This window comes from Cyprinodon tularosa, unplaced genomic scaffold (genome assembly GCF_016077235.1).
Source record: "Cyprinodon tularosa strain WSP-4 unplaced genomic scaffold, ASM1607723v1 ctg901, whole genome shotgun sequence".
NCBI classification, from domain to species: Eukaryota; Metazoa; Chordata; class Actinopteri; order Cyprinodontiformes; family Cyprinodontidae; genus Cyprinodon; species Cyprinodon tularosa.
Window position 1 is genome coordinate 49,235 of NW_024039676.1, and position 141,497 is coordinate 190,731.

At 39.1% G+C, this 141,497-nt stretch overlaps 10 protein-coding genes across 14 annotated transcripts in view; 7 read left to right on the top strand and 3 right to left on the bottom strand.

Annotated features, from left to right (window-relative positions):
* The window catches only part of LOC119776053 (phosphatidylinositol 3-kinase regulatory subunit gamma-like), a 7,425-nt gene extending 6,570 nt beyond the window's left edge, over positions 1 to 855 (top strand). Inside the window, exon 10 of the mRNA XM_038274267.1 lies at positions 1 to 855. This exon is cut by the window's left edge and continues 772 nt beyond it. The gene's annotated coding sequence lies outside the window, so the exon portion shown is untranslated.
* Positions 856 to 27,224: 26,369 nt separating this feature from the next.
* LOC119776046 (intracisternal A particle-promoted polypeptide) lies at positions 27,225 to 39,389 on the top strand. Its single transcript, XM_038274259.1, has 10 exons — positions 27,225 to 27,312; positions 31,746 to 32,127; positions 32,202 to 32,413; positions 32,604 to 32,823; positions 34,897 to 35,040; positions 35,152 to 35,319; positions 35,410 to 35,547; positions 38,092 to 38,214; positions 38,298 to 38,518; positions 38,592 to 39,389. The coding sequence occupies exons 2-10, from the start codon at positions 31,803 to 31,805 to the stop codon at positions 38,814 to 38,816; spliced, it is 1,776 nt and encodes a 591-aa protein (XP_038130187.1). The 5' UTR covers positions 27,225 to 27,312; positions 31,746 to 31,802; the 3' UTR covers positions 38,817 to 39,389.
* On the bottom strand, positions 37,829 to 44,197 carry LOC119776048 (transmembrane protein 69-like). Of its 2 annotated transcripts, XM_038274262.1 has the most exons (4): positions 44,032 to 44,197; positions 43,819 to 43,864; positions 41,194 to 41,874; positions 37,829 to 39,385 (listed from the first exon to the last, which is right to left on the bottom strand). In XM_038274262.1, exons 2-4 carry the CDS (start codon positions 43,855 to 43,857, stop codon positions 39,377 to 39,379), a joined length of 729 nt encoding a protein of 242 aa, XP_038130190.1. In that variant the 5' UTR covers positions 43,858 to 43,864; positions 44,032 to 44,197; the 3' UTR covers positions 37,829 to 39,376. The 2 variants fall into 2 exon arrangements, with proteins under 2 accessions (XP_038130190.1, XP_038130189.1); XM_038274261.1 differs by lacking the exon at positions 37,829 to 39,385 and having other exon boundaries at positions 40,721 to 41,874; positions 44,032 to 44,195.
* Positions 44,198 to 44,442: 245 nt separating this feature from the next.
* Positions 44,443 to 76,013, top strand: gpbp1l1 (GC-rich promoter binding protein 1-like 1). The gene is made up of 12 exons (XM_038274260.1): positions 44,443 to 44,625; positions 49,914 to 51,208; positions 51,587 to 51,701; positions 67,437 to 67,566; positions 71,318 to 71,643; positions 71,717 to 71,792; positions 71,886 to 72,082; positions 74,425 to 74,568; positions 74,728 to 74,883; positions 74,990 to 75,114; positions 75,194 to 75,296; positions 75,389 to 76,013. Exons 3-12 carry the CDS (start codon positions 51,642 to 51,644, stop codon positions 75,557 to 75,559), a joined length of 1,488 nt encoding a protein of 495 aa, XP_038130188.1. The 5' UTR covers positions 44,443 to 44,625; positions 49,914 to 51,208; positions 51,587 to 51,641; the 3' UTR covers positions 75,560 to 76,013.
* Positions 76,014 to 78,553: 2,540 nt separating this feature from the next.
* Positions 78,554 to 87,147, bottom strand: LOC119776057 (nuclear autoantigenic sperm protein-like). Its single transcript, XM_038274274.1, has 11 exons — positions 86,993 to 87,147; positions 85,268 to 85,348; positions 85,081 to 85,187; positions 84,734 to 85,007; positions 84,378 to 84,461; positions 84,233 to 84,306; positions 83,961 to 84,149; positions 83,575 to 83,729; positions 80,687 to 80,755; positions 79,428 to 79,505; positions 78,554 to 78,945 (listed from the first exon to the last, which is right to left on the bottom strand). The coding sequence occupies exons 1-11, from the start codon at positions 87,091 to 87,093 to the stop codon at positions 78,796 to 78,798; spliced, it is 1,362 nt and encodes a 453-aa protein (XP_038130202.1). The 5' UTR covers positions 87,094 to 87,147; the 3' UTR covers positions 78,554 to 78,795.
* Positions 87,148 to 101,306: 14,159 nt separating this feature from the next.
* Positions 101,307 to 103,522, top strand: prdx1 (peroxiredoxin 1). The gene is made up of 6 exons (XM_038274264.1): positions 101,307 to 101,424; positions 102,175 to 102,291; positions 102,384 to 102,537; positions 102,625 to 102,747; positions 102,895 to 103,025; positions 103,132 to 103,522. The coding sequence occupies exons 2-6, from the start codon at positions 102,186 to 102,188 to the stop codon at positions 103,212 to 103,214; spliced, it is 597 nt and encodes a 198-aa protein (XP_038130192.1). The 5' UTR covers positions 101,307 to 101,424; positions 102,175 to 102,185; the 3' UTR covers positions 103,215 to 103,522.
* Positions 103,523 to 105,627: 2,105 nt separating this feature from the next.
* zte38 (zebrafish testis-expressed 38) lies at positions 105,628 to 111,748 on the top strand. Of its 3 annotated transcripts, none has more exons than XM_038274270.1 (12): positions 105,628 to 105,706; positions 106,679 to 106,823; positions 106,955 to 107,018; positions 107,127 to 107,163; positions 107,274 to 107,294; positions 108,309 to 108,335; positions 109,206 to 109,273; positions 109,369 to 109,517; positions 110,660 to 110,856; positions 110,942 to 110,987; positions 111,061 to 111,101; positions 111,206 to 111,734. In XM_038274270.1, the coding sequence occupies exons 1-12, from the start codon at positions 105,656 to 105,658 to the stop codon at positions 111,254 to 111,256; spliced, it is 897 nt and encodes a 298-aa protein (XP_038130198.1). In that variant the 5' UTR covers positions 105,628 to 105,655; the 3' UTR covers positions 111,257 to 111,734. The 3 variants fall into 3 exon arrangements, with proteins under 3 accessions (XP_038130198.1, XP_038130199.1, XP_038130200.1); XM_038274271.1 differs by having other exon boundaries at positions 111,209 to 111,730; XM_038274272.1 differs by lacking the exon at positions 107,274 to 107,294 and having other exon boundaries at positions 111,206 to 111,748.
* Positions 111,265 to 121,482, bottom strand: aldh9a1b (aldehyde dehydrogenase 9 family, member A1b). 2 transcript variants are annotated; one of them, XM_038274269.1, is made up of 12 exons: positions 121,378 to 121,482; positions 121,022 to 121,226; positions 120,044 to 120,189; positions 119,836 to 119,965; positions 119,290 to 119,424; positions 117,726 to 117,922; positions 117,509 to 117,649; positions 114,582 to 114,770; positions 114,422 to 114,509; positions 113,950 to 114,091; positions 113,651 to 113,763; positions 111,265 to 111,713 (listed from the first exon to the last, which is right to left on the bottom strand). In XM_038274269.1, exons 2-12 carry the CDS (start codon positions 121,185 to 121,187, stop codon positions 111,619 to 111,621), a joined length of 1,542 nt encoding a protein of 513 aa, XP_038130197.1. In that variant the 5' UTR covers positions 121,188 to 121,226; positions 121,378 to 121,482; the 3' UTR covers positions 111,265 to 111,618. The 2 variants fall into 2 exon arrangements, with proteins under 2 accessions (XP_038130197.1, XP_038130196.1); XM_038274268.1 differs by having other exon boundaries at positions 121,022 to 121,222; positions 121,378 to 121,475.
* Positions 121,483 to 122,477: 995 nt separating this feature from the next.
* On the top strand, positions 122,478 to 128,537 carry uck2b (uridine-cytidine kinase 2b). Its single transcript, XM_038274273.1, has 7 exons — positions 122,478 to 122,627; positions 125,458 to 125,617; positions 125,736 to 125,832; positions 126,035 to 126,177; positions 126,364 to 126,461; positions 126,807 to 126,855; positions 127,304 to 128,537. Exons 1-7 carry the CDS (start codon positions 122,523 to 122,525, stop codon positions 127,438 to 127,440), a joined length of 789 nt encoding a protein of 262 aa, XP_038130201.1. The 5' UTR covers positions 122,478 to 122,522; the 3' UTR covers positions 127,441 to 128,537.
* A 3,194-nt stretch (positions 128,538 to 131,731) lies between these two features.
* On the top strand, positions 131,732 to 140,494 carry czib (CXXC motif containing zinc binding protein). The gene is made up of 8 exons (XM_038274263.1): positions 131,732 to 131,806; positions 131,901 to 131,984; positions 136,854 to 136,910; positions 136,987 to 137,068; positions 137,148 to 137,179; positions 139,576 to 139,653; positions 140,027 to 140,092; positions 140,177 to 140,494. The coding sequence occupies exons 1-8, from the start codon at positions 131,801 to 131,803 to the stop codon at positions 140,252 to 140,254; spliced, it is 483 nt and encodes a 160-aa protein (XP_038130191.1). The 5' UTR covers positions 131,732 to 131,800; the 3' UTR covers positions 140,255 to 140,494.
* Positions 140,495 to 141,497: the final 1,003 nt, after the last annotated feature.

Below are 141,497 nucleotides of genomic sequence, written 5' to 3' on the forward strand. Positions count from 1 at the left end.
CCTAACTACTTGGCCCTTTTTTGTAAAAGCATTCATATACAGTGGATAACTATATAGCATTAACATACTGTAGAAAACCATTGTAAAAGCGTACTCAATGTTGTACCCATTGACCAAAGCACTTAATAGTGAGCAAAACTACATCCCTGTTTAGTGTGGTATCTGCATTTTGGCAAGGGTAGGGCAATGTATGTACACCTGCTGATGTGCTGATCGAAACATAATCTGAAGTACTGTATGTTATATTCTGTTACTCAAAGAAGTATAAGCTTTTTGTATTCTATATATATTTTTTCTATAAACACGCCACAAGATGAAAGCTTGAAGAAAGTGCAATCCAACAGTATTTCTATTGTTGCAATGTTATGTCGGGAAAGACGGAGGTGGTGAAGGTGTCGCTGTTGTGAGAGGTTGACATTTTGCCACGAAAATGCACTCTCCTCTCCCCCCCACCGGGTGGTTTGTTGGGATTGCACGCGGCCTCCGATGTTTGTGTGAACTGCCAGAGGTCCGGAAGTATCCTGCCTCCTTTACTTGAATTGTGGCGTTGCTCTAGCTATGAATGTTCTTTTTTTTTTTTTTTTTTCATAACACGCAGCCTACATAGCCTAAGAGGAAAGGAACCATGTTATACCTGGCACATTTTTTTTTTATCAAGGTAAAGGACACTTTGTATAGAGATGCTATAAGATGTATTGCTCATGTTGGTTTCATTGGAGGAGGTTGATGGATCCTCTTGAGAAATATTACTCCACTGGAGGACTGAGGAAGCTCCTCGAGTAAAGCTAAGAAATGTGAGATTCTGACCTTCATCTTGCTGAAAGACAATAAACTGAAAAAGGTTTTGTCAGCCTATGAAGTCGTATGTGTCTTTATTTTTTCAAAAACTCCCACTTTGTGACACTTGAAAGCATTGCAGAGGAGTTTTAACACTCTAAATCAGGGGTGTTATTGACTTTTAGATCAGCTGTATAAGTGAAACTTCTGATTTCATATCATTAACAAAGAGCATGCTGCTCAGTTATAATTACCTCCCGTAGATTTGTCACTTAAAGCCACTTTGTGTAGTTTTAGAAGAATAAATGCCTCTTCTTCCTAATGTGATAGCTTATTTTGGGATCTTGAGGGCTGCAAAAATGGTCATAGGCACGGTAAATCTGACCTTGAGCTTGACTAAATCTATGGTACTACTTGTTTATTGACAGAAAAACCCACAATAGTAACAGAAATAATAAATCTGTCAAAAGTCATAAATATGAAAATGAACAATTTAGTCAGATATTGCTCTCCAACTATGCTTCCATGGAATGACAAAAAATAAACTAATAAAACCAACCTGGAGAAATAATGATACCCTCAACTTAATATTTTGTAGCACAACTTTTTAAGGCAATCACTGCAATCCTGTAAGTGTCAAAGAAGCTTCTGCTCAGCAGATATTTTGGTCTACTCCTCATGAGCAAATTGCTCCAGTTGTCTCAGTTTGTGTTTTGGCTCAAGACCTATGATTGAGACCAAGGTTTTTAACACGTTATGCCTTCATGTTGTGAGGGATTTTAAGGGGTTCCCTAAAATAGAGCCTTGTTAATAACCTGACTCCGCCAGATGGATTTGCTCCACATATCCATCTGGAAACCTTCCGTTAAAGTAATTTTGGGAAGGGGCGAAAATACTAGTTAGCTGATTGGCCTATGTTGGTGATAGACGGGCCAAATAAACCAATCAGATCAACGAAGCATATGACGTACTAACAGAGCGACGACGAAAACATAACCACAAGCCAGGCTACTCTTGCCGAAACCAGTCGGGAGAAGAGCAAAAACATCTTTTCCTCTGAGAAAAGCCTCCAGAGCAGTGTTTTGCTCTTCTTTCAGTGAAGAAATACTCTGTAATTCCGATAAAACTTGCTCGATAGCCAGGCTAACGCAAGTTTCATCGGCTGAAGCCGCCATGTTCTTTAGACTGAACTGTCGCACTTCTCGTTGCGTCACACCTCAACCCGCCTCAAAGCCAACGCTGATTGGACGTTGGTTTGGTGAACGGCTCCAAATTTTCTTTAACGGAGAGTCTCCAGACTGATTTGCGAGTGAAACCTTGAAAGCTGGCGAGATCAGGATGGTCTCACAAGGCTACCTTGTTATGCCTTCATGTTCCAGAGTAGGGAAAGTGTTCTTTTTTTTTATTCATTTTCCTGTCTATGAAAATAGAGCCGAGGTCCCTTGTCAAAACTTTTCTATTTTTGTCTCCTCTGTCCATATGCATTCTCCCAGAAGCTTTGTTTCTTATCAACATGCGGTTTGTCTTCCTTGTCTTCTTTGGTCACCCACCATTAAGTCTACTTTAACTCAAACAAAGTTGTGATCTGACACTGATATTCATTGAGCTTAAATTTCATCCGTAATCTCTTTAGAAGTTTTTCTCAGCTCTTTTTCTTACCATCCATATTATCTCTCTCTTCTGTTTGCCATAAATGTTTCCTCCTGAGGCCATGTCCAGGAAGTTTTTTGCAGTTCCATGGATCTTTAATTTCTAAATAATATGTCTAATTGTAGTCACAGCAACATCAAGCTGCTTGTAGATTATTTGAGCTTATTTCCTCTCCCTTTAACAAGATGTAAATTTTCTTTCTAATCTCCTAAAAAAACTCTTTCCATCACACCCTCTGGTCCATGTTGAGTGTGGTACACACCATGTCACCAAACAGCATAGTGTCTACCTGTAGCCCTATATATATAGGCCCACTGACTGATGACAAGATTGGAGACACTTTTGATGATAATCAAAGGAAACAACCTTAGTTAACGTGTCTGTTTGCTTATGTTATTTTCAGTCTTTTATTAGAGTCTTTTCTTCTCCATGCCTGTTTTATGGGTTTAACTTTTTTAAGCCATTCCGTTGAAGCATGGTGGATAAGCAAAGTGACTTTTTATTTGTTCTTACTTTTGTGGGATTCGATTTCTGAGACAATTGTGGGTTTTCCTTTCATTAAACAAAGAAGAAGACAAAATAAACTTTTCTGGCCTTTCAAATCATTACAGTGGCTAAGAGCTAGGGAAAATCATAAATGATCACCTGATTTTGTATTCAAATTGTATTCAAAATCCTCTTTCTTATGATTTCCTTCAAAGAAAACTGCTATACAGACCTCTGATAACACCATTTGCATTTTACAAGTTGAAACGATCCCCCACAAGTAAACTTTATTTTCACATTTTTATCAATTTCCTAACTAATATTCGGGAAAGTGTAAAACCATGCGGTTTAACAGCCATATGAGTTATGAAGCAATTTACAAACTGCAATGAAAACACCTTTATCACATCACATGATTCACATGATGGTCAACTGGATGTTATCACAGGCAGGAAAGACGAAAAAAGGACAGGTGATAGAGAGGTGCTGTTATCAGGTAAACAAACTTATTCATATCTGATTTAGTTGCATTCCTAATTTAATGAAAAAAAACATTTGCAAATGTTTGTGAGTTTTTTTAGTCATTAGCAAGACATTTCACTTTTGTGCACATTCTTAGGGAAAAGGCAATTGTGTTATGTGCAAGTAAAATATGTGTATTCAATTATTGAACAGGTCAAAATACATACTGTTAAAGATCAGCAAAGGTGTCTAAAGTTTGCCATTCCTCTATCAAAAGTAGTCTAAAAGCCTATTTCTAGGATCATAGTAGTTCAGAAAGCATAGGGGGCATTGGAGGACACTCTGTGGACAGATAGAGGAGAGAGGAAGTGATGAGGACAATGGCAGGATGTGTGCAGACTCTTTCTGTACTCTTGCTGCCATTAAGTCACCAGAAAAATATGCATCCAGCTAGCTTTGCAAGGAATGCAGTATCTTGAAAAATAACTTTCACTTAAATGCTTTGTTGAAAGGAATGTAATTTCCCTCTACGCCAGCTTTGAAACATCCTGAGTTCTCTCCTCCATTGTGTATTCGACAGTCATCAACTTTGTTATCTGATAACTACACTGAGCTAATCGGTTCTGAATTTATCGAACAAGACTCAGACAGCCGTTTGTTACCCATTTGGATTTTGTGGATACGGCCGTTGATGACCCTAGATGGCACTACTACGAGTCCTTTGTGACCTCAGCAACAGGTGGCCTCTTTCAAGCATCACATGAGGTCTGCATTCGATACGGATTACTGAGGCACTGTTCCAGGGGACGGATTACTCCTTGTTACCTGTGTCAGCTCGGAAGGCTCTGCCGGGATTGACCATATGCACTGAAGATAGATGGACAGGACAAAATGTACCAAAGCTGAGTCATCCACAGGCTTCGTGAGAGTCTAAAAGACAGAGAGGGAGTGGGTGGAGGGACAGGAAAGAGAAGGAAAAGGAAAAAAGTGTTCAGGGCAGACATTTCTTACACATTTGCCAAATTCAACTTATTCAATAAAAAAAAAACAAAAAAAAAACAAGACTTGTGTCAAAGCTAGTATTTTGGCATTTTAAGATGCCATTTTTTCAGCTTGTATCTAAAGTTAAGTTGTTGTCATTTGTTTTTGTTACTAGTATTTATCAGTAAAATAGTTTTGCAGGATGTCATTTTGCAGCATCACATGGTGTATCCTGCCACACTTCCCATTACAAACAGTAACCACCCAAAATACAGCTGAAAAAGGCTGTAATAAAGTGCGACATTTACAATCTATGATGAGGCTTAAAAGTATAGTGGAGGAAAAAACCCGCCCTGTCCACTTTTATTTTTTAAAAATGCACATGCACAACCCTACAAGCATGTGCAAGAGCATGCACAAGCACATTTCTCCTCGTGAACTCTTTGTTTAACATCTTCCACTATACTTTTAAGTTTAAACATGATCTAGGGGTTGAAAAAAACTTTATGCATCAAGTTTAATTTTAGCTTAAAAAAAGGGGAATATTTTGGGCGACCTGATCATTCAAACACAACAAACTTGCAGTAAATGCAACAGACAAGCTTAGGCAGAGGGATTTACACACAATATTAGCCTCAGTTTGGTACATTATAATAGTTGAACGCTTTCTTAGAAGAGTAATAATGAACCAATGCCCCTATATAAAACTACATGCAACTAATTACCTGGAGTCCTCACCTAATTAGTGAATACTTTCTTAGCATAAATCCAGGGGTTCCATGACATTTTGCCACATGCCATGTGAGGATGTGGTAGTAACTCTGCTACAAAAAACGACTTTTTATGCTCAAAGGATTTTCGAGTGAAGAAAGTTCAAATGACAAATGATTTCACATGATGTGGTTTGCACAGTGCTGTTCAGTTGTACTGAGTTAGACCCAAAGTTGACTCTGGAATTTATCCTGGCTTTAGCAATGGAAATAAGGGGGATCAAAACAACACATCCCCACGCACTGAACCCTCCAATATAAACACAAAGTTGAATCAGCAAACGTTTGTTGTAGGTATGGTGGACATTCTAGCTCTGTGGTTCTCAATACTTGGTGAACTGATCTCTTAAATGCTTGCAGTAAGATAAAATATTTTTCTAGCAACATTTCAAACAAGCCAAGAGTCTCATTTTTGTCTGGGAGAGTTTTCAGTGGAAAAAAGAAAACAAGCCACATGCAAATGTTTGGAAAAAGAGACTTTAAACATTAGATAACTTTTACTGGGCTCTCAGTTCCTTAACATTTGGTCTTTGGGTCATGAAATGATCTCAATCTGACCTCATGTTTACCTAAACACATCAATTTTCAGGCAGTCATTATTTAGGTAAATTTAAAAAAAAAAACATTTACTAAACTCTATGTGTAAAAAATATATTTCATCCTTTCTTTCTCCACAGGAGAAGCCAGATGCTTCCAATGTTATGCTTTTAATTAACTGGTCATCAGAACTGGAGCCAACCTGGAGGAGTTTAAGAAATCTGCACGTCAAGGCGAGAAGGCATCAGCAATGACCTTTGAGAAGCAATTGTTGCTGCAAACCAATCTGAAAATGTCCCCCCAAGATGTGGATGTTCCAGCACTCAAAGGAATCAGAGAAACTCCACTTACCATGCCAGACTCTAGAGGTCTCAGCTAGCATGTTAAATGTTATGTGATGTCATGACATTGTTATCTGAGAAAGACAGAAAAAATGGCTTGTTTGCAGGGAATACAGAAACAAAATACCACTGCTACTACTAAGATTTGCAAAGTTGGTTTTCTATAAATAAACTGAATTCCAGAACAGCCATTCTGAGGCTTCTCCTGAGCACAATGGTGCTCTTCTTAGAAGTGGGGTCTTTCGCCATCCGCCGCCACCCTCCTCCGCTAGTCTAAATTATGACTCGTACTCCCTGAATTGACTTGGGTGTGAGTGTGTGTGTGGGTGTACTCCATTTTTTACGATTTCACCATCAATTTGAGGACGAAAAGTGAAGACATGTTGCTGGTCCTAACTTCCTATTTAGCTAACAGTTAGGTTTAGGGAACGGAGTTTAAGTCCACTTTACTTTGAACTAATGATCATACCAATTTCAAGGCCTGATAACAAGTACCAGTGGTTAATTGTGCTGTGTTCTATTAATTCAGAGGTGGGTAGTTCCTTTTCCCGATGGCTAATATCCTGTAATGCTTTAATGTGTCCTTGGTCCAGATCACCTGACTTCATTAATTAGATGATTATGAGGACTGGGGAAATTGGCTGCATGCTAATATTTGAGATGCAGCCATTTGATTTAGGAGTATTGGACCAAGGAAGAATCTAAAAGGTGCAGGATATCAGCCCTTGAGAAATTAAGTTGTCTTCCTCTGCATTAATTTAATTAAAATCAATAAAATTTATTAAGATAGCTCCAATTCACAACACATGTTATCTGAACGCACTTTACAGAAACAATTCAATCTCATCATACAGTCAGATTGGTTTAAAGGCACACCATGCAACATTTTTCAGTTAATGTGTTTCATAACGTTTTGGATGATTAAATTAGTCATTTCAGGTCGAACAAAGGTTTTCTCGGCCGCCCTGGTGGTCTGTGGGGGAAATACCGCACTTGCAATTGCAGGAGCACCGACCCGCACCCACAGGCTCAGAAGTCTCGCGAGAGTCGGTCTTGCTTTACGGCGAGAACTGCTACACCCCCCAGTTAAAAGCATGCTCGTTGCTAGCACAGTGGCGATCAATAAATCAAGAAAGACAGTACTTAAAATCATGTCATCTTATCTTCAACAAACTGGACTAAACCTAAGGATTTAAGGAAACATAAATAAGATCAAGTAGGTGGCGATAATGCTCCATTTGGTTGCAAGTCGCCAGTAAAACAAGAAGAAGAAGAAGAAGAAGAAGACAGTGGCGATATTTGTGCAGTGCTGCTTTCACACCGGACGCAGCAAAATCGCATCTGCTGCTTCATTTTTACTGCTTGTACCAGTTAGTTCTGACGCGCGGCTGAAGCAGCTTTGCTGCTCTGGCTGCGCGGTGCAAAAGTGTGTCTGACGCGCGTTGGGCGGAGCTTCACTATCCTTTCTCTGTCTTGCAGCTATATTTGCTGTGATCAGTGGGAATAAAGTAGTTTTAATATGTGTTTAAGTGAGAAAATACACCTGAAAACGTAATCAGTGCAGTCAGTTCATTCAGATTATCATCCTCCCTTACTATTTTCTGTCGGAGCCGCTCAGACTCCCACATACCAGCGGTGCGCCGACAGTAGGAATCCCTTCATCAGAAGCCTCTGGCCGGGTGGTCTCCTCGCGGTTCACCGCGGTAGCTGATAGGTGTTTTTCATCTAAATCCAAACTGCAGGCAGCAGGATAATAAAAGCCAACATATTCTGCCGGCAGATTTCTGCATTTTAAGTTTAAAATGTTTAAGAGGAGTGATCATCAGCGCTGTGTCTCTCTCCCTGCCAGCTCCCAGATCAGCTTCTCTGATTGGTTGACGAGGCGCGTCGAGCAGCAAAAATTCAATTTTTTCATCTCGAGCAGCAGCACGTTTGCGGCGCGTCAGATGCTTAGTCATTCGTTGCGTTCGCCTGTCTGCTTAGCTCAAAACAACCGCCCCTGGCTTGACGGAGAAACTAGGAGAACAGCTGTGCATATTTACGACAGTGCACTTTTACTTTCGCCCTCTGGGGGGAGCCTCGCTGGAAAATCAACACCGGTTGCATAGTGTACCTTTAAAGTTTTCTGTCTAAAGAGACCCAGCTGATTGCATGCAGTCGTTGACTTTGCAGGATTCGTTCCTCCTGAATGAGCACATGATGACAGTGTGCATTTGCTTGCATTGATTCATCAACATTACAGCAATCCCTCACACTGAGCATGCCCGCAGAGACAGTGGAGAGGAAAAACTCCCTTTTAAAAGGAAGAAACTTCCAGCAGAACCAGGCTCAGTGTGAGATGCCTTCTGCTTAGGTAGACTGGGGGTTTGAGAAGAAAGAAGCAGACCCGCAAAAATAACATAGAAGCACTGATCCATAAATACTTTGCATGCAAGAAATGGTAGCTGTAAACTAGCTCCACAGGATGCTCGCAGTCTAGGAAAGAAACAGTTCAACAGATGAGGTCTTAGCCAATTTTACTCAAAACGCACAATAAAAATTGACAAACAAGACTAAACACTGAAAACAGGGCCAGCTCTATTATATGTACTGGTAAGTGGAGGTGTTGATGGCAGCGGCTAAGTTAGTTCCCTTCCGGAGGGTGTAAGAGCCATATGAAACCTGACCAGAAGAAATTATGACAATATATAGCAGAGAGAATGGTATGTTCAGCGGCGTAGGAAGCGGGGGGGACGGGGGGGACATGTCCCCCCCAATATAAAAGCCAGGTGGATATGTCCCCCCCAAAAATTGTACCGCAAAATATTAGATTTTGACATTTTTTTAACTAGCGTGCTTTTATTTTGAAGGCGCAGCATAGCGTTACGTCACTGTACTCCCCCTCCCCTCTCTGAACTGCTGAGTGTTTGAGCACTCAGTCAGCAGGGAGGGAAACGGCGACACAGAAATCAGAAACTTGTGAAAGAGGTAAAATAGTCTGTCGGGATGCTGCTATGAATATTGCCCATTTATAACGTTTTGTTTTTAGTTCACTTTCATATATAGAAACGGAATCTTTTTGGTTTAGTCATCTTAGTCTTGTACGGAAGAGGATTAGGGCCACTGGAAAAAAAAAGTTAACTGATTTTTACATTTTTTTTTTTAGTTTAACATGGGGAAAAAAGTCAGAATTCTGACTTTTCTCAGAATTCTGACTTTTTTCTTCTGACTTTTTCCTCAGAATTCTGACTTTAATCTCAGAATTCTGACTTTTTTCTTCTGACTTTTTTCTCAGAATTCTGACTTTAATCTCAGAATTCTGACTTTTTTCTCAGAAATCTGACAGATGATTAATATTTCTAATCAATTTACAGTGTTTTTATTTTTTTTCGGGGGGGTACTTATACAGATACATAAAAACAAGTAGGTCTAACTAAAAAATAACCAGAATATATGTTTAGAGTAAAGATTGACTAGTGTTTACACAAGCACACAATTTCAAATCTGCTGAGCTTGCTGTGCAAGAAAATGTAAAATATACGTATAAAGAAATATAACAGGAAGTACTGCTAAAACAAACTAAATGTTAAATAATGTAGATATTGGTTTAAAAAATTCTTCAGATTTGGAAATTTGGAAGGAATACATAATGTTGAAATTAATCAACAAATCTGGTAAAAAAAAAAAAAACAACAAAAAGAAATAAAAAATAAAAGTTGCACTTTTTTACTTGAGGAATTTGTTGAATAACTTCATAATTATGAGTTTAACTAGTTGGAGGTAATGCTACACTTCTCTTCTTCCTGTCCTGCTCATAAAAGGTAAACATTATAAACCCACCATCCATTTTCTACATTATTTGGAAAACACAACACAAATGTAATATAACAAAAGTATGTTTAAAAACAAACATGTTAGCATCCAGCCATAGCCATGTCTGTTTTAGAGACTAGCTCTCTTCTGCTCCTCCATTAATGAGGGGACCCCACGGGCACGTAAAAAGTTGCCTAATTCCGTCATTTTCCACCAATGTGTCACTGGCCACCTCAAACAACTCACATCTTTGTCAGTGAAGCTGAGTGCTCCACATCTCTTCCTTCATGGTGACCATCTACATTAAGATCCAAAATTCTGAGATTAAAGTCAGAATTCTGAGAAAAAAAAGTCAGAATTCTGACCTTTTTCCCGTATTAAACTGAAATGAAATTTAAAAATTACTTAACTTGTTTTTTTTTTTTTCAGTGGCCCTAATCCTCTTCCGTAGTCTTGGGCTGATCACTCATCCAATATTTAACTGCTAACTTTCTCTAGACGTTTGCCACGCTAGCCAAAATGTTTTTTTTTTTTTATATATCTCATTTCAGTACAATGCCACCACCAACTAAAAGGCTGAAACAGCAGTAGGACTTACTCAGATTTTTTTAAAAAGAGAAACGTCAGTGTGAGTAACAGTCACCTAACACAACTTGTGTTGAAATTAGCCCGATCTGGGCGTGCGTTTAACGAGGATTTTTTTATTTTTTGCGTGGTTTTGATTCGCCGAAATTGACAGATGTTATACCTGCCGCGCTCCTGATCGTTAGTTAAAACCACAGGGAGAATGAATTTTAATTCTTAGCAGCGGCGGTCGCATTGGTTGTGCAGCAGTCCACTGCACAACCACTAATTAACCAACTAATTAACTTCTGCACCTTTATTTCCTCAAATAAACTGCTGGCTCCTCTTTTTAGACGATAAACAGATTAACACAACATTGACAACTCTGTAGTTTTCTCTGTTCTGTACTGCAAACTGGAATTAAAGGCGCCATTTCTACCAAAGGTCTTGACAGACTGGCCACCTGTCTAGGGTGGACCCCGCACCAGCACCTCCCGACCCCACTAAGGGACAGGGTGCACAGAAAATGGAAGGATGGATGGATTTCTACCAAAGGTTTAGAATGCGTTTTTGAACCAGATGCTTCAAAGCGCCCTGTCCATAATTCTACAACACACTGTCAGCTCCCTCTGTCAGTCAACCTATATAAATTCATTTTTGACCATTATTGCAAGTTTGACAAAATAAAACATATCAAACTTTGCACATGTGTGGCTTAGTGAATTGTTTTTAATCAAACTGAAATATTTGATTTTCTAGTGTGATGCAGACACTAAACATGCCAAGGACTGAAGCCCTTGAAAGACACCTCCCTTTGCTTAATAAAAGACTCCAGTCATTTTGTTTGGTGATATGCTCACATCTTATGAACAAATGCATTATGTACATTTTAAATGCATTATTTTTGCAAGACACATTTATAAAGGAATAAAGTAAAAGATTAAATAGCCTTTTTTTTAAGTAGCATACTTAAGATATGTTTCTGTTGAATACGAATCTCAGATTTCCGACATGTGTCCCCCCCAATAGTAAACATATTCCTACGCCCTTGGGTATGTTAGAGGAAAAACTTACTATTACTGCAGAACTGAAGAACAGAGAATGAAGCAGAATGATGAAAAGTGGCCCCTATGTCCTCCAGCAGCCTAAATGCATAGCAGCATTAACAGATCTGGGGAAAGACTTAACTTAACAGGTTAAAAGTTTTAAAACAAGTAGGAATTGCCCGTATTTGTTTGTCAATAATCAGGCTAATCAACCAATTGCTATGTCTCGAATATTCTTGTGAAAATCATTTTTGTGCATCAGCATATTGTAAATTATTCACTTTAAGAAAAAAAATATCTTGGTAAAAAGGGCTTGGTGCATATAAGTAGCTATGAAGATAGGAAAGTAGTTTTAAGTAGGTTAGGACTGACACAGTGGGACAAACTTAAATTGTGTAAATTGTAGAACATGCTTATACTATATCTCATAATTCTCTTTCTTATAACAATTTGGGTGAGATGAAAATGAATTGCTGTTTAGTAATGACTCGTTAAAGGCCAACCTGGTTTAATGTTCAACCTATTGTTTCATGCACTAACTATCATTGTAGAAAATTGTTACTTTTATTGTTTTAAGAGTGGAATAGGTTTTGAAACAAACAAAAAAAGGCTTGGACATATTAAGTCGCTGATTATGAAAGCACACAACATGTCATTCTGTTAACTGTTTTTCTATCTATCCGTCTATAGCAAGTGAAATCTGATCTAAAAACATTGTATGGGTGCAATCCAGAGTAAATTAGCATGTCATACATGATGAAAAATATTATACTGAAGTAAAACAAACCAGTCCTCATTGGGAATGTACAGTACATGGAGGTGTCCACAGAGGGTCAGGTCTTTGTGTTCTCGTCTGAAGATGCAAGGCAGCTGCTGCAGAACAGACTATTTAAACTTACATTTGTAAGCTATCATGGAATAGCCTAACAGTCACCTATGTATGTCGGTTTAAAATTCAGTCAGAGAAAGGGCTTGTTTTCCCTTTAAATGTGGCTCTTAATCATTGCTTGTTTGGTGGGAAACCTCTTTCTTTTCCTTCTGGAATTCCATCTTCATGGGTCCTTCCTGTTTCATTTCCCAATTTTTTGCTTGGAAAACGAAACCTCAAACATGCAGTGCTCATTTTACACTTTTCATCCAGTCTGTTTTTCTTTCTTTCTTTTCCTTCTCTACATCATATTACACTTTTTTATTTAATTCAAAGAGATGTTGAGTGTTTAACTAAAAAGGTTTGAAGCTTTAACCATAACTTCTGAGGAAATACAGAGTAAATCTTTTATAGATTTACTGGGAAAAAATGATTTTCAAAATAAAAACTGGGAGAGTGTCATGAACAAAGTGTCTGCCAGAACGTCTAAATCGAAATGGCTGCTGCCTCGACTTTAAGTCTGGGACACGGTTCTTGTTGCCCACAACCCGGTTGCCTCAGGACTTTGGCATAGACTGATTGTGCTGCCGCCTCCAAAGTATGTAGCCTTTTACTTCGCCAAGAAAGCATTTTGAAAATTTTATAGTCAGGATGCCACTGGCTAAAATTTGTTTTGTACCTGCTGGTTGAGGAAGGAGGCCAAGGTCTCAAACATAATGCCTTAAAATGAACAGCTCAAACACTGCTTTATAACTTTGGTTTGCTGGAATTGGAAATGACTAGAGTACTTCTCAGGAACATCAGGTATTTGGGCAACAATAAACACCTCTTACCAGATCATTCTCCACTGACCTGGATGGTTTAACATCTTTCTGTGTTTTGTTTTTAAGTGCTTGGCAGATTTTTCATTTCCACTGGGAGGCCAAGCCAGTACCAGGTCTGTGATTATTTTAAAAAGCCTCTTTTTGGATGAGTTTTTTCTCCTCCCAGATCTTGCCATCTACCAGTATACAGTCCAGAATAAGCAAGTGCTGTGTGCATCAACCTAGGCCATGTCATAAAGACGTCTGACGCTTGCTATGCTGGTAATATCAACAGGATATTAAGCATTAGTACTTTTTTCCCTCTTTTGCTTTTGAAAAAAGTTTGACGATCTTTAAGGACTAGTTCTGGGTAAGGTGGAAAGAAAGACCTTAACTTCTTCCGTGTGACGGTTTTAAACTTTGCTCTGGATGGGTTTAGAATGTAAAAGTGTCTTCCTTGGTATAGATTTTCCGTCAAGGGTTAACAGACACCCTGTTTAATTTTAAGGCTAGGCTTAAAACTTTCCCTTTTGATAAAGCGTATAGTTAGAGAGGCTAAGGTTATCTTGAGTTATCTATGTAGTTATGCTGCTATAGGCTTAGACTGTTAGAGGACATAGGGACCCCTTTTTCATAATTCTGCTTTATTCTATCTCTATTCTCCCATTCTGCAGAATTTGTTAGTTCAATCTCTAACACTATGATCTCTGCTTTTTATCCTAGTAGCTTCACCTGGTCTGTTCCTGTTTGGCTGTGACACCCTCCTGGAGAGAAATATCAGTTGTGCTGCAGCCATCAACACCTTTGTTTATAGATGTTTGAGGTCTCCCTGTTTTTCAGTGTAGTCCTGTTTCTCTGACTGTGATTGCTAGATATGCTTCCTTCGTCCTCTGATATGGGAGCTGGTTCAGAACTTGTCTGCCTTGCTGTGTGTTTCCTGGACGGGCCCGACTGTGGAGCGGGTTGACAGTTGCCTTTTGTATCTCTGCTTCTTGCTGTATCCCTGCTTTTGACTACTTCAACCCCAGTCAGGTAGCCGCTCAGGTAGCCGCTCACACTGAGCATGGTTCTGCTGGAGGTTTCTTCCTGTTAAAATGGAGTTTTTCCTCTCCACTCTTGCTACAAGCATGCTTAGTGTGAGGGATTGCCTTCTCGTAAATGAGTCGATGCAATCAACTGGTTTCCTTTAGATAGAAAACTTTGAATCAATTAGACTATGATCTGGCTGAATTTTAAAGTGCCTGGAGATGACATGTGTAAACTGAGTTGAATTAATAACCTAACATTGAAAATAACATGAACCAATTGTCTGCCAGAACGCCTTAATTAAATTCTTGTATTAGAAAATGGTAAGTGACCTCCATGGGAAGATGATACATAAGGCCATACCCTCAAATAGGTATTTAGCACATTTTCCTCTTGCACAGGGTAAGGAGGACCACTTAGTTTCCTAAAAGGAAACTGTCGACATTTGTTTTCACAGGGCTCACACCTAATTGAACTATCAGCTTTTTCAAATTGTTTTCAAAAGTTTCGGTGAAATATTTTTCCTATAAATCCCTCTCTAGACCTACAGGTGTCAAAAACTTAATTCATTGTCCTTCTCTTGATTTCTTCTTTTTTTTTTGGACATGGATTGCTATTTTTTCAGATCTTTTAAGCCAAAATCATGTTTAAAAATATCCTATTCAGGTTAGATTTTCATTAAACAGGTTTCACGCCTGGGTTTGGCATAAATGGAACTAGTACATTCATAATAATCTAATGTAAATTTGCTTTTCTGTGTAAAACATTTAATATTTTGTTTCCTCAGGCTATCTGACGTGTAAATGTGTCTAACCATCTTTTGAGCTCATTCTGTTCACTTTATTCAGCACCAGGATCTTAGGAAAACACTGGGGACCAGACTGCAAAGGTCATCTTTATTACAATGCATAATTTTAAACAGTTTCCCACCTACTTCAAAGCTATTTGCTGTTCTTGCAAGGGCTTTTATCCCGCCTCTTTTAATTCAAACCTCTAAATCTGAACTTATTCTGAAAGTCTTGTATTAGTCATTCATATATTTCTCTTTTTTCCCTCCTAACTTGCACAGCCTCAGTCATCCAGCTTCCTCGTTTAAGAATCTCACTTTTTTTCTCTTTTTTTTTTGCCTCACAGCTCTCGATTTAAATTGGTTTTTGACTGACAAAGAGGGGGGTAGCAGGACGAATTACCTTTGGAGTCACGCCTATAACACAAACACACACGGCCAACTGTCTCGCAGGCTTTTAGAAAAATAGCTTTTCGCTTTCAGTTCGGAGCAGCCAATGGGGTTTCTCCTCCCCTCTGTCTCTGTCCGATTCCACACTTTCACGCTCCGGGATCAGCCAATAGGAGTCAAAGAAGAGCTGCGCCATCAGCCAATCAGCAAGCAGTTGCTATGTTGAAGGCAGAATCAATATGGGTTTTTTTCCCCTTCGTTTTTTTTCCTTTTTTTGCAGGCTCACGTTATAGGGGGCTTATAGGCTGATGGCAGGAGATCCTGTTGCTTGCCAACCGCCGTGCAGGGTGCAGACTAGACCCATTAAACCAAGGCACAGTCGTTTTGTATCACCACATATAAAACTTTTCTCTGGGCTATGTGTAATAGTTTGAATTGTTCATGGGAAAAAGAAACCCAGAAAGTTAGGATATTACTTTCTAGTCTAGGAAAATATGGCTTAAATAAATTGAACTTTTGACTTGAATGTGAAATAATCCCAACCCATTAACTGTTGCAAAGAATAAAATCCAAGATCATTTACTGGAAACTAAATACATCCCAGTAGCAATAAGCGTGTGTGTAATGTGTGTGTTTATTCATCAGATCTGCCACAGTGCCTTGTGAAAGTATTTACACCCATTTTACTGACATACAATCAGATGTGGGTATAGAAAATAGATTTACTTATTTATATGTACTTAAGTAACTTTAACTCAGTATATTTTTTGAAGTATTTTTACTGGACTTTATGTTTTAGATACACACCAGCCGTTTAAAAATATTGTGGAGGATTTTGGCAATTTGTTTAAGAGACCCACCCTTTCCACTTAAAAAAAAACAAAATGCACATACACAACCCTGTAACCGAACGTCCGTTCTAACCCCTAAATCCCTCAATTACTATATAGAGCAAGAACTATATTGTCAAGTTTGGGTTGAGGACCCACATGCAGAGGTGAGGAGGCAGAGGTGAGTTTTGCTGATGTAATGAAGTTATCACATTTAACATAAGCAGGAATGCAAAAATCCAACATAAAAATACAAAACAAACCAGAACCTTGGAAACATCAGGGAAGACAAACATGAGGAGCCAAGAAAAGTTGGGAAAAGACAAAGAACCAGGCCTGAGGAACTGCACAGGGAGAGTATTTATGGCTGAATGAACAAAGGCAGGACTAACGAGCTGATTGGGAGCAGGTGTGAACAGAGGCTTCTAGAAAGGAGCTAGGGAAAAGGAGATAAACACAAGAGGGCAACAAAGAAGGGTGGGCGAAGGGGGGACAAGGATGGAGGGCAAGAAACAAAACCAAACAAGTCCAAAAAGTAAAACAAAATTGGAATTAAACCAATAAACCTAGAAAACATGGAGCAAAGTAAAACTGAATACTCAAAACTTAACAGAACGAAGACCATGACATATATAGTGGACTTTATAGCGAACTCAGCCTATGGCGACAGCAGGCTGCACAAAGCATTGCAGGATATATCTGCCTCTTGTGAGGCCTTTTTTTTTCTTCTCATACACTTCATAGACACTTTTTCTCTCCCTTTTTAAAGAACATCAGTGAGAAAGGTGAGCTTCAATTACTGTCTGAAACCTTAGCTCACCACAGATATACGCCTGAAATTACGCAAGTGCACAAAAAGATAGCTAACAGCACATAGCGATGATAAACACATCACCAGAATGATTGACAATTAGGAGGACCACTTATTTTGATGATCCACCCGGAAATAAAAGATCATCCTCTATACCTTTAAACTAGAGTGAGACTTCTTGTTTGTACATAGCTGTGTCATTTTAATTTTATTTTTCTATCTGCAGAGGTCAATGGGCAGTTTGAAGGAGAAGTAAACATTAAGTGGACAGTACATATATGGGTGTAATTTCCACCTTCTAACAAACATTGCTGACCAATGGATTAGGGAGTTCTAGTCACTTCCTGATGCAGGTGGTTTGGAGAAATTATACAGGCCTCAAAAAGGCCTGACCTCAGCCTCATAATACAACTTGAATAAGAGTGTAGGATTGAATTTTGGTTTTTACATCTAACTATGAATTTTAGGATAGTTCAAGTTTCTTACTTGGAAAGGGGATCCATCAACAAATCTGACCGTGTAGATGTAATCAAAGTCCATGTAAAAGCATAAGCATTTATTCTAAATTCTTCTCTAATTTTAAAACTTTTATCAGTGTGGTGTATATACATGGACTACTCTAAGTGTTAGTTTCAGATGTTTTATGTTGGAAAAATAGTTTCTTTTGTTTAAATGTTTCTTTTTTTAATACGGTTAATGTTTGTGGTTTAGTCTTTAAAATCCAGAATTATAAAAAAGTTTTTGGTCATTCTGATTCCATCATTAATATTAAATTAGATCTTATTCCCATTTACTCAGAACTTAAGTAGCCTTCTTACCCAACACTTTTTTAGTATTCTGTATTTTCTTGTTTAGAAAATTTTAACTTTTACTTCTAAGGGATAATATGTTGAAGTACAGTAGTGTTACTTTTACTTAAGTCCAATCTTTGACCACCCTACTCACATTACAGCATTGTGAATTTGATGGAAAAGGATAAAACGTTAAGCAAACATTTATATTCAGCCCCTTGTATCCAGAAATGAATTCCAATATGCCATCAGAAATCATCTGATTGGTAAATATTGTCCATTTTTTGTGATTCTATGTTGATACAAGTCCAGCTGTGGAGGCCTTAGAACATTGCAGAACAAACCACATCATAAAGACCACATGATGCGGCAGACAGGTCAGGGAGAAAGTTATGGAAGAGTATAAGGCAGGTTAAGTTATAAAACAGCATTCCAAGCTTTGATTTTTTTCTCACATAGTTCTGCTCAATCCATCAGCTAAAAATAGTAGCACTAAAAACCATGATAAAGATTTAATAATGTTGAAAGCCTATAACCAACAGATCCCATATTTCTATTTTAAAAGAATACTTATCTTTTGATCTCTGAAAAATATTCATTGATTTTATAGGCAAGATGAGGCTTTCAAAATCCTTGTACCAATCATTTTGTGCTGTTGTAGATATTTTATGAAAACTTGCAGAGAAACCATTTCTTCCTTTAATACATTAAGTAATTTCTCACTGTATTTGATGTTGTTGGAGCCACAGGTTGCAGAACCACAGGTTTAGAAGAAAGCCCACTGATGAATAACAATGGTCTAGTCAAAGCCCAGATAGAAAGTCAAATGAGAATCGATGGCAATGTTTAAAAAACTAATATAAAAATATTTTCTCTGTGAAAATGTGAGCTTAGATTATTTTTGGAAAACAGAAGAAGAAAAGTAAAATCTCATTAAGCTAACAGCCCATCTCCCTAAAGACACACCGCAGAAATGTGGTTCTACAAATTACTAATTTAGGGGAAATGAAGAGCAATGGACACCACTCTGTTTGAGATATATTTTCAAAGGATGAAAACAGACTTATCATTTCCTTTTAGAACCAATTCAGTATTCTGTGTTGTCCTTTCACGTATATTATCCTATGCTGTTATACTGTTTGTGGTGGTAAAAACAGAACAGATGAAAAGTTCATTAAGGATAAGAAAAATTCTTATAAGGCATTTTCCCTCCATTAAAATTTATTGAATCAGTAAAGTACATTTGTATGACTGCATTCTTTGGTTTTCTCAGAGAAAAATGAAGCAGGCCATGTTAGTTACCTCCACTGACTCTGATTCCTGTAACAAGCTCACATCTGTCTTAGATGGGAGCTGACACTGAGCTGGCTCAGGGAAGGCGTAATGCCACCCGTTGTCAAACCATTCAGAGAAATGTCAATCCAGATCTAGCACAACCCAATCAGATTTGCTGGCAGGAAAGGGATGGGAGGTGATCCACTTATTTGAAAACCACAGAGAGCAAGGGAACCACCAGCTACAGCTTGCATGATTCCCTCCTAATTGGTAAAATAACACGGTGTCCTATTTCTCTAGAAGGAACAGGGGTGGGGTGGGTAGGACGGGGCCTAAGCAATGATTTCAGCAGAGCACCTCAGGGTCCCCTTTCGAAGACAATCTCATTGGGGGAATTCAGCTTTTAGAAAGATTGAAAACGACCCGGCCAGCACATGGCAGGAGAATTAATGTTGCAGTCCTCCTCAACAATGAAAGTAAAAACATCTTGGTAATTTGCTGTTTTGTGAAGGTGATGAAATCAATCGAAATAAGGACAGATCCAGAGTACGCACGTTCAGGGTAAATTATCCTTCCGGGATAAGAATATTTTATTCATTCGCCATTTCCAGAAATTCTCTATTAGATCTCTTTTTACCTCAGCCCACCCCAATCAACCCTTTTACAACTACTTTCCAGAAGATACTAGAAACAGTAAAAATTGCTTTAGATCATCACTTATACAGCAATATGTCATGATTACCATTTCCATTACTTTGTTTAGAATTATCTAATCAAATCAAATCCCTCTTAAAAAAAAAAAGAAAAAACTTGCATAAATGCCCATGGTGATTTTCTTTAATTATGTCATAAAAAAACACACTATATGGTCCATGCTCTTCATTTAGAGGCTAATCAAAACACACTTTTTTTCTCCAGAACTGCTGCATCACCTATTATTTTTACCAAAATTAGTCCATGTTCAGCAGTGGTAGTTGTTTAGACTAATTTAAAACTCTTTATCTTTTCTTGCTTTCAACACCAAAGACAGACCTCAATATTGTGTTCGGTTTGCACATAAAGTGACAGCAGCCATCTGCAAGGGGGACCTTATATTGTCAAGTCAAAAGTACCGTAAGTCTCAATAAATCTTGAATGTTTTGAATTACTTTTCTCAAAACAGAATTACATATTGAATATAATTTGTACCTTATTTACATCATAATAAATGCAACATTTTAAGCAAATGTTCAGAATGGCGTCAAGAAACTTGATATTCAAGCCAGACAGTGTTGCACTTAAAACGTTTATTGGAAGAAGCAGATATGACAGACTGAAGAGGAGATGTAGGTAGAACAGGCTGGTGAAGGCAGAGGGAGTTCAGGTCATGACTACAGTGAGAAACCGATGAGAGCCAAGTGAGGGCATGGGAACACAGAAAGGCAGGCGGTGCGCAAAAGCACTGGGAATGAAGCTAATGCAGGCAACGAGACAATCTGGTGGAGACTGACTGAGGCCCCGTCCACATGAAGTCAAACCCTGGCCTAAACACACAAATTTTTCACCAAACCAGCCTCTCATCCACACGAAGCCGGCGTTTCGGGGGTCTGTTAACATTCTTTTTTTTATTCAGCCTTCAGAGTAGGAAGATTTCGAAACGCCGTTTTCACATTTCCATCTTTACGCTCTAACCGCATTTTTTTTTTTACATGCATGCTTCATAGCGTCGCCTCTAAACACGCATGCGCGACTCAGTATCACAACAACAATGGCGCCATTGCTGCTAATGCTACTCACCCTGCTATCGGGCTTACAACAGAATCTTCTTCTTCTGGAATATCTCCAGGAAGAACAGAGCAATATCGACGACATAGTTCAGCACCTGAATTTGACTTAACCACGAAAATGGACCCGCAGGGCAACCATGTATAAATATTAGTGCGCATGCCCAACATTTCGTCGCTTATTTTTGCTTTGGCACCACAGCGCCACTTACAGGCCTGGCATACATTTTGCAGCGTTTTCATGCATTCGTGTGGACGCTCACATTTATTTTACGTCTCCGTCTTTATGGCAAAAGTTTTGGAAAATATCAGCGTTTCGTGTTCGTTTTGACTTCGTGTGGACGGGGCCTGAGATGATAAGGTAATGAGTGAGATCACTTGTTGTTAATTACACAGCAGTAGGTGAAGCTGTTCACCCAATCAGCAGAGCCAGGGGAGGAAAACAGACAGCTAGCCCATAAATAACAGCATAAAGGTAGGCTACATGATGCTAAACAAATAAAGTAAATGGCATGTACTTATATAGCACTTTTTCAAGTCAGGAGACTTGACCAAAGCACTTTACACCACATTCAGTCATTCACCCATTCACACAGACACTCATGCTGGCAAGCTACATTGTAGCCACAGCTGCCCTGGGGCTCACTGACAGAAGCGGGGCTGCCGTACACTGGCGCCACCTGGCCCTCTGACCACCATCGGTAGACAATGCAGGTGAAGTGTCTTGCCCAAGGACACAACGACACTGAAAGACGGAGCCGGGCCTTGAACCGTCAATCCGTCAATTTCAGGGCAAACTGCTACATCCGACGCCACTGTCGCCCTGTACAAAGTAGTCACGTTGTTTTGGTTGGGACCAGATTGGGTAATCATTATAGAGCCAAAACTCGAAAACAAACAGGTCATGATTCAGTTTGCTATTTCTTTTGAACATGATTAAAACTTGCTGTACTTAATCTGGTTTAACACTTGTTTTAAAAGTAGATTTGTGTGCACAAAGTCTGTGCAGACAGACCCCGTCCTTTGTACAACGAAACTGTTAAAAACAGGGTTTCTTTAATGATAAAAAAATTTCCATTGTAGGAATATTTTTATTTATCTGTAATAATTGTGCCGTACTTTTGTCTGAGAACATGTAAAAAAAAAAGTAAAATACAAATAATAATTTAAAATCAGTTTTTTATGAAATATTTCTATTTGTGTGAATGTGGAAATTGCTCAGAGCTTATATCTGTCAAAGGTCATCTCTTAGCTGTATATTATCACCAATCCTTCTTGTGAAATCATGCATGAAGCAGATTAGCAATAGTAGCAGATAAGCAATTCCTTTCTTCAGCTCACTTTTTTATTTTCAAATATTGCACACTTTGAAATCCTACAATGGAAATCTATCCATCAATACCTAGCTGCGTTTTTATTATCAGCATATATTTAGGAGCGAAACAGGAGCTACCCTTTGATAGACCTTTAAAATATTTTCCCTCTCTGGTTGAAATAATGACCAGCTAAAAGGAAAGTGCTCTGATGTAAAAACTCAAGCATACCCTGCACTTAAACACAGACCAGTAATTGTGGTAACTGATTTCCATAGGATGACCCTGACACTATTTACTTTGTCCCCCATTGCATGAGAAATTCTGGGAGTGAGGCCAGTGATAACCATAACGGCGAGACTAAATGACCGGTGATAATATCATGCTTCTCACCAGCAAAAAAAACTCTGCTCTGGAAAAGGGGAAAAAAATGATTCAAACCAAAACCCAACAACAACAAATTCAGGCCTAAATAGGTTAAACACCATTTAAAAATACAAACAATCGTCAGCAAGAATTTTCTATCACTATTATTTGTGAATAGTGATAGAGAATGTGAGCGTTTGAATGAAACGCCTGTAAAAGCTGCAATAGGCATGCTGTCGTGTCTGGCTTGCTGTGAGCATGTATGTAACATGTGGCTCCTGCCCGCTGAATGGAACCGGCAGTCACGCTTCAATGAACCACTTATGAGGCTCTTGAATTGCAAAGCAGGACTGATCATGTCACGACTGCTAAAAATAAGTTGCATGATTAACACACAAGCATGCAGAAATCATGCAAAGGAACATGAAGTAGCTCAGCTGGATATCAGGGTTAGGTTTGGATAAAGCTTTGTGGCTTTTAAATGAGATGATTAGATGAGATCTATTTTACATGTCAGATATTTTCATCAGAAATGTTAAGGTGTTTTCTGATATTACGCAGAATTAAATGTTTGTGGGTTAATTTTACAGGTGAACAATTGATTTTTCGGGTGCAGAATTAATGGAAAATAGAAAATGGACCTCAGCCCACATATATTGAGTTGTGTAGAAACTAGACAATAGATTTTTCTTTTAATGTTTAAAATCCTTTAAATGTATAAAACTGTGTATAGGCTGTGTAATTTTTTTACTTATTTACAAGGTCAGTACATCTCTGCAGTAATTGTGCAATAATCTAAGTCAACTGCTGTGTAATCTTCCTTTAACTCTCTACTGTGCAGATTTTTAATATCTAAGGGAAACATATTCCAGGAAGTTACTACCGTACTTTTTTTTTATTTTTTATGCTTTTTTTTTGGTACTATATACACTCTTTTTATATTGTTGGTCATATTTGTTATCTTTAATGGCATCTTGCTTTAACTCTTTGTAATATAAGCTACTGGAACCAGAATTTCCATGAAGGAAATTCTCCCATAAATAAGTCAAAAGTACCGTAAGGCTGCGACATCCTTGAAATAAAACTTTTGTTAGAGCATATTTTTATTCAAATTCTAATGACTGGTGATAAATATATGGAACAAATAATAAAGTCTTGCTGTAAAAGTTTCTTATAATTTGCACATTTTCATCATGTTTACTCTTAAAATGAAACTTTAACTCCTACACTGAAAAAATTATCTAAAAATGAGTAAAAAAGTCTAAACGTAAGTGTATTTACCCTTAATTTGAGTAGGTAAATAAGATGATTTGCCAATGGAATGAGTATTTTAACTCTAAATAAGATAGATAGATATTATACACTTGAAATATGACAATGCAATAGTTTTTTTTCTTATTTTAAATGTAAATTGTCTTGTTCCATTGGCAAAGTGTCTCACTTACCTCCTTAATTCATGAAAAAATGCACTTAATTTAAGAAAAAATGACTTATTGAGATTTACATTTTTTGCAGTGTACAATCCAATTTCTTATTGTATTTGTGACTACTCTAGTAGCTTCCCTGCACCATCCCCACCCCCTTTCTTTTGAACTCTTTTATTGTAAAACTCCCCTTAAACTTTAAGGAAACCAGACCCACCACCCCTTTTTAGCTACTCAATATTACTACAAATCAAAAATGAAATTTAAAGTTACAGTTGGAAAGATATTTAGACTTAAATTATATTCACACTGTGGCTTTGTAAAGGGGTAAAGAAATAATTTGAACATGTAATTTATATTTCAATATATTCATATTTCAAAGAATACTTTAAGTTAATTCCTATGAGTTAATTTTATGGCTGAGGGAATGAAAATGGTGCAAGTCGTTCAAAATAAGTAGACAAACTAGAAGAAGACGTTAATCCCAGAGATGGGAGTAGTCCACTGGTTGGCCAAACTGGCACATACCATTATCTGAGTTTTTATTGGCCAGTGCTGGTGCCACCAGATATCCTCCTCAATACCACTGGCTGCCTGCTGACACTGTTTAAAAAAAAAAAAAAAAAAAAGCTGGCAACACAAGTCAAGCGACAGATGTTACAGGACTTGTATTTCAGGTGTGTGACTGATCTATCTACTAAGTGTTACAGTCAGTTATTCACCTGACAGGTTTCAGAGTGTACCAGCCAGCATTTGAGCTCTGAGTAACAAGTTCCCAGTATAATAGGTCAAAGTAATTTGATTAAAACTAAGCCAAAGCCTTAGTTGTCTCACAGTAGGGGAGGGTACAACCAACATAAGAGAATAACTTCATCTTAAATTACAGTCCTGCTGGGGGCCAGAAAGGCAAGAATAACCTGATAATTTACATGTTAGGTTTCTTTGGGTTTTTCTCAAGGATTTTAATTTCTTCAGCAGGTTTTGTTAGAGAAACACTGCCATCTGGCGGTGAGTTTTCATACAATTCTGCAAGCTATACTTTCTATGATGGCAAATTAAATACAGTTTAGGTTTATACAAAGAGTGATTTAATGTGGTGAAATGAACTGTAAGGACAGTAAAATTATACCTAAACTGAACACTCAACTCTTACACCAAACTATTTCCTCCTCCTGAAAGTCTAACCCAGTCTTAACTCTTAAGTCCCCAAATGGGTTCCTATCAGCTTTTTTCTACATGCAATGACCAAACTGCCAGTATCGGTGGGTTGGTGTGCAGTACCCAAAGCATTAGGGACAGAAAAGTTCAGTCTTGCTAAAAACATCAGAGCAGAACATATTATTTTATATTCTGTGTATCCCAAGACTTGCTTTGTGGAGGGAAACACTGCCCCCTGGTGTTGGACTTCATTACTAACCATCTCATAACTACAACTATATAAATGGTAACAAAACTGTAAAGACAAAACATTATTTCGAGAAGTTAAATGGAGGGAATTTAACCATAAAGGCCAAAGTGTATAAATTTTATTTTATTTTATTTTTTTACAAACCTCACTGTCTGAGTTTATAAAGTTGGCAATTTGTTATAAGTTGCTTTTAAGATGAATCAAAAGAAATACTTTTAATTGTAAGATTAACAAAGATCTACTTAATTAAAACAGCCCCACTTCCTCTGGTTAAAAAGAAGATATTGACTGATCTTCTCACTTTTTATTTTCCAAATTAGAATACCAATGACAACAAGGAAATATTAGATTCTGTCCATTTGATTAAATTAGAAAGAAGTCCATCATCATTGTACCAAAAGAGAGGGGTAATATATTATTTTTCTTTAGTAAACTATTGTCTCCCCACCAAGAAAACATGTTCCATCATTATCAACTTGCACTGAAATTTTTTTTTTAAAAAGAGAGTCACTGAATAAATCTATGCTTGTTGCAAAACAACAATAGAAATAGCTTCTTGAAAATGGTGGTTTCTGGAGGGCTGTACTCCATTTATTTCTATTATTGGTTGCCTGGTAATGCAGTCATGTTGATGGTTATCTTGGTTAACATTATTAGTCATGAATAGAAATAAAAATAAAAAAAGATTGGCAAGTGCTAGTAGCCCAACAATCAATTCAGTTTATTTATATAGAGCCAATTCACAACACCTGTCATCTTAAGCTACTTTACTGTTCAACCAGATCATACAGTCAAATTGATTCAAAGTTTTTTATCTAAAGAAAACCAGCTGATAGCATCAACTAATTGACTCAAACGCAATCAGTCACACCAAGCATGCTTGTAGCGACAGTGGAGAGGAAAAACTCCCTTTTAACAGGAGAACCAGGCTCAGTGTGAGCAGCCATCTGCCAAAGCCGACTGGGGTTCAAGGAGATGGAAATAAACATACAGAAAGAAGCAGAGATAAAAAATAAAAATGGCAGCTGTCAATCAGCTCCACAGGAGGCCCCGTCCAGGAAACACACAGCCAGTCAGACGAGCTCTGAGCCAGCTCCCATGTCAGAGGACGAAGAGAGCCCATCCAGCCAGTCACAGCCAGAGAGACGGGACTACACTGAAAAAACAGGCCGATCTCGAAATGTCCAAATGTTGTACAGGATTTTGATCAATACTTCCTATTTATTACAGTTGTTAATTACAGTTAACGATAAATATTTATGATCACCCATTACTGCAACACCGTACAATAGAAAGTAGAGAGTATGATGACCCTCTCAAAGAGAATTCAACAGTTTTCTCTCAGAGGACTGATGACAAACTCAAAGTCAAGCCATCCTGATTGTACATATGTCACCTCAAATCTCTGTGTTACTCCCTTGTATTTTTTATTTCTTATTTTTATTCATTTATTTTTATTTACTTTTATTCCTAATGCACCTTTTCCTCCTTGTTTGCACCTTCTTTAATTACTATGCCAATATGTGACCAGTGAATTTCTCCGCTGTGAGATCAATAAAGCTCATCTCATCTAAACTATTAGCATTTATTCACCTAAATGAAACAATAATCCACAGTTTAACAGCAGCTCTATTCCTTTTTTTTAGTTGTTTCTTTTTTATTTTCTCTCGATAACAGTAAGTCACAGGGTGAAGTGATAAGAGCCTCCGGAAACAAATCATGAGATTATTATTTAACGCATGACCCCAAGAAAAAAAAAAAGAATAAATAAATAAATAAAAAGGAAGACAAACCAGAAAATAATCTGAGGACCTATTAAATTCTTTTATTTAAACATAAAAATAGACTATAAAGACGTTTAACTAAACGCGACCAAAGTATTAAGGTTTCTGCCAGATTTTAAGCTGTGTGTTTGTTAGCAGGTTTGACTAGTGATGCCTGAATGCTCAGCCTACTGATGCCTGAACGCTCAGACCAGAGCAATCGATCCGGAGGGCTGACAGTCTGCAGGGCGGCGGAAGTTCTCCGCATCCTCAGCTCTGAAAGCACCGGTGAGTTTTATCGCAGGAATAAGAAAATATCTCGCCTTCTCGTTAGTTAAAACCTCCAGGTACAGTTGGGTAAACCTATTTTGTGTTTAATTTCGAGTTTTACCGCATTGTCACGACAGCTGCGCCTGTGGCTGTTTGAATCGAAGATGTAAACAGCCCGGGTGGGCGGGTTTACCTGCTAGCATCTCTGGCTAACAGCAGGCAGGGGACAGCAGCTCTTTCATTTAACACATTTTCTGTTCTTTTACGTTAATACAATAAGCTTCACTGGGTTCTATGGGGACATTGTTGCATAACTGTAACATTTAAACCTAACGCATCTTTTTTTGTTGTTTTAAATACAAGTTTTCTAAACTTAATGCACATTAGTTGTCAGATATTTGACTCTATAAATCCTTTTTCTGCTGCAGGTTCATAGATGCTTTAAGGTCAGATCTGAGTGCCCTGTTCTAACTCAGGAATGTCATTTGATGTTACCATTCCTCTGTAGCTTTGGCTCCATGAACCTTCTCCTCAAAGCTTTAGTAGCTTTAACAACTAACAATTATTGTTTTATTCTATATTTGAGTGTTCATTGTCAGAAGAACACTTTGAAATGAAAAAGGTTCCTGGATGGGAAGAGAAATGTCTTTTGTTTTTATGTTTTTAATATGTTTTTTTGACCTGGATGACTGAGAATCTTCACCCATCCATCCATTTTCTAAAACGCTTATCCCAAGTGGGGTCACGAGGGGTGCTGGTGCCTATCTCCAGCTGTCTATGGGCGAGAGGTGGGGTCCACCCTGGACAGGTCGCCAGTCCATCGCAGGGCAACCAACCATTCATACACCCTCACACCTAAGGGGACTTTAGAGAAGCCAATTGACCTAATAGTCATGTTTTTGGACTGTGGAAGGAAGCCGGAGTACCCGGAGAGAACCCACACATGCACAGGGAGAACATGCAAACTCCATGCAGAAAGACCCCGGGCCAGGAATCACACCCAGAACCTTCTAGCTACAAGGCAGCAGTGCTACCCACTGTTCCACCAAACAGCCCTAAGAATCTTCACCAACAATTATTTAGCAAATTAATTAATCTGTTGATTATGTTTTTGATTAATAATTAATAATCGGATAGTAAAAGACTTTTTTGCAAAATGAAACCAGATCAAACTAAAACAGATCAAACTAAAACTTTCCACTTGATGAGCTCTGATGAGCATATTGACAGACTAAAAAGTTTTTTTCTGTCTTAAATGCACATTTTTTACATTTTTTTTTTCCTTTTTTTTTTTTTTTTTTACAATTTTGGTATAGTTACTGATCTAAGTTGGTCGCTCTTTCAGCTAAAGGCACATTTTACAGTCTATACTCCAGTTAACGATTAATCGACCACTGAATTAGTTGACGATTATTTCAATAATCAGGATGAATCTTATTCAAGGGGCGTAACTATCAGTAAGCAGAGACAGCATTTGCTTACGGGCTCACGACCTCTTAGGGGCCCCGTCACTAGACAATTGTAGACTAGGACGTCTCTTTGCAGATGTAATGGTGCGAAACATTCCTCTTAAAGCCACCTGATACTGAAGTGACTGTCCGCAGCGGACCGTATTTCTACTGCAACAAAAGCCAGATTTCAACAAGATGGTGAGCCGTTTAAACATGACACCAATGGAAAAGAAGTGGAACTTTTAATCACTATGTTAATAACTGTGTATAGTTCATTAGACGGTTAGTAAAAAATACACTCATATAATGTAACAAACAGCAATAAAGATCTTAAAAGAACGATGTATTTTTTACAATACCACTTGGAATTATGGGATAATCATCTCCCTGACATGAGTTTTTGGAACTTGGGATGTCTGTAACATGTGGTGGTGCGCTGTCACCAATGGTTCCATTCAAGGTGCGCAGTCACAATTTTTCTGTACCTGAGTGAAGTTGGCCCCCCCCCCACCTTCTTCAAATCAGAGTCAAGCGTTTGTGGTGGTTTGTGCAGCATAATGTTTCGTTTGTGCCGCTATCGTTTTAAAGATATAAAGAAATATTTCTAGAGGTCATCAAAGGTCAATCCCCCCCCCCCCCCCCCCCCCCCCCCCCCCACCTTCTTCAAATCAATGAACTTAGGCCGTTTGTGCTGGTTTGTGCATTAAAAATTTTCGTTTGTGCTGCTTTGAAGATATTAATGAAAATTTAAAGGTCACAAGGTCAACCAGCCCCCCACCCCACCCACTTTCTTCAAATTAGACAAAATTAGTGTCAAACATTTGTGCAGCAAAAACAGATGTTAACTGACCTTTGATGACCTCTACAAAATATTATTAATATCATGGAAATGACAGCAGTGCAAATGAAAATTTTTGCCATACAAAAATATAAAATTTTAGAATAAATTTTAAATGTAAAATATTTTAAATAAATATATAAAACAATTTGAAAATGCATATTTTAAAATATATACATTTTTTGTACTGCTATCATTTTAATGATATTAATAATTGTTTGTGGAAGCCATCAGAGGTCAGTGAACATTTATTAATTCTGAAACTCTGAATTTCATATAAATTATAAGTTGCTAACCTATGATTATATAATTTTAAACTGTAAAAAAAAATTATAGCGGCACAAATGAAAATTTTTGCTGCACAAACATTTGACAGCAATTTTGTCTGATTTGAAGAAGATGTGGGGGGCAACTTCACTCATGTTTTTTACCTGTGTGATGTGTGATAATATACTACTGAGAATTGCATAATTGTTTCTTCTTGGCCGATTTATGGAGCTGTCACCGTATCCTGAACCTTTATCACGTGTCGTACTTCATATGGGGCCCACCCAGATAATGTTGCGTATGGGCCTATTGTTGTGTCGTTACGTCATTGATCTCATTCATTGTTTCAGCGCTATTTCTAACAGATTTTATTTTAGGAAAGCAATGCATTTATGTAGCTTCATCTTTCTTAACACCAACTATGATCAGCTTGAGGAAAATAGCATCCCCACAGCATGATGCGTCCATTGCTGTGGGAATGGCATGTTCATGACAAAAAAATATTTACCTTCGCTCTCTTCTGACCAGAGCATCTTTCTCTACATGTCTACAGTTTATCCTATATAACTTGTAGCAAACTGCAAAATTGCAATTCTGATGTTTTTCTTTTTTCCACCCATGCTAATAGTTTTTGTCATGTAAACATGTACTTCCATCTGATCTGTAGAAGACTTGAGCTCCTTCAGGAGGTCTGAGGCAGGTTTTTCTTTTTTGAGTTCCCATCTTTCTTGGTCAGAAATGTTTAAACTTGGGATTTTTTTTAAAATTATTAATACGGATGCACGATATTGGGATTGTGGCCGATATCCGATATGCCGATATTTTAAAACTTATGTGGCCGATAACCAATACCGATACTGATATTAAAGCTGGACAAAAATAAGTAGTCATTGAAAATATCAGTTTTGTTATCCATTTCTGACACTTTGAAAAATAATATACTCAAATATATTTTCATATGCTGATTTTTAAAAACGCGGTATCGATCTATTTTACTTTCAAAATCTCGTGAAATTTCATCGTTCTGTTACAAACTCTCGTGATGTTAGTAAAATAGATCGATATCGCGCCAATATATCAACATATAAAAATATGGCAAAATTTCATGAATTTTCGGGGGATTTCGTAGCATAACGATGACATATAGCAATATTTCATTAGTAAAAGAGATTGATATGGTGTTTTTAAATGGCAATATATCAGCATATGAAGATATTGTGATATTTTAATGTATCAATATTTTTTCCCTCGTCTTTAGAAGTTTTTAAGTCTGTAAAAAATAAGTTTTTGAGGAAGAAGAAGAAGTAGTATTTTTTTATTTTGACTCTAGAAACTCAGAAGCTGATCAAATATCGGGTTAAATATCGGTGGGGTGGCCGATGTCCGATATTCAGTTTTAAGGCCGATACAGGCCGATACCGATAGGGGGCCGATTATATTGTGCATCCCTAATTCTGGCGATATGTTTGCTATAAGGCCGTCCTACGTGCTCGCCCACATTTTCACTTACCAGTGGTGTGTCTGACATAGGAAAAATTGCAAATCTTCTTTTGGAAACCAAACTTGTATGAGTGATGCAAAAAGCAACCTTTATACAGAGCGTGCACGAGGAGAAATGGGCTCGTGCACGCTCTCACTCTCGTTTCCTTCTTGGGAACGGGTACAGGGTTGTGCATGTACATATATTAAGTGGAGAGGGCGGGTCTTTTCAAAAATTCATTAAAATCCTGCACAATACCTTTAATTGACCTTATTCTGTCAGATAACCAGAAGATAATATTAGTCATGAAGTTTACTATAACAGGGTCAGTGTAAAAAAAAATCTGTCTGTATAAAGTTGGTGTTTAATACATGATATGAAGTTTGTTTTTTTTCTGCTTTGTTACATCATGCAGAGACTCCTTGCGTAGGAGGGTACCTGGCTCCATGGTAACTAGGAAACCCCAGCTGTCATGTCCTCCATTTCAACGTCTGCTGCTTGTAGTGGCGGTGAGGCTGCAGCCAGGAGCTTTGAGCAGGCCCTGCTGGCTTCAGAGCGCTACGCCAGCCTCATCCTGGCTCAGATGAACAAAATGCGTCTTCGTTCCGACTTCTGTGACGTCGGGCTCAAAGTCGGCGGGCAGGTCTTCAAGGTCCACCGCCTGGTTCTCGCCGCCAGCAGCCCCTACTTCTCTGCCTTATTCTCAGGTGGGATGAGGGAGGCGGATAAAGAAGAGGTGCAGATCATCGGAGTGGAAACGGATATCTTTGAAATTCTGCTGGACTTTATATACACAGGTCGGGCGTCATGCTTTCCAGGGCTTGTTGTCATCGCGTGATACCGTCTAACACGACTGTGCCTTCTGCTTTAGGAGCAATCAGCGTTAACGTGGAGAACGTTCAGGAGCTGATGGTGGCAGCGGACATGCTGCAGCTGACCGAGGTGGTGTCAATATGCGGGGAGTTTCTCAAGAGCCACATGGATCCTTTTAACTGCGTGGGGATCTTTCAGTTTTTGGAGCAGATCGTCTGCGTGGAAATGTTGGAATTCACTGAGAATTACATCCACGTTCATTTCCTGGAGGTGTGTCTGATAAATGCATCCGAAACTCATTAAACTGTTCCACACTTTGGCACATCAAAACTCAAAGCTTTGCTATGTATGTAATAAACCAACTGTTATAAAACTTAAAAACAATGCAGTCGACCAATATAAAATATATATTTTTTAAGTTTTCTGTACATATTCTCTGTTTTTCCTGCTCTCCCTTTAGGTGTGTGTCACAGATGAGTTCAGAGGCCTGTCTAAGGATCAGTTAGTGAGGCTTCTGAGGAGTGAAGAGCTCAGGATTGAGGATGAGTACCAAGTCTTCACAGCAGCCATGGACTGGGTTGTCCACGATGTGGCAAAGAGGAAAAAACACGTTGTGGAGGTGTTGGAGGCCGTACGCTTCCCTCTGCTCTCCCCTCAGCGGCTCTTCAAGTACATAGAAGGTGAGGGAAAACGTTTCATTGGTCTTTATCGTAGTTCTTTGGCTACGTTCACACTGCAGGCCTTGATGCTCAATTCCAATTTTATTGTGAAATCTGATTTTTTTTTGCTGTTCACATTTCCAAATATATGCGACTTGTATGTGATCTCCTGTGTGAACTGCAGTCATACAACCTAAGCAGGGTTCCCGCGGGTCCTTAAAAAGTCTTAAAAGACATTGAATTCTTCAAAATAAAACTAAGGCCTTAATTGGTATTAAAATTTCTTAAATCAGTCTTTCGTAGGTCTTCATTTTTAAAACATCATAAATAGGATTATTTTTATTACGATTTATTTTTGTAAACTAAATAAAACATTAAAATTGAAAACATTTTTTTTAATTTGAAAATAAAATAATGGCTCGCCATTATTGGTTCCGTCCCGATAGCGGAACCAATAAAAGCGTTGTTGCGGCCGGGACATTTGGGAGATGTGCCATTAACTTTTTGTCTGGAAAATATGAGCGAGTGTAAATGTGACCAGAATTGTCACCAGCCAAGAGTTTTCTCCATGGCTAAAACCAGGGAACATACATGAGGCTCAGTGGATTTTGTGCAAGAAGCGATTCAAGCTCAGAACGATGGGAATTAAGGCAGTGGAGTCGCACATGCGAAGCGCGAAACACAAAGCTTCAAAATGGAGTTACTGAGAAACAGCCGGTATTTCTCAGGTTTGTTCCACCCTTGTCTCTGCAACGCCTCCACTTATTACCAAATCAAACATACTAAGAAAACGATCCAAAGAAAAATAGCTGCAGCAAAGACTTAGCACTGGTTATGTTGTGGCTTTAAAACTGATTTGTTTTGTTCCCTGCTAAAACAAAGTTTGTGAATTCAGTTAAATAATTGTTCAAATATATCCGTCATTTGTGTGTTTTTAGCTTTCTTCCTGTATGGGAAGTTTTTCAAAATCTGAATCATTAGTGCAGTGGTTTATGTTAAAATAAACCTTTGGGTTAAGTTGTTGCAAGCAGGTTTTTCTTGTGTTTCTTGTGAATTTGGTCTTAAATTTTTATTTCAAGTGGCATTAAAAAGTCTTGAATTTAACTCGCCTTATGCTGTAGGAACCCTGCTAAGTGTCCCGCATGCGCAGTAGAGGATGCAATGACGTCACAAGCAAGCGTGCTGTGTGTTTACGGAAGTAAACATGGATGGTAGTGTTGGAGAACATCTAGGGATCTTTCCCAGCCTTAAAAACTCAATATTTCCAAGATGGTTAAACATAAATACTCTCTGCATCGTCGTCCACCATTGTTGTTGTTTTTCTTTCCACTTCTGCGTAGCAAGAAGCAGAAGAGTGACCACTGTCTGGTATTAATGGCATTCAGGTCGGATGGATGCAACCTGGCGGTTCAGACAGGTCGCATTTAAAAAGATCGGATTCGGATCGGATTCAGAACCACATAACCAAGTGGCCTGGGTCGCATTGGAAAAAATCGGATCTATGTTATTCAGACTGTCATGAAAAGATCAGATCCAGGTTGCATCTGGGCAAAAAAAATCGGATTTGGGTCACTTCAGGCTGTGGTGTGAACGTAGCCTTTGTAACACCACAAGCAAAGGTCCACGTTTTTTCCCCAGCTGATATCCAACTCCTTTGGGTTTTGATTCCATTGTAAGTAATTACATTTCTCTTTGGGATTATTATTTTTTTATTATTTGAATTTAATTGGAGACATAATCATCAAAATCACAGAAAAAAACGGTACATTCTGTGTGGAATACAACTCAATTTTAGATGTATTTGTGTTATAGGTTTAAAAAAAAAAAGTAAAACAACAAAATGTTTTCTGATTTTTTTTTTCTTTAAAATTCTCTTATTTTGTGTGCTGAGGCATTTTTGCTTTTTAAGCTGTAATTTTCACAGATTTCTATTTGTATGTGAAATATATTTAGCCTGTTGATCATGTTTCTAAAATTGTTCCTTTATGTGTTTTTTCTTTAACAGATGTGTCATATTTCAGGTCACTAAAAAGTAAGATGTATCAAATGTAATCCTTTGCTGAAAACCGTTTTGTCCCATTGTCTTTGGCGAAGGTATTACCGACTTCAGCCTGCGGGTGGCACTGCAGACCCTGCTGAAGGAATACACTGAGGTCACCAAGTCTCCCAAAGAAAACAAACTCCAACCAGCAAAGATGAGACCTAGAAGAAAAGCCAGGAAGTACCTCTACGCTATAGGTTCCTTTCTACATCATTTATCTCTACAATGTAGCACTTTTTTAAAACCTAAATTAAATGGGTGTCACAAGAAAACGTAGAAGTGAAACTGCGCCTGTTTCCTCGTCTCAGGAGGCTACACTCGGCTGCAGGGCGGCCGCTGGAGCGACAGCCGGGCGCTAAGCTGCGTGGAGCGCTTTGACACATTCAACCAGTACTGGACCACCGTGTCGTCCCTGCATCAGGCTCGCAGCGGGCTGGGAGTGGCAGTCATGGACGGCATGATCTATGTGGTGGGAGGTGAGAAAGCTTTCTGAATGAAAACAGACTTTAAAAAAAAACAAAAAAAACAACTGCATCCGTATTTTTCTGTGTTCATTTTTCCAACAGGAGAGAAGGACTCCATGATTTTCGACTGCACAGAGAGATATGACCCTGTCACAAAGCAGTGGGCTACAGTAGCATCTCTAAACTCCCCTCGATGTGGAGTCGGTGTCTGTCCCTGCCACGGCGCTCTATATGCACTCGGTAAACCTCACAACCGTCATTGAATCAGATCAGAAAACTAATAGAACTAATAATGCTGTCAATCCAGAAGTTTGGCTTTATTAACCAAGACCAAAAACACACAGAGGACTGCGTAGTAGGAAGAGAAGGAAATGGAAATTTCCTAACGGATTAAAAAGAGCGTTTTTACAGATCCTTCCTCCCAGCAGCTGTTAGACTTTATAACTTTACTCCCCCTTAAACACTGTTTACATCCCTGCTGTTATATCTACTTTTTTCAATTTCTTTTAGTCTAGAGTTTTTTTTAATGCACAAATACGTGCAGTTAAATGTTTTTGCTCAGTCGCACATATCATTGAATCAGAGCATTATTCCCCTTATGCTATACATGGATCCTTACTGTTCAGTCTCTTCTAACTACTTTTCTGTTTGCACCTTTGTGTATCTGTCCACTTTTACCTGCCTGTCACAATAATGCTACGTTCACACCGGACGCAGCAAAATTCTCGTCTGCTGCTTCATTTTTGCTGCTTGTACCAGTTTAGTTGTGACGCGCGGCTGAAGCAGCTTTGCTGCTCTGGCTGCGCGGTGCAAAAGTGTGTCTGACGCGCGTTGGGCGGAGCTACTCTATCCTTTCTTTGCCTTGCAGCTATATTTGCTTTGATCAGTGGGAATAAAGTATGTTTTTAAGTGAGAAAATCCACCTGAAAACTTAATCATTGCATTCAGTTCATTCAGATTACCATCCTGACTTCCAATATTATTTCTGTCGGAGCCGCTCAGACCCCCACATACCAGCGGTGCACCAACAGTAGGATCCCATTCAACAGCAGCCTCTGGCCGGGTCGCCTCCTTGCGGTTCACCGCGGCAGCTGGCAGGTGTTTTTCATCTTAATAATCTAAACTGTAGGCACCAGGATAATAAAAGCGAACATGTTCTGTCGGCAGGTTTCAGCATTTTAAGTTAATTTATGCGTCAATAAACTGTTTCAGAGGAGTGATCACAGCGCTCTGTGTCATCAGCTACGTGTATGTCTCACGGCCAGCTCCCAGATCAGCGTCTCTGATTGGTTGACGCGGCTCGTCGAGCAGCAAAAGTAATATTTTTCCATCTCGAGCAGCAGCTCGTTTGGGGCGTGTCAGATGCTTAAACGCGCCCGACGCGCTGCTTCAGCTGCTCAAAACGCGCTGCTGGACCTTTTGCTGCACCTTGACACGCGTCATTGACTTTCATGTAAACTCACTGCTTCTGCTGCGCCTGCTGTTTCCGGTGTGAACGTAGCATTACTGCTAGCTAGAAAGCCAAAGGATATTTCTGTTTTAACCTAAAAGACCTGAAAGTTTACATTGGGTCCTCTTATTTTAAAACCGCCTAAAGAGAATCAGAAGTCATCTTATTAGTAGATGGCTTAGTAAGTTATTGGTGGATAAACAATGTAACAAAAAAAGTTTTTTTGCAATTATAAAGCCTGAAAAATGTGTCACGTCTGTGAGGTGATACTCAGGATATTAAACTAGAACAGCTTCTTCCACACGTTTGCTTTGTGATAAATGTCTGACTACAGAAGCCCTAAGAAACATATTGCATTCACCTGCAAAAATAACATTTTTTTTTACTGTTTTCTGAATTAACAAGACCTTTTTTTATATAAAAAATAAATAAAAACGTTTTTTTTTAAGTAATGAGAAACTATGAAGAGAAAAGGAAGAATAACGTGCCATGAGTAGCGCCCAGTGCATAGGTGTCTTCACAAAGTCGACTATCTCATAGCAGTAATACATAACTAAGAGATTATTTCCCTGTATCTCAATCCCAAAAAGAAAGTAAAAATAATTTAAACTTAACAAACGTGACATGAAGCTTCTCTGAAGGAAGGAAAGGCATCTCTTGCTTAGAACAGTAGCAAAACGTGCATTATTAAAGCAGCAGCATTATCTCTGTAATTCAGAACAACAGAACACTTTTATTTATTTGCTTTAAATTATGTCGTTAATTCAGAAAACTAGAACATTTTCATTAGATTTTTTTTCTCGGTTCATGCAATACGCTTCTGTAGAAGCCGGCTGGTTGTGCTGGGCTTTGTTTTGGGGTAGGAAATTCAAGGTGGAGGATTTTCACGAATGTTTGAAAAGACCCGCCCTCTCCACTTAAAAAAAAAAAATGCACATACACAACCCTGTACCCGCTCCCAAGAGAGAACAACTATTAAACGTGTGCGAGAGCGTGCATGAGCCCTTTTCTCCTTGTGCACGCTCTGTTTAAAAGTTGTTGTTTGCATCAATCATGCAGAATACGTAGGACGGCCTTACGTAAATATATCACCAGAATGATTGACAATTAGGAGGACCACTTATATTGATGATCCACCCGGAAATAGAACATCCTCCTCTATAACTTTAAAGTAAAACATTTAGACATAAAAGTACTGTTATTCAGTACTTTCTGATGGTCTGGCCCCTTAAGTCCTAAAATAAAAAGTTAATGTTTGCTGTAATGTGACAAAACATCGATGTTAAACTGGAAGAAATATTTTTGCACAGCTAAAAATGCTTCTTTGGTTCTAGGCGGTTGGGTTGGATCTGAGATCGGCAAAACCATGGAGCGCTATGACCCAGAGGACAATAAGTGGGAGGTCATCGGCAGCATGGCAGTTCCACGCTATTACTTTGGCTGCTGTGAGCTACAGGGTCTGATTATCTCTTCTTCTTTCTTGCTTTAAACAAATACTACTTTTGCCTTTTATTACACCTAAAATTTCATCTCTGCTCAGGATTGATTTATGTGATCGGTGGGATCAGTGATGAGGGAGGGGAGCTGCGCTCTGCGGAGGCTTATGATCCCATATCCCGTCGTTGGAGCGCCCTGCCGGTGATGAGCCAACGCCGGGCCTATGTAGGCGTTGCCTGCCTGAACAACTGTATATACGCTGTGGGAGGCTGGAACGAGGCCCTGGGCGCTCTGGACACGGTGGAAAAATACTGTCCTGAAGAGGTTGTGCTGATGTAACGCCAAAACATGCAAGTGTTTGAGAACTTTCCTCACAGCCTGCGATGTGTCTCCACAGGAGAAGTGGGTGGAGGTCGCCTCGATGTCTACGCCGCGCACAGGCGTGTCGGTGTCGGCGGTCAACGGGCTGCTGTACGCCGTGGGCGGACGCGCCGCCAGCAACGACTTCTCAGCACCAGTGACGATGGACTCCGTGGAGATCTACGACCCTCACCTGGACACTTGGACTGAGGTCGGCAACATGATCACCAGCCGCTGCGACGGCGGGCTGGCTGTGCTCTGACAGCCCGGACTTTAAACTGTGAGCATCGGAGCTATCCAAACAACTGTGGTTAAAGCTGCACCTTTAAACGGAAAAAAGACTGCAGGGGTCTGAGGCAGACTGCCACCTTACAGCTAATGTTATTTAACATGTCTCCATTTTTACTGCACAGCTTGGTTCTGGAAAAAAGTGCCCAAATTGCTTCTCTTTATCTTCAGTGATGTTAAATCATCGTTACTCAGGATGGAGAGGAGAATCTAACTTATTCCACCATCAGCGTGCTGATCGGGAAACCTTTTCACCCTGAAAACAAAAGTTGTATTGGTCTCTTTGAGTCAGACTTCAGGAAGTCTGGGTGTGTTTGGTTTGGATGAATGCAGTGCTTCTTGAGCCTGATTGATGGTGGATCCATCCGTCGGTTGTTCTTGGTGTCAGATCCATTTCTTACTGGAAACTTGAGCAAGTTGTTCTATTTTCACTGGACTTTTTATTTGTACATATCCTGCTGTAAATCCCGGTACCTCTTTATCCTTATTTAAGTTTACTTCAGTCTTCAGTGGGGTCATTACTACGGAAGAGGATTAGGGCCACTGGGGGAAAAAAAAAAGTTTACTGATTTTAAAATTTTATTTCAGTTTAGTATTAGAAAGAAAGTCAGAATTCTGACTTTTTTCTCAGGATTCTGACCTTTATCTCAGAATTCTGACTTTTTTCTCAGAATTCTGACCCTTTTCTCAGAGTTCTGACTTTAATCTCAGAATACTGACTTTTTTCTCAGATTATTTCTCAGAATTCAGTCAGCATTCTGAGAAAAAAGTCAGAATTCTGAGATTAAAGTCAGAATTCTGACTTTTTTATTGTCAGAATTGAGTCAGAATTCAGAGATTAAAGTCAGAATTCTGACTTTTTTCTCAGATTATTTCTCAGAATTCAGTCAGAATTCTGAGAAATAATCTGAGATTAAAGTCAGAATTCTGACTTTTTTCTCAGATTATTTCTCAGAATTCAGTCAGAATTCTGAGAAATTGAGAATTTATTGTCAGAATTGAGTCAGAATTCAGAGATTAAGGTCAGAATTTAGAGATTAAAGTCAGAATTCTGACTTTTTTTCTCAGAATTCTGACTTTTATTGTCAGAATTGAGCCAGAATTCAGAGATTAAGGTCAGAATTTAGAGATTAAAGTCAGAATTCAGAGATTAAAGTCAGAATTCTGACTTTTTTCTCAGAATTCTGACTTTAATCTCAGAATACTGACTTTTTTCTCAGATTATTTCTCAGAATTCAGTCAGAATTCAGAGATTAAGGTCAGAATTCAGAGATTAAAGTCAGAATTCGGAGATTAAAGTCAGAATTCTGACTTTTTTCCCATATTAAACTGAAATAAAATTTAAAAGTGAGTTAACTTTTTTTTTTTTTCCCCAGTGGCCCTAATCCTCTTCCGCACATTACATTTCATCTCTGATCCACCTATTAAACTTTTCCACAATCAGTCTTGTTACAACTACAAACTTCAATGATATTTATTTAGATTTTAGTGAAAGAAAATGTTTTTTTAAACATTTCTACAGCTTCATTTATTTCTTTAGCCTCACAAGATGATTTGTTTTTCTCAATATCTCAAGTGGAATTCAATGGAAAGCATCTGATTAATTTGATTTAGGTCTGGTCTTTGACTAGGCCATTGATTTGCTCTAAGCTGTTCTGTTGTAGATCTGGCTGTGTTTATGTGCTGGAAGTGAACCTTTGCACCAACTTCGTTTGTCAGCCTCCTTCAATATGCTTTACATGAATTTTCTCTAATAAACATCTAAATCTTTATTTAAAAAAATAATAAAAACTTGAGACTATAAAAAGGTATTTAAAGGTTAAAGACTTCTGCAGCAGTCGGTTGCTCTCTAGGTGTAAAGAAGGCTAAAGACCAATGCACACCGCACTTTTCAGATTTATTTAAAAATAAAAAAACATTTTTAACCAATGTATAGTTTTTCTTCCACTTCATAATGCAGCACCACTCTGTTTTGATTGATTCCAAAAATACAGCAGGTTCAATGCATACTTTTACAAGAACTTGTTACGGCAATTTTAAAATAAAATGTACGTAAAAGTTTGTGACACGGCTGCATCTTTCTGAAACTATAAATGTATTAAACTGTTATAGATACAGAGAATGTCTTTATCTGCACTTAAAACGTCCTTTACATTACATTTGTTGTAAGAATAATTCTGAGTGGAAATGTTTAGTAGACACATGGTAAGAATTTCTGTTTTTCTTTGTTTAAATACAATTAAATGTCGGGGTTTCGGTTTTTAAATAATATTGACCAAAGAAAAGTGTGATTTTGAGATTTAATGGAAATTCTAATGTTTTTATTCCAAAACTATAAATCATTTCTTCACCTCTTTGAGTTTCCTTTCTGCACAGACTTTTTTGAGTACCAATGTGGCAACAAGTGAGAAGGTGGCGACCAGGGTGAGGACAGTTCTCATGGCTCTGAACCAGTGGGGGTAGCCTGGCAGTAGGGTCAGGTCGTAATGCAGCGACAGACCCAGCCCCATTAGAACTACCAGGGTTCCTTCTGTAATATTCTCCCTGCAGAGCAGCGCCAGCCAAGCCAGGAGTGATGGCACCACGCTGTTTCCCAAGTTCATCCAATCTGGCTTGGCGGGGCTCCCAGCAGGGATGGCGAAACCCCAGCGGGCGCCTCCGAGGAAGGAAACTATAGAGGCTCCGTACACCATCTGGGCATAGGCTACTTCAGGGTAGAAGGACTGGGTGGCGGCCATGACCAGCGGGGCGGAGAGAAACGGGATGAGGCCAGAGAATCCAAGGTACAGAGCCGGTTTGGGTGCCTGTGTGAGGGCCCTTATGCTGAAGCCGCTGCTGCCGTCTCCTTTCTCCGAGGAATCTGAGTGCAGACGCGACGGCACCCAGGTCGTAGGCCCGATGCTCCGACATCTACTGCTGAACGATGGCTTAAGTGGTGTAACCCCCGAAGATGTTTGAGAAGTAAACAGCTGGGCTCCTGTGGCGTAGTTAGGTGGCCTGGTTTTCTGCTGGACGCATCTCCACACAGGAAGCTTGGAGGCAAAACCAAAAAAACAACATAATCACTCCTTTCTTACAAATAATCTTATTACCCAGAATTGAAACATTTTCCATATTATGTCACAAAAGATACTTCACCATTTTTTTTTATTTATTTATTTTTTATAAATCAGAAAGTTGTGGCCTGCGTTTGTATCCCCCTCCACTCATATACCCCTAAATAAATTCCAAAATGGCAAAACAATAAAGCACGGTAGTGGCACCACTAGGATGGGGGACACTTCACTAAAGCAGGGATTACAGTCTAGCTTGATAGATATTAAAATAGGGCAGTACAGGGAGACAATCTGTTAGAAGCTGTAAAACACTTTAGATGAGGTTCACCTTCCAACAGGAAAACAATAAATAGCCTGAGCTACAATGGAGTGGTTTGGATAAAAGTGCATTTTTAAAATATTGAATATTATCTATATCTAAAAAAAAAAAGAGTCAGTGGCAAGATTTAGCCTAAGAGACATTTCATCAAATTTGCCTGTGTTTGAGCTTTTCCGCAAATAAGGGTGGGTAAAAAAAATCTCACTATGCACATGTAAAGGTTGTACGGAAGAGGATAAGGGCAACTAATAAAAAAAATAAAAAAGGTAACTGATTTTGACATTTTATTTCAGTATAATATGAGAAAAGTCAGAATCCTGACTTAAATCTCAGAATTCTGAATTTAATCTCAGAATTCTGAATTTAACCTCAGACTTCTGACTTTTTTCCTCAGAATTCTGACTTTTTTTCTCAGAATTCTGAATTTAATGTAAGAATTCTGACTTTTTTCCTCAGAATTCTGACTTTAATCCCAGAATTCTGACTTTAATCTCAGAATTCTGAATTTCATCTAATAATTCTGACTTTAATCCCAGAATTCTGACTTTAATCCCAGAATTCTGGCTTTAATCTCAGAGTTCTGACTTTAATCTCAGAATTCTGGCTTTAATCTCAGAGTTCTGACTTTAATCTCAGAATTCTGACTTTAATCTCAGAATTCTGACTTTAATCTCAGAATTCTGTCTTTTTTCCTCAGAATTCTGACTTTAATCGCAGAATTCTGGCTTTAATCTCAGAGTTCTGACTTTAATCTCAGAGTACTGACTTTTTTTCTCAGAATTCTGTCTTTTTTCCTCAGAATTCTGACTTTAATCTCAGAATTCTGGCTTTAATCTCAGAGTTCTGACTTTAATCTCAGAATTCTGACTTTAATCTCAGAATTCTGTCTTTTTTCCTAGAATTCTGACTTTAATCGCAGAATTCTGGCTTTAATCTCAGAGTTCTGACTTTAATCTCAGAATTCTGTCTTTTTTCCTCAGAATTCTGATTTTAATCTCAGAATTCTGAATTTTTTTCTCAGAATTCTGGCTGAATTCTGACAGCTAACAAACATGTTAGCATCAAGCCGTAGCCATGTCTGTTTTAGAGACTAAACTAGTAATCTTGTTTTAATCACCTTCTGCTCTTCCATTAAAGAAATAGCATCACTGTTGACCCCTGGGACATGTAAAAAGCCACCTAATTCCCTCATTTTCCACCAGTGTGTTACTGTTCCTCCCAAACAACTCACATATTTGTCAGTGAAGCTGAGTGCTCCCACATCTCTTCCTTCATGGTGCCCATCTAAGATCCAGAATTCTGAGATTAAAGTCAGAATTCTGAGGGGTTTTTTTTCTCACATTATACTGAAATAAAAATAAAAAAATCAGTTAACTTTTATTTTTTCAGTGGCCCTAATCCTGTTCCGTAAGGTTGATATGGAAAGGTAGAAACACATGTCAGACTGCAAGATCTAATGACCACTTCTCCTAAAAATAATAATTCAAATCATCTGATTATCTGCTTAAGGAATTATTCTAGATTATCTTGGTTCAGTTTTTAAATAAAAATACCTATATTCGACAAAGCAATGAAACCGTAAACAAGCTTCATTATCTTACCCCAAATATTATCTGCCTTCCGGATGGAACCCTCAGCATTTTTAACCTGAAATCAAAGGTCAGTTAGCAACAGTAACAAGTTTTTTTTTTTACTTTGATCAATCCTAAATAAAGCCCTTGTTTTATTTTCACCTAGCATTCAATCTCACGTCTGACGCAACAGAAAGCTTTTTTAGTGCATCACTTAAATAGAAGCATGGCCGTTATAATTACCGAAATATAACTCGGTGCCTCCAACAAGTTAATCCTCGCTCACTTAGCGACAGTAAGAATTTGGTTTAAAAGTTAACGTAAACTAGCTAAACCAGAGGTCATTTTCTCTCAGCCATTTAGTCGGTGTTCGATTAAAAGCCTGCCCGATCTGACATCGACTGGTCAGTCTGTAGGCGGACACGTAGAGTTGCATTCAAAGCTGCACAGTTCCAATGTGGGTATTGCTGGCACCGTGCTATTTAAATACTTAAATCGAGACAAATATATTTCACATGTTTACTCGCAATTTTATTTAACTGTGTGACTACTAATGTGTTGTTTAAATCTACGCTAATCGGAAGGTTCCGCTGATACACAGTTTAAAGCTTCCCTGAGTTGCATAATAACAAGTGTTCTTGAACGCAGCACGTTTGAGGCTGTTCGAATCCCTCAGTGCCAGAGCCAGTCGTAAGCGCACCTAAAACCCAAACAAACGTAGACAGCCCGATTTTCGAAGAAGTTTGCAGATATAGAAAGAAGTCGCGTTCTTTGTGTTAACGGACTCCCTGCGTATGCGAATCCCTCTCTACTTGAGACCACCTTGCTACTGAGAAGGTAGGCGCTATCGTCTTTAAACATTGCAAGGTAGCTCGCTAGCACTTAGCAGGCTGATAAATGTGTGGTGCTGCTACTAAGGTAGCCATTTTGAAACTGTGTTGTTCCAGCCAAGCCAGGTCTGTTTACCTCTTTTGTATGCCCGTGACAGTGGCTTAAGTTGACCGTTTTATGCAACCTGGCAATAGTATATATATTTTAACTCGACTAAGCCAGCCAGCCACGCGCACTTTTGTCAAATACTCCACTGCTTTCACGGGCGACTAAACAGGCTAGTTAATGTCAGCTCTTTGCTAGCAGTTGCTATGCTAACGCGAACCTTAGTTTTGTAGACAGTTTGCTAGCTGCGGAGGAGGAACAAATATCACGGCGCTACATTTAGGTATTTATTAGAAATTCATTGAGTTGCACAGTGGAATAGTTCGTCCCCTGAAATATGCCGAATGACTTTAAATCATTTAATTTAGCCAGTTAGCTCAATGAAACGTGCGCGGAACTGTTGAATTGGATTCCTGCAGCACTCTTTGCTCATTGGGTTTGTTTACGATTAGCTGGTGTTAGCCGATGTGTTTTTCTAACTTATGTGGATTAGCATGGAGTAGGTTCTGATCTATGTTGTATGGTACCAAAGTACATATTTGTGTTGTAAATTGTCTGTCCGCGGCCAACTCATTGATGATGAGCTCTTACGTAATAGCTTAGTGAGGAAACGTTAACCAGTCCTGTCTGCCCATGTGGATGAAGCCCAAAGTGGACAAGGCATCAAGATCATTTAAAAACTTATCTCCAGATTAATTGGAGTTTGCATTTCATTGAAACTACTGATATTATGGAAGAAACTCTTTAAATAATCAGTTTTTTCGAGCAGGTTCTGCACTGGCTTCTTCAGTAAATAATGTGTAACCAAGTAGGTATAGGTAGCAACTTTACCTTGAATTAAAATTGAATAAATATTTAGTTCAGAACCTTCATATTTCTATTTTAGGATCCAAGCTTCCATGTTTATAGTTACCTTTTAATTTGAGCTGTTTATTTAACTTCATGATTATAACTGATGTCATTTTACACACTTATCTCTGGCATGACTGGTTTTATAACTTTGGGTATATGGTGGTTTATTTGAACCATTTTTATTAAATTTTTTAAGGATTATTTGGTGCAGATATTTTAGATTTTTTACTGTTCATTGGACACACATATTTGCTGACATCTCGTTAAGTGTCCTGTTGGCATGTTCCACTTCATTCACACAATTGTTTTTACCATCAACAAGCATCAAAAAAATGGGAGAGCTCCTTTAATCTGTCTTACCCCAACCTACCCACATATTTTAATCCTCAGTTATACCGTTTTGACAAAGTTAAAGGTGATTTCAGACTTAAATTGTGAGCCCTTATCTTACTTTTTGGGGAATCATTGGCCTTCTGGAACAACTGTGTCTATTAGGGCTGAAACAATATGTATATTCAGGTTTAATCCATCATTAAAATGATTGTCACCTAATTTGGTAATCAATTAACTTGAAAAACATTATAGACGGATACATCAGCCAGGAGATATAAGCAATGTTTTTTTTTTTTGCTTTTTCTTGTAAAGATGTCATGCAAGTGATGACAAAATCTGCATGTAGTGCTGCTCCCTCCATTTGCTGTCTAGTGTTTGTGTGTTTCATCTTTTTTTTTTTTTTTTTTAAGAATTTTTATTTTTGGTTAAAATTTGGAATTAAGAAACATTTATCATTATAAATTACAGCTATCATGATTTAATTTTTTACTGAAGTAAACATGCTCTCAAAATGCCAGAAATTACCACTAGTAGTAATCAAGCTAAAACTAAAAAAGAAAATAAATAAAAACATACATTTTGTGTTTAAGAGGAAAAATAAGAACTTTATTTTCAACTGGTTCAAATTCTGTGTGTAAGTAAAAAAAAAAAAAGATCCTACAAAGCACCTTTTACTATCGTATTTTCTGATCGTAAAACCCGTTAACAGATTTGTCAAGCCAGTAACATAATCCTAGTCTCCATGTTTAGACCACCTAATTGCATTGTAGTTGAAGTTTGGGCTGCAACTAACGATTATTTTGCAAATCGTTCAAATCTTTTGATTATGTTTTCGATTAATCGATCAATAATCAGCTAGCCATGGGTAGGGATGGGAATCGAAAACCGGTTCCTGTTCAGAACCGGTTCCGTATTTTCCGATTCCATGGCATCGTTTGGCAGCTCGCTGAACGATTCTTTTTTCGATTCCCGCAGCACCAGAGCCTAGAGCGTCGGCTCTGGGGAGCACGACTTACGTCACGTTTTTTACGTAAGTTACGCAAGTTGGAAGAACTATTCGAGGAGGAAGACAACGAGCTGCGGTGACTTTGTGAATCAAATCTCCGTCTTTCCTTAGCCCAGAGGGTAGATCAGGAAATCCAGCTCTATAAAAGCTTGCCCTCCATCCCCTGCAGGGATAGCGCCACACTGTGGTGGTGGAACAAGCAAGATACGCTGCCCTTGCTATCTGGACTGGCTGAAAACTACCTCTGTGTGCAGGCTTCCTCCACCCCATCTGAGAGGGTGTTCTCCACGGCTGGAGACACCTTAAGCGCTGAAAGATCCCGTATCCTTCCAGAAAAAGCAGATATGCTAATCTTTCTGCAAAAGAACTGTTAATTTTCCCTACTACTGTTTTATAATTAGTATTTTTTGTTATTTAAAATAGGTTATTATCCCATGGTTATTAGACATGGTTGGTTATTAAGTTTGTTCTTGTATTCATTTTTCATTTAAACACAGATGTTACTCCAGTTTCACATTTCCTGTGGACATCTTGATCTTGTTGAGTTTGTAAGATTGTGCAATAGTTAAGTAAACAAAGTTGATGCTGATAATCAAACTGTTTGTTCTCCTTTTTTCCCCAAATTGGAATCGAAAAAAGAATCGATAAAGAATCGAATCGTTTCATAGAATCGAAAAGGGAATCGGAATCGTGAAAATCTTTTCAATTCCCAACCCTAGCCATGGGTTCCTTGAAAAATACTTTTTGCGAAATTAAACCAGGTGAGACTAAAACTTTTCCACTTATGAGGTTCTGGCTCCAGCACATTGACAGACGAGAAAGATTTTCATCTTGAATGCAAAGTCTTAAAGGAATAGTACACCCAAAACATGATTAGCCTTCATTTTCTACTCACCCCCATGCTGAACAACACTCTGGAGTACTTTTTTGATATCTCAAATGCATCTGGAGATCTGGGAGGCTTCTTGCTGTCTGCTGACATTCAAATAATGGAGGTCTATGGTGCCCGAGACAGGTCCATAAAAGTCCACAAAAAACGTGTCAATATTCCTCCATACTGCTCGTCCAATGTATTCCAAGTGTCCTGAGTGGGTAGCATCCAGAATTTACGCGAAACAAAGTTATTTAGATTGTTTTTAGAGCATAAACAGTAGTGTATACGATTTCCGGAAAGCGCGCGCATGCAAGTTCACGACGCTACGGAAGCCGGCAGACCAATTGTTTCAGTCCTAGTTGACTTGTAAAAATGTTCATCTCCTTTCTTTAAACTTTTGGCTATAATGCTGTCATGCTCTTACTATGCCATGCTCATAGATTTGAAAGCTTAACTTTCTGGTCTTGTTCTCAAACTTAAAAGCTGTCATCTCATGATTTCAAGCAGCTTCAGAAAACTTTTCCAATTTGTCTAAATCTGCACTTCTTAGATTCCTGAAATTCAGCATTATTCTCAATTTTGTTCAGGCAGAAAATTGTGTTTATGTTGGCAAAGAGAATTGAATTGGAGAAATTCAACAATGAATTCAATAGGGTTGGGAATTGATAAGATTTTCACGATTCCAATTCACTTATCAATTCTGTGAAACAATGAACTTGGTAAGTGGACGGTGACATTCATCTACCTTTGCCTGGGACATTCCATTTCTGCCTGCCTCAGTGAAAACAGAAAGCAGTTAACGGGAGCTGCCAGCCTCTGAGCCAGCCAGGCTACCAGTCTCATCACAGTCCTCTAAATCTAATGGAGAAGGCATCTCTTTAATGAAAAAGCATTACTGTACAATTTTTGGAAATAAACTCATCTCCGTCTAATTTAAATAAACGAGCGTCACCTTTCTCTCACTCCCTGAACCACGGAGTAACTTTGTAGCATCTTTAGTAACCCCAGAGGAAAGAATTGGTTTATTTCTAGAAATATGAATTACTAGGAACGACATTAAGCAAAGCCAGTGATATAAAACTAGCCACTTACCACCAGAGTTGCCTTCCATGCTGGTCGTAACTTTAGCTTCTGTGCGGAAGCATGAAAAACACGGCGTTCGTTAAAATGTATGCCATGTTGTGTGCGCAGGTGTTTCTGCAGGTCGTATATATTTCCTCCTGCGGATGTAATTGCCACTCTGCAATGATTGCCAAACTTTTGAGCGCTTTTGTTTTGCTTTTCTAGACTTGCGCCTGGTCACGTCGTACTTGCTTACTGAATACCGCGTGCGTAACTCTCGTAAAAAAACGTGACGTTATTCGTGCTTCCCAATGCTAGACTCTGGTGCTGCTTTGAACCATTAAGACAACCGTTAAGCTAGCTGCCAAATGGTGCCATGGAATTGGAATACACGGAACCGGTTCTGAACAGGAACCGGTTTTCGATTCCCATCCCTAGAATTCAATGGTGCAGCCAATTTTATTTTTAAGACATGTTTAAGTTCTATACTTTTTGCTAAATAAACTCTGCACAACGTGTTCCATTAAATCCCCAGAATGATCCTGAAATTCAACCCTTTCAGAACTGAATGTGCTTCAGCAAATGATCTGATATTTGCTGATGAGTTATACAGATATACAAGTATTTGTTCAACTGTTTAAAGGCGGCATCTAAAATTTCAAAGTTTGCATCAACTTTGATTAAAGTAAACCTGCAGAATAAACCATTCAAACCAATACATGACATTTACAATTTATTATATTCTACTAAATCAATGCAGAGAGTCTACATCCTCAGGTTGAATAATTTAAATTCAGGACATTTTAAGGACTCCAGCTATTTTGGCATATAAATAGATCAGCCAACAGAATGTATCTGGATGTTTTTTTGCTTTTACTATAAACTAGATTAAACTTGAGGAAATTTGTTTTAATGCATCGTGGGGTGTTATCTGTTTCCTTTATTGTCTGTTCAGAATCAGAATATGCTAGGCTAGTCTCAAATGGAACTGAAAGCCATATCAACCATATTGATTCTGCTCTAGTATTAATGGTTTTAAGGTTGTTATGTTTTGTATTTCAGATCCAGTCCGTTCCTGCGAGCAGTTGGCAAGACCGGTGAAACTTTCACTGAAGCAGCGAGTCTTGGAGATCATAATTAAAGAAGGAGCAACCCACTTTGCAAACGTTGGATACATGCTGTTTTCTAGCATCTGCTTTTGCTTAATTGATAAAGAAGCTGACCAAGCCGCTGACCACAGACTCTGTTTTTGGACTAGTTTAGTTGTCGATAAATGACACCCGTCAAGGCCTTTTGACATTGTACGTCTATGAAATCAGGTAGAAATCTTCCATGTCCACCAGTCAGAAAACTGCAGCTAGTTAAATGGGCATCTTTCAAATGTGATTATATGAATTACAAAGATCAAACTGGCATTATGACGTATCACTCAGCAGCATCTCTAATTCACTAGCCTGAACTGAAAATTTCAGCGATGTAACTTTGAGCTTTACCTATTTCCTTGTCATGTGACTTTGCGTTGCTAAATCTTTTCTTTAAACTCTGACGGTCTTTTCACCATTTTGATGAGGTGAACGGTGGCTTTAAGTGACCTCCATTGCCAATAAAAGACTGTCTCTGAATACATTTTTCTTTATTGCATGCCTAAGTAGATTTGAAAATGATTCGGTGAAGGGCTAATCGACTCTGTAGCGTACTGGCACACAGTGTGGCAGGGCATTGCCTGTCTCTCTTCCTCTGTTGGGTGTCAAAAGTGAGGACTGCTTCGCAACTGTTGTCCATGATTGAAGGGACACGGTTTCCACTCTTTCCTTACGCTAAAAAGAAGACTGAATAGCTTTTCACCGCCTCGGGGGACAAATCACTTTTCTCATCGAATCATTTTGCCAATCACTTTTACACCCAATCAAGTTTGAGTGTTTTTTGTTCATGACAATAGGGGCAGGCGCTTCCAAAACATTAAAGATATAATTTTGCAACTAAAAACAAAAGTTCCGGGGACATAACACAACAGGTTTCAATCAAAGAGTGCAGAAGGAAGTGATTCATTTCACATTCAAAATAGAAAACCCGTTCCCGATAGACTTCCTTTCCGGTACACCACTCGATTAGTTTTCTGGATCAGCGTTTCCGGATCATTCCAACAGCCACTTTTGACTGTTTCATCCTGGACGAAGGGATCTACGTCTGGAGAAAGGGACTGCACTGTCCTGGTCGAGGTGGAGTGGGGGTTTTGTTTGCACCGCTTCCCATCTGTCAGTGCACGCCGTCTGTGATCAGCGCCAACCGGCCTTAAGGAACCGAGGCCAGCGAGACAGAGAGAGGAGGCAGAGGACTTCAGAGCAACAGACTCTGGGGTAATTTACAAGTTTTACTCAGTTTCTATCCAGTAGAGTCATTCAAAGACGAATGACTACTGTGTAGAAAGTGAATAACTATTGTCATTTAGCAATATTTATTGATTAAATTAGTGTCCGTCATTTATTAGTGGTTAGAATGAATTATTTATTAAATAACATTATTATAAAACTAATTTCAAATTCCCAGCTGCAGCATATTGAGCTGTTTTTTCTACAAAATACAAAAAATGTTAATGGCTTCCTTTTTCTGACCCTTTAACGGATCTCTTATTAATCTAACACTAAATAACCTAACCGAATGTCATATAGTTGAAGGTAGTAGAATGTAACAGAATTCTTTTTGTCTGAATTTAATCCCAGATATTATTTTATTAGATCCTGGCCATGAGGTTTGATGCCTCCATCCACTGACCGGAAACACTGGACCTAAATGGCGCAGCATGACTTTGTCCCTGCCTGGCTTAACTTCTCCACGCCCCAGCCTGCCAAGGTAGGGAATTATCTGTGCGTGTGAGAAAAAGGATTGTTGTCATTGTGTGGGTATGTGAGAAAGTTTTTCAAATGTCCGTCATGTAGGCCAGTTTTTTTGGGGGGGTTTTGCAGTCACTGCTGCAAGACTTTGGCCTGAATGTATCTGCGCCTGCATTCAGGGCTAAATCGCCCTCAGGGACAATGAATGCAGTCAGCGCATGGTTCAGCAGAAGGTCAACGAGATTTTTAGTACCTTAATAAGGAAAACATCTATAACAATCAAATGTTCTAAGCAGCTAATCAGACCAAGGACGTTTCGGCTGTCTACTTATGACTCATTTGGGAGCGGTTTCATAGATTTCTTGTCTTCCTTTAGGCTCTGTAAACTTTGGCCCCAGACATACAGGTGGATCTTTGGATCCTCTACTGTGGCTTTTAATACTTTTGGTTAAACTGTTCTAAAACTAATTAATGTGTTGTGTAAAAAAGAAAAGCTAGTTTTAGCATTACTTTGTGGCTGAGCATGAGAGAACAACAATCGGCCTCGGTGGTCTCAGCCGAAGAAAGTGATTTTTCTAAAGGTGTTCTGCCTCTGCTTGATATTTTTTTGATGGTAAATGACAACAAACCAGAGACAGTTTTGATGTTTGCTTCTCATTTGAATTAGTTCCATCCTAGTCCCCTAAGAATTACGAGACTGTTGGGAAATTAGTTTAAAATATATCAGTCTTCACATTAAATAAATAAAAACTGACCAGTGATGATCCTCAGAAGATATCGAACAAAGTAATTCATAGAATAAACCCAATTAAAAACAGAGCATGTCTCATCTGCTCCATTTCTCTAATTGTTTTTGTTTTACGCCTCTCGGGCCGTGAGTCCTCCAAGTGAAGCAAGCAGTTGCAAGAACAAAACATGAATTCATTTTTGCGTCCATATTCTGTCGCAGGTTGTTCTCGATTGAAAGTTGTTCCTGAAGCTGTGAAAAGTTGTGAAATTTTGGGTTCGACTTTCACATTTCATTTACCCAGAAACAATTTTTACTTGCCCAGTATAATGTTTGATAAATATAGTTCCTAATATTCATTTTTGTACATATATCAATGAAACATGTTTGTTTTTTAAATGTTTTTTTTGTAATTCAGTAGGTTTACAGGTTCCTGGTATGTATATGCATGCGTCAGATAATGAACTCAAGCCTACATTACCGTGTTAACATGCTTTTCAATCCTTCCTGCACATTCTTTTCAAACTAAACTTTGCTTTAAACTGTAATGATAAAAAAAAAAAAAAAAAAACATGACAGGTTAAAAACTTACACTACTACTACTCACCAATTTAACTTGTTTAGCTCTATAACATTTAAATGCACCACTCCAATGTCTAAGAGAAAATAATTTAATGAAAAATTTTTAATGTAGGACCACTGTACAGAAGACTGCCATATGATAGAAATATTTACACTGTGCGGATACAATTATTATTTTCCTAATCCCTGACTGATCATTTTTAATCTAGAGTGTTTTATAGTATAGATTAAATTCATCATCCAGCTGCTGCTCTGCAGAATTCTCTCCCCGATAGCTGAATCACGCATCTAGCGTAAAATCACGCAGCTTTTTCAAATCACGCGAGAATGTGTACAAAACAAAGATGCGCCAGCAGCGCTTGTGGATCATTTTCAGCGAATGTTGTGATTTTAAAGTAATTTTGAGTGATAAATGTATTGTTTTTGCGATCATTGCACTTGCCCGGCGGGCAAATGCAATAAAATTTGTACTCTCCCGACAATAAAAAATACTTGCCCCGGGCGATCGGGCAATGGTTAACATCGTGCCGTGGGGTTGGTGTTGGAAAAGTGGAGTAACTTTCCTCAGTTTGTTTTCAGGTCAGATATTTTTTTTCAGGTGTGGATTTCTATACTAACAGAAAATCTTTATGTAATGGATAGTTTTGAGGATCATCTGGAAAGGCAGAAGGAAATATGAACTTTTCTGTTCTTATCGACCTAAAAATGCCATTTGGTTATGTTCTTTCTGGGGTGTGGTAACGTGGATTGGACTTTCTAGGAATTCGCCAGCCCAGCTTCACATGAAGTGTGGGGAACTTGGTTACAAAACCAACTTCTTTCTTGTTCTTTCCATTATGAGAACCAGAGCAAATACCGTATTTTCACGACTATAAGGCGCACTTAAACGTCTTTTTTTTTCCTCAAAATGTGCGGTGCTCCCTATGGTGCGGTGCGCCCTATGTGTGTTGTAACTGCGACTTTTGAGACCACCTCATTGAGGAGATGATGAAAGAGTGGCTGAATGTAAGGAGACCAGGTGTTTTTTTTCCACCCCTCACCATCGCTGTTAATATGTAACTCCATGCGTTCCCATCTCACAGCTGATGTGAAAAACATGGGGAAACAAATTAACGCTGTGCTCGCTGTTCAACCGCTCGACATCGGTGTGAACCGGACCCAGCAGGTGCAGCAGAAGCAGCGAGTTTACATGCAAAGTCAATGGTTGACGCGCGTATAGGTGCAGCAAAAGGTCCTGCAGCGCGTTTTGGTGCAGCATGTCGGGAGCGTTTAAGCATCTGACGCACCGCCAACGCGCTGCTGCTGCTCGACATGGAAAAATTGAAGTTTTGCTGCTGGACGCGCCGCATCAACCAATCAGAGAAGCTGATCTGGGAGCTGACAGCGAGACAGTACAGCGCTCTGATGACATATGATATTAACGCAAATGAAAAGGCTGGATCGATGAGGAGATGATGAAAGGCAGGTGTATCTGAGAAGACTAGGTGGTTTTTTCCACGCATCACCATCGCTGCGTGCCCATCTCACAGCCGATGTGAAAAAAAGATGAATCAAATGAACGCTGTGCTCGCCGTTATCCCGGGGGTCTGACAAAGGAGCTTCCACCGCTCGACATCGGTTTGAAGCGGCCGTTCACAGTAAGGCTGCGAGCGGCGTGGGAGCGATGGATGACCGACGGAGACCACAGTTTCAGGATAAGAAGGCAGCGCCGGGCAAGTTACGCCACCGTTTGCGGATGGATTGTAGATGCTTGGACTAAAGTGTCTGCTGGCTCTGTTGTTCAAGCTTTCGCAAAAGCCGGCATTATTTCTGAGGAGCTGCGCTGCACGGAAAGTGACTCTGACAGCGAAGAAGGGGAAACTGGCATGTCTGATTTAGCGCAGCTGTTTTATTCAGAAACAGAGGATGATGACTTTGATGGGTTTGATTAATACTTTGTAATAAATACATGAATAAAGCACAATCATACTCAGTTTTGCTCCCGCTGTATTTTTCTCCCTGAAAACTTAATTCAACAGCAGCCCCGGCGCGTCTCCTCCTCTTCATCGCGGTGGCTGGCAGGTGTTTTTTCATCTAAATAATCTAAATCTTGCAGCTATATTTGCTGTGATCAGTGGGAATAAAGTAGTTTTAATATGTTTTTAAGTGAGAAAGTCCACCTGAAAACTTAATAATTGCAGTCAGTTCATCCAGATTATCTATTTCTGTCGGAGGCGCTCAGACCCCCACATACCAGCGGTGCGCTGACAGCAGAAATCTCTTCATCAGCAGCCTCTAGGCTGGGCAGCCTGGGGTTCACCGCGGCTGCTGGCAGGTGTTTTTCATCTAAATAATTTAAACTGCAGGCACCAGGATACCGGCAATAAAAGCGAACATATTCCGTCAGCAGGTTTCAGGATTTTAAGTTAATTTAGGAGTGATCACAGCGCTGTGTCATCTGCGATGTGTCTGTCTCACGGCCAGCTGCCAGGTTTGATTAATACTTTGTAATAAATACATGAATAAAGCACAGTCATACTCAGTTTTGCCCCCGCTGTATTTTTAAATACGCAGTAGAGGTATTTAAAGGTAGTAGAGGACATGTACCTTTATATAAAAAACGCGCCCTATAGTCCGGTGCGCCTTATGTGTGTGTTAAATACAGAAATGGGACACATAACTGAGAGTGCGCCTTTTAGTCCGGTGCGCCTTATGGTCGTGAAAATACGGTATCTTGGTTCTTGCAGAAGATGTCATGCTTTGGGAGTCCACAGTTTCGTTAGATATATTTATATAATAAACTCATTTGTTATGATCTTTCATTTATTATAACTATAAAGTAGCCTTCAGAACCTCTTCTGTTGAAATCCATCATGAATTTTTAAGTTGCCAATATGAGGTATTAACCCAAACACTTCAAAAGGCTTAGTTATGAGAAGATTTTTGATCATATTCTCTGATATGCAGATTAGAAGATGGATTTTTATCTTGAACCAGATGCATGTTAGAATGTAGTTGCTGTTAAGTTCCCCTTGACAATTTTGTTGAAGTTATGCTCTCTTCATAAAGAATGTTCCTGCTTTAAATTCTGCCTCCAAAGTTTTCAGAGCAGCAGAGCTCTGCTTAGACCAGCCTGGATGCTAAGCTAACTGGGTCTCCAGTAAATAAGCAGCTGCTTCTTCGTTCACGCTGCTTAATTCGCCTCTGTACTTCACGTTTTTCTTCTACCTCTGTCTTTCATATTCTTCGGCCTTAATTGTCTTTTTTTTTTTCTTCTGCCTTCTTATTCTTAAAGTTCTTAGCTGCTCTCAATGGACTTTAGGGTTTGTTCTACCAACCAATACTGGCCGTTGGACAGAAAATGATGCTTGTATCTACAGATAAAAGTACGTGGTATCTGGTCCAAAGTATTGGTGCATCACTAGTTATAAAACCTGCTGTTTGACAGAGAAAGGCTGTGTGCACAATTTTAACAAATTTCTTTTTTTTTTTAAAGAGGCTAATCTCATATTGGGATTTATTGTCACTCGCTTCACTATAAACCATGATCTCTGTTTCCCCTGTTGAGTTGCTGACCCCTTAGCTCAATGTGGGATTGCTGAAGTTCGCCAATTCCTGTTATTCCAGACTGTCGCACAGCTTGGACCCAGCTGTTTTACTGCAATACCTTTACCTTCCTTATATCTACAAACATCTTGCTCTGTGTCTAAGCATAGCAGCCTGAATAGACATCAGGACGGCACTGCTTCCTCCTCTCACAGCTTTAATATTTCCTCTGTCTTTATTCTTTAATACATGAATACAGGAAATTTTGGTTATTCCCAGGTTTCTGGTATCTGATACTCAACATATAACACCTAGGTTGTTGTTAAAGATAGTAAAGGCAGCAGTGCAATGTTTTTTCAAGCTCCTGAATACGTAAACTTGCACTTTTTGTACAAACTAATTAAAAGAAAGAATTGACGATTATCAACATATAGCTGCCCCTCTCTGAACCAGTAGGTGTTCTTATAACTTTAATAATGCTATGCTCCTGAGGAGACACTAGAGGAAGTCAGGTTTTTTTAATGCATGGATGTATGTAAAGGCTCAGTGTAGGGCTGCAACAACGAATCGATAAAAAATCGACTTTTAAAAGCGTTGGCAACGAATTTCATCATCGATTAGTTGTGTCGTGCGATTATTGCGTCATCCGCCGCGCCGTCATCACTGCCTCTTGACTGAAAGAGGAAGAAAAAAAAATACGGCAGAGCGAGCCAGCGCTGCAGGTGCAGTGTTGCCAACTCGGCGACTTTTCAGACCCCTCCAGCGACTATCTTTAAAAAAAGCGACTAGCGACAAATCTGGCGACTTTTTTCGGTGTCACTGGCGGCTTTTGGAGACTCTTACGTGAAAGCATGCATCGTTCCTACTCTGCCGTGGGGCGCCTCCCCCATCCCAACCGCGTTTTCCCGCAGGAGTCCCTCTCAGCGCTGCAGTCAGAGCCTCAGCGTCCAGACTGCAAATGAAGCGCGCATGCACCGGGATTGGCGGCGCAAATTGATCACAATAATTAAAATAGCCTGCGCTTTGTAAAGCGAAAAAAGTGATAACATGCAACTTTTTTCAAAAGAAATTAACATGGCACGGAACCACCATGTTTGTTTGGTTTTAAAGTGGGGAAACGTAACGTTAGTTTCTCGGGTAGCTCATTTGATGCTTTCCTTACCTTGTTAGTAGGTTACAGACACTGATAAGGTTGGCTACTTATTTTACTTTTAATTTCATTTGAATTAGCTTAAGCAGCGTTTACATTTACTTTATAAATAAATTAACTTGCAAATTATGAGGGCAAGGCTTTTAAAGTTTAAATCTTCTGGCGAAGATAAAGAAAAGAAGATCCTGCAATTTATGGAAGTAAAGCAGAATAAAATCCAGCAAGATCAGTAATATGTCAATTAATTATCTGCCACATTCCCATGTAAATATCTGTCTTTGGAGGATGTGTTTTTTAGCACCCCTAGTTCTCTCATTTTTATTCCAAATACAATTTATAATTTGAATCACAGGGCTATTTTTATCTCTATAGTTAAGTATTTTCTCAAGTAGCAACTTTAACTGCTTTACTTTCCTGTCTTAAAAGGCAGAACTCTTCTAGTCTAAAAAAACTCATTTGTTGAAATGGGGGGAACTATTGTTTGAACCCCTTAGGGGCTTTTAAGAACAAAAATGTCTTTTTTTGCGCTTTATGAAACAAAGTAGCCTATATTTTGTGGATGTACAGCTACATTTCTCATGTAAGTTTGCGTAGTTTTAACACAAACATTTATTTTTCATATTGCACCAGTACAGTTAATGAGCAACCTGTACTTGTGTGCTTGTTTGTTCTGTCTAAAATGTTTATTTTGGAATAAAGAGGTTAATATAAAAAATATTTTTGTCCGATTCATCGATTAATCGAAAAAATAATCGACCGATTCATCGATTTTTAAAATAATCGTTAGTTGCAGCCCTAGCTCAGTGATGTTTCCTGAGTTTGAGAACAGCAAACATAACCTTTAAATTAGACTTTTAATAAAAGTATTTAAAGCGTCCCCTCTGGCATAGTACTGTATTTGCTCCTTGGAGGAGCGTCTCTGTGCTCCAGATAACAGATGGTCCACAAGGCCTTCGCTGCACACATAATGAGCACATGTGAAACAGGGCAGTGCTTTATCTGGATTATTGAAGGACAGGATAGGTTGTTGTTTTTATTGGTGTGTACATAATTTCTTCTTTTTAAAAAAAAGTATAGTGTCCTATGGAGACTTAAAGTAATCTAAGGGAAATAATTCTTTTAAATGGATGCAGTTAAAAGATTTCTCTTCAAACTTGGCTTTGGAATGTAATGTGTGCCTGAAAGAAGCTACAACTGTTGTTTCCTCTGGTTTGTTTTGCGCTGTGAAGTGGTGTGAATTTGAACAAATGTTGGAAGTCCGTGTGTATATGCTGTTTGAAAGAGCATTAATGAGTTTGGGTCTGTTATACGTATCTAAGAGTGAGCCACTCTGCACAGGTCCATCTCTCCTGACTTCTGTAATTTCATCACACATGCAAAAGACCAGTTCAGGCTGTCAGAGGGATGATGCCTCACTTTGCATCCTTAGGCAAAAGTCTATGAAGTTGAATATGCTGTAGTTTTTAGGTAGAGTGGACTTATCAGCTAGACAAGCATTCAAAGTTATGGAAATTTAACTTTTGTACCTGCATGTTGCTATCTGTTTTAAGATGGACAGAAGTTATGGGTGGGGAAAGAAATATAGTTTCATCAGATAAATGGTAGCTGTCGGTGCAGATAATCATTTTTTGTTTTGCTAGCTGTTTTTTTTTTTTTTTTTTACAACTATTAGTAAGGCTGGATAGTTTTATTGTTTCCTGTTATTGTGATAAACGGCTATTCATTAGAATTAATTATAAATAATGAATTGGTGAAACTTAAAAACTAGTGAATTGTGAGAACTTTTAGTTTGATTATTTTTTTCTCTCTTATAAGGAGTTAAAAAATACAAAGGATATAATTAAATTTGGTTATTATGGAGTATTTAGTGATCTAAAAAATACTACTTTGTCTAAGTTTAAACGGTTATTTTTTTTCATGAGCAGCATTTGTGAATCTGGGGCTGTGACTAGTGTGTCATGCAGCGACAACCATACAGAAGTAAGAAGTAATGAGTAAAAAAGGTTATTTATTCAAACCTTTATCACTGTCATGCAGAGATGTCTTAGTAACTAGTTACATTTAGACAGTTACCTTTACTTGAGTGATTTTTTTTTTTGAAGAAAAAAAAAAGTATATGTACTTTTAGTGGTAGTTTAAAGGAATAGTACACCCAAAACATGATTAGCCTTCATTTTCTACTCACCCCCATGCTGAACAACACCCTGGAGTACTTTTTTGATATCTCAAATGCATCTGGAGATCTGGGAGGCTTCTTGCTGTCTGCTGACATTCAAATAATGGAGGTCTATGGCGCCCGAGGCAGAAAGGTCCATAAAAGTCCACAAAAAACGTGTCAATATTCCTCCATACTGCTCGTCCAATGTATTCCAAGTGTCCTGAGTGGGTAGCATCCAGAATTTACTCGAAACGAAGTCATTTAGAATGTTTTTAGAGCATAAACAGTAGTGTATAGGATTTCCTGAAAGCGTGCACCTGCGCGATCACGACGCTACGGAAGCCGGCAGACCAAACCAGATGAAAGTGCGCATTCAGCGTCTGCTCTGCCAATAATGCAAGCGTAGAAGAAGAAATGTGCTGTTTACCTGTGCAAAGAAAGAAACAACAAAAGAAAAATGTCTGAGGACTTCAGTGTTGAGGAAGAGCATGAGTTCTTTACCGAGCTGAATGCGCTGGTTTGGTCTGCCGGCTTCCGTAGCGTCGTGATCGCGCAGGTGCGCGCTTTCAGGAAATCCTATACACTACTGTTTATGCTCTAAAAACATTCTAAATGACTTCGTTTCGAGTAAATTATGGACGCTACCCACTCAGGACACTTGGAATACATTGGACGAGCAGTATGGAGGAATATTGACACGTTTTTGTGGACTTTTATGGACCTTTCTGCCTCGGGCACCATAGACCTCCATTATTTGAATGTCAGCAGACAGCAAGAAGCCTCCCAGATCTCCAGATGCATTTGAGATATCAAAAAAGTACTCCAGAGTGTTGTGCAGCATGGGGGTGAGTAGAAAATGAAGGCTAATCATGTTTTGGGTGTACTATTCCTTTAAGATTGTACTTTTTACTTTTACTTGAGTAAAACTATAATAAAGTATCACTACTCTTAATTGAATTAAAGCATCACGTTCTCCATCCATTCAGAGTAATTTCCCTTAATGGAAAAAAGCTTGTTTTAAACAAAAAGGCACCTTTGAGAGAAGCACTTTATACCTAAGGGTTATTGGTAAATGTTGTTTTTCATCTGCTTTATTTTGAGGTTGAGTGAAAATGCAGTAAACGGAATACTGTAATTCAACCTATTCTTTATACTATTTTTAACAGAGGTTATTCTACCGATTAATCACTATAATATGTAGTATTTTCGTTTTCTTTGAAACACCAGAATTTACATATCTTGTTAAATTTTATATAATTTTCTAGGAAACTCAATCTGTTATGATTGTTGGTAGTAAGTAGATCAGTTACTCAGTACTTGAGTAGCTTTCGTACCAAATACTTTTTTTACTCTTATTTCCGGCATTTCTCTAAAAACGACTTCTTACTTTACTAAAAGTATGATGAAGTACTCATACTCTTACTTGGGTAAAAAAAAAATTTAGGACTCTACTCATCTCTGCTATCACAACAGTGCCACAAAATATTATGTTATTATGATTTTAAGTAGTGGTTTGCCGATCGATCTGCCACTAATAATAATCAGCAGATTTTCATGAAAAAGTATGTGATCAGTGACGCCGAACACCATCTTTTGTTACCAATCACCTGTGTGTCTTACTTTGCCGCCTGCAGAGACCTTACCTGCAGCACGTCTACCTCTTTCCTTCACACTATTTCACTGAAACTTTGGTGCCTTTAATGTGAAGTTTGCGTCTTATGATGGGGGGAAAAAAATCCTTGGGGGTAAAGCCAATCAAAATGTATCAATAAAACGTAACATTTAAAAACAAGCACTAGATGGAGTATTTTATTGAGGCACAGGTAAAGAGACGCAGAATTCCTCTGTACTCTGTGATCAAGAATGCTCTCCCTACTGGGGCGTAAATATTTCAGAGATGTAGCGGCGTTTAGCTTTATCAGACAGTGGAGTCTTACAGTAAATCTTTCCTTAAATATAGCTTTAAAAAGTTTTAATTATATCAAACTTTTGCTGTGTTTCTATATAATGCAGATAATTGTTTGGTGGATAAAAAGTCTAACTCCTGTCGCATTTCTCAGTGTCCATAATTGGATTGGAGCGTGCCTGTGTAAAGTGGGGAATCAAGTTCAAGTCTATATTCTTTCAATTTGTCAACCCTTTATAGGAAGAGGGGACTAAATCTTCTGACAATTCACCCATATTTTCATTGTTTAGTTTCTAAACTTGATTCTAATTTATAATTTAGATCATGACTAGCAATTTATAACGATAAAAGAACTGCCAATTTCGGCACATGAGCATTGCTTTGCCAAGGTGTTCTTAAACAGTATTGTATTTCTGTCCAGCACTGTATCATGCAGGAGTTGACTAATGGTATGTTTTGGGATGCATGGTAAAAAATGAAAATGGTACGCTGCTTTTTAAAATTTATTTATTTATTTTTTTTGATGTACGAGTTAAGACGAAGCCCACGAAAAACCAAAAAACCCTAATGCTGTTTTTAGCCTCTTAATATCCACCTCATTTTGGGAAATTCTCAGCTATGTTGCAGACCTAAATGGAAAAGCAAATAACTTAGGAAGTGTAAGCCCAAATTAAATGTGTGATATATTATTTGAAAGCTAACACCTTCTGGTTTCTGAATACATGAAAATAAAATACCCATGAAAGTAAAAAAAAATACCCAAACTGCATCAGTTCAAACAAGACCCAAAGTTTTTGTTTTTTATTCTGGATAAAAGCTATTTTTTGAACAACAGTTCTAAAGACACGCATGCTTGTTGTGGCTGCTTTGTCATGGTACATTTTGACATGCTGCTATATCTGTGTTAATTGTGCTTTGGTGGTTGAATTGTGGAGAATCTAAGCTTTCCAATGATGTCTAACATGTCTATATCTTAAACATTTACTAGTGTAATTTTCATGCATATTATTTGTAAATGCTTTAAAACGATTTGAGAGGTTAATGGTGCACAAAAATTCCATTCCATTTTATTCCAACAGCAGCTTTTTTCCCCCAGTGCCTCCATGCCAAAGCAATTTATCTACTTAAACTTTAGAAAGAAAGAACAGATTGAAACCAAAGACTAGCTGGGTTTTTTGTATTTTTGTTGTTGTGTTTTTGTTTTGCTTTTTGTTGTGTTTTTCATGCCACTCTCTGTTGAGGAGTTGAGTTTAACACAACAAATACAAAATTAAACAACAACAACATAAAAAAGGATAATTCTCTCCTCCAGTGAAGCTGGAAAATTCTCTGCCCCAGTTTTCAGTCTGTTCCATTTTGCGCGTTCAGATAAGACTAAAGAATAATGATCAAAAAGGTATAATACCACATAACATATTCAGATAAACTTGGAAAAGGAAAACTATTCCCACTGAATGAGAAAACATGTTTACCTTATTGGGCTTTAGAGGTGTGTTTAACAATATTCCCAGCAGACGCTCTCTGAATGTGTGCTTGCCTTTGCCCACAAACTCACCTTCACTAATATATCTTCCATCGCCATTTCTTGGACCGACGAATATCGGTCAGAAAATTGTTACATATCATTCAAACTTATTGTAAACTGAGGTGAAAATTTATGCTTTCAGTGTCGTTTGTTTTTAATGCTGGTTTTCTCTTAATTTGTGATGAACTAGAAGAGACCTATTGCCACCTGCTGGTAAAGGTCTGATTTGATTTCCAAGAGACCTGAGACTTTTAGGCAGTAAGAACTTGGATCCATAATTAGAAAAGCTTTCAGGTGGCTCCAATGTTTCCTTACCAAGATAATCAAACCATTTATTTTGCTTTTACAACAAATTATGTCCTGATTTGCCAACATTTACATTGCTTTACATTTATTTTAATGGACTAACTCAAAGAAGTATTTTCTTTATATTTGGTTTTCACTTTTTCATCACACAAAACTCATCAAATATTTTTTTGGATTCAATTCACTTTAATCTGACTCTCCTAAATAAAACCCAGCTGTCAATATTTAGGGCCCTATAAAATCAGTTTTAATTTTTCCAAAATTCCGTTTTATTTTTTCCAAAATTCCGTTTAATTTTTTCCAAAATTCCGTTTTATTTTTCCAAAATTCTGTTTTATTTTTTCCAAAATTCCGTTTTATTTTTTCCAAAATTCCGTTTTATTTTTTCCAAAATTCCGTTTTATTTTTTCCCAAATTCCGTTTTATTTTTTCCCAAATTTCGTTTTTTCCGTTTTAATTTTTGAAAATTCATTTTTTTCCGTGTTAATTTTTGAAAATTCTTTTTTTTTTTTTTTTTTTTTGAAAATTCATTTTTTTCCGTTTCAATTTTTGAAAATTCAGTTTTTTTACCCTTTACTGTTATTTCAGTCGTAAAAAGAATGTGCTTTTAATGTTAATGAATAAAATTTACACAAATAAAATAGGAATTACCTTAAATTTATTGAGGTAAAAAAAACACATTTACTCAGTACTTTTACTGCATGATGCAACATAACACTGCACACAAAGTACTAACAAAATATTAATGGTTATGTTAAGTGCTCCATTAGCTTTTTAAAGTAAAAAAGTAGGACCTCTCAATTGGATGACAAGTGGTCAGTGCATGTATTTTTGCGCTTCCAATCAATGGAATGTTGACAAAACTTGCAAAACAATAGTTCACCTGACACGTAAAAGTCACGAGGGACTTGCTCGGGTCTGTGCTCGGGGCTTAGCGTCGTGTTTCTCAACTTTTTCGCCGAAAGCGGAGCTGTGGAGAGCCGCTTCGCCATATTTTCAATGTTTTGATGGGGGAGGGTGTGTGGAAATGACGGAGCGGGAGGCGCTGTGTCGCCAAGATTTGCGTCCCCCGGTGTGCATTTCCCCCCCGACGTACGTTCTTCTCCCACACAAAAACAGAATTTCATTTCAAATGTAGAAATTCCGCGTTTATACTACATTCCGCTTTAATTTGCCAATTCCGTCCGCGATTCCGTGTTCGTGAAATTATAGGGCCCTAAATATTAATTTAGTGTAAAAACTGCTGCTCTATGACGGCCGCAAAGGTTTAATAAACTGACAGGATGATCAGGAGGGAAGTAAATGGAAAGAATACTGTATGGGAAACTGAAGAGCTCCAGAGATTCACTAATCACTTTGGAGAAAGTATTGACTAGTTATAGGGCGTAACAATAAAGTCAAAACTGACATTTTTAGCTTACATGCATAAGAACATTGAAACATTTGGACATAAATATAAATTGAGGAGAAAAAAAGCATATTTATTTTATCTGACTGATATTTGTACTCGACATGGATTATACACTGAAGACAAGTTTTTATACTTTATTTTAGTCTCTGTTACGCTCATCCTTTTTAGATTAAGTTAATCTAAAAGCGTTGTTTTGGAAAACCCTGTTTGCTTTAGAAGTATGATTGTAGATCTTTTTTACAAAACTCGGGGATTGAAAAGAGCTTTGGACGTTTTCACAAGTTTGTGATCTCAGGCTAAATTTGCTTTGATAAGTGAATCTTAATGTAGGCGTGTAGAAGCTCGTTTTTTTTGTTGCTACCTGATGCATTGAGCCAGTAAGAAAAGCACTCATGAGTAGGTTTTTTTTTATTTTGATCTCATTTTAAAAAGCAGCACTGAACTGAATGTTTTCTATCAAAGAGGAGGAGGTCATAAATTTACCTCTACATGGAAAGACTGGGGGGGTCTTGCATGAATGCACACTCTAGGTGAGCTCCTTCTACTTTTATCCCTTCATGGGAACCTGCTCCATTAACGAAGGCAAGTCTGAAAACAGAACCTTATGCTAAGTAACTGCTAGGCCTCGGCTGTCTATTCATATAAAGCTTTTTAACCTTTTTGTTCATCAATAATAATAATAATAATACTCTGGCGTATTTCCATTTCCCATCTCAGACCTTTGTGCCTGTTTGAATCTCCCAACAGGCGGCCGCACCACTTCAGAGACGTGATTATGACCACAGGCCATCAGCGCCGTCACGCCCCTGACTTAACTTGAAATTCCACATTATTTTTAAAGCCTGTGACTTTTGAGCTTTGCTTAAATGCCTGCTGCTAATGGGCTCTCATATCCAGTCCTTATTATGCTTCCATTGATTACTTTCTTTATTTTATTATAGATTTTATAGTTCTGATTTATAATTTTGTCTTTTATGCTCGTGTGGGTTTTTGAGTCTGTGTAATGGTGTTATGTTATTTCACTGTACAGCACTTTGGTCCTTAGAGAAATTTTAAAGTGCTTTATAAATAAAGTTGGATTGGATTGCTGAAAGTAGAAGCTGGAGGATTCTGGCTTGAAAATTTACTAAAAGTTTTTTAGTCTTCTATATAAAGACATGTTCAGCATCCTACTTTGAAGGATTTGTCAGGAGTATCCTTTGTGGCCTATGGTTTCCCAGAATTCACTGCAGCAATAGCCGATGATGATGGTAAACATGGGGGGAAAAATTATATAAATCCCTCCCTAGGACCCAAAATAAACCTTTAAAATGTTTTACGGTATGCCTGGGCGATTACAGACCTTAAATCTTATCATGATATTTTGTGGTATTATCTTCATAACGATACAAATGGAATTAAAAAAGCTTTTCATTACGTCTTTGAGGTCTCTCTCAGGTAATTGTTTGGCTGTGACTGTTTGCCTCATCAGTCTTAGCCCCACAATCACAAACTCTGCTCTTGAAAAATGAAAGGAAAAAAAATAAATCAAGAAAACAGAAGTAGCATTTATATCATTAAACAATCTTCCCTCTTAGCTGCATGCTTGCACATTCTCCACACACAAGAAAATCTGTCCAACATAAACTATAAATCAATTAGACCAATACAACTATTCCATCTGTCATTTTGAATCTGTGTATAGCTGTTATTTTAGCAAAATACCTGAAACAATTATTGATTTTGTAACATAATGTAGAGAAATGCAGAGCAGTTATTTGTCCTCGCCATACTGAATTCAATACATATTTAAGAACAAATGAATAAAAGGAATACATTCATATTATTTATATTTAATTCTGGGCTCATTAAGCATTTCGTCTTTATTTCGGCTAATTACAAAAGACCTCAGTCAGCTGGGCACTGGATGCAGCAGCTGAAAATCTGATTTCAAGCTTCCAGTGCTGATTGTGAAAGAATGTTTAGTTGTTTTCCAAATCAAGACGATTTCTGGATGCTGATTTGATACAATTCAATGAACTAAAGAAGTAAGGACATGCAAAAAAAGATCAAATTTGTTCATGTTTTAGTGATATTAAGTTTTTTTTTCACGTTTAGATATTAATCATGAAATGCTTATACTGTTTTGATAGTAAAAACTCTAAAAACTGTGTGATTAAAAAAAAATTGTCATGGATGTGCGAAAGGGTATAAGCCAGTTTGACCTTTGAACTGCCAGGAGAATAAACATTTAGCTGAAGTGGTAATCCCTTTTAAACAATCGGCAAACTGGGAAAGTTTTGTGGCTTTTATTCGTTTCATTTGCTGCTATAGATTAAATCCTCAAAGTTATTCTTTAATTTTGGTTGTTTAAAAAACCTGAAATGTATAATAATCCTGGATCAGCAGAACTTCAGATGAACCTACTAAGAACAATCATCAATCTTTCAGCTTACCCCCGTCTTTCCTTTCTGCTTTTCTTCAGTCCCCTGCTGCCAACCTCGACAAGCAAGGTGAGCCTCACCACCACAGAGACGCCAGACCTGCTGTGAGCCGCCGCCGCCACAACTCCTCAGATGGTTTCTTCAACAATGGCTCCCTGCGTGCTCCAGCAGGTAAGTCACAGGCGAAGCTTTGCTCAAACTTTAGGCTGTTTCTAAGCGAGTTTAACTATTTGAATGAGGAAAAGACTGTTTAAAATATCAGTGTTTATGAGGAGAGCTTTCATTATGTGGCTGTTTAGAGGAGCTCTACTAGACGTGTTGAGTTTGAAAGCTTTCTTGGACAAAAAGAGTGAATCCAGCTCGCTTCTGTCAGTGAGCCCCAGGGCAGCTGTGGCTACAATGTAGCTTGCCACCATCAGTGTGTGAGTGTGTGCGTGAATGGGTGAATGAATGTAGTGTAAAGCGCTTTGGTAAAGTTTCCTGGCTTGAATAAGGGCGCTATAGAAGTACATGCCATTTACCATAATAAATCCAACCAATCAGTGAAAAGTGTTAACATTTCCTTATCTCTAACTTGGATCTCTGCTGCTTCCAGAAATAGTCCAAGTGCTTTTCAAACAGCCAACTGTTGTTTTGGTTGTAGTTTTTTTTTTTTTTGGCAACCTGTAAATATTAGCAACCCAACTTAGCCCTGCCCACATTCGGTCTGCTGGTTTTACCGCTGTGTGTGTTGTAGCTGCTTGAAAAGCTGGATACTGCGTTGTTTGCCAAAAGACTTCAGCTGAAGCCGTTTTTTTTTCTGTTAGCATAAGCTAACGCTAGCAATAGGATCCTGAAGATGGTGCAGGAGGCTCCACCACTTCCGGTCAAAGATTAACAGTTGAACCGTCTTGCATCCGTTTGCAGGCATTTTGACATCTATAAAGCAGGGGTGAGGACTCCAGTTTGGGACTCGTAATCGAGTCTCACTTAAATAACATATTTAGTGACTTCAAACTGCAAAAAATAGAGGATGCTGGTTCAACAATATCTAATTTTATCCGATACCTTAAACACGCCTAGAAAGGTTGATGTTAGCATTCATGCCACAGACAAGCTTAGCTCCATAGCATCTGACACATTGCTTTATTACATATGTGTCAGTGTGAGCTAAAATCTGCTTTGACTGTTTAAAATGAGAGGGCTTTAATGTAAGTTTGTGGCCATCCTCTACACCAGAAAGAAGCTTTGAAATTACGTAATTTTATGACATTTATATCTTATTAACTTTGTGGATCAATGCTAATTTTGTAATCTTTCAAAAAATATTAGAGAATTTGGTACTAATTTAAATGATTATCCACGTCTATTTGCTGTTTCTGTGACATCTTGCAACAACGTTTTAGTGCTTTTTCACATCTTTTTCTTAAATAGATAAACTTAAATTTAAAAAAATAAATAAAACTTAAATTATTAAACACATTAGGGTGGATCTTTTAATTTTTTATTGCATCGCTTTATCAACACTTAGGCGATCCAACATTCAGGACATCAGCTTGTATTTCGGGTATCTCTGTTTCTACAGATTAAATTGTTCACCCATTCTTTTTAAAGATGGCTCCAGGAAGTAGAAGTTTATTTATATGAAAGGTTTTCACAGAAAGGATGTCACATTTTGCCTCACCACAGAATGAACAGCACCATACATTACAGACTATAAATACACGGTGCAGTCAAAAAGGCATATCATAAAAACTGAAGTCTAAGTAACTGCTTCTTAAGGTAGATCAGAGACTTGACTTGGCTGCAAAGCAGGCAGCACAAGGTTTGAGTGCAACAGTTTGGAAGAATCAGGCCCTTCAAGTTCTGATGGTGAGGCAGTAAATCTTAGCCTGACTGGATGGAAGGAATCAGTTTTCAAGTCTTACTCCAGATTAGGGATGCACGATATTGGGATTTTGGTCGATATCCGATATGCCGATATTTTAAAACTCATGTAGCCGATAACCGATACCGATGTTAAAGCTGGACAAAAATAAGTAGTCATTGAAAATAGCAGTTTTGTTATCCATTTCTGACACTTTGAAAAATAATATACTCAAATATATTTTCATATGCTGATATCAAATAGATTTTTAAAAACGCGGTATCGATCTATTTTACTTTCAAAATCTCATGAAATTTCATCGTTCTGTTACAAACTCTCGTGATATTTAGCAAATTCTTGTGAGATTTTGTTAGTAAAATAGATCGATACCGCGTCAGTATATCAACATATAAAAATATGGCAAAATTTTGTGAATTTTCGGGGGATTTCGTAGCATAACGATGACATAACAATATTTCATTAGTAAAAGAGATTGATATGGTGTTTTTAAATGGCAATATTTCAGCATATGAAGATATTGTGATATTTTAATGTATCAATATTTTTTCCCTCGTCTTTAGAAGTTTTTAAGTCTGTAAAAAAGAAGTTTTTGAGGAAGAAGAAGAAGTAGTAGTATTTTTTATTTTTTTTTTAGGCTTTAGAAACTCAGAAGCTGATCAAATATCAGGTTAAATATCGGTGGGGTGGCCGATATCCGATATTCAGTTTTAAGGCCGATACAGGCCGATACCGATAGGGAGCCGATTATATCGTGCATCCCTACACCAGATTCTTAAATGAGTTCAGCTCTGAACTTTGACTATTTGACCATTTTATTACATAAAGTACTTTGATGGAAACCCTTCCGTGGCAGCTCTGGCTCTACGGTCGGCTTGTTGTCCTACTGGAGGATAAACATCCATTCTAAGGCTTGTAAGTATGGTCCAGTTTCTCAAAAATGCCACTAAAACAACCTGAGGCTGCATTGGTGTGAACAGACTAGGGTTGTCAAAAGTATCGAAACTCAAAAAAGTATCGATACTGAAACGTTGTATTCGGATACAATACTCGTTTTTTTAAAGTATCGATACAGTGCCACCACCAGTGGCACCTAAGCAGTCATTCATCTAAAGTGCAGAATAGAGGACAAAGCACTTTCTGACCACTGTTTGATTGAATAATTCTGTGCACTTTTCAGTTTCAGACTTTTTTTGTAAGAGGTGCAGCTGCTGAGAATTATTTTTGTTTCTTAACCGGTTTGGCTAGTGTTGTTGTTATGTGTGCAAAGCATAGCCAAGGAAGGAACACTAAATTTTAATTTTATAAGTTTTTTTTATCAAGCTTGCTTAATATTGTGCACAGCATACAACCTTTATTGTATTTATTTATTAATGAAAATATTTCTGTTGAATTTTGGAGTCTTTGTTTTTATCCTTGTATCGAAAATGGTATCGAGTATCGAATATTTTCCTTAGTATCGTGACAACCCTAGAACAGACGTTCCAGAAATGTATAATGAGGAGCATTTAGGCTCTTTTTCTATGAACATTTTTTTCAATGATTCCCATAATTATGTTTTCATCTGTCATAGATTTAGGAAGATAATGTCGTGTACAAGCTTTAGCTTTTACTTATCTATTTTTATTGATCATCCTATCAAAAGCACACATTTCTTACTCTGTGCAGGAAACCCTTTTTGACAAACGGCAGCTAACAGCTGCCCAGAATTTTTATGAAGAACCTCAGAGGAGGATCAAACCAGATCATCCCTTTATTCAGACACAGTGGGAGATCTGGCCTAGAAGAGAGCATGGCTAGCTGATTTAGCTAAGGTCAAGGAGTCCAAACTACAGGAGCTGGGGACTAAAATTAAACCGTAAATAATCCTGGAATAGACTTAATTAATTAATGTTTCTGTTCTACCAAATATTATTAATGTCTAAAAAAATTCAGTGTTTAAAATTCGGTGTTAAAAAAAGGCAGATTCCACTGAGACTGTTTTTCTTCCATATTGAAGCAACTTAAATGCATATCTCAGCTTGCTGTAATTTAATTTGTTTTTGATCCATTTCGTAGGCGATGGATGGCAGCAGCCCTCGCTGCTACTGAGGCATGACTCAGTGGACTCGGGGGTGGCCAAGGGGGGGCACGGCGGACTGGCAGGGGGCTCTTGTTGGAAGGAAACACCCGCCTGGCACGGAGCTCCCCGAGGAGCCCAGGACGGCCACCACCAGGGACGTCATCCCAAACGAGGAGGGGGCGACAGGGACAGGCAGGGGGGGCACAGGCAGCGCAACGGCAACTTCCATCCCCGCAAGGGGACTCCGTACCAGGACAAGTTTCCCAACGAGGAACGCAAAGACAGCAAGGACGACAAGCTGAATTTCGTAGAAGAGGACTTTGTGAGTTCCTGACGTCCGTTTCCTTGGTTTGATGCTAACTGTGTCCGCGCTAACATGGCTGCTTCCTTTGCAGCCCTCCCTCAACCCTGAAACAACTGGAAAGCCTGGCAGCCAGATGCGAGCAGTTGCTCCCCATGCTGGGGTGTGGGGTAGGAGACAAATCTACTCCTGATGCCGTCATTGTTCATCGTCTCCTCCTCATGTCGACACCTCCTCTTTAACCGTTCTGCTTCGTGTTCCAGAAAACCCTCCTGTTGGCAAACAGATGGTGTCCAAAATGCTGGTCATCAAGAAGGTTTCCAAGGAAGACGCTGGAACAGCTTTCTCTGCAGGGTTCGCCACTGCCGGCGCCTTGCCCACCAATGGCAGCAAAGCTCCGCTCACAGGTTCCAGCGTCTACAAGAACCTGGTCCCCAAGCCTGCTGTGGCCCACACCAAGGTAGGAGTGTCAGCGAGGGGACAGTTTTATCCACCCCTCCAGGTACAACGGGGTTCCTGCTGATAAATGGTCATTTTATGAAACCACCAGAGTTTGTTTTTTATGTTATTTTAATATTCCATGTGCTCATCAAACGTTGTTCTAAAGAATTTCCTTATCTTCAATTAATACAGCATAATTTATTGAGATTTAACAGGTTATAGGTTTATGGCCACCAGGGGCAGCAGAGCTTCATCATAATGCTACCTTCAGACCGCAAGAAGCAGCAGCTGCTGGAGTTGAAAAAATTGAACTTTTGCTGCTCAATGCGCCACATCAACCAATCAGAGAAGCTGATCTGGGAGCTGGCAGGGAGACAGACACATCGCTGCTGATACAGATCGCTATGATCACTCCTCTGAAACAGTTTAACCCCTTAGATTAACTTAAAATGTCGAAACTTAAGGGAAAAATATGTTTGATTTTATTATTCTGGGGCCTGAAGTTTGGATAACATACATGAAAGACGCCTTCCAGGCACCACGAACAGTAGCGGAAAAGAGGCGAACGGGCCAGAGGCTGCCGTTGAACTGGATTCCCAGTGACAGCGCACCGCCGCTGTACGGGGGTCTGAGCAGCTCCGACTACAAAATATTTGAAGGCAGGATCATAATCTTGATGAACTGACTGCACAGATTAAGTTTTCAAGTGGACTTTCTCACTTGAAAACATATTGAAACTACTTTTTACCCACTAATAACAGCAAATATAGCAAAGCTGCTCTCTGCCATTGAACACAGGAGCAGCAGAAGCATCAGAGACATCTGGACACACTTTACTGGACGTCTGACCTTAATGTGGACCAGCATCAACACTGTAGAATCAGAAGCCTGTTTGCTGCTTCCAGTGCTTGCGGCCTGAATGTAGCTTTGTTAATAAAAATAAGCCTAGCAACTTTCTAGATTTCATCAGCCATCGTTACAGGCAAAGAAAGGATAGGGTAGCTCTGCCCAACGCGAATCAGACCAAATTTTCCCACCGTGCAGCTAGAGCAGCAAAGATGCTTCCGCTGCTCATCAAAACTAAACTGGTGCAGCATAAAAAAATTAAGCAGCAAGGGTGCTTTTGCTGCTTCTGCTGCAACATTTTTCTCCTACTTGCCAGAGGTGTCGATGCTGTAGCTTTTTTTGGGTTCTGTTTTTGACGGAAGTACAGACACTTTAGTTTTACTCACTACATTTGAATACACATATTTTTTACTTTCTACTCCCTACTTTGTCAAAACTGGTTCATTTTTCACTTTTGTTTGATCCTAGATTTAAAGTTGTTTTTTTTTTTATATTTCAGTGTGAATTCTATTAATGCTGTGAAAACCAGAAATATAGAAGTATGCTCATGAAAGACTGCTGCCCAGTTCTATTTCTGTTAAACTATCTGAAATATTTACTCGAACAAAACTGTTTTACATTCTCTCTACCAGCAACCATTTTTACCAGAATCTTTGTTTTACACATGTATCTATACTTCTACTTATTTCTGTTGATACACAATACCTGTGCTTAGTTGGACTGATCAGAGGCCTTATTAAAACAGAGCCCAAATACTCCTTCTTTTTGAAAAATATAGTCTTATGATGAGAGCCCTTACAATTATAAGCCTTCAGTAATAAACTTTATAAAATATGTATGGTGTCATCTAAGGTTTATATAGCTTTGAAGTTTTTATTATTTAATTTTTTTGCCTTCTAATTGAGCTTTTATTTGTTTTTACTAATTGTTAGCTCGTTTGTTTTTTATGTTCCGATCATCATTTCAGGTTTTTTTGGGTTTTTTTTTAAATTAGTATCAGTTAAACTTTTTATTTGTAAAATGTCTTGCATACCGGGGGCAATTCTGGAATGTATATATCATATTTATATATATATAAAAAAGAAAATTAATAGTAGAAATAAACTCCTAGATAAGGTTGGACCACTGCACCAACACTGACAACCTGACCGCCATGCTGCCATCTGCTGGCATGATGCGGTACAGCAAAAAAAAAAAAGCAACCAGAAACTAGCCGTCATATGGATGCATTATTATAAAGACGCAAACAAAAACTAGGCATATTCTCTCATAAAATTAAGCTTTAATTAGATTTGTAAACTCTCTTATCACAGTTTTAGTTATTTTTTTTTTCTTTTAGGCTTAGTTTTTGTTTGTAATTCAGTAAACAAAAAGATCTCTATTCGATAATAACGTTGGTGACATCCTAAGCTGCCAGATTTAACATTTGTTTTAAGTTTATTTGTTTATTTTATTTTTTTGTACTGAACAGACTTGGACTGTTTCTGTAAATGAAGCTTGTCATCTTTTTCCCAGAGCACCCAGTGGAAATCCGGTGGTAGAGAGATCACAAAGTCTGGCCTTCACATGCCCGGCCGGGATTCAGTCTTCACCAGCCCAGTCTCTGCAGCCAAACCCAGCACCCCGGTCAGCGCTCCACAGCACAACACCCAGAAAGAGGTTAGAGCTGCACAAAAGATGGCTTCTTATCCAGTCTAAGAAAAAATAAAACCTTAAATACTGTAGATTGTTAGTTCTTTTTTGGACCCATTTATTATTATACATTTTAATTTTTATTTGCAAGAAAAACCTTTATTTATTTTGTGGTTTTGCGTGCAGCAACCTTCCAGCACGACTCCTCCCATAGACATCGCCCCCTCCAGGCTGAAGCTGATGCGCCGCGGTCCAGACCGAAAGAGCGAATTCCTGCGAACTCTGAAGGACGAGGGCACCGGGGAGCTGACGACGAGCAGCAGCCCGGGAACATCAGGAGAGGTAAGCGGCTGCCGAAAACCCAAATGAGATTAGGTTTATAGGGATGGGAGGGGGTTGCTGAAAAGTTTTTCGATGACATGTTAAGTGTTGGTTTGTTTTGTCTCAGGGTGACAGCAGCACCCCAGAGCCCAAAGCTTACAGTGAGGAGGTCTGCCATGAGAACGGCCTGTCCTACTCCCTCAGTGATTCAGATACAGAACACCTGTCCAGCTCCCTGGAGGCAGAGCACAGGTGAGAACGCTGCTAACTGCTGAGCCTGTCTTGCATGTTTTTGATACATGAACAACAATCTATGCTGAACATCACACAGGCTGCTGAAGGCGATGGGCTGGCAGGAGTACCCAGAGAATGATGACAACTTCCTGCCTCTGACAGAAGATGAGCTGAGAGAGTTTCAAACTAAAACAGAACAGGTGAGAAATCGACTATCACTGCGGCATCCTTGCTAACCCGTCCACCCTCCTCATTCATTTTGGGGGTTTTTGGGTTTTTTTTTTACCACCAGCTGAAGAAGAACGGCATGCAGAGGAACGGGGTTCTCCCGGGGACACGGCGCGTGACCCTCCACTTCACCCCCTGGAGGAGTGTGGCGGAGGCGCACGTGGAGGAGGGTTCAGAATCGGAAACCAGTAGCAGCAGCCAGAGCTCCGACGACGACGACTGCATCAGATCCTAACACGGCTTTACGGAACAAAAACCTACAACAAAACAGCCAACACCACATCCCAGCAAGCCACCCGCCCACACACCCCCCCCTTCTCCTGTCTCATCTCTCCTTTAGAGCACCGTTTTGAATTTCTCAAATTCTTTTTGTTTTTTCGTCATTCTTGCACAAGGGAAAAACCAATCATATCCCAGTGAAGGGGGAGATTCCTGCTCTGCCAGACGTCGTTTTCCCTGCGTTTCCTCCTTCACTGCAGTCCTTGACCTCTGACCCTTTCCTCACCCTCTTCCTTTTTTCTTCCTCGCTTTGTTGAACTGAAGTGTTCATCAAGAAAAAGAAGGGCAATGAATGCACACTTGATTCTGCTTTAAACAGACTAACTCATTTCATTGATGATGCTGATGACACATTAATATTGATATTAATAAAAATTGGTTCCTGACAAGCTGATATGTTTCACTATGAATCCGACTACTGTGGTGTTTCACCTCCAATCTCTTCTGTCTAGACCGGTTGGCCAGAAGGAAATATTGGGGAATATATGGAGTTCTTTAGAAAATGTTTTTTTTTTTTTTTTTTTTTTTCTACTTAAATCTATTTCTACAAGATGAAGTGTTCTAGTATCTGTTTGCTATAATTCTTGGATCCAAACAGCCAGAAATAATGTCTAAAATGTTACATGGGAGAAAAAACACACAAAAAATGCAATACTGCATAACATTTGATCCAAGTAATAGATTAATTTGGCAAAAAAAAAATAAAAGGATTTTTTTTTTCTTTTTGGGCATGCTTTGGTAGCGCAGTGTTTAGCGCGCACAACCCATAAACAGAGGCCTTAGTCCTCCATGTGGCCGACCCGGGTTAGAATTAGGCCTTGACCGCATGTCTCTCCCCCCTTATACCCCCTTTCCTGTCAGCCTGCTGTACAAAAAAGGAGCCACTAGTGCTGCAAAAAAGATTTCTCAGGTCAATCAGCAGCACTTGGCTGCTAAGTTTGGTCTGTCCTTTGGAAAAACTGGCAAAAGTAATTTAATGTGAGCCAGAGCGCCACTTTACAGAGGTCTGAAGTCAGATATGACATGTACCTGCTCAGCATGGGCGGTTCTACATGGGGCCAGCGGCCCATTAGACCCGGCCCCAGGTCTAAGATATAGCTGATATATTTTTATGTTTGCACCCGCAGTGTGAGCAGTTTTTGCCTTAAAGTAACATTTTGTGTTTGACAGGTTTATTTCAACAGTGATTTAATGAAAATGTTACCACATTCACTTGCTAGATCAGGGTCTCCAGAGCTGTTAGTGGCTTTTTGTCTCTTGATATAGTAAATAAACTTTAATCCTGTTTTTCCTTTTTTGCTCTGTGCCCCCATCAAAAGTTGTCATGAAATCTGGATCATGATCGGAAATAAAGCTTTCTCTGTCAGGTGAGGTTCAGAGTTTATCCACTTCTCTCCATATAGGAGTCAGCTGAGTTGGGTTTGATGCCTCTAAGACGCCGCCCTAAAGAGGAAGCCCAGGGTCTGACTCAGGACAGGCTGATGGAACTATGTCTCAGCTGACCTGGAAGCCCCTCTGTCTAGCACAGCTGGAGGTCATATCTGGGGGAGTTGGAGTCTGAGACCCCGCGATATGGTCCTGGTTAAAGCAGATAAGTATGAGCTTTAAGCAAAGCAAACAAATTGACAGATTTTTTTCAGTGGGATGTTATTTGTGGAAAATGGTCTGACATGAAATCATTTCCGACCTGATGAGACAATGAAAATAAAATTGCTCTTTAATGCCTTTTCTTTTGAAGTACTCAAGACAAAATATTCAATTAAAAGTTATTGCTGCAGTATTTAGTCTCTAAATTTTGAATCATTTTTAGGTCATGGCTTTAGGAGCTCCAAACAGCCACAGATTGCTCCAGAACCATTTTGATGCTATAAATATGCTTTGCTTTTTTTTGTAGCTTAACCAGTTTTGCGTTTTAACAATGATGCAGACATTTTGGTCTAAAATGGTTTAGATTGTCTTAAACAGATTGCATCCTATGCACCAACTAGTGGAGGTGCTTTACACCATTTCCTCATGCATCATGTAAACCAAGCCAGTAAACTAAGGCATATCTGACCCGTGTGCGATGTTCAGGATGATTCTGTGAAAAAAAGCAGTGATTTTACAGCCAGGTGTATTTAATAGGTCAGCAGGAAGTGAGGAATGTTTGACAGAATATTCTTGGAGGAAATTTTCTGGCACACTTACGTATTTTCAAGTACCACTCCCTAACTTAAGATATCCAGATAGGCTTTTTTTGGGGGAGTTTTTACAGCACTAGTGGCTCATTTTGACAGTAGACTGACAGGAAAGGGGGTATGAGAGAGGGGGACAGACATGCAATGAACCACAAGTCAGAATTGAATCCAGGTCAGCCGTCGAGGACTAAGGCCTCCGTAAATGGGTTGAGCGTGCTTATTGCCGGGCCAGCTGCAAACCCTTAAGAGGGTGTTAGGAGGTTAAAGGCTGTAAAAGCTTTTAGGAGATCAGAGGTTTATACTCATCCAGAAGAGACAAATCCTGGATCAGAGAGATATGCAGGAATGGCCTAGTCAAAGTTTAGACCTGAAATATAAATTCCCAATTAAAGGTTAGACAGCATCAAGGTATTTGAGCTACTGCAGCTGCAGATTATTGCCATTAAATGTAAATTTGCACATGCCTTTCAAGTTTTGCATTGGCAAAAGTCTAAGGTCTCTACAATTACACCCATTTAAGCCAAAATAACCAGACTCAGAATCTCTGGTCCCTTTATCTGCATTAGCATCTGCATTAGTATCTTCCATTGAAAACTGCTCAAGAACCTGACATTTAGACACCATTCAAAAACAAATGGAAGATCATCATAACTGGAATTATTGGCTTTCAGCTTCATAGATCAGTGGTCTAATCTCATTCCTTTGCATCTCCAGGTGAATAATCAGTGACACCATTTATCCAGCAATCTTTATTTATCTTTACACGTTACAAAAAGACAAGACGTATTTACAAACGGCACCAAACAGCTGTTCAGAGGAACAGGGAACAGTTTGGCTTCACAGACTAAAATGACTCTGGTGAGGAGGCTGCAGACACGGCCTTTATATGCAACCACAGCAGAATCCACCATCTTTGGAGGACGCGTCCCCTGGAATGAGGGAACTAGCTACTCTTGGAACTTGATCATCGATGGAGTAAACCTTGGAGAAATGCCCGAGTCGGAATCAGATCGCTCTACTTTGCCACCTCCATGGTTTCAGCGTTTTCTGCTGGGTCACCGTTAGCGCTGTGAACGCCGTTAGTGTGAGGCTGCTGAACGTCGCCCTCATCCTGCTTCACTCTCTTCACTTCAGTTTCCTTTACTGGACTCTCCTCTGGTTTCCTCTGCAGGGAAAAAAAAAAAAAAAACATGAATCATCTGAGCAGATCCAGTAATCTAAATTTCACTGCCAAATTTCATTAGTTGACTAGGCTTCCCAACAAAGCTGATTGGTGCATATTTTACACACACTGGTTTTTATATCAGAGGCATATATCGCCATCTAGTGGCCAAGTGCTTTTTTTCTTTTATTACTCAATATTGGCCTCAAACCTGAAAAATCCATATACTGTTATGTTCTAGTTTATCGTTTGAATGTTTAAAAAAAAGAAATTCCAGTTTAGAAGCACAGGGTTTGGAAGCAAACAGCTTTCTGCTGCAGGGTTGGAGATGAAAACCAGCTGCTATTTACAGAAAAACCCAAAAAGCTCACGAGATGCTTTGAATTATTTTCACATTCCTCTAAAAAGGATTTAGTAAATCCTGAAAACAAGATGTGCTGCACAACAGAGCAGTTATGGTTTGAAGCCTCCCCTCCACCACTTACCTTCTTCCTGACCAGGTGGGAGATGTCCGACACTGGGACTGTGGAGGCCTGTTTACTGGGACTGCCGGTGCTGTTAATCTGGTTGGAAAATTAGAAATTTACTTTGAGCATTTCAGATCATACAAAAATCAGATTCAAGTAGTGGTTAGACTAGTAAACAGTTAGCAATGATCCTGGATCGACTTGGGAGGAGAGAAGGAAAAATGCAGATATTCACAGAATAGATGCAGAAAGAAGACCTACATTGACTAAAAATGCCAAAACCTGCCAGGAGGAAAATTAAAATTTTCTACACTGCAAAAAAATCTAAATCTTGATAAGTCATTTTTTCTTAAAATAAGTGCATTTGTTCTTGAATTGAGGAGATAAGACATCTTGCCAATGGAACCAGACAATTTAGATTAAAAATAAGAAAACACAATTGCATTCTCTTATTTCAAGTGAATACAATTATCTTATCTTAAGAGTAAAAATACTGATTCCATTGGCAAACTCTCATTAACCTACTCAAAACAAGGGTAAATACACTTAATTTAAGAAATTTTTACTTATTTCTAGACTTTTTTTCCCAGTGTAGTACTTGAAAATCTTTAAAAAAAGTCTATATTCCCTTCCAGCTGCTATGAACAGCAGCAGGAAGACCTCAGACTGGCCTGGGGTCCCAGCATCACATCTCCAAAGAAAACTGAACATTTTAGTCTGATCATAACCCCGATCAAGTGGAAAAAAAAAACAAAGTTTAAAACTACTACTTCCTTTCCCCGAAGCAAATCAAATCAAACACTAGATTGGAAGGGACAGAACAAAGCGCATCAACCCCTTGAGCAACAGAGAATCCAGAGTGTCTAACCTCCGAATTGTCGAATTAGAGGCTTTGGAAACCTTTTAAATGCAGAAAAAGGTAAAAAAAAAACAAAAAAACACACCAGCAGTCCTGAGGAGATCCCTTTCCTTACCAGCAATCACAGGATGTGGTTTAACCATGACCCAATAGTCAGGAAAATTTACTTAAAAAGTACTAGAGTCTCAACTACATTCTGACAAAAATCTAAATTTGCTTTTGGAGCTGTAATTTGTTTTATCTGTAATATATTAAGCCTTTCCATGCAATGCTTTATGCATTTTCTGATTAAAACATGTCTGTTTACATCAGGGTGTTCCAAAAGCCATCCATCAGATACAAAATAGATTATATAAAGTATCGGAAGTCCTCCATGATCCAGGCAGCAGCCTTTCAGAGAAGCAGAATAAATACTCACTGCTGGAGCGGATGAGGAGTCATTGTTTACAGTGGAACCAGGCAGCGTGGTGGAAGCAGAGGAGCCGTCCTGCAGGGGGAGCAAAGGAAGAGCTCTGGTCATCTGGGCCAGAAATGTCCCACAACTACAACCAAACTGACAGATAACCTGCTACTCAAAAAAATAAATAAAACACTTCAAAAACTCTTTGAACAGATAAGATGGAACAAGCCGAGCTCATCGAGAAGAGCAGTATTTTAAAGGAACAGCATGTATTAACAGTAGGAGCTGTTCATACACTTTGATTTAGCTCAAGGCTAGCTTTAAAGGTACACTATGCAACCGGTGTTGATTTTCCAGTGAGGCTCCCTCCAGAGGGCGAAAGTAAAAGTGCACTGTCGTAAATATGCACAGCTGTTCTCCTGGTTTCTCCGTCAAGCCAGGCGCGGTTGTTTTGAGCTTAGCAGCGAATGACGCTGCGTTCACACTGGACGTAGCTGGCGCGACAGAAGCAGCGAGTTTACATGCAAAGTCAATGGTTGACGCGCGTCAAGGCGCCGCAAAAGGTCCCGCGGCGCGTTTTGAGCACCAGGCGCAGCACGTCTGAGCAGCTGAAGCAGCGCGTCGGGTGCGTTTAACGCAGGGAGAGAGACACAGCGCTGATGATCACTCCTCTTAAACAGTTTATTGATGCCTAAATTAACTTAAAATGCAGAAATCTGCCGGCAGAATATGCAGTTTGGATTATTTAGATGAAAAACACCTACCAGCTGCCGCGGTGAACCGCTGCTGATGAAGGGATCCATACTGTTGGCGCCCCGCTGGTATGTGGGGGTCTGAGCGGCTCCGACAGAAAAAATATTAAAGGCAGGATAATAATCTGAATGAACTGACTGCACTGATTACGTTTTCAGGTGTATTTTCTCACTTAAACACATTAAAACTACTTTATTCCCACTGATCATAGCAAATATAGCTGCAAGGCAGAGAAAGGATAGTGAAGCTCCGCCCAACGCGCCTCAGACACAGCCAGAGCAGCAAAGCTGCTTCAGCCACACGTCAGAACTAACTGGTACAAGCAGCAAAAAGGAAGCAGCAGACGCGATTTTGCTGCTTTTGCTGCGTGAACGTAGCATAACTGCACAAAGATCGCCACTGTGCTAGCAACGAGAATGCTTTTAACTGGGGGGTGTAGCAGTTCTCGCCGTAAAGCAAGACTGACTCTCGCGAGACTTCTGAGCCTGTGGGTGCGGGTCAGTGCTCCTGCAGTTGCAAGTGCAGTATTTCCCCCACAGACCACCAGGGCAGCCGAGAATACCTTTGTTCAACCTGAAATGACTCATTTAGTCATCCATAACGTTATGGAACACATTAATTAACAGAAAAATGTTGCATAGTGTCCCTTTAATATATAGTCCCATAGGATAGGGGCAGCAGATACAAGGACAAACAGCGCATGCAATAAGAAATACAGGCTATAGATGAAACATGCATGGAACAAAGACAACAACCATGAAAATGGACCATTTCAGCAGAAGCACAATGCAATACCTATAAATGACATAACATACAGTGAAGAGGACTGCATATTTAAGGGTGTTTTTGATACTGAGGTTAATACTGTTAATTGCTTTGTACCAGATTTAAAGTGTCTAACATTTCTTACTGATTACAAACTGGTTACCAGGTATCCATTGCTTAAGATGTTTCTTAAATTAAACAAAGGTGGCGCTGTCCTCGACTGCTATGAGCATTGCATTCCAACCTTTGCATCCCTAGACTAAGGCTACGTTCACACCACAGCCTGAATTGACCCAAATCTGATTCATTTGCGAATATGCGACCTGGATCTGATCTTTTCACGACAGTATGAACACAGATCTGACGTTTTCCAATGCGACCCAGGCCACTTGGTTATGTGCTCCTGAATCCGATACAAATCTTTTCAGATGCATCCGACCTGAACGTCATTAATACCCGACAAAGGTCACTCTTCTGCTTCTTGCTACGCAGAAGTGGCAAGAAAAACAACAATGGACGATGATGCAGGGAGTATTTATGTTTAACCATCTTGGAAAGATGGAGTTTTTAAGTTTGGGAAAGATCCCTAGATGTTCTCCAGCACTACCATCCATGTTTATTTCCATAAATACAGCCACTTGTGACATCATTGCGTCCTCTACTGTGCATGCAGGACACTTTGGTTGTATGAGTGCAGTTCACACAGGAGCAGAGGCGTAGCCAGAACATTTTTATAAGGGTGACCAGGCAATAACCAATGTACACTGAAGGGTGGCTGAAAGTAGAGGCACCAAAATGGTCAATCTACGCTGTTCCAACAGAAAAATTAATGAGCAAAACCTCCATATTTTCTATATAAAGAAAATATTTTCCAACAGCCTTTTGCTAACGAATCGACTAATATATTCAAACATCCATGCTTTCTAGATAGCAGGTATAGTGGATAAAATTCTTTCAGGTTTGAGTTTTGGGCAAATATCTTTTCCATTGTCATTACTTGCCTACTTTTATCAGTAATCATTCTGCATAAAATTGATGTTTACAAATACTAATATCTACATAAATTGATTAAAATTGTTATTATGGTTTCACTGAAGACTCCTGAATGACTTCTCTTTACCTCAAAAATCTAAATCTTTGCTTGAATTCTGTATTTATCATCTTGAATATTAATATATTTATGTGCATAATTAACCAGTGTTTTTTATGTTAATATATGAAAAATCAGCTCCATCCCAGCACAGGAGATCACATATAAAAACAGATTTCCTAAAAATAAAAAAAATTGAAATGGAGCGTGAAGGTCTGCAGTGCGAATGTAGCCTAAAAGAACATTCTGTGCAAAGGTGCATTTACTGATCCTCATCTGCACCTGCTGTCCAGCTCACCTGAGCAGCCTCAGCGCTGGTCTTCAGTCCCTCTGTGGTGTCCTCCACCTTCTCCTGGATCTCTGGGAGCAGAGCCTTCAGCTCCTCCAGCTCCTTCCTCTCCTCTGGCAGAGCTTCTGGACCCTCTGCTTTGTCGATCATCTCCTGCAGTTTCTCTAAAAAGGTGAAGAGCAGGGATGTTAAACGGGTTCCAGAAAGGGCCGTGTGGCAGCAGGTTCTCTTTCCAAGCAATAGCACACCAGACTGGTGTGCTATTGCTTGGTTGGAAAGAAAACCTGCAGCCAAGTGCCCCTTTCTGGAACCTGTTTAACACCCCTGGTGTAGCGAGTCTGACTAAAAACGAAGCTCTGCATGCAGCGAGCCGCCGCGGCGACAGCAGGCCTTACCTAGCCGACTCTTGATGACGGAGATGGAGTTATTGAGAGCCTCGATGGCCTCGGCGTGCTGAAGGTTCAGGCTGTAGGTCACCCCCAGCTGGTAGTGGGTCTCGGCGAGCAGCCGGCTGTCCGAGTCCAGGTGTTTCAGCTGGAGCTTCAGACACTCCTGGAAATCCTCCAGAGCCTGTGTGTAGTTCCCTGAGACGACAGCGAAATATGTTCCTCTCTGCGCCCCGTATCGGGTCGACCAAACGAAACATGGATGTAACAGACGGTGGTACCTGACTCAGCAGAAACCTCCCCCAGCTTCAGGTGGGTCTGCGCCGCCATCAGCTGATCCTCCTTCGTCTCCTTCCTAGATAAAAACTCCAGAGGTTAGCGTCCCACCTCGTAGACGCATAGGAAGCCTCCCTGCAGCAGCGCTACCTTTTGTAGATGACTTTAGCAACCTCCAGCATCTCCCAGGCCAGCTGCAGGTTCCCCACCTCATCCTCGCTGTCCTGAGGCAGAACCAGAACAGAACGGTTCGATTTCAGGGTTTCACCAGACGCCATCCACAGCGTCGGTTCGGGTTCAGTACCTTGTCAGCGGTCGCCTCGTCTTCAGCTTCCATTTCTTCGTCTTCCCCCTCTTCCTCCTCCGCCTCTTCTTCCTCATCTAAAATGGGAAAGTGCCAAAAAATTTAACACCAGGGTAAGAGCAAAATGATAGGCTATGGAAAACTCAGCTTACCTGCTTCTCCGTCTTTCTCCTCCTCCTCTGCAGCTGCTTTTTCTCCGTCTTTCTCCTCCTCCTCTGCAGCTGCTTTTTCTCCGTCTTTCTCTGCTGCTTCTTCACCCTTCTCCTCAGCTGCTGGTGCTTTATCTTTGTCTTCAGCAGGTGGCTCCTCTCCAGTCTCCGTCTCGTCTTTGTTTACTTCAGATTCTCCATTCTTCTGATCAGCTGTAGCCTCCGAGTCCTGCTCCTTATCCTCCTCTGCAGCCTTGCCCTCCTTCCCGTCCTCCTTCTCCGCCATGGCGTCGTACACCTGAACCCTCAGCTCGTCTCTGGTCTTCTCTAATGACGAGAAGGAGAGCAGAGTTACAGCCAGCAGCAGTAGAAGGCCCCGGGTGTCTCCCAGTCTGCTCACCATCAAGGTTCTCGGCGCTCTCGATGTTGGGGTCTTTGGGCTTCCCCTCTTCCTCGTCCTCCTCTGGCACTCCTTCCAAAGCGTTTCCCAGGACAGAGTTCTCCATCCTATAATCACATCCTTCCTATAAGACTTTTCTGGCTTAAAACACATTCAGGCTTCGGTTACTGTTGGCCTTTGAACCCACCGAGCCAAATCCAGCAGGGCTTTACCACACCAGTAGAACGCCTCCCCACATTCGTCCGCTGTGTCTCCGTACTTCTTAGCTCTGAAATGAATAAGTCCTTCATTAAGTTGAAGAATCAAGCAGGTTTTTAGAGTCAGCTCAGTGTTCCAGACTCATTTATACTGATGCATCCATCAGAGGCTACAGCTGGGCTAAACCAGGCGTGTCCAGTCAGTCCTCGAGAGCAGCTGTTCTGCAGGTTTTAGAGGTTTTCCTGCAGGACATCGGACATCAAGGACCAACTTTGGGTAACATGGGCTAAACAGAAACGGCTCTGCTGAAGTAATGATAGCAGACAGAAGCTGACCAGTTAGGTCTCCGTGCTGCGTTCAGGATCTTCTATAAGATTAGACTCGTCTGGGTCATCCTGAGCCATCTGTTTAGCTCATTACGAGCATTTAACTTTTAACTATGTGGTGAGGACTTTGATCTGGTTCATTTTTCTCATCATTCACCATTTTACATGGGATAGGGGGGCGGCTCATGTCAGCAACTACTCTGGCGGCAAAGAGTTAGACCTTTTTATATGCAACTCAAAAGATCTCAACACGTCACCAGGAACTTGACTGTTAATGGAAATCCTACATGCAGGTTGGTTAATAGCTTAAAATCTGGGGACATAAACAGCTTTCATTTTAGACAGAAGGAATATGCACCAGTCATAAACCAACCCAGGTTTACATTTCTATTGGGGAATAAGCAGCACTTAAAGCTGTCCTGATATAGTTTTCCTAATTAGTGATTAGCAAAAGCCAACCTGAAACTGGAGAAAATGATTCAGGCTTTGAACAGACTCTACAGTATTAGATAGTCCTTTAAATAAATACTGCAAATTTATCAATACTAATCCAAAACTCACTTAAGAGAAACTTTCATTAAAAAAATAATCATGACACGGCTCGACTTGAAATCTATTTTCAATTTTCCCAAACTCAAATTTCTGGATTTGAAATATTCTAACAGGTAGAACATTTGTTATTTATTCTGCTGCTATTGTGTGTAAAAAATGGCAAAATAAAATATTTCTGAGTCTATTATTCTAATTTAGTTGAATAAATTTGTTCCTTGGAAGACTTATAAATCTAAAAAGGAAGGTTACATTAAATTATACCTCTGATGACAGATGGATTACAAATCAAACTTGGATCTCGATATATACTTTAAGTATTTGGGCAATAAGACATATTGAAAATTGTTACTTTATTCCTAAAACAAATTTATGTGCAAATCAGGATTGACACCTAAACAAGGAGGAATCTTGGGTTTTAAAATGTAGTTAAATGAAGGAATTTGATAGATGTTTAAAAGAGGTTAGAAACCTGTTTAGTTTAATAAACCAACTTTAGTTTTTTAATTAACTCTCCGATACTGCCTAATCATGATGGATACAAACACAAAATAAAGAGACATTCATTTCCATTGAAGGCAGCTGCCACAGATCAATTATCGTAATGAATGGATAACATCCGGTCTGAGGCGCATTTAATCAGTATAATACAGCACACCTGGAAGAAACTGCCATCAACCAAACAATTGCATTACTGGAAAGTAAATATTTGTCGCCAAATAAAAACTGCTTTAAGAGCTCAAATGTGTATCTAATAATTAATGTTAGTTCCAACTCGCCAGCTTTAAGAACTATATAAAGTCTATTAATGTTGTTATTTAGTGCTGCGGTGAACTCACAGCATGCCGCAGGCCTCCTGCAGGGAGCTCACCGCCTCCACAACCTTCCCCATCACCAGGTACTTCTTTCCAGTTCCGACGAGCTTGTTGGCTTCCTCCATGTTTAACTTCACCGGACAGAGAGAGACCAAAGGAAGGAGTGAGCAGAGTTCAAAAACCTAAAGAACACAAAATGTTGTTTTAAATGGCAAATTATTACATAGATTAAATGTATGTATGCTCTGCTTTGGAGAGCACTTTATAAAACAATAAAAAGTAGCATAAAAGAATACCTGGTTTGAGAGGAGCAGAGGCAGTGAGAGGCTCAGGAGAAGTGAATCGGTCCGCGCGTGGAGTGCTCTGTTGTTTCAATTTAGCGCGAAAAAGCCCCCCTACTTCCGGTTCCCAGACAAACGCGGGAGAATTCTTAAAGGTACAGACACACTTGTTCCAGGAAAAAAAAAAAAAAAAAAAACATATTTATTTCCATTTTCCATTTCCGTTTTGGAAAATTCAACAAAAATCTAGTATTTATTTTTGGATTAGTACGGAAGACGAAAAGGGCCCCTGGAAAAATAAAAAAAGTTAACGGATTTTTAAATATTATTTCAGTTTAATGTGGGGGAAAAAAGTCAGAATTCTGGGCTTAAATTCAGAGTTCTGAGATTAAAGTCAGAATTCTGAGAGAAAAAAGTCAGAATTCTGAGAATAACGTCAGAATTCTGAGATTAAAGTCAGAATTCTGAGAAAAAAAGTCAGAATTCTGAGATTAAAGTCAGAATTCAAATTTTTTTTTCTCATATTATACCAAAAAAAATAAAAAATCTGTAAACTTTTTTGTTTTTTCACTGGTTCTAATCCTCTTCCATAGATAGATAAGAACACGAAAGTTAAAAGGATAGTTTAACTCTCTGCTATGACAAAAAGAGAAATCTTCTGAAGCTTTTTTCTTAATGTAGGAGCCTGAATTTATACTTTGTGATTTTCTTGGTATGCATTATGGTTAATGTTTTGTGTTTTGTTTATCCTGCTAAATGAACTTTTCTTAATATTATTGAATATTGGTAATTCATACTAATTTGGGGGAATTTGTATATTTAGCTATTGTGGTTATTTTGTTATTATTTTCATTACTTTTCTGGTTTAAGGATGCATACGTGTCACTTTTTAAGGATGATATATCATGGGAGTTTCGTTGTTGTGTATCTCACAGAGTGGAGCCAAATGGTTTTTTAACCTCTATCGCCCTTTATTTTTTGTATGTATGTTTGGCACCCCTTTATCCCATCTACTCACTAAAACATTTTTAAATGCAATAACGTCTCCGTGGATTTCTTGGAGGAATCTTCTGAATAACTTGTCTTTGGATATGTTCAGGGCGCAGCGAGTCAGGCCGGCTTCACTTATTTTTGAACCCTACACTTATTTTAGGTATTTTTATGAGCTTATTTTAAATGAGCCAAACTTTTTAATTGCTTGTTTTATTGCAGTTAATTTCCTTTGTTTTTATCAAAACACTTCTCTATTGTAAATGTGTTCTTGGATCTCAACGAGAACACCTGTATAAATAGTTCTATTTAAAAAAAAATAGTATTATAAAAGAGAACAAATGTGGAAACAAGTTTAAAAACAAGTCAGGGTAAAAAAAAAACTCAGAAGAGCTGCTGAACTGTTTTTAATCCATTTCTTCTTGTTCTTTATTAGCTAAAACATTTTAATCCCCATTTGATTTTGAAATTGTTTACCTGCTACCATTACCTGCTTAAACTGACATTGTTATTTTGTTCAGATATAACCAGATCCTTCATTTTATCCCCTTCTAAAAGCTGTAACAGATTTAGTTACTGAGATATTACTATAGTAATGAGGACTGAATTGAGTTGAAGACAAACACAGGTGTGGCTCAGTATATTTTTTTTATTTTTCTATGTGTTAGTAGATCTGCAGCTGACGGATCATTAGCAGGTGCCTGTTTATGTTTATGAACGGTTAGTTATAGTTGTATCCTGCTGTGACTGATGGCTCCCCTCTGAGTTTTTCCTGCTGACTCTAGTCTCTGCTTTGTCAGAACATGTCTCAGCCTGACACTCAGTCAACCAATCTGCCTTCATTTAGGACAAAGATCTACATCATTTGCACATTTTGAGTGACTGTGAGACCAGACCCTCCCTGTTTATGCCTTCCAGGGTTCCAGTAAAGAATTACTCATTTTTGAAGCTAATTTAGGATCTCCACTCAGCTTAACATGATTTTTTTTGGACTGCAATAGGAACCCAGAGTACAAAGAAAAAAAAAACCTCAACCTAGAAGATTTACATGCAATAGGTCTTTGTTGTTAAGTGAAAGGGGCATACTATGCTGAAAAAATATCCACAACATATTGAAAGTTTTATAAGGTCTCAGTCATTTTCCCGTCGCATTCACAGCATATCTTTTGAACCCCAAAGCCTCTTTAACTTAATTCTGTAACAGAGCCCTGGAGGACATGTTTAGTACAGCAAGAGACCCTTTTAGCAAAAAATATACCCTCTATGATTTTCCCAAAATGCCCAAATAGGTATAATGTTAAATATAGGACATCCTACTGCAGCCTTAATGACACATGTAGATATATGGATATGCAGTAATAAATTGTGAGAACTAAATTAGGTTGCATATAAATATTATGCATTACATCAGATGCACATGATAATATTGTTGTATTAGTAAAGTCAGCTTGAAGGAACTGCATGAAGTTGTGAGTGAAACTGAAGCCAGAAAGAGGCCACCCTTATTAAGCCTGAGGAAGAACAGACCAAAGTTTACCACAGCGACAGAATCATCGACTAATGGAGTTTTGTTCTCTGGACACACGAGTCTCTAAACTACCCATAAATAAATGACATAAACTAACCATAAATGATAGAAACCAAATAATTTATTTCAGAAAAAACATCCTAGCCAGTTTAGCATGGGTCCGTTGCTGCTCCTGAAAGCTTTGTTTGACTCAGTAGTGACAGGCTACTTTAGGAATGCTATCACAGATCCCTCCCCCCCTGCAGCTTTTAGGCATTAGAAGCATCACCGCTTCTCTCAATCAGCTGTTTATATCAATGTTTTTTTTCTCATTATTCTTCTTAATAGTTTGTTGCTGGTTGTTACATCCACATTTTGTACGTTGTTCAAACTATCCCACTAAGTTGCACATGTTATTAGATAGTATAGTTGGATCTATTCTAGTATAATGGATCTATTCTATAATACTTACCATGTTTCAGAGGGTTTTTGAGGAATTTAATTAAATGATAAAAAATATTAATCCCTAATATGTGGTTGAAAATTAAATTTCCTGTCTTCTGTTTACAAATATTGATTTTTGAATGCTGATTCTGCATATACTTACTTTATATAAGTATTCACTCAGGCCTCAGAGCTGCAAAGCTGCATGGCTGAGGGACAGGAGATGTTTTTTTTTATCCTATTATGGAGTGATTGTGGTAGAAAGTAATCGTTCTCATAACAAGCTAGACTCTTTCTCAGGGTTTATTCATAACATTTAATTATTTTCCTTAACTGTCTGTAATTGTTTTGATTAACTGTATGAAGACCTTCACAGCCTTTTTGCAGGGTTTTAAGTTATTGAGAGGATTTTTTTTGTCTAGTCAAGCTAGACAAACTGAACATCAAGAACATCAAGCTGCTATGATTTGCTGCTATGATTCATCTCTTTATAAAGATGAAATAAGATGCCAACTGGGTGAATTACCATCTATCTTCTTTATTGAACTGGATTCCATTGTTGAATTTTTTTCCTGTGACACCTAACAAGATTAAATGTTGTAACTTATAATAAAGGGTTTTCTTCATCCAGTTTTTGTAGCTGATGATGTCTGTAGACAGGAAGGCTCCCCTGTGGAGGCTCTGGAGAAGCCTCTGACTGAAGATGCTCTGTTCAGATAGTCTAATGATTAGGCAATGATTGAATTGGCTCAAACCATCTGTTAATTACAAACATAGAGCTGGACCCATCCATGTGACAATGACCTAAAACATGACAGCAAATCCATCAAGGACAGGAAGCCCAGATTTTGACGTCACACGGAGACCACAAAAACCTCTCCCAGAGGTGTTGGGAGCTGGAGAAATACACCTTTTCTCCAGCAGAGTCCGCCCTGGATCCTCCCTGCTGAGCTGCTCTGCACACCTGCAGCTGATGATCTCTTCTGGAGGACCTGGACTACTTAAGCTGCCTTCAGACCTTGCCTCGACGCCGCAGTGTCTTAATCAGTTGGTTAGCACTTAAGCCATAGATCCCTAGTGAACCAAGTCTCCTTTGAGTCCAACCTGGATTCTAACCCTTTTGTCTCTGCTTCCAGGTTTCCTGTTCTTTCTCCTGTGAAGCTCTGGAAGAGCTTAACCTGCCGAGCCAGCCCTCCGAGCCAAACCTGAAGACTCACTCTCTGGATTTCCTAGCAGCTCTGGATACCGAGCTGGAAACACAAGCCAAGGTCAAAACAGCCTTTAGAAGTAAGACGCTAAAACAGCTTAAGGACTCTGCCAACCCAAGCTTTCTCCGGACCCAACAGTTCCGCTCCCAAAGCCTCCTCTACGTTCATCAAGGTACAAACCTGAACACAATCAGTCAAGTCTCAACCAAGCCTTCGCTAACCAAACTGTCTTTCTCCCATGACGCCAGTGAACCGGTCCCAGCCCAGAACCATTGCATCATTCTTTATTATATGTGTGAATTTGCCAATAAACTCTGTTAAACTTTCCATCCGTGTCGTCAGTTTTCTGCATATTGGGCCTCCCTGATACCCATCATGACAGAACACTGCGGCCAAACACAAGGCCCAGCAGATGATCTCCTCCGCCGATTGCAAGAACAAGATGTCCAAATACAAGGACAAACTCAGACCCTCCGTGAGTTGTACCGTCTGGTTGATATGCATAATCATATGCTTCAAAACTACGCTAATTACGTGGGTAATGCTAATCCCGCTCCAGTAACCCAACCATTTCCAGGTCCAGTTCCTCCGCCGAGGTCACCGGCTGTGACGTCATCCGAGTTCCGCCCAAGTCTCCCAGAGAAGTTTTCTGGTAACGTAACTGATTGTAAGGGATTTTTATTTCAATGTCGTCTCATTTTTCAGAACTCTCCTGCCAGTTTTCCCACGGACCACAAGAAAATAACGTTTATCCTTTCCCAGTTAACAGGAAGAGCTCTGGCTTGGGCTCAAGCCAGATTTGCCTCAGATGAAAGCTTAAGCTGTCACTATTCAGATTTCGTTTCTGAATTTTCCCAGGTATTCAACCAAGACACTGACCAAACCCTTGATTCTCGAGCACTGCTTCATTTAAAACAGGGAAATTCTTCTGTGGCCGAATTTTCTATAAATTTCCGGGTTAAAGCAGCTGCTTCCGGATGGAACCAGGGTGCATTAAAGAGTGCTTATTTCGAGGCATTAAACGAAAATATTAAGGATGAGTTGGCTACCCGTGATGAACCGGCTACACTCGAAGAACTAATCCAATTAACTATAAAACTGGACAACCGGATTCGGGCCAGAAACAGCCGCAAACATAAGAGTTTGGCGTTATTTTCCTCTGCCCCCGCCTCTAATAACGTGACTGTTGTTTCTGCCCCCACAGAACAGTTATCAAGACCAAAGCCAAAGAGCCAGCCTCTCCCTTTGCCTGTTCAGGCTACTCATCCTGGAGAAACTGAGATGGAGCCGATGCAGGTTGGACACACAAGGTTGTCTCCTGAGGAAAGGCAAAGGAGATTTTTGGGCAGGCTTTGCATTTATTGTGGTGAGAGTGGACACTTCATTGCTTCCTGTCCAGAAAGATCAAAAGCCGGGGCCCGTCAGAGGTTTTGAGGAGTCTGACGGGCCATGAAGAAAATGAAAAACCTCCTCGTCTTTTGCTTCCTGCCACGTTGTTTTTCCTCGACCAGAGCCTCTCTCTTTCAGCCTTCATTGATTCTGGATGTGAACGTAATTTAATAGACTCTGATCTCGTCCAACAGCTCCAAATTGCTACGGTTCCTTTAACCCAGCCTCTCAGAGTCTCTGCGATTGATGGGAAAAAAGTTCATCAAGTCACCCACCAAACTCAACCCCTTGAACTTCTAATCTCAGGTAACCATCGAGAGTCCATAACCTTCTTTGTTTTTTCATCCGCATGTTCCCCACTGGTACTGGGTTATGAATGGCTGGAGAAGCATAATCCCCATATTAATTGGGCCGATCGTCATGTGGAGTCCTGGTCCACATTGTGTCACGAGACCTGCCTCCGTTCTGCAGCTCCCGCTGTGGGGTCCCCTAGAGGTGGGGGGGAGATGGACGTCCCTGACCTTACTCCGGTACCCCCTGATTACCATGATTTGGCTCCTGTTTTCAGTAAGGTCAGTGCTTCGTCCCTTCCACCACACAGACCATACGACTGTGCCATCGAGTTATTACCCGGTGCTCCGTTACCCAGCAGTAGACTTTATAACATTTCCAAACCAGAACGTGAAACAATGGAAAAATACATTAACGAGTCGCTAGCTGCAGGAATTATTCGCCCTTCTTCATCCCCATTGGGCGCAGGATTTTTCTTTGTTGGAAAAAAGGATGGTTCTTTGAGACCCTGTATAGATTATAGAGGCCTGAACCAAATCACTATCAAAAACAAATATCCTCTTCCTCTTCTCGCCTCAGCCTTTGAGCCTGTACAAGGAGCTACAGTTTTCACAAAGCTCGATTTAAGAAATGCCTATCATCTCCTTAGGATACGTGAAGGAGATGAATGGAAAACGGCATTTAAGACTCCTTTGGGCCAGTTCGAGTATTTGGTCATGCCTTTCGGCTTAACAAATGCCCCCGCATGTTTTCAGGCCCTAGTGAACGACGTCCTCAGAGACTTTCTCAATGTGTTTGTATTCGTATACATTGATGATATCCTGATCTACTCCAAGAATCTATCTGAACATAAGAGACATGTCCGCCTGGTTCTTCAGAGACTTCTAGAGAATAAACTTTTTGTAAAGGCTGAAAAATGTGAGTTTCACCAATCTTCAGTTACCTTTTTGGGGTTTGAGCTCGAGGGCGGGCAGGTTAAGCCTTCTGAAGAAAAGATAAAAGCTGTTTTAGAATGGCCCGTTCCAGAAAGCCGTAAGCAGCTACAAAGATTTTTGGGCTTCGCTAATTTCTACCGGAGGTTCATCAGAAATTATAGCCAAACCGCCCTCCCATTAACTGCATTAACTTCTTCCAAGAGAGTTTTTCGATGGTCCCCCGAGGCACAAGCAGCTTTTGACAAACTCAAAACCTTGTTTTCCAGAGCTCCAGTCCTAATCCAACCAGATCCATCTAAGCAATTTATCCTAGAGGTTGATGCTTCTGACTCCGGTGTAGGGCAGTTTTGTCTCAGAAACTCGACTCTGATCAACGAATCCATCCCTGTGCCTTTTTTTCCCGTAAACTCTCTCCCGCAGAACACAACTACGACGTTGGGGACCGAGAACTTTTGGCCATTAAGTTGGCTTTGGAAGAGTTGAGACACTGGCTCGAAGGAGCAGAGCATCCAGTCCTGGTGTGGACTGACCACAAGAATCTCGCCTACATCCAGTCCGCTAAACAAGCTACTCCTCGACAGTCAAGGTGGTCTCTCTTCTTTTCACGTTTTAATCTCATTATCTCCTACAGACCTGGATCTAAGAACACCAAGCCCGATTCTCTCTCTCGTCTCTACGCTGTGGATCAACCTGAGTCACCCCAACCTGTCCTCCCTGCCTCATGTACCGTTGGAATGGTCACTTGGGAGATAACAGATTTAATCAACGCTGCCCTGGCCACAGAACCTGACCCAGGTAATGGACCACCTAACCGTACCTATGTCCCCTCGTCTGTTAGGTCTCGTCTCATTCATTGGATGCACTCGGCAAGATTCTCTGCTCATCCGGGAGTGAGCCGAACAGTTTCACTGATCTCAAGACGGTTTTGGTGGCCCACTTTGCATCGAGATGTAAAGGAATATGTGTCTGCCTGCTCCACCTGTGCACAGAACAAAGCCTCTCATCAGCCACCCTCCGGTTTGCTGCAACCGTTCCCTGTGCCCTCACGTATTTGGTCCCATATTGCCATCGATTTCGTCACTGGTCTCCCAGAGTCTCGAGGTATGTCAACTATTTTAACCATCGTAGATCGTTTCTCCAAATCATGTCATCTGATCCCTCTCAGAAAGCTTCCTACGGCCTATCAAACCGCCCAGTTGCTGATCAAGCACGTCTTTCGCCTCCATGGTATTCCCCAGGACATCCTCTCAGATCGTGGTCCCCAATTTGTCTCACAGGTTTGGAAGGCTTTCTGTTCTGCTCTAAATTGTAAAGTGTCACTAACTTCTGGTTATCATCCCCAGTCAAATGGTCAAACTGAGAGGATGAACCAACACCTCGAATCCACCCTCCGCTGTCTCACCTCCAATAATCCCACCGATTGGAGTCAATATCTCACCTGGATAGAATACGCCCATAACTCACTCAAGTCTGCATCTACCGGTCAGTCTCCCTTCCAAGTTAGCCTCGGCTACCAACCACCTCTCTTCCCTGCTGACGAGAGAGAGATATCGGTGAAGACTGTCAATCACCACATCCGTCGTTGCCAGCGTGTTTGGAGAGAGACCATCCAAGCACTCAACCGTTCCTCTGAGTCCTCTAAGAGGTTCACTGACCCCAAGAGACGTCCAGCCCCCGAGTACAAGGTCGGCCAGGAGGTCTGGCTGTCCACCCGGGAGGGGGATGTCCCGCAAATTATCCCCGAGATTCATCGGCCCATACAAGATCACTCGAGTCATCAACCCCTCCGCCGTCCGTCTTCAACTCCCCCCGACACTCAGGATTCACCCCACGTTCCACGTCTCCCAGGTTAAACCAGTCATCTCTAGTCCCACTTTCACTTTCCATCCGTGTCGTCAGTGTTCTGCATATTGGGCCTCCCTGATACCTATCATGACAAGAGGAAAGAGAAAAACAGAGTGAAGCTTTTAGATTTCAGCCATAAAGGGGTAGCACTTACTATCATTATAATTTGCACTGCAAAAAAATGTAAATCTAAATAAGTGTCATAATTTTATCAAGAGCTCAGACCCACATGCAGAGAAACCAATTCAGAGAGACCAGGGGAAAGGTTTAACAGGTTTATTGAAGAGATAATGCAGAATCAAGTGTATCTCTGAACACTGCTCAACCGGAAGTTTCCAAAGAAGTTGTTGACTCTTTGACTCCTGTCTGTGTGCGGAAGTTCCAGTGTTTGTCTGATTTGGTGGAGGGCGGACAGGGTTTACCCAGAATGCGGTTGTTTGTAGGTGAACGAAGAAGCTGACTGCCACTCAGATTTCCTGTGGTTCTTGAACGGGTCATAGTGGAGATGAATCCCTTGCTCAGTGTGAAGCTCAAACGATCTCTTAAAGGTACACTATGCAACCGGTGTTGATTTTCCAGTGAGGCTCCCTCCAGAGGGCGAAAGTAAAAGTGCACTGTCGTAAATATGCACAGCTGTTCTCCTGGTTTCTCCGTCAAGCCAGGCGCGGTTGTTTTGAGCTTAGCAGCGAATGACGCTGCGTTCACACTGGACGTAGCTGGCGCGACAGAAGCAGCGAGTTTACATGCAAAGTCAATGGTTGACGCGCGTCAAGGCGCAGCAAAAGGTCCCGCGGCGCGTTTTGAGCACCAGGCGCAGCACGTCTGAGCAGCTGAAGCAGCGCGTCGGGTGCGTTTAACGCAGGGAGAGAGACACAGCGCTGATGATCACTCCTCTTAAACAGTTTATTGATGCCTAAATTAACTTAAAATGCAGAAATCTGCCGGCAGAATATACAGTTTGGATTATTTAGATGAAAAACACCTACCAGCTGCCGCGGTGAACCGCTGCTGATGAAGGGATCCATACTGTTGGCGCCCCGCTGGTATGTGGGGGTCTGAGCGGCTCCGACAGAAAAAATATTAAAGGCAGGATAATAATCTGAATGAACTGACTGCACTGATTACGTTTTCAGGTGTATTTTCTCACTTAAACACATATTAAAACTACTTTATTCCCACTGATCACAGCAAATATAGCTGCAAGGCAGAGAAAGGATAGTGAAGCTCCGCCCAACGCGCCTCAGACACAGCCAGAGCAGCAAAGCTGCTTCAGCCACGCGTCAGAACTAACTGGTACAAGCAGCAAAAAGGAAGCAGCAGACGCGATTTTGCTGCTTTTGCTGCGTGAACGTAGCATAACTGCACAAAGATTGCCACTGTGCTAGCAACGAGAATGCTTTTAACTGGGGGCGTGTAGCAGTTCTCGCCGTAAAGCAAGACTGACTCTCACCAGACTTCTGAGCCTGTGGGTGCGGGTCGGTGCTCCTGCAGTTGCAAGTGCAGTATTTCCCCCACAGACCACCAGGGCGGCCGAGAATACCTTTGTTCAACCTGAAATGACTCATTTAGTCATCCATAACGTTATGGAACACATTAATTAACTGAAAAATGTTGCATAGTGTCCCTTTAAGGAAAAGTAGATTCAAACCTCCAGTTTAAATCCTTAGCTCAGTTTGAAGCTCAGATGAAGCTTCCAGGGAGAGAAGGTCCGAAACATCCAGTTTGCAGGATTAAGACTCAAGTTGACAAGAACTCAGTTTGACTCAGCAAAACTCAGCTTGGCTAGAGTACCCAAAACTGGCAAACACTCTGGCGTCGAGGTAGTGGCAGTCAGCAGCTTCAGAGCGCTCCATTAACGAGGTAACCCTCTGCAGGTGTGTGAGGAGGCGGACCAGAACCAGGCGCCTCCTGGTGGAGGAAGGGAGACAAACACAGAAACGCAAACACACAGACAGGAATCCTGACAATAAGTCATTTTTTTCTTAAGATAAGTGCATTTTTTCATTAATTCGAGAAGGTAAGTGAGACACTTTGCCAATGGAACAAGACTATTTACATTTAAAGAAGAACAAATAATTGCATTGTCTTATTTCAAGTGCATATTATCTTATTATCTACTTTTAAGAGTAGAAATAGTCATTCTCTTGGCAGATCATCTTATGTTACTACTTAAATATGGGTAAATACACTTAATTTAGGACATTTTTTTATTTCTAGATCTTTTTGAAGCGGTAAAATGGGGTTAATTTTTGTTGTGTAATTGGAATCAATGTAATTGAGATGAAAATTACATCACATTGATCTGTGATCATTTTCAATATAGAACTGCATATTGTCATAGCTTTTTCACATTGTTGTAAATCTTTTATTGATGAAGGATAATATGTTCCAATCGGTGCCATTAATACCAGTAACAATCTTTTTGCCTTTGTGTGAAAACATGAACAAAAGAAGCGATGGGATCTGCTTTTATTCCCAGAGGTTTGAGAAAACATTTCAGATTTCTATCAGTCTCGCATCAAATCCGTAATGCATAACTTTTGTTGTTTTTCTTCAGGGTTCATTGAAACCTTTTTAACATCCAGCAGCTTCAGAATCTGTCGTTGATCATATTCACTAATTATGGGGATATTGTGAGACGGGGATGAAAACAGCACAGTGTTTGATCATGAGCCTACAATGGCCCTCTAAAAGGAGCTTATTATGTGTCCCCCCTCTTATCTGGCCCTTGATATGATGCTATGGCAACAGTGTGCAAATACGTTGATCGGTGGCAACAGAGGATGGGGGGGCTGTGAAGAGGTCCTGATTCCCAAGGAAACATAGATTGATATGAGCAGAGATCTAAAAAAAAAAAAAAGAAAGAAAGAAAAAAGAAACCTTTATTTTTTATTTCCTTTAAGAATGTAGGTTATCCTTTCAAGGTGGAAGTGAATTCCTGGATCTGTAATGCCGGTACAGTATAGTCAACAGATATAATCCCACACATGAAAGCGATTCGGTCATAAAACTAATAATTACTCAGGAGTGTAATAAAGGAACTAGTTGAGATACCACACCCAGTTTCTGTAAACAAAGGCATTGTATTAAAGTGAGCATTAAAGGAAACCCCCAAAAACAGATTTAGCTAACGTTAATTTACTTTTTAAATAAAATATAGAGGATATGGGGTTCATCAATGGAGATCAACACACATGAATGGTGATACAGGTTCTCCATTAAAAACGCAGTTCTTGAAAAACGTTAAAGAAACTTTGTAGACAAATGTGTGTTTATATATATATATATATATATATATATATATATATATATATATATATATATATATATATATATATATATATATATATATATGAATTTTACTTTTACAATATTAGACCAGGTTGCTGTTGTTTTGGGTCAGTACAAGGTTCTTCATTTCTTTTATGTTAGAAAAATAATGAGGCCTTGTTCTATCATCCAATAACTTTCTTAACCTGACATTTTAAAGATAGCTGAGACAAACCTTTTTTGTTATTGATTTTTTTCTTTTCTTTTTTGTGTTCAATTCTTAACAAATCAGAAAAAACATAAATTAATGTGTTTGGTGTCAGTAAAACAAAATAATTTAACGAGATTTGCATTTTTGGCTCGTATTGAGGGAAACATGCTGCACCTGACTCTACAGGTAGCCGTCAGGGTTGTTTTAAATTTGGAAATCCTGCAGAGATCCTCCACTAAAACAGGAGGATAGCTACAGCGTCTAGCTGTCTTCTCAGACCTTTTAGAATGGTGTCAAGAAGAAGGCAGTTTCTGAAATGTGAAGCAAAGTGGTGTGGTCAAATAAACTCAGTTTATTTTGTGGTTCATTAAATAGAAAAAAACTCTTAACCACATACTTAGCCCCCTGACTGAGTAGGACACCGTTCTATTTCCTGTATCTAAGGAATACTGATCCAGATCTAAGCATATAGCTCATACTTTTGTCAGCAGGACTGCAGCTCATGCTGGCTGAAAATGGTGAGATTTATATCCTAGATGTGAAGATCCATTTGAAAAACTATGAAACCAGGATGTAAATAAAACCTAAAGATGTTCCTGTTTTATATCATTTTCAACAATGTTAGTATGACTTCCTTTTTCAGAAACCACCAGGAACTGCCTCCATTGTGGAGAATGTGTAAGCAAAGCCCTTGGCTTATTCACTGAGTAAACAGAGCAATGGTAGCTGAGGAGGAAATGAGAGAGAAAAATGCCTTTTGAAGCCAACTAATAAAAAGTACGATGTTGCAATGCTAGTTTAAAAAAAGCAGGAAGTTTCATTTAAGTATTAGTTTGCACCTAAACACCACCCCATAAATTCCAGGTATATGGGCCATCTCGGGGGGCTGAATGTTAATCAGATATCCGTCTGGTTGGAGCAGCCATTTGTGTCAAAGTTTCTAAAACTCTTAAAGTATATTAAAAATCTACATGTTCAGGTTTGAAACTTTCAGTATGATGGTAGTCCTTCATTTTTTCTCCATCCACCATGTAGAAAAACATTCTAAGAGGAAGGTGCTGCCACCACCGTGCTTAAAAGTTGGACCAGGTTCTAAAGTTTAAAAATGAAAATATATGGAAATATGGAAATATCTATTTTATTTTGGTTCTTACAAAAGATCTTAACATGTCCCCATTAAAATGTATAAAAGGGTTTATGCCAGGAAAAACTTATATGTTTTAAAAACATATAATTTAAAACTTTTAAAAAACATACCATCCTAATAAATAAATAAACCTTTCCCCGTTTTAACCACCTGCTGATATGAGGTGTGATTGAAAAATGTGGAGTTAGTCCTCCATCACCGGTTGACCTACTTGTAACGCAGCCCTATTTGTGCTCATGAAAAAGCCCCACAACATGATACAACGACTACCGTGTTTGACTGTTGGTAAAGCACTATCAGGTCCAAAAATCTTACTTTGACTTCCCTGTACTTAGTTTAGCCAGGTTGCTCTTTTGTTGTTTTATTGGCCACACATTTCTCAAGAAGTATATTCAAAGCGGTGTGTGAAGAGTAGGTTTTTAAGGGAATGATAAAAGAAATTTGATAATTTACTGCTAATTCATGGTGATAAGGATATACTCTACAAATGAAAAGGGGTTGAGTCAAAGCAGATGACAAAGTCATGACTCAAATTTCCTTTCCTGGTTGTGTTTCTAGAAGTATAAACTTCTAAGAAATAGTTTTGTATATATATATAATATTATGTGTGCTTTTTTTTTTTTTTTTTTTTTTTGCAGACTGAATAGCGGCAAACTAACTTTTTTTTTTTTTTTTTTTTTTGAATGATTGCTCAACTTCATCCTCCACTTCTATAATGTTCCGTAACACCACAGTTACTATATTCCCAGAAACGGGGAAAAATGCAAAGTCATGCTACATAGCGGCGCGGGTTGGCTGGGGAGAGGGAACTGAGAGGAGGTTCGTTCACGGTGTGACAGAGTTATCGCGAGATCTTGGAGGTGGTATAAAATCTCCAGTCGCATCAGCGAGCCAGTCTGTCGCCCCATTCTCGGTAGGGTGGTGTTTCTAAGCTGAAGGTAGGCGTTTAAAACACACTTTTTAAGTTATAGATTCTCTTTTCTGGTTTTTTGTTTGGGACTTTTTTTATAGTACGAAGCTGTATTCTCGCGGTTTTGTTACGGTCGTGTATTAAAAGAGTGCAACAAGTCTTTTTTTTTCTTTTCCTTAATCACAAAACGGATGCTTGCCTAAAAAAAAAAAAAACTGACAAAATAAACTGTAGCCTATTTTTAGCCTATTTGGGTTTATCTAAAATCAGAGTTTCTTTTTTTACATTACTTTTTTGATCTGGGTAAATGCTTGCAATTTGTTTTCGTAAAAAAAAAAAAAAAGTTTGAAAGAAATAAATAGTTTTCTTTTTCATACGGAAACACCTGTCAACGAAGAGGAGAAGTGGTGATTTATGTTTCGAAAGATGCCAGCTGATTACTGGCTTCTGCCTGTGGTTTTGAGGTTGTTTTTTTTCTTTCTTTTTGAAAAATAATCAGATTAGTTATTTACAGTACTTTCTTAAATGCCACATTTAAAACCCACCATAATTATCTGAGATTGTGGACAAAACAGAATTTAAAATCATCTTTTGGAGCTCAAACACTGTGAAGCAGAGCGAGGCTTTGAAAACTTTTTTTTTTGACGGATTTTGTAAACAGAACTTACAGCTGGGCTGATTATTTATGTTAGACTTTTTTTCTAGAATAAACACACGGCTGTAATTTTTCAATGGGGTTGTGCGTCACATGAAACCATTTCCTTCTCCTGTGATCCAGTCTAGTTGAAGATGGCTGCAGGCAAAGCAAAAATTGGAAGTCTGGCTCCGGACTTCACGGCTAAAGCAGTGATGCCAGATGGCCAGTTCATGGACCTGAAGCTGTCTGATTACAGAGGTAATTCTTATCTAGATGCATAAAAAATGTTTTTGATTTCACCATAAAAGGACAAAAAACATTCTCCTTGCTTCAATTTCCAATTCTTACAGGGAAGTACGTGGTTTTTTTCTTCTATCCGCTTGACTTCACATTCGTATGTCCAACTGAGATCATCGCTTTCAGTGATGCTGCTGATGAATTCAAGAAGATTGGCTGTGAAGTTATTGCTGCTTCTGTAGACTCTCACTTCTCTCACTTTGCATGGTATTCAACATTTCTTTACTGCAACATGCTCAATGACTTTATGAGCAATTCCCCTTAAAAGATATATATTTTAATGCGCTCTTAAAGGACCAACACGCCTCGTAAACAGGGAGGTCTGGGTGCCATGAAGATCCCACTTGTGTCTGACACGAGACGCACCATCTCAACAGACTACGGCGTCCTGAAGGAGGACGAAGGCATTGCCTACAGGTGGGCAGACATGGACCTTAATATTTCATCATTAGACGCTAGATTTCCCAGCTTTTATTTAGAGTTTTGACTGCTTTGAATGGTGTAGAAATGCATTTAAATTGTCAGCAATTTTGTGTATGTGATTATCAATTTCTTCTGTTTCAGGGGTCTGTTCATTATTGACGACAAGGGTATCCTGCGACAAATCACCATCAACGATCTGCCAGTTGGTCGCTCTGTTGAAGAGACCTTACGTTTGGTTCAAGCATTTCAGTTCACTGACAAACATGGAGAAGGTTGGTTTGTTTTCAGTTTTGCTTGCAGCCTTCTGTGACTTAAAAAAAAAACGTAATGATATGGGTTAAAAATCATTTCATGCTTATCTTTTGTTTTTGTTTTTAGTCTGTCCAGCTGGCTGGAAACCAGGAAGTGACACAATCAAGCCAGATGTCCAGAAAAGCAAAGATTTCTTCTCCAAGCAATAATAAAAGAAAGACAGCAGTCTGCCGCCTGCTCTAGCAGATTTCATTTCGATATGACATTTCCAATAATGTTTGAGTCTGCGCCTTGTCGTCATCATACACTGTATTATACTTCTGTGTAAATGGTGCCTTGCGACCAAAGTACAGTAATTATACTGTGGTAGCTGTTTTCATCTGTGGTTGTTATTTGACATGTTATTGTCTGTGGGTCCAGTTTGTTGATGTTTTATTACATCAATAACAGTTAACTTGTTAGCATTTACACTGTTGCAAAGGCAGACCACATGTTCTAAAAATGTTTTTTTTTTTTTTTACTGAACAAAAACATTATTTCACCTAAATAAATTATGCATTTGACAAAAACACTGCTTTTCATTTTTTATTTCAAAGCACCCTTTATTGAGTGTTTACTAATTTAGACTTAGACAAACTTTATTGTTTTGTATACAAAATGAAATTTCAATTATACAGCTTTCAATTATGAACATTTCCATTTAAAATAGTGCAGCAGTGATCAAAATGTAAACTGTAGGAGAGACATGGTGCAAAAGCTATTAATGTGGACTGTCCAGAGCAGTGCAAAAATAAATGGATGTGGTGCAAAATGTAGTAGAAACACTGAGGTGAGTTATATTATCAAATTTGATCACAAGTGTGCGATTTCAACAGCATTAATGGTAGCATGGAAAATGTAAATGGTGCCCTTCTGTGTAAAAGGTAAAAATTACCATACAGCATATATTGCTATATTGATATTTTAATGGATAAAAATGACTTGTAAGGATAAATGGAATTACAAAATGAAATCACAGTGGTTACTCTTGTCAGTCTGGATATCTCTGCTGTGACTGACTCATGTATACTTGCCAAGCATTGATCAAGCTATATAAAGCATTAGCAGCAATAAACCACGGTTTTAAATTACTTTTCTAAGGGCAACAAGGATGCTTCATGTTAAACTAGAAATGGAGTGCAGACTTCCTTCAATGTTGCCCCATATTGTTACACCTATAACAAAAATTTGCACATGATCTGGATCATTATCAAATTTTAATTGTTCCTTGGACTGAGCTGTACGGAAGAGGATTAGGGCCACTGAAAAAAAAAAAAAAAGTTAACTGATTTTTAAATTTCTGTATAATATAAGAAAAGTCAGAATTCTGACTGTTTTTCTCAATTCTTAGTGAATTTTGAGAGCTAACATACATGCTACCAACAAGCCGTAGCATGTACTGTATGTTGGCTCTCAAAAATGTTTGTTTTAGAGACCAGCTCTCTTTTTTTAATCACCTTCTGCTCTTCCATTAATGAAATAGTATCCTCAGACACGTAAACAGTCTCCTAATTCCCTCATTTTCCACCAATGTGTTAATGGACCTCTCAAACAACTCACATCTTTGTTAGTGAAGCTGAGTTAGTGAAGCATCTCTTTCTTTATGGTGCCCATCTACATTAAGAACAAAAATTCTGAGATTAAAATCAGAATTCTGAGATTAAAGTCAGAATTCTGATATTAAAGTGATAATTCTGAGAAAAAAGTCAGAATTCTGAGATTAAAGTCAGAATTCTGAGGGGAAAAAAAAGTGATAATTCTGAGATTAAAGTCAGAAGTCTGAGAAAAAAGTCAGAATTCTGAGATTAAAGGGATAATTCTGAGAACAAAGTTAGAATTCTGAGATTAAAATCAGAATTCTCAGAAAAAAAGTTAGAATTCTGAGATTAAAGTCAGGATTCTGAGAAAAAAGTTAGAATTCTGAGATTAAAGTCAGGATTCTGAGATTAAAGTCAGAAGTCTGAGAAAAAAAGTCAGAATTGTGAGATCAAAGTAAGAATTCTGAGATTAAAGTCAGAATTCTGAGATTAAAGTCAGAACTCTGATCCCCCCCCCCCCCCCCCCCCCCATATTAAACTGAAATTATATCAAAAAATCTGCTAACTTTAAAAAAAATTTTCAGCGGCCCTAATCCTCTTCTATAGTATGGTGCCTTTGTTTAAAAAAAACACATGAAAATCAGTTTATAACATTTCAAGTTATCTAGTCTACAGACACAACTAAAAACATAAGCTCCTTGGCAGATAATTAATGTCACCATTAAATTATAATTAAATTAAATGTGTATTTTTGCTCAATATAATTTCTTTAAGCTCAAAAGCCTTAATCTGTGTCAAACCTAATCACTAATGTTGGTTATGATAATATGGATTTATGAACATTATCATTCATACAGGAACTGTTCTTGAGCGGGAAAACTGAAATGCTTTCTATCAGATTATATCACTAACATTTTTTCACTGTAAACGGTTGTTTTATTGTTCACCAAAGAAAACTGAACTTTACACAGAGTAAACTAGCCTTTATGTATTAATATAAACTAGCTAACTCTGTCTGTTAGCTCGTTCGGCCGTTAGAAGCTAGCTGCCGGTTGACTCAGGTAGCAGGAAAAATGGCGTCCACCAAAATGATCCTTAGAGGAAAAAAGGAGGAAACCGTCGAGGTTTGTTGAAAACACACTGCTTAAATACTAACACAAACTTTTCTTTTTGTTGTTTCTATGACAATATATAAGTGTATATAAGTGTTTTTGATTTTTTCCCCCCTTATTAATCAAGCTATCACATCCAACCACAGCTAGCTTGTCCAGATGCAAATCATATAATTCAAACATTGACTTCTTTTAATATATATTAGAAGTATTTATTTATTGTTGGTGTGAGGATTATTAATTAAAGTAGTTAATCTCTCCTTTGGTAACATGGACAGATGTCAAAAATGTTCCATCTGTTAGTTTTTTTTTTTTTTTTACTTTTCACTGGACCAAGACCAGTGAAAGGATGGGATTAGCAGGGGAATTGATCCATGCTGTTTGATAACTCTAACATTATGGAGCATTTATAAACTAAGGAGAAATATTCTTCTTTTGTTAACGCCTCAATTCTTCTCTGACTGTATCTGTTTTTACATCTCCATTCTTCCTCCATATTCTATGACCTTAATTCTTTGGTAAATGAAATTGAAATTTGAGTGTTTTTTTTTTTAAACCCCATTTTACAGGTCATTTTAAGGCATCTCTAAAAGGGTCCTGCAGCCAACTTCCTGTATACGTCTGTGTGTTTTAACTCTTGGAGTAAATAAGTTGGTTAGATAAAAAATATATTGATATAGCACCATTCACCGTATAAAAAAATCCAGAGATGCTCCACAGAGCGTGTTTCACAGACAAGCAAGAAATTGAAATATACCAATAAACATTCTGTGTTAAAGTTCTATTAGAAAGAAAAAATTAAGTTTAATCAAAAATACACATCTTAAATGTATCACTTTGCGTTATAAACCTACATCATTTCTGGGTTTCACTCTTACAACTGAAGTATTAAAATACTTGTAAGCTTTGGCTAATATTCAAATTTACTGAGACCATCTGTGTTTTGTATTTATGGATTATTTATATGCATTTTTTTTCTTAAAGTGGACCGGATTATTCATGAATGACTTAAAATCCAAACAAGAGTCTCTGGTCTTTGTCAAGAGGATGTTGGCCGTGGCGGTGTCTTCCATCACCTACCTGAGAGGGATTTTCCCAGAGTTTGCCTACAGATCCAGGTACCTGGAAGGTAAGCACAGAGCAGAAATACCCTGAACTTTGCCACAGGCTACACTTCTGAAATACTTTGGATCTACACCAAACAGAGTTTTTATCACAACATTCTAAAGTATCCCCCCCCCTTTATCTCTATTTTTCTAGATTTGTGCCTCAAAGTTTTGCGTGAGAACAGCAGCATCCCTGGGGCCAACAAAGTTGTGAGATGGTAAATATATTATTCTTGCCTCAGGGAGGCTAGAATCTTGAATTTTCTATGTTTTCGGTCACGCCATTGGTAAATGATCCCTTTGTCCTTGCCTACGATTTAATCCAGGATGATGGGCTGCTTTGATGCATTAGACAAGCAGTATGTAAGTACATCCCTCTTTTATTAAACTTTGAAATGATAACAGTCACATATTCTCCCAGTTTTAACAATACTACTCTACTTTTACCATTGTTACATGTTGTCCCATAACAGCTGCAGATTATATACATTGGGGTGAGTATTTTGCATAAACTAAAACAACATTTAGATTGATTGCACTGGAAGAAATCCAAATCTAAATAAGTCAATTTTTCTTAACCCTTTATAGTGTAAATTACCATTTTTGATCACTTGCATACCCCTTAAAAATGGAGTCCCCCCTGTCTTTCAGTTAAGTCTAGAAGCACAAGATCTATATCCAGCCATTCAAAGATTCTGCTACATGGCTGTACATCTTATTTTGGCATTTGCCAATAAGATAAGCCTTTGAATGATATATTACCTACTGTAAATTAAGTTGAAAGAAAAAAGGGAAAAATTCAAGAAAAAAGGGAAAAAACCTAAGAGAAAAGTTTAAAAATAAAGTTACAAAATTAATAAGCCTAAACAAACAATTATTTTAAGGTTTATAATATAAAAGAAATTAAGTGCAAGTATCAGCATTAAAGTTTCTAAGCTTATGTTGAACCAAGAAAAATGTTTCTTTTAGTCTCAGTGTTTTTCATGAATTTTTATTATAAGCACTTTTGTTATTTTTCTTTATATATTCGGGCAAGTTGGTGTTTCTTATTACATTGACATTAATTTTTTACATTAAAATATCCATATTTTTTTAATGTTCCAAAGGTAACAAGGTTAAATGATTGGCTTGAAATTTTGATTTTCAAAGTATTTCGCTTAGTGCCCTACAAAGGATTAAATTAAATGTATTTGTTCTTGCATTGAGTAGGTAAGTGAGACACCTTGCCAATGAAACAAGACAATTTAACATAAAAAATAAGAAAAAAACAATTGCATTGTCTTATTTCAAGTGAATATTATGAAATTATCTAATTTTAGCAATAACAATGCTCACTCCATTGGCAGATCATCTTATTTACCTATTTAAATTAAGGGTAATTACTCTTAATTTAAGACATTTTTACTTATTTCTATAGTGTTTTTGCCCTGTGTAATATTTTGTAGGAAAAAAATGTACTGAAGCATTAACAGATTGTGTTTTTTTTTTTTTGTGGGGTGTGGATTTAGGTTTACACTGATCCAGAGGACCATAATGTAAGTTTTATATGAAACAAGGCATGAATATTCCTTTGCTATAACAATAATGTAAGTAACACAGGGGCAGATTTAGGAAATTTGGGGCCCTTGGCAAAAAGGGACAACAAATAAAACAGACCCATTGTACAGATATATATTTTTATAGAATAGACATATTATTTGATCTACCTTTAGTCCCTCTCTTCCTATCCCTTTTCTTGCTGTTTTCCACTCTGTTTTCTTTTGTCCCTTTTTCTTTTCATATTAGGAATGCTCTCAGCTGACTTAATGCTGTCTCAAAAAGAATAAAAGAATTTCAAATCACTTAGCTGATTGCTCCTTCCTGTGTTTTCAAAATGGTGACAGCAAAATTAAATAACCCAGTCCTTCTTTTCACTACAGACAAGACACAATCTGCTTATCTGTTCCCCATTTTTCATTTAAAAGAAATTATTGATTCATGAGTCATGACAGTAGACAAGAGAGAGGAGAGCAGGAGTCTGAGTAATGGATCTACTTACTCGGGAGAGCAGAGTTTGGTGCTTTTATATGTTGTCACCAAAATCTCCAGTAACAAAAAAAATACATTCACTAGATTTGGTGCTTTTTTTGTAATAAAAACGTTAGATGGGTCTAAAAAGTAATTAAATATAGCAACAAAAGCGCCAAGTTTGCAACACTGCTCTTCCCGCCATTTGTTTTCAATGATTTTCATCAAAAACATAACTAATGTGCACAAATAAGTATTAGCTGTATTAACCACACATGTTAAAGGAGTTTTATAGGGGTCCCAGGAACTTTGGGCCCTAGGGAACTGCCTTGTTTTACCTAATGGTAAATCCAACCCTGCAGTAACTTGAGGCATTGTTTTTTTTTTTTTACTTGCAGTGCATCATCGAGTCCTACCAGTTTAACTTCAGATACTCTGAAGTTGGACCAGAAATGGGCATACTCAGGTGTGCTTACATTTTCCTGTGATTTAAACTCATAGACACTGCCTATAAATGCATCGCTTCAATCGATGGTTTATAAACCTCTTTCTGAAAAACAGGAACAATGAGATGCAGATGCAGGTGACCCTGGAGGACACTAAGACAGCCTCAGTGCTGCTCATCAGGAAGCTCTTCCTGCTTATGCAGAACCTGGGCGTCCTTCCCAGCAACGTCCACCTCACCATGAGGCTCTACTACTACGACGACAGTAAGACTTCAACTTTTTAACTGTTGCAGAAAATTAAATAATAAAACATTACCCTCTACCCAAACCACGGGTCTACAGCCATCAGCACAATTAAATCACAAAGCAATGTTTTTAAGAATTACATTGTGGCAGTTTTTTTTTCAGTTTTGTTAAACTGTGTTGAAATTTCATGACAACAATATTAAAAGTACCTGTAATACTTCTTTGGATCTATTTTTCTATTTAAAACATCTTTAAACAAAAAATATCTTTAAACACAAAAATGAAAATAATATAGAAGACCTATTTATCCTCTTTTTGCTGTCGTTTTTCTATATTTTATAATCTAATAACAGAAATAAAATTGTGGTTCTTTGAAATAACAGATCTGTGTGAATTCAGGTACAGGTAAGCAGTCCATTATAAGATGACAACAAATTTCTTTTATTATAAACATTTAGTTTTCCTTTTTCTAAGCAGTTCAGGCAATATTAGAAGTTTCCTTTAGCCGAACTGAAGTCGGAAATCTCCCTTTGGACTCTAATAGTTACAGACCGCCTCACTGTGTGTAAATTAGTTTAAAAGGAAATATGACCTTAAAAAGGCCATTTATTTCAGGGTTGAGCAATGAAAAAATGACTGAAAACCAGAAACAACACAAAGACTTGACATCCAATGTTTGCAGAGAAGGATTAAAGATGCAGGCCTTTAGTTAAGAGGTATAAAACATTTAGTACAGATGCATGAGGACAGCCAAGTTGCAATAACAAGCTAACATCAGAAATCAACTGGGATCTTAAATAAATTCTCTACAAAAATCACATCAGAAATTAGATCCTTTTGTAGTTCACATGAATGTTAGCAATTGATCTATAATTAAGATAGAAAAAAAAGGTAAATGTCTTTTAAATTAACATCAAGATTCTTGTTGGGTCAATTCAAAATGTTAATAACTGAAGAAACGTGTTGGTAGAATGAAGGTTTCTCAAAAACTTAAAGCCACCAGGGTGTGAATCATCAAGTTGGAAACAACAGTTTTTTTCTTTTATAGCTGTTAGTTGTGATAAAGTCATTTTAATCTTTGATTTCCATTCCTAAGAGAAAAAAAACAAAAACCAACAAAGCACAGAGAATCAAGTTGTTTGTTTTCTCTGCTTTTAAAGTCACCCCTGCCGACTACCAACCACCAGGCTTCAAGGAAGGGGTGTACGACCGGATCTGGTTTCAAGGGATCCCGGTGCACTTTAAAGTGGGCCATGTGGAGACAAGCTACCACTCACTGAAAGTCCGAGTGTCTGTGGACCAAGGCCAGGTGAAGAAACTAGAGGAAGGAAACGAAGTGAAGGAAACAGCCATCCAGGTGGGTTCAGACTGCAGCACAGCAACACAGTCCACCATAGATCCTTTCTTTGTTTTGTTCCCTTATGTTGTTTTTGCTGTTGTAGAATCCTCCTGCAAGAAAAGCTGATAAAGGCACTCCCTCTGACGATGGTAGGTGAACATCTCCGTCTGGAAATTCAACCACTTAAAGCATTTTAAACTGCATTACCTTTGCTTCAAACAGAGTCTGGGCAGTTTAAGAAACAACCAAGACCGCTGAGAAAGGTACAGGACAGTATAGAGATATGACAGAAGCAAACTTGATAATGTGCAGGATTTTACATGAATTAGAACAAAAGGTAAGAACCAATGTTTTTCCTTTTTGTCAGCAGAAAAAAGCAGCTACTAAATCTGGGGCGAGGAAGAAAATTAGGATTTAGGCCAGGAGTTCAGCACGGTGTTACCGGAGTTTATTTACATCCACTGTTCAGGATCTGCTTCAGTTTATGGGATTTCTAACCACGAAGCTACAGAGATCATTAAAGAGATCATTTAAAAAAAGAGCAAACTTACTGTAAAGAGTTCAGTTCATTAGTGCAGAAATGTGTTCAGTGGTCACTGAAATAAAACCTGGTTGTTAACAGCTCGTGTTTTAGTGTTATTCATTTAGGTAGTGCTGCAAACACGTCATTCTTTAATTGATCCCCATCAATCAGAGCTGGTTTCTCTGAACATTCCCTCCCTCTGACGGCTCCTTCGCTCTGGTCGCTGCTCACACTTCCTCTGGCGGGCGGGCGGGGGTCTAAAAGAGGCTGTCCACGTCTCCCATCTCCACAAACACAGTCTTTAGCTGGGAGTAGAACTCAATCGTCACCTGGCCGTTCTCCCGTCCTATACCTGATAGATGGAAGGACGGGAAATGTACGCGATTATTGACATTTATCATTGTGAGGTGACAAACAAACTTAAATGTTTGGACAGAATTATAAAAGGAAGAAAGAAAACCTAAAAAAAAAGGTCTGCAGTTGCATATTCTCTATTTTTTAGAATTCACCTATTTAGCAAACCAAGTCCTGTGAATGATCCGACCTCAGTCTAAACTTAGCTGTTCATTCAAAGGCATTGCAGGGTTGTTGGAGAACATAAGTGAACAAACAGCTTCTTAAAGGCAGAGGAACACAGCAGACGGGTCACGGGGAAAGTGGTGGAGAACTTTAAAGCAGATCTGAACATAAAATATCCTTTAAACAATATCTGACTTCTATGTGAAAATGAAAAACTTTAGCAACACTGCAAGATTTGCAGTTCTTTTCCATGCCTGCTTTTCCTATTTTCGTTACACCTGCTTCTAAAGCTTATTAGAGCTCTGCTGATGATCTAAATGGTTTCAGTCAGGTGTTAATGGAGCAGAGACGCATCTGAAAGTTTCAGGACAGTGACCTTTTTAAGAGCATAATTTAGGAAATGAGGGCAAGAAGGAAGCCATTTGGCGGCCACAACAGACGCAGAAGATATACTGGTTTGACTGGTTGAAATTTTTGGATTTAAGGGGCTCGCTTTGCTTCAAGACAACCCTAAACATGCAGCCAGAGCTGCTGTAGATCTCAGCTTCAGAAATGGCCTATTCAAAGTCCAGCAAAAATGCAACGGAGAAGCTTGCAGGACTCAACAACAACAAAATAAAAGACTGTCTGTGTGTTGAGAGAATGTGAAGATGTTCCCCCTGAAATAATTTCAGTAAAATCTTTAAAAAGAGTTCAGCCCTTCCATGAGTCTTGCTTAGCTTGAATGTGAGAGATGGAGAGGCTGGATCCTTTATTGTCTATATCCCCCAGAATGCTGTGCGCTTCTGGATAAGCATTCAGGAATATTTTACACATTTGATCAGGCGTTTGTTGTGATACGTGTCGTCATCATTTTATTGCCTGCTCCAGCACTATATAATAATATAATATATATAACAATACTAATGTATTATTATACCAGGGGTCTGAAACCTGAGGCTCCGTGGAGGTGTGGCTCTTTTGATCCCTACAGTGGCCCTTTAAAGTGGTTAAAAATTGACTAATTTTTGCATATAGTAAATGAAATACTTAGAAGATTAAGTTGGTTGTTAAAGATTGTTGGAATTTGACTTTCAAAACAGAACGATCTTAAAGAACCAGGAATATATCATACAAACAACATTTCTTTTGCCATGAAGAAACTATTTTTATTTTTTACTTTAATAATATTGTATATAAAAAAATGAATGCTTCTTCTTAATAAAACATTGATGTTTTGTCCTTGTTGTAACCCCGTAAAGCACATGAAATAATGCTGAGGAAAATACAATTCAATTTTTATAAAAGCTAGAGTTGTCAGTAAACATTAAATTATGACAAAAACAACAACAGTTTATTGAATAATTTGAAATAAATTAGTTATTTGTGTCATTTGTGATGGATTAGGCATCTCTGAACTATTATTTTATAGATTTTCTGTCTGCTGCATTTGTCTGATTATATTAATCAGGATATTTAAAAAACAGATTATTTCCCACTGATAATGAAGATGTACATTGATGAGATGCATTGGGTGTTAAAGTCTTCAAAGCTAAAAGCACAACCACACCGTTTGGTATGTGAAGTGGCAACAGATTTTGTATTACAAGCTTTTTTTTTTATTTTATTTAAAGTTCATGCAATATTTGCGGCTCTAAAGGACTTTTATTTAGCTGGGCTCCAGTTAAAATGGCTCTTTGGATTAGAAAGGTTGCAGAACCCTAGATTAGTAGGTTGATCACTCCAGGAAGCCTTTAGCCCCCGTTCCCTTGGAAAACACTTAGTCTGTACCTGACATTTTGAAGCCTCCAAATGGAACCTCCACCGGAGTGATATTGTAGTTGTTGATGAAACAGGATCCGGCTTTGAGCTGTTCCACCACACGATGGGCTCGGGTCACATCCCTGGATACAGAACGGTGCATTAGGCGAACAACAACCTTTACATCATTTACATGCTCTTAATTACATTTTCTTAAAGAAATACAATGACTAATGAAGGTACGCTTTCTCCCCAATCATTTCTCCTTTGAGTTTAGGCATAAATACTTCCATTTGGCAGTTTGATTTTTTTTTTAAACACACACTGACCTTGTGAAGACACCAGCAGCCAGACCCAGTGTAGTGTTGTTGGCCCTCTGCAGAACCTCCTCTTCCTTTTCAAAGGACAGCACAGACATGACGGGACCAAAGATTTCCTCTTTCACACAGGTCATCTCATCAGTGCAGTCACCTGTGGGCAGGTAAAGGAGACCAGGAGAAAACCTGACAGCTTTTATTGGGTTTATACAATTTAATCAACTCATGTAAATCGCTAAAATCTGTTTTAATAGAACCACAGCCAAAGCTTCATTAAATAAAAAAGGAATATGTATTCTCTGCATTCATTGATGACAAAATAACAAAAGACTAAAGATAATGTTCTTGAGTTTACTTCTGTTTTCTGGGTTTTTGTCTCCCCCTGCTGGACTCTCTGATTTGGTAGTTTTTGAATTAACCAAAGTTATTTTACATGTTTTGAAGTTTGTTAATAAAAAAAAAAAAACAGAGTAAAAAGTCTTACCGAGGACACACGGCGTCATGTAGTATCCACCTCTGAGTTTAGGATCCGATGGGACTAAAGGTTCTCCTCCACACAACACCTTGGCTCCCTAATAGCAGCAGCATGACGCATGTCAGCGGTAAATCCACAGACATGGGGGTAAGTGTTTTAAGAGCTGTACCTCTTTTTTTGCTTGCTCTACAAAGGATAACACTTTGTCCAGATGTGGCCGGCTGACCAGCGCTCCCATTCTGGTGCTCTCCAGCAGTGGGTCTCCTATTGTAATCGCCTGAGTTCTCCTAACCACCTCCTTAACGAACTCGGCCATAATGTCCTTCTGCACGTACACCCTGGTGCCATTGCTGCAGACCTGTGAGTTAACCATTAAAAACGTAAAGATATGAAGACAGAGCTGGACCCAAAATACACAGGTGTGATAAATACTCTCCATATGCATTTTGAATGTTTTTTGTATGCAGATTTAATACCATGAGGCCCAAATATATCACAAGCATGAGGTTATGCTCCTTCTCTGCTCTCTCTTGTTTTTTATGCACCAGATTTTCTCCTACTCTCATGTTGATCTGTTTCTGTGCGCTTCTGTTAAATTTGTGGAACCAATCTGAGAAAGTAAACTGCAGGTGACTGGCTACTTTTAGGAAAATCCTGCCCCTTGAGACATTACTGCTTTCTTCCTAGTTGTGGCTATTAATGTTAGCAAACATCTTTAAGCTAATTGTTGCTCTTTTAAAAAGTTAAGTCAGGGTTTGGTCAGGGTTTTCACCATTGATAAGAGGTAAATTTTTTAGTCATTCAAAGGTTCTTTACATGTAAATAAAATGAGTGTGTCGGCCTGATTTTCAGTTTAAGTGTAGTGGAGCGTAATCATTAATGGAATAGTACACCCAAAACATGATTAGCCTTCATTTTCTACTCACCCCCATGCTGAACAACACTCTGGAGTACTTTTTTGATATCTCAAATGCATCTGGAGATCTGGGAGGCTTCTTGCTGTCTGCTGACATTCAAATAATGGAGGTCTATGGCGCCCGAGGCAGAAAGGTCCATAAAAGTCCACAAAAGACGTTTCAATATTCCTCCATACTGTTCGTCCAATGTATTCCAAGTGTCCTGAGTGGGTAGCATCCAGAATTTACTCGAAACAAAGTCATTTAGAATGTTTTTAGAGCATAAACAGTAGTTTATAGGATTTCCTGAAAGCGCGCACATGCGCGATCACGACGCTACGGAAGCCGGCAGACCAAACCAGCGCATTCAGCTCGGCAAAGAACTCATGCTCTTCCTCAACACTGAAGTCCTCAGACATTTTTCTTTCGTTGTTTCTTTCTTTGCACAGGTAAACGGCGCATTTCTTCTTCTACGCTTGCATTATTGGAAGAGCAGACGCTGAATGCGCACTTTCATCTGGTTTGGTCTGCCGGCTTCCGTAGCGTCGTGATCGCGCATGTGCGCGCTTTCAGGAAATCCTATACACTACTGTTTATGCTCTAAAAACCTTCTAAATGACTTCGTTTCGAGTAAATTCTAGATGCTACCCACTCAGGACACTTGGAATACATTGGACGAGCAGTATGGAGGAATATTGACACGTTTTTTGTGGACTTTTATGGACCTTTCTGCCTCGGGCGCCATAGACCTCCATTATTTGAATGTCAGCAGACAGCAAGAAGCCTCCCAGATCTCCAGATGCATTTGAGATATCAAAAAAGTACTCCAGAGTGTTGTTCAGCATGGGGGTGAGTAGAAAATGAAGCCTAATCATGTTTTGGGTGTACTATTCCTTTAAGCGTAATTTCTCAATAAAAGTATAACTTGGTCACGAATGTGTTTTAACAACAGTAGCAATATACTGCAAATATAAATGATTCATGTTAAATTTAGAACTTAGTTTGAGCTAAGTTAACATTAGCTTCACTGTTTATATTAAAGATAATGAGACTTAAATTAACTCTCATATCTAGTTCAGGGTTCCCGCGGGTCCTTAAAAAGTCTTAAAAGGCATTGAATTCTTCAAAATAAAACTAAGGCCTTAATTGGTATTAAAATGTCTTAAATCAGTCTTTCGTAGGTCTTATTTTTTAAAACATCATAAATAGGATTTTTTTTTTTTACGATTTATTTTTGTAATCTAAATAAAACGTTAAAATTTACAGATTTTTTTTTTATTATTTAAAAAAAAATAACGGCTCGCCATTATTGGTTCCGTCCCGATAGCGGAACCAATAAAAGCGTTGTTGCGGCCGGGACATTTGGGAGATGCACCATTAACTTTTTGTCTGGAAAATATGAGCAAGTGTAAATGTAACTAAAATTGTCTCCAGCCAAGAGTTTTCTCCATGGCTAAAACCAGGGAACATACATGAGGCTCAGTGGATTTTGTGCAAGAAGTCATTCAAGCTCGGAACGATGGGAATTAAGGCAGTGGAGTCACACATGCGAAGCGCGAAACACAAAGCATCAAGTAGTTAGAGAGAAACAGCCGGTATTTCTCAGTTTAGTTCCACCCTTGTCTCTGCAACGCCTCCACTTATCACCAAATCAAACATACTAAGAAAACCATACAAAGAAAAATAGCTGCAAAAAAGACTTAGCACTGGTTATTGTTGGGGCTTTAAAACTGATTTGTTTTGTTCCCTGCTAAAACAAAGTTTGTGAATTCAGTTAAATAATTGTTAAAATATATCCGTCATTTGTGTGTTTTTAGCTTTCTTCCTGTATGGGAAGCTTTTTAAAATTTGACACATTAGTGCAGTGGTTTATGTTAAAATAAACCTTTGGGTTAAGTTGTCGCAAGCGGGTTTTTCTTGTTTCTTGTGAATTTGGTCTTAAATTTCAAGTGGCATTAAAAAGTCTTAAATTTAACTTGCCTTATTGCCTAGCTGCAATTAGAAAAAGCTGTATTGTCTCTAGAGGTGGGATTTCCTTAAAACTAGCCAATCAGTTTACTCTCTCGGGTTGGTTCCACCCTTAAAGTGACAAAAGTTGACACAAGCACACATGTTTTCAACCAAAGTGCTGCTATGAATATTTATTATCCTTATGCTGTCTTGTTATATTGCTGACTTCATCCGAATCAGTGTGCTCTACCTGGCCTTGAGACAGGAAGTTGGCCATGAGCGCTCCTCTCACGGCGTTCTCTAGATCACAGTCCTTGAATATGATCACAGGAGATTTCCCCCCCAGCTCCAGAGTCACCGGCTTTATTCCCTTTGATGCCATTTCCATGATCTGAAAGTCACATTAAAGACGAACCATCAGTCCTTCCTTTATAGAAATATTAAATTGAATAGGGTAAAACACAGACCTTCTGTCCTGTGGGCACACTTCCTGTGAAGGACACCTTAGCGACATCAGGGTGGTGACACAGTAAGCTGCCTGTTTCCTGTCCACCCTGCACCACATTGAACAGCCCCTCTGGAGCTCCAGCCTTGGCATAGATCTCAGCCAGTAGCACCGCTGTCACTGGTGTGACTGGTGATGGCTTGAACACCATGGAGTTACCTGTTTTGGAGAACATGAAACAGAATATCAAGTGAGGCCTAAATTCTTGGACTTATTGTTTGTATAATGATTGCTCTCACACTGTAAAATTATGTTAAACTTTGTGCGTATCTTGGATAGATATGTTCTGAAAGCTCTATCAGTTTTGATCTACTACCGGATGGTCAGAAGTCTAGTGTTAAAACACACTATGGCTAAAACATTCAAAGCTGTCGGTTCAGTTCATCCTTAACATGAACTAGTTCTAAATTCAGTCCATCCAGGTGAATTGAATAAATTGATTCGCGTTGATTTGAACTGCCTCTTCTTCTTCGTCTTTGCACAAAATTCACATAACATTTGGATGGAAGCATATTCTCCTTATTTTTTTTTACTAGTTTTATTTTTGTTATCAGCGTACTTTTTTTAGAAGAATCTGTGAGATGGAACTGAAACTTCCCACAGTATTCTCTAGCTTTTATCTTTTAAATTATTGTTTTTGATTGAAAAATAAAGAATTTATTTTAGAACATGTTAAAAAAATACACCCATAATTGATAAAGCTTATAGAGCGGCTCAGGTTATCCTGAAATATCTCTATAGTTATGCTGCTATAGGCTTAGACTGCCGGAGGACATAGGGACCCCTTTTTCATCATTCGGCTTCATTCTATCTCCATTCTCCCATTCTGCAGATTTTTTTAGTTCAATCTCTAATGTTCTGCTCTCTCTGCTTTTTCTCATAGTAGCTTCGCGTCGTCTGTTCCCGTTTGGCTGTGACTCCATCATGGACAGAAATATCAGCTGTGCTGCTGCCATCAACACCTTTGTTTATAGATGTTTGACCTCAGTCTATTTTTCACTGTAGTCCTGTTTCTCTGACTGTGATTGGCTGGATTTGCTCTCTTTATCCCCTGACATGGGAGCTGACTCGGAGCTTGTCTGCCTGGCTGTGTGTTTCCTGGATGGGGCCGCATGTGGAGCTGGTTGATAAATTCTTTTGTATCTTTGCTTCTTTCTGTATGTCTGCTCCTGTCTCCTTGAACCCCAGTCAGCCTCGGCAGATGGCCGCTCACACTGAGCCTGGTTCTGCTGGAGGCTTCTTCTTGTTAAAAGGGAGTTTTTCCTCTCCACTGTTACTACAAGCATGTTTGGTGTTAGGGATTGCCTTCTAGTCGATGCGATCGACTGGTTTTTCTTAGGTAGAAAACTTTGAATCAATTTGACTGGATGATCTGGTGAATTGTAAAGTGCCTTTAGATGACGTGTTGCGAATTGGCGCTATATAAATAAACTGAATTGAACTGAACTATTTCTTGTGCTAATTTTGAACAGTTTGGCCTTAATTTGGAGTTGAATGTCTTTAGAGCTTCAGAAGAATCTCCCTACCACAGGCCAGTGCTGGAGCGGACTTCCAGGCAACGATCTGGAAGGGATAATTCCAGGCGCCGATGCCTACGCACACTCCGAGAGGCTCCCTGCGGGTGTAGGCAAAGGATCCCCCAGGTAGCTGAACATGCTGGCCTTGGCAGAAAAGAAGCAGAAAACCATTTAAAACAGAGGATTCGTTTAGAGAACTGATTTACTACACATTATGTCAATGGCTAAAGGACAAATATCAGATAGATTTTTGATCCAATTAAGCTCGGTTTTGAATAAGGCATTTTTGTGCTAATACCTTTGGTAGGATCTGAATTAGATGATGGGATATTTAGAGATTTTTTTTTATCGTCCAAATTTCACAATAACATTGTCCTTCACTTTATATGTCGTATTTTGCCTGTATTTTATCCATTGCAAACTGGAGCGGTTGACCTTTCATCTTTTCTAAAAAGTTTTATACACCCTTCACATCACCATACCCATATTTATTTTAGAAAGCAAGTAGAAATAAAACAAATGGACAAATGCACTGCATACGCAGCTGGTACCAACCTGCCAAAGTGCTGGCCACTCCTGCGTAATATTCTATACACAGTCTAGCAGAGTCCACATCTAAACGGGCCTCAGTGATGGACTTCCCATTATTGACCACCTCCATCTCAGCGATCTCCTCTCTCCTGCTCTGTGTAAGACAACCAGGGGTTAATACCTTTAAATGAATCGCTGTTGGAAAGACTAAATGATATAAAACTTGAAACACCTCGATTAAATGAGCAGCTTCTATCATGATCCTTGCTCTCTCCATCCCTGACATTCTGCTCCAGGGGCCAAATGCCGACTTAGCCGCCTCCACAGCCTGACTGACATCCTCTTTACCACATGGCTCCAAATGGCACAAGACACGGCCTGTAGGTGGAAACAAGAAACAAGACAATCAGAAAGATAAGCTGCAGAAAAAATATCAAAACATCATAATTTTTCTAGATCAGTAAGGATAAAAATTCAAGTCATACAGATCTGTTGCCTTCCTAAAGTATTTATTCTCCTTTTGGTGTGTTTTTCTGTGTATGTCTCAGCTTTGAGCATCTATGTTTCTTATTTTTGTTTGTAAAGTAGTTTAAGCTTAGTCAGATTTGATAGGAAAAAAATATATAAACACCCTTTTTTAATATAGGAACATATTCTATATTGACTGGAAGTCTGGACTTTGACTAGACCGTTCTATCGCATGAATAAACTTAGATCTTTAGAAACACAACTCTGGCAGTATATTTGCCCTTATTCTGTTTGAACCATCATCATCATCATCTTTTTTTTACCTCCTGAAAACCATTCCCTAAGCAAGACACTGCCACCGCCATGCTTTTAAAGAGAAGATGATGTGTTGCATTTGTATGTATAGTTTTGCATTTGGTCCAAAAGTTTCTATTTTGGCCTTGGAGACAAGTGTGCAAAAACTATGGCGAACACGACTTCTGAATCAAGACTTTTATTCACAATTATGCAATATGCATATTGTACTTATAACATTAAAGTCCATAAAAAGAAACATGGATGCAGGGAAATTCTTTTGCAAGGCGTTGTACAACACAAGTGATACATATAATTGTAATTTGCTGAAAAACTGCACCTGCATACCATGTTTTTAACTGATATTGCTTAAGGCTTAAGAATAAGTCATTATCAAACATCAGTGAGCAAAGTCCATTGAGGAAACAGCCTTCGCTGTGTGACTTACCCGTGGCGGGTTCATAAACTTTCTCCTTATCGCGTTTTTCTATGCTTCTCCTTCTCTGTCCAGCCCAGAAGTTTAGCGGGACGTTGATGCTCACCGAGCCCGTAGACAAGCACCTTACTGCGGCAGAAAGCATGGGAACGGAAGCGGGGAGAAATCTCCGGATCATTTTTATAACCGACCCGTTTACCTCAACTTTAAACACTGACTGTAAACAGGAGAGAAAAAAAACAACAACAACCATACAGGTTAAAGTCATGCGAAAAGTCCGAAACAGTTGATTATAAACGCGAACATTTCCTCGAATCGTAATATGTGCTGATATTTTTGTAACAGCTTTAGCTCTCCTACGCACTTACAGAAAAAAAACTTCATATAAACCGTTGAGGCAATTATTATAGCTTCTACTATAATTGTGAAGTCAACATTTCGACAGTTCTGCACAAGCTTAGCAAGAGGCGGGGCAAAGTGACGTTGTCAAACAGCGACCATTAGAAAGATGCGCGCACGCCGCCATATTGCGAGTGGCATTTTTAATGATTAGATCACTTTGAATGGCAGTGAAACGCAAAACAATTGACAAAATCGTAAACAGTACAATTATAATTTTATGAATTTGTTTCAAATTAAAAGATAAAAACCTAAAGCTACAAACTTATTGTTATTTTAAAGCAACTATTTAGAATAAGTAAACAAAAAAGGCGGAGCAAACTGACGTTGTCAAACAGCGACACTTAGAAAGATGAGCGCACGCAACCATATTGTGAGTGGCACTTTTAATGATTTAGATCAACAATAATGGTAGTGAAACGCAAATGAAGTTACAAAATATAAAACAATACAACTATAATTTTATGACTTTGTTGCAAAATAAAAGATAGGAACCTAAAGTTAAAAACATTCTATTATTTTGAAGCAACTAATTAGAACAAATAAATAAAAAATCTGTAAAATCTCTAATTACTTTTTTTATTGATTCAGTCAGAAGTCAAATTTTTGTCTTCAGCACTAAGAGCACTAAAACAATTAAATAAAAAAAGATAAACTAAGGCGCTAAATACATTTTCATTTCATTTAGTTTGCTTTTTTTAAATGTTTTTTTTTTTTTTAGAGAGACACTACTTTCAGCAGCAGACAGAAGAGGCAGGAAGTCTTCCTGTGCCATCTCTGTCTGCACATGTTTGTTCCTCTGACCAAATGCGGGCAGAGTAGCCAAAAATAGTTCGAGAGCAGCATTACATCAAAAATAATTTTCCTCGAGGAGAATAACGATCTTTTTTTAGAGAAAACCAACTTAAATCTGCTTTTCCTATCTGTGCTGCCACCGCTCAAAGTAATGTATAAAAACAAAACACTTGATAAAACTTATTTCTGAACGTAAATGAAATAAAAGTTAATTTCTAACATTAAAGTTGGTCATAACGGTGTAGGCGTGCTCAGCAAGTGGGAGGAGCTTCCCCTCAGTGATGTTCCAGCGCAGCGGCTCTGGCAGCACATTGCAGCGATGGCCGGAGACAGTGAGGCTCTTCTCAGGGACCGGGATGAGAACACCAACGTGATTCGGCAACCTTTTCTCATCGGTGTCTCCGGTGGCACAGCCAGCGGCAAGGTTGGCCTTCTTCTTAGCCGTTCCTTGTCAACTCTTAATAATTTTATTACTTATAATTGAAGTCGCAGCTGCCGTTGGCACAGTAACGGGATGCTAAAGCTAATGAGCCGCGTGGCTGCTGTGACGCATCGGGTACATTGTCAGCCACATCACCTGTTCATCATAACCGCCCGGGATATCCGCTCGGTCCGGGGAGTCGATCGGCTGTAAACCTGAGCTTAGTGTTTATTTTCCCCTTATATCTGTTATTTTTCAGTCCAGCTGGTTTCTTTTCCTTCAGCTCTGCCATGCTGCTACCCTGGGCTGGATTCCATCATATGTTAGCGGATTCGGTAAAACAATAGCTAATGCTAACGGGACGAATCTGTTTGTAAACATTGGTGAGCTCTGTGCTTTTCCGAATCCGTTTTATTTCAGAAAAATATTAAAAATCATTCACTAGAAATCTTTCTCTTAGTATTTTTTATTAATTCAATTATTAATATTGTTGTATCGAGATTATGGGCGGATGGTAAGCACAATGTCCGCGCGAAAGTGCCGAATAAAAGATTTCGCCCACGTCTGTTCTCTCATGTAGGAGCAGCCAGTAGCTGCAGCGTGGGATGACAGGCATCGGAACAGATGCGCTTTAACATGTGAGACTCTGAGTGATCAGTTAGTCCACAATGAAACCTGACTGTCAAATAAAAAAATAAATAAACACGCCTTAGATGGTCGGGGTCCATGATGTTTTCAAGAAATCACAGATTTAAGTTTCTTTATGAAATTAATTTAAAGCCATATGTTATTCCAGTTTGAAGCCATCAAGTCCACACTAGAAATACAATATGATATGTTGCATCGATTTATGAATTAGGGAAGAGGATTAGGGCCACTGTAAAAATAAAATGGAAAGTTAACTGATTTTTTTTATTTTTCATTTTAATATGGGAAAAAGTCAGTATTCTGACTTTAATCTTAGTATTCTGACTTATTTCTCAGAATTCTGACTTTAATCTCAAAATTCTGACTTTAATCTCAGAATTCTGACTTTTTTTCTAAGAATTCTGACTTTTTTTCTAAGAATTCTGACTTTTTTTCTCAGAATTCTGACTTTAATGTAGATGGGCACCATTAAAGGGATACCGGTAGTTCGGGATTTTTGACATGAATCTGTATGGCATCCCCATCACCAGTGTCATGCAATCACACTGACTTACCCCTGGCAGCATCCTGTGAGCAGAGTTCTCGTCCAGCTTTGGTCAAGCCGAAAGTAGTCCGGCAGGTTTGCTAGACCCAGCGAAATAAAACGTTTCTCTTCCCAAAACATTATGTGTTCAAAAGAGCGATAGTTTTGCATCCCAAAAACATTGTAGTGGAAAAAGTCACACGTCGTTATCACTTGGTCCTATTTTCTCTCTGTTCGTATCAGTGCGCGCGACACCATGACCTGACAGCTAGGGCCTACTAACCTGACAACAGCCAGATGCGTGTCTCGCTCCGCCTAGCTAGGCGGAGCGAGACAAGCATCTGGCTGTTGTTGAGCTCGCTGTCAGAATGACGGCGCGCACTGATACGAACAGAGAGAAAATAGGACCAAGTGATAACGACGTGTGACTTTTTCCACTACAATGTTTTTGGGATGCAAAAATATCGCTCTTTTGAACACATAATGTTTTGGGAGGAGAAACGTTTTATTTCGCTGGGTCTAGCAAACCTGCCGGACTACTTTCGGCTTGACCAAAGCTGGACGAGAACTCTGCTCACAGGATGCTGCCAGGGGTAAGTCAGTGTGATTGCATGACACTGGTGATGGGGATGCCATACAGATTCATGTCAAAAATCCCGAACTATCCCTTTAAGGAAGAGATGTGGGAGCACTCAGCTTCACTGACAAAGATGTAAGCTGTTTGGGAGGACCAGTAACACATTGGTGGAAAATTATGGAATCAGGTAGCCTGATAAACCAGACTAAATATGAGATTAAATATGATTTTGGCCGCTAGTGGCTGGGGCTCATTTACTATGCTATAAATCAGACAACTTTTTACGTGCCCAAGGGGCCCCCCATGATGCTATTTCATTAATGGAAGAGCAGAAGGTGATTTTAAAACAAGAGAGCTAGTTTAGTCTCTAAAACAGACATGGCTACAGCTTTTTTATTTTTTCATTGGCCCCAATCCTCTCCCGTAACACGAATATTGTGTACGTGTGATACATCTTTACATTTAAGCCCCGCCCCTCTGATTTATTGTCGTGTGGATGATATCATATCCCTTTGCGGTGGGTCTTTTTATAACCACCTGACTTAGTGTTACCCTTCCCATCAGCCTATAAGGTTTGAAATAAAATTTCAGCCACATATATTATTTTGGTTGGACACCATTAAGTAGCTGCTGCAGCATTTGGTTTTAAAAAATGCATTCTACTTTGAACTGAACAGATGATTCTCAATGTATAAATTATGTTTAGAAGAGGATTGTAATAAAATGTGCAGGTGGTGTTAGTGCTCTGATTCTAGGGTGTATTTCAACCAATTTGTCTTAAAAATGCTGCATTTGGTCGAATTAATTGCTACTGCCACGGGGGGCAACAAAACCGATTGCTGCACAGTTTTATTGGCACAAAGACACCTAGGCCTCAGGAGGGGAGGGGATTGCTCAGTCAGCAATGAGCTGCTGGGGTTAGTGAGTGCACTTGATGGTCCACAGTGCAGCTTTATCATTTAACTCACTGCTAAAGGTAAGGCGTGCGCCACCTAAGGTAGGGAGGGGGAGATGGACTGGATGGGTTTAATTTGGCCTGTTGAAAGTTTGATGTTTACTATTGGTTCCTTTTTTTTTTTAAACAGTCATCTGTGTGTGAGAGGATCATGGAGAAGCTGGGCCAGAATGAAATAGACCACCACCAGCGACAGGTGGCCATCCTCAGCCAGGACAGCTTCTACAAGGTGCTGACTCCAGAGCAGAAAGCCAAAGCACTAAAGGGCCAGTTCAATTTTGACCATCCAGGTATGGAAAGACGTTAAAACTCTTCACATTGACGGGACCTGTTTCTTTGCTATTTGAAATTAAGCCAGTAAAGGATTTAAAAAATTAAACGTATCATGTTCCTTTGCTTTCCCCTTAGATGCCTTCGATAACGAGCTCATCATGCAGACGCTCAGACTGATCCTTCAGGGAAAGACTGTGCAAATCCCAGTTTACGACTTTGTCACCCATTCCAGGTGAGCGTTTCCCTGACTCACCAGCTCAGATTATTTTTGCCTCCCACAGGAGAGTGCTTTTTACTTACTAGTCATAATAAGAAGTCCTGTAAAGTGATTATTTTGGTGCTTTTCTTCTGGTCCTTAGTTTTTTTTTATTTTAAATCATGTCTGAATGCAGTCAGCCACAAAGAAAAGGAAACTTTTCTGTGTGTTGTTCCAGGAAAGAGGACTTTGTTACGGTGTATCCGGCAGATGTGGTCCTGTTTGAGGGCATCCTCATGTTCTACTCTCAGGAAATCAGGGATCTGTTCCAGATGAAGCTGTTTGTTGACACAGATCCAGACACGCGGCTCTCGCGTCGAGGTGTATAGAAAGATCGGACAGGACACACACAGCTGCCACATAGTATTTTGTCACTTAGACTTGTTTAAAAGTAACTTAAAACATCTATTTTTTGTAATAAGTTGACTGTCAGGCAAACTATAGCACTTGGATTCTACAGGGCTAAACTCTGCTAAACATCTTACCATGTGTGTTTTCTTTTTTCAGTTCTGAGGGACATCAATGAGCGTGGCAGAGAGCTGGAGCAGGTGCTCAGTCAGTATATAACTTTTGTGAAACCGGCCTTTGAGGAGTTCTGTTTGCCGGTAAGAAAAGCTGCCAGGATTTTCCTGCAATGACAGATATTGGTGTTTAAAAAAGCTGAAATGTCATTGATATTTATTATACATTTAGAATTTAGTTTTCAGTGTATATTTACTCCAGAATGGTGATCTATATTTCGATGATATAAGAAACTGGGGACCAGTTTCTTGTCATAATGTAAAGCAAATATGTGAGAAATCAATGCTGCTGTTGCATATTTGATCCACTAGGTGCTAATGTCCCGTTTTGCTTTTGTTGTTGAGAAAAATGTTGATTTCAGCTTTTAATTTGAGCTGCATTGGTAAATCATTGGATTTCCTTTAACTAGAAATTTATTTCCCTTCTAGACCAAGAAATATGCAGATTTGATTATTCCCAAAGGGGCAGATAACCTTGGTAAGTGAAGGCTGGTTGTTGTTTGTATAAACACAGTAGGGCAGAGGTTGTTAACTTTCACCTACCAGGAAAAAACGTAAACTTTGTTGAGTGTAATGTCAACAAAATCAGCCAGGCTCCTGATTTAGATCTTGCATTTGTCTGCCTATTGTATAATAGAAAGTTACATATTTTTTTGTGTGTTTAAGGTGAAAATAATAGAAAAGGCTGTAGCAGGATTTGATTACTTCCTTAATGTTTGCATATTTACTGCATTTTTGAGCAATCAAGCATTAAGCTTCCCTTCAGGAGACACTATTCAAGATCTCAGTAACTTTACTGGAATTGCTTAGCACAGGAGATCCAAACATCTTTGTTTCTTTTTAAAACCTTGCTGATGCTCGTAGGCTTTCCAAAGCAATTGTTAGGGTATTGCAATTTTACCTTGTGTCCATTTTCTATATTCTAGTGGCCATCAACTTGATAGTCCAGCACATCCAAGACATTCTTAACGGTGGACAGACCAAGCGTCAGAACGGCTTTGTGAATGGACACAGCACGCCCCGGCAGCGGAGAACCTCAGAGTCCAGCAGCCGGCCTCACTGACATCGCCTCGCCTCTCTTCACAGGGCGGAGAGGGGTGTGGGTGTCCCACTGTAAATAACGCCACCCTGGCTATCCTGTATTTAAGAAGCAAAAGACAGAAGAGTAACGGAAATGCCTTGCATCGACTCCCCTTTTGTGATCGGTTATATTTGTTTTTGTTAAAACTTGTTTAAATTTTTTGTTTAAAGGATTAAGAAGGGTGCTCTTATAGAAACCTCGGTTCCATTTTAAACCAGGTTTTCTCCTCCCTTTTATTTTTTATGTGTCCCCTGCTGAATAATGGAATATTTTGCTGTTGGCAAATAAAAAAAGCAACGTTTTGTTTTTAATTTTCTTTTTTTTTTATCTGGTAAAACTTGAAGCCCTGATGTTTTGGGGCACCCTGGAAATGTTTGAAACTCACGGTTTAAAATTGGCCAAAGGCAGGTTTTCTGTCTGTATCGACAATCTTGGTAGTGTGTGTCACCATAGATTAGTCAAAAATCTGTACAGCCCTGATGCTTAATTTGTGTAACATTACAGATCTGTTTTTTTTCCACCCACCTTAAATTGTACTATTTAACAGAAGCATTGTTACTGCTTATAGTCATGTCACACATCGGAGGCAAACGCTTTATGATTAATCCAGAAATGGTTCTTTCATGGAATTGAAATAATTTGTAGCCTGTCTAAACAGGTATTTTTAATTTTAAAGCAAGATTAATTTCTAAATTAATTCCAAAGGTGCTTTTGCTCGCTCATTCAGCCAAATCAACTGTGATGACATAGACGGACTCAGGGTTATACAATTGGCCTGAAATGCCACATCATCAATGGGTGGTTTGGGAGGGGGGGATCAACGTCGCAGCAATAGCAGTCATTCCGGGTGTGTGGAGAACAGCCACCATAATGCCTAGGGGAAGTTGCCTCAGGTTCTCATGCACAGCAAATCTCAACACTAGAAACCAACCTCTGCCTAAAAGGGTTTCAATTAAAATTTTTTAATGCCAAGTCCTGTATTTGTGATGTACACTTGAATGAATGAATTTTATTGTATGGCTGGGAAGTAAGGCTCTGATTGGTTAGTTGCCTGATGGTAAATAAACTGATGCAGATGAGTTTTGTTTGGTGTTATTTATTTAAAGGTACACTATGCAACCGGTGTTGATTTTCCAGTGAGGCTCCCTCCAGAGGGCGAAAGTAAAAGTGCACTGTCGTAAATATGCACAGCTGTTCTCCTGGTTTCTCCGTCAAGCCAGGCGCGGTTGTTTTGAGCTTAGCAGCGAATGACGCTGCGTTCACACTGGACGTAGCTGGCGCGACAGAAGCAGCGAGTTTACAGGTGCTGGTCATAAAATTAGAATATCATGAAAAAGTAGATTGATTTCAGTAATTCCATTTAAAAAGTGAAACTTGTATATTATATTCATACATTACATACAAACTCATATATTTCAGATGTTTATTTTGTTTAATTTTGATGATTACAAATGAAAATCTCAAATTCATCATATCAGAAAATTAGAATATTACTGAAGACCAATAAAAACAAAGGATTTATAGAAATGTTGGCCAACTGAAAAGTATGAACATGAAAAGTATGAGCATGTACAGCACTCAGTATTTAGTTGGGCCTCCTTTGGCCTGTATTACTGCAGCAATGCGGCGTGGCATGGAGTCGATCAGTCTGTGGCACTGCTCAGGTGTTATGATAGCCCAGGTTGCTCTAATAGTGGCTTTTAGCTCTTCTGAATTGTTGGGTCTGGTGTATTGCATCTTCTTCTTCACAATACCCCATAGATTTTCTATGGGGTTAAGGTCAGGAGAGTTTGCTGGCCAATTAAGAACAGGGATACCATGGTCCTTCAACCAGGTACTGGTAGCTTTGGCACTGTGTGCAGGTGCCAAGTCCTGTTGGAAAATGAAATCTGCATCTCCAAAAAGTTGGTCAGCTGCAGGAAGCATGAAGTGCTCTAAAACTTCCTGGTATGTGGCTGCGTTGACCCTGGACCTCAGAAAACACAATGGACCAACACCAGCAGATGACATGGCACCCCAAACCATCACTGACTGTGGAAACTTTACACTGGACTTCAAGCAACGTGGATGAAGTGCCTCTCTTCTTTTCCTCCAGACTCTGGGACCTTGATTTCCAAAGGAAATGCAAAATTTACTTTCATCAGAGAACATGACTTTGGACCACTCACCAGCAGTCCAGTCCTGTTTCTCTTTAGCCCAGGCAAGACGCTTCTGACGCTGTCTGTGGTTCAAGAGTGGCTTGACACAAGGAATGCGACAGCAGAAACCCATGTCTTTCATACGTCTGTGTGTGGTGGTTCTTGAAGCACTCACTCCAGCTGCAGTCCACTCTTTGTGAATCTCCCCCACATTTTTGAAGGGCTTTGTTTCACAATCCTCTCCAGGGTGCGGTTATCTCTCTTGCTTGTACACTTTTTTCGACCACATCTTTTCCTTCCCTTCGCCTCTCTATTAATGTGCTTGGACACTGAGCTCTGTGAACAGCCAGCCTCTTTAGCGATGACCTTTTGTGTCTTGCCCTCCTTGTGCAAGGTGTCGATGGTCGTCTTTTGGACAACTGTCAAGTCAGCAGTCTTCCCCATGATTGTGTAGCCTATAGAACTAGACTGAAAGACCATTGAAAGGCTTTTGCAGGTGGTTTGAGTTAATTAGCTGATTAGAGTGTGGCACCAGGGGCCATCAATTTTGAACCTTTTCACAATATTCTAATTTTCTGATATGATGAATTTGAGATTTTCATTTGTTGTCATTTGTAATCATCAAAATTAAACAAAATAAACATCTGAAATATATGAGTTTGTATGTAATGTATGAATATAATATACAAGTTTCACTTTTTAAATGGAATTACTGAAATCAATCTACTTTTTCATGATATTCTAATTTTATGACCAGCACCTGTACATGCAAAGTCAATGGTTGACGCGCGTCAAGGCGCAGCAAAAGGTCCCGCGGCGCGTTTTGAGCACCAGGCGCAGCACGTCTGAGCAGCTGAAGCAGCGCGTCGGGTGCGTTTAACGCAGGGAGAGAGACACAGCGCTGATGATCACTCCTCTTAAACAGTTTATTGACGCCTAAATTAACTTAAAATGCAGAAATCTGCCGGCAGAATATGCAGTTTGGATTATTTAGATGAAAAACACCTACCAGCTGCCGCGGTGAACCGCTGCTGATGAAGGGATCCATACTGTTGGCGCCCCGCTGGTATGTGGGGGTCTGAGCGGCTCCGACAGAAAAAATATTAAAGGCAGGATAATAATCTGAATGAACTGACTGCACTGATTACGTTTTCAGGTGTATTTTCTCACTTAAACACATATTAAAACTACTTTATTCCCACTGATCATAGCAAATATAGCTGCAAGGCAGAGAAAGGATAGTGAAGCTCCGCCCAACGCGCCTCAGACACAGCCAGAGCAGCAAAGCTGCTTCAGCCACACGACAGAACTAACTGGTACAAGCAGCAAAAAGGAAGCAGCAGACGCGATTTTGCTGCTTTTGCTGCGAGAACGTAGCATAACTGCACAAAGATTGCCACTGTGCTAGCAACGAGAATGCTTTTAACTGGGGGCGTGTAGCAGTGTTCGCGGTAAAGCAAGACTGACTCTCACGAGACTTCTGAGCCTGTGGGTGCGGGTCGGTGCTCCTGCAGTTGCAAGTGCAGTATTTCCCCCACAGACCACCAGGGCAGCCGAGAATACCTTTGTTCAACCTGAAATGACTCATTTAGTCTTCCATAACGTTATGGAACACATTAATTAAGTGAAAAATGTTGCATAGTGTCCCTTTAAGACATTTTATAACCGTGCCTCGAAGCTGTATTATCATGTTCTGTTTTCACAAATGCACGAAAATGATCAGAACCAAGGTAGAAGTGCTTAATCTGGAAATCTAAGCTAGATTTCTAGTATCAAGGTTCCACAATCACAGCAATCCCTCATGTTGGCCACTAGGTGGAGCGCGAGTGTTTCTTTGCTACCTTAAGTAATGTTCATGCGCAAAAGGTAATTGTAAAAAACTTTCTTTTGCATTTTTTTTTAATAACGATTAAAATATTAATATATCAAAGTTCCTTAGTATGTTTACATTTAATTTTAGTTCAATTTTTTTTATTCCACAATATTCGTGCCTCCAGAGAAATACTTATGTCCGAATACATTCTTTTTTTATGAGAATGTGTAATTAAGGTTAGCCTCATTATACTCTGAGAAAGTATGTTCACATATATCCTCAAATTACTTATAAGAAAAAGAAACGGAAGCAACAAAAACATGAAAGTAGTAGAGTTTAATATTTCCCAGGATTCCTGAACGCAGCAGACAGTTGTCGTCACAGCGTCAAGATGGTGGTATGTTTTTCTCCAGCTGCATGCTCCTGAATTAAAGCGCTCCCGTTCAGCTCGTTGTGTTTAAACTCTAACTTCTGTCTTCACTGCATGGTAGAAATTCGGGCTGCAGTTTAAAGCCACTCTAGAAAATGTGACGAACGTGAGGCCGATGGGGGAAGACTTCCGCTGGTTTCTAAAGGTAGGCTAGCTGCTAAGCTAGCATGCTCCTTCTGCCTCACCACTGTCCAAAACTGCTAAATGTCTAATTCTGATGAATCAAATGCAGTTATGAAATAGATTAATTTTCATTCATTAATCTTTTTGACGTAGGATGTGATGTATCTCCTCAGATTGGGTCATACCAAATTAATCAGGGGGTGTGGTTAACATCGGGCTGTTTTCTACTGCCTAGTCAGCAGTGTTGGCATGAATATTTTGTTTATTTACTTTATTTCTAAGAAAATTCTGCTGACATTTTAAGTGACGAGTTGCACCTACAACTTGTTTCTATGGGCGATAAATCTTGTTTACTTAAAGCTACAGTGTGTAATTTTCAGCGACATCTAGCGGTCAGACTGCAGACTGCAGCAACATGAACATCTCCCCCCCACCGCTTCTCCCCCCCAACAGTACGGCGAGCGTTACGGGACAAAATGTCTTCCACGACGTCGGAATCACCTACCTTCTCAAGTGATGAGGTTTGTTTACATAGATCATTTTACAGATAGTATTTCATTAGTCTGTGTAGGGTATAGATTTCATGTAGACTTAAGATAATAAATATACCCGTTATTTTTTCTACGTCGTTGTGAAGTTTTGGTGAGCTGCTTTGCATGGTGATATAAACAGACGAAGTAATTGTAGTCATTAGTTTAACAGCAAGATTGTGTTCGCTGGAAGAATATATATTCCCCGTTTACAGAGTCCAAGTCATGTTTGTGGCACGGGGGTTACAAGGCGAGGAAGAGGGAGAGGAAGAGGGCAGAGAGGCCGGGGTGGGCATGCAGCTAGGGCCAGGCGAGGGAGGGTGCCAGCAGGGTGAGAGCAGAGGAGGAAAGGCTTGAAGATCTCCAAAGGAGCCGGAGAGAAGTAACCGAGGTATATATCCAGAAAATTATTTTACAGAAAATTACTGAATCATTACCTGTGAAACGTCAGTGCTTACCTGTGCTGAATAAGTATACTGGAGAGTAACAGCATCATCACGCAGCATGTTATTGTTTTAGACAGGTCTGAGCATCCTGTACTCCAAAAACTGCAGTGATATTAGACAATTGTGTGTGTAGGATTAATTACCTGTCCAAGAGAAAACTGGCAACTTGAGCGTCACTTTGAAAACCTTTTTCCTCCATCAGTGACTTCCATCGTGTAAATGCCGTGCCAATGTTGATCCGTGTTTTTTGTCGTTTCTTGTCACGCTTGCGTTTATTCTCGTCGTGTTTCCGCTTCTTAGATGATGGGGGTTCGGTGTCCGCCGCTTTTCGTTGTGATACAGAGTAGGCATGATCCTCCATTCGTCTGATGTTTGGCCACACAGTGCCAAACAGTTTGCAAAGTCACTCACGCCTGCCGCCTTGTTCACCTTTCTTGTTACTGAGGCGCAGTATACCTGCTTCTTCTTCTTCTTTGGTTTCAGGCAGACTAAACGCTTCTCAGGCATAATACTGCCATCTATTGTTCAGTACCGTCTCAGTTCATCTCTCTCAACTTGCCGTAGTTATTTTCGAGCGTAATGGGAGATCTCGCAATCGCTAGTTTGTTGCCTCTGCGCTGCCGTAGCGCAAAGATGTCTGCCTCCATGGCTGCGAGACCCGCTCCTATGTAATTATAAATAACGAATTCTAAGGCAACGCAAATATTATGGTTAAAAGGCTGAGCTCATAGGTGATGATAAATAACATAGTTATGTATAATATATTAAATTTCTGACTTTATATGCCTGTAATTATTACACACTGTAGCTTTAAAGACCCCAATATGGGAAGATTAAATCGCTTTAGAAATGATCAAAATGCTCAATTTGGATGAAATTGTGGTGTTTACAGCAGCAAAAAGAGTATTGGAAAAAAAAAAATGGTCACACAAATATGAACCTTAGAAAAATGTATAAGAATAACACCAAGAGTAAAAAATAAATAAATAAACAAATAAAATACTGTACATTAAAGTGTTTTAACAATATAAAAACTGCACCTGGAGAATAAATAACCAATATACAGCTATGGACATTTTAAAGTAATGGATATTTGAAAAATAGCAGCAACATCAGAGATGTGCAAAATGACAACAGCATGTTCGTAACAACTTACGTAACATCTTATTAAGGTTGTTGGGAGCAGTGGTGGTTATAGAGTCTTGCTGCTGGGAGGAAGGATCCGTGATAACGCTCCCTGGTGCATTTAGGGTCAATGAAGGAGCTCTCCAGTTCTGAAACAGCTTCATGCATGGGGTGGGAGACATTATCCAACAGAGATGTTCATTTAGTTAGGACCCTTTTGCTTCCCACCTCCTGCACTGAGTCCAGAGGGCATCCAATCACAGAGCTGGGCTTCCTGATCAGCTTATCCAGCCGCTTCCTCTCAGCTACCAATAAGCCACTGCTCCAACAGACAGCTCCATAGAAAGTGGCTGATGCCACAACAGTCATAGAAGGTTTTCAGGAGCGCCCCCTGTACTCCGAAAGACCTCAGTCTCCTCAACAGGAAGAGTCTGCTCTGATCTTTCTTGTAGAGAGCCTCAGTGTTGTGAGTCCAGTCCAATTTGTTATTTAGGTGAACATCTAGGTACTTATAAGAGTCCACTATCTAAAAGTACACCAGTGTCAGTGGGGTGGATCTGCTTCTGCAAGTCCACCACCAGCTCCTTGGTTTTCCCTGCATTAATCAGAAGGTGGTTCTGCTGGCACCAGACCACAAAGCTCTGGGTCCACTTTCTGTACTCTGAGTCGTCCCCACCGGTGATGAGGCCAACTGTGGCAGAATTGTCATAAAACTTCTGGAGGTGGCAGCGTGGGGAGTTGATGGAGAAGTCTGCAGTGTACAGGTGCTGGTCATAAAATTAGAATATCATGAAAAAGTAGATTGATTTCAGTAATTCCATTTAAAAAGTGAAACTTGTATATTATATTCATACATTACATACAAACTCATATATTTCAGATGTTTATTTTGTTTAATTTTGATGATTACAAATGACAACAAATGAAAATCTCAAATTCATCATATCAGAAAATTAGAATATTACTGAAGACCAATAAAAACAAAGGATTTATAGAAATGTTGGCCAACTGAAAAGTATGAACATGAAAAGTATGAGCATGTACAGCACTCGGTATTTAGTTGGGCCTCCTTTGGCCTGTATTACTGCAGCAATGCGGCGTGGCATGGAGTCGATCAGTCTGTGGCACTGCTCAGGTGTTATGATAGCCCAGGTTGCTCTAATAGTGGCTTTTAGCTCTTCTGAATTGTTGGGTCTGGTGTATTGCATCTTCTTCTTCACAATACCCCATAGATTTTCTATGGGGTTAAGGTCAGGAGAGTTTGCTGGCCAATTAAGAACAGGGATACCATGGTCCTTCAACCAGGTACTGGTAGCTTTGGCACTGTGTGCAGGTGCCAAGTCCTGTTGGAAAATGAAATCTGCATCTCCAAAAAGTTGGTCAGCTGCAGGAAGCATGAAGTGCTCTAAAACTTCCTGGTATGTGGCTGCTTTGACCCTGGACCTCAGAAAACACAATGGACCAACACCAGCAGATGACATGGCACCCCAAACCATCACTGACTGTGGAAACTTTACACTGGACTTCAAGCAACGTGGATGAAGTGCCTCTCTTCTTTTCCTCCAGACTCTGGGACCTTGATTTCCAAAGGAAATGCAAAATTTACTTTCATCAGAGAACATGACTTTGGACCACTCACCAGCAGTCCAGTCCTGTTTCTCTTTAGCCCAGGCAAGACGCTTCTGACGCTGTCTGTGGTTCAAGAGTGGCTTGACACAAGGAATGCGACAGCAGAAACCCATGTCTTTCATACGTCTGTGTGTGGTGGTTCTTGAAGCACTCACTCCAGCTGCAGTCCACTCTTTGTGAATCTCCCCCACATTTTTGAATGGGTTTTGTTTCACAATCCTCTCCAGGGTGCGGTTATCTCTCTTGCTTGTACACTTTTTTCGACCACATCTTTTCCTTCCCTTCGCCTCTCTATTAATGTGCTTGGACACTGAGCTCTGTGAACAGCCAGCCTCTTTAGCGATGACCTTTTGTGTCTTGCCCTCCTTGTGCAAGGTGTCGATGGTCGTCTTTTGGACAACTGTCAAGTCAGCAGTCTTCCCCATGATTGTGTAGCCTATAGAACTAGACTGAAAGACCATTTAAAGGCTTTTGCAGGTGGTTTGAGTTAATTAGCTGATTAGAGTGTGGCACCAGGGGCCATCAATTTTGAACCTTTTCACAATATTCTAATTTTCTGATATGATGAATTTGAGATTTTCATTTGTTGTCATTTGTAATCATCAAAATTAAACAAAATAAACATCTGAAATATATGAGTTTGTATGTAATGTATGAATATAATATACAAGTTTCACTTTTTAAATGGAATTACTGAAATCAATCTACTTTTTCATGATATTCTAATTTTATGACCAGCACCTGTAGATGGTGAAGAGGAAGGGTGCCAGCACTGTTCCCTGTGGGACCCCTGTTATTTTAGATGGACTGAAATCAGTGCTAGCAAACACATTACTGTTCTGTTACCTTTTACAGTCCGACTAATCGAGCTTTTCTCCACCAATCACTATCATAACCAGCATTAGAATATTAAATATAGTTTCATATAGTAAAAGAAACATGGAAGTTGAGTATTATGTCATATTTCCATGACTTGATAACAGTTTGTTACATCTATGAAGACATCTGGTGATTAAAAGAAATATTTCATTGTGATTATTGTAGACAAAATTCAGTTTAAAGGCGAGTTTAAAGATAAAGCAGAAGAAACATTGAAGCTTCCCTGAATGTGTTTTATTTTGTTGCTCTGCTCACCTAATCTGTTTTCTATCCCCCCTTCAGCTGAAGTGTGGAAACTGTGGTGAGATCCCTGATAAATGGCAGTATGTGACTCTAGTGGTAAGGATGGAGGTAGCTCAGCTTTGTCGCCGTAATGAACCGTTTTAACATCGGGCGGCTGTCTGTGTTTTCACAGGAGAACGTTCCTCTGAAAGGAGGCAGGGGCAGCGCCAGCATGGTGCAGAAATGCAAACTGTGTGCGAGGGAGAATTCAATCGGTGTGAATCGACGGATCACTTTTAATCCTCTTGTGTTTGAAATGCTGGAAATAAACAGATGCTGATCTTTTTGTTGCAGATATCCTGAGAGACACCATCACCCCTTATAATGTAAGCAGACGTTTCTTTATCAGGTGGTTCGTTTGGGGCTTCACCTGCGTGCTGCTTAATCCGACCTGTCTAAAACATCTTGTTTGTTTTTCATTTGATGAAACATTATACAATAATAAAATTTTTTCTGATGTTATTTCCTTCTGAAAAAAAAAATCACATGTCCATAATAATTCACACCCTTCTTAATATTAAACAGAAAATCTTTTTTTGCTCTTAGAGCCATTAAACTCTTTAGCTCCCTGCACACATATTCAGTTGGAATTGGGTCAGAACTCAAAATGTTGATGGTTTTTGCTTTCCTAACTTAAAATTTTTTTTTATTTTTACTGTTTTTTTTTTGTCTTGGAAACAAGATTTCTTTGCAGACTGATTTTGTTGCTGAGAATCTTTATTTCTTTATTGCTCCTTTTTACTGTGATCAGGTGGCTTGGTCTATTTACTAAAGAGACCCCCAAAGCATTACATTTCTACCCTTTGACTCCTCTTTTTTACTTTCCTTTCTTTATGAAACATAAAGGCTATATTTGTATACCCAAATATTCAAGTTTTGCTTTATCTCATTATAAAAAGACACAAACATTTAGTTTGGACAAATTAGCATTTGTAGCCACCAATGGGGCGTTGTTCCTGCACTGTCTGCCGGACTGTCTGCCTTGCAGAGTCCAGATTCACCACACTGCAAAATAAAAATGGAAATCTAATAAGTAATTTTTTCTTAAAATAAGTGCTGTTTGTCTTGAATTGAGGAGGTAAGTGCGACACTTTGCCAATGGAACAAGACAATTTACATTTAAAATAAGAAAAAGCAATTGTATTGTCTTATTACAAGTGCATATTATCTAATTATCTTATTTTAAGAGTAAACATCATTGGCAAATCATCCTAATTAACTACTAAAACTAAGAGTAAATACACTAGATTTGGGACATTTGAACTTATTTCTAGATTGTTTTTGCAGTGCATGGCTGCCTGGCCTGCACACACTGCAAAAACGATCTAGAAATAAGTCAAAATGTCTTAAATTAAGTGTATTTACCATTGATTTGAGTAGGTTGATAAGATGATTTGCCAATGGAATGAGAATTTTTACTCTTAAAATAAGGTTATTAGATAATATGCACTTGAAATAAGACAATGAAATATTTTTTTTCTTATTTTAAATGTAAAATGTCTCATTCCATTGGCAAAGTGTCTCGCTTACCTCCTCAATTCAAGAAAAAACACACTTATTTTAAGAAAAAAATGACTTATCTAGATATCTATTTTTCCCAGTGCAGGTGTGACTTTCTGTTTTCTCAAAACACTTTCTGAGATTTTTAACAAATAACCCTACCTTTAGATATAACCTTATAGATTTCCATTTCCTTTGTCTTAGCCATGCCTGAACACAAACTCAGCTTTTTCTGGTTGAATAAAAGTACTTTTAAGTGCAGGTTTGCCTGGCGAATTAATATTTTGGCCTGGACTGTATATCCTTTAAAATAAATCCCACTGAAACATCTGCAGAAGCTTTAATATTTTAGGAATCCAGGACTTCCTGGTTCATTGGGTCTTTACTAATGTGCCTCAGATGATTCTTTCCCCTTTGCTATTATTAAAAGGAGGAATAAAAACAAAACTTATCCTTCAAATAAAGCTGATATGTGTTGCTCTGCTTATTAAAATTAAAAATGAATATCTGTTGGCTAGCACTGGGAGATATAGCTTAAAAGTTTTTAGGTTTTTCTTTAGTTTTGTGAAAAAGAATTACAAACAGCAGGAATACAGATGAAAACCTTAATAAAGTAGCTTAATATAAGCTGTAAAAATTATTTTAAAACAAGCAGGCTGTTCAATGAATTATAAAACAAAATGTTTGTAGGTCATGATATTGCGCAACAAGTTTGTTAATCAGTTTTGAGTATATATTTAAAGCTACAGTGTGTAATAATTACAGGGATATACAGTCAGAAATGTAATATATTATACATAACTATGTTATTTATCATCATCTATGAGCTCAGCCTCTTAACCTTAATATTTGCGTTGCCTTAGAATTCGTTATTTATAATTACATAGGAGCGGGTCGTTAGATGTCGCTAAAAATTACACACTGTAGCTTTAAGAGCAAAAAGTGAAGTATAGAAACCCAATGACCTGAAGCAGAGATTGTCGTCTTTGTGTGACGTCTTTATACCAGGTAGGCCTTAAACGGTGGAGGGAGGTTTCTGCTGTATGTTAGTGTTACAGCTGAGTGACGCTTTAATCAGATCTGTAAATAAAGACTAAATACAGACATCCAATATTCCTACAGACATTTTATAGTTTTGTTTTTTCAGCTCTTTTATACGGTAGTGTGATAACTAGTAAATAAACATGTTCTCTCTCTGTTCCTGGTGTTCTCTACACCGAAGGCGGCGGACAACGAAACCTTTAAAACGATGGTTCAGTTTGAGTGTCGAGGCCTGGAGCCGGTTGATTTCCAACCACAGGTGAGAATGTGACGTGTGTGTTCAGGAACAGAGCTGTAAATCCTGACGGCTGCTGTGATTCCTCCGTTTTATTCTTAAATTAGTGAAAAACTAATTAAAGAAGCTTCAGGAAGTTCTGTAGAGCTATCTCTAACACTCTGCTTAGTTTAAATGAGATGCATCCCTGAGTTTAGGAGGCCAATGATCCTGTCGCCTCTATTTAACTCTTAAAAAAATCACAAATTAGAATAGAAATCTAAATTTCACTTTATAAATAGTTCATATATTCTTTATATTGTATTTACTCGCACACCTATGCATAAATAAAATAGGTTTGTGATTCTATGTATATTCTTTCTATTACTTTATATCACAATATATCAACTGTCTGCAGGCCGGCTTCACTGCAGAAGGAGCAGAGACAGGAACGCCGTTTCCTGAGGTCAACCTGCTAGAAAAAGTAAGGACATGGTGGACAGTTCTTTTTGTTTCTACAAATGTCCAATCAGATTATAAAACAACGATTTCATATTGCACATTTTAGGACTGGACAGACTATGACGAGAAGGCTAAGGAGTCTGTGGGAGTCTATGAGGTCACACACCGATTCATCAAGTGTTGAAGTCTTGAGACGAGGAGCCTTTGAGCTGGATGGATGGGACACTACAGTCAGATAAACCTCAGTTCTGAGTTCTGCCCTGCAGGAGGCTATGCTCCCTGAGGCGGTGTGGTTTGATTCATGATGAGCAACGAGAGATGTTTGTAAACACAATGAGCTATTCCTTGTTTCTTGGATTGATCGTTATGCTCAGTAGACCTGACCTTTGAGCATTGTCATAATAAAAGTGAAGATGGAAGTTCAGGCGCTTGCTTTTTTTTTTGTTTCCTCAACATAGTTTACCTTGGATGCTTTTTTTTAAAATGTGTATGAGTTCAATTAATTTAGGTGTATGGTGCAAATTCACAATACATATCATCTCAAGGCACTTTACAGATAATAAAATCACATTGGTAAAAAGATTTTTATCAAGGAAAACCAGCCGATTGCATCAAGTCGTTTACTTGAAAGACGGGCTCCTCCTGGATGAGCTTTTGACTGCGACTTACGCTTGCATTTTGATCTTGAATCTTCAGCAATCCCTCACACCAAGCATGCATGCAGCGACAATGAAGAGGAAAACCCCCTTTTAACAGGAAGAAACGTGGCTCCAGCAGAACCAGGTTCAGTGTGAGCGGCCAGTAGCTGAGGCAGACGGGTTCAAGGAGACAGAAGCAGAGGGTAGCTGTCAACCAGTTCCGCGGGTGGCCCTGTCCTGCAAAGTCTCAGCCATGCAGATGAGCTCCGAGCCAATTCCCATGTCGGAGGATGAAAGAGAACAAATATAGTCACCGAAAAAAAAACAAAAATAGACGAACGTCAACATTTATAAACAAAGGTGTCGAGGGCAAGGGCGTAGGTTTGATTTGAACTTTGGTAGGGACACTATTGGTCTGGTGTCATTGGTGCTATGCAATATGCATGCCCTTTTTTTATGCTCGATGTGAGCATCCGTGCTGATAAGAGCAATTCATTGTTAAAAGAGAAAAGCATCATTTTGCTACATTAATAAAAATGTTATAAGCACTACACTCATTAGATGCTGTTTATCAATGTTTGAAGTATCACCGGCTCTGATGAATGTGGAATTAGGACTGTTTTCCATTTTGAAAATGGTTTCATTTGAACGACTAAGAGAGAAGGTAAATACAGTATTTTCTTTTGAAGATATAGAATTATGCAGAGGTAAACCCCACTCTTATATTTTTACCTACTATGCTCTCTTTATATCAAGCAAAATAATACATTCATTAAAATATTAACTTCA

Bases quoted from the DNA above. Each gene is read 5' to 3' on its own strand.
- LOC119776057 (XM_038274274.1), bottom strand. From the start codon at position 87,093: ATGGAGGAAGCCAACAAGCTCGTCGGAACTGGAAAGAAGTACCTGGTG. The intron at 84,462-84,733 runs AGACGGAGAAAA...TTCTGTTCTGGT, and splicing joins GCTGCAGAGGAGGAGGAGAA to TCTGCCTCAGGACAGCGAGG. The intron at 84,150-84,232 runs GTACCACCGTCT...CTGTCGTCTCAG, and splicing joins GGAGGTTTCTGCTGAGTCAG to GGAACTACACACAGGCTCTG.
- LOC119776048 (XM_038274261.1), bottom strand. From the start codon at position 43,857: ATGCTGAGGGTTCCATCCGGAAGGCAGATAATATTTGGG. The intron at 41,875-43,818 runs GTAAGATAATGA...TTTGCCTCCAAG, and splicing joins GAAGGCAGATAATATTTGGG to CTTCCTGTGTGGAGATGCGT.
- uck2b (XM_038274273.1), top strand. From the start codon at position 122,523: ATGGCCGGAGACAGTGAGGCTCTTCTCAGGGACCGGGATGAGAACACC. The intron at 122,628-125,457 runs GTTGGCCTTCTT...TTTTTTAAACAG, and splicing joins GTGGCACAGCCAGCGGCAAG to TCATCTGTGTGTGAGAGGAT. The intron at 126,856-127,303 runs GTAAGTGAAGGC...TCTATATTCTAG, and splicing joins CAAAGGGGCAGATAACCTTG to TGGCCATCAACTTGATAGTC.
- LOC119776046 (XM_038274259.1), top strand. From the start codon at position 31,803: ATGTCCTCCATTTCAACGTCTGCTGCTTGTAGTGGCGGTGAGGCTGCA. The intron at 32,128-32,201 runs GTCGGGCGTCAT...CTTCTGCTTTAG, and splicing joins GCTGGACTTTATATACACAG to GAGCAATCAGCGTTAACGTG. The intron at 35,041-35,151 runs GTTCCTTTCTAC...TCCTCGTCTCAG, and splicing joins GAAGTACCTCTACGCTATAG to GAGGCTACACTCGGCTGCAG.
- zte38 (XM_038274270.1), top strand. From the start codon at position 105,656: ATGGCGTCCACCAAAATGATCCTTAGAGGAAAAAAGGAGGAAACCGTC. The intron at 105,707-106,678 runs GTTTGTTGAAAA...TTTTTCTTAAAG, and splicing joins AAAAGGAGGAAACCGTCGAG to TGGACCGGATTATTCATGAA. The intron at 110,988-111,060 runs GTAGGTGAACAT...TGCTTCAAACAG, and splicing joins AGGCACTCCCTCTGACGATG to AGTCTGGGCAGTTTAAGAAA.
- czib (XM_038274263.1), top strand. The intron at 137,069-137,147 runs GTGTGAATCGAC...TTTTTGTTGCAG, and splicing joins TGCGAGGGAGAATTCAATCG to ATATCCTGAGAGACACCATC. The intron at 137,180-139,575 runs GTAAGCAGACGT...TCTACACCGAAG, and splicing joins ACACCATCACCCCTTATAAT to GCGGCGGACAACGAAACCTT.
- aldh9a1b (XM_038274268.1), bottom strand. The intron at 117,650-117,725 runs GTCTGTGTTTTA...TGTGACTTTCAG, and splicing joins GTGTGCCCACAGGACAGAAG to ATCATGGAAATGGCATCAAA. The intron at 114,510-114,581 runs GTACAGCTCTTA...TGCTGCTATTAG, and splicing joins TAGAGCAAGCAAAAAAAGAG to GGAGCCAAGGTGTTGTGTGG.
- gpbp1l1 (XM_038274260.1), top strand. From the start codon at position 51,642: ATGGCGCAGCATGACTTTGTCCCTGCCTGGCTTAACTTCTCCACGCCC. The intron at 74,884-74,989 runs GTAAGCGGCTGC...GTTTTGTCTCAG, and splicing joins GCCCGGGAACATCAGGAGAG to GGTGACAGCAGCACCCCAGA. The intron at 75,115-75,193 runs GTGAGAACGCTG...AACATCACACAG, and splicing joins TCCCTGGAGGCAGAGCACAG to GCTGCTGAAGGCGATGGGCT.
- prdx1 (XM_038274264.1), top strand. From the start codon at position 102,186: ATGGCTGCAGGCAAAGCAAAAATTGGAAGTCTGGCTCCGGACTTCACG. The intron at 102,292-102,383 runs GTAATTCTTATC...CAATTCTTACAG, and splicing joins GAAGCTGTCTGATTACAGAG to GGAAGTACGTGGTTTTTTTC. The intron at 103,026-103,131 runs GTTGGTTTGTTT...TTTTGTTTTTAG, and splicing joins CACTGACAAACATGGAGAAG to TCTGTCCAGCTGGCTGGAAA.